The 124,831-nt window shown below is 33.7% G+C and overlaps 6 protein-coding genes and 3 pseudogenes across 11 annotated transcripts; 3 read left to right on the forward strand and 6 right to left on the reverse strand.

Annotated features, from left to right (window-relative positions):
• Positions 1-14,584: 14,584 nt before the first annotated feature.
• Positions 14,585-20,581, reverse strand: LOC128183323 (retinol dehydrogenase 14-like; annotated as a pseudogene).
• Positions 20,582-22,305: 1,724 nt separating this feature from the next.
• Positions 22,306-23,689, forward strand: LOC128183321 (uncharacterized; annotated as a pseudogene).
• An 18,054-nt stretch (positions 23,690-41,743) lies between these two features.
• On the reverse strand, positions 41,744-50,185 carry LOC128183322 (retinol dehydrogenase 12-like). 2 transcript variants are annotated; one of them, XM_052852283.1, is made up of 8 exons: positions 50,026-50,185; positions 48,616-48,701; positions 47,991-48,198; positions 47,819-47,853; positions 47,260-47,460; positions 46,915-47,065; positions 45,685-45,811; positions 41,744-45,401 (listed from the first exon to the last, which is right to left on the reverse strand). In XM_052852283.1, the coding sequence occupies exons 1-8, from the start codon at positions 50,099-50,101 to the stop codon at positions 45,305-45,307; spliced, it is 981 nt and encodes a 326-aa protein (XP_052708243.1). In that variant the 5' UTR covers positions 50,102-50,185; the 3' UTR covers positions 41,744-45,304. The 2 variants fall into 2 exon arrangements, with proteins under 2 accessions (XP_052708243.1, XP_052708244.1); XM_052852284.1 differs by lacking the exon at positions 50,026-50,185 and having other exon boundaries at positions 47,991-48,226.
• Positions 50,186-54,805: 4,620 nt separating this feature from the next.
• LOC128186268 (uncharacterized) lies at positions 54,806-57,280 on the reverse strand (annotated as a pseudogene).
• Positions 57,281-60,996: 3,716 nt separating this feature from the next.
• LOC128184364 (acetylcholine receptor subunit beta-type lev-1-like) lies at positions 60,997-63,551 on the reverse strand. Its single transcript, XM_052853806.1, has one exon. The coding sequence runs from the start codon at positions 63,475-63,477 to the stop codon at positions 61,873-61,875; it is 1,605 nt and encodes a 534-aa protein (XP_052709766.1). The 5' UTR covers positions 63,478-63,551; the 3' UTR covers positions 60,997-61,872.
• Positions 63,552-69,159: 5,608 nt separating this feature from the next.
• LOC128184892 (CTP synthase 1-like) lies at positions 69,160-80,961 on the forward strand. 3 transcript variants are annotated; one of them, XM_052854531.1, is made up of 16 exons: positions 69,160-69,266; positions 70,317-70,516; positions 70,675-70,845; positions 71,287-71,387; positions 71,959-72,078; positions 72,279-72,362; positions 72,702-72,782; positions 73,063-73,217; positions 73,380-73,512; positions 74,401-74,489; positions 76,927-77,021; positions 77,483-77,589; positions 77,887-77,983; positions 78,154-78,209; positions 78,389-78,485; positions 79,072-80,961. In XM_052854531.1, exons 2-16 carry the CDS (start codon positions 70,351-70,353, stop codon positions 79,338-79,340), a joined length of 1,821 nt encoding a protein of 606 aa, XP_052710491.1. In that variant the 5' UTR covers positions 69,160-69,266; positions 70,317-70,350; the 3' UTR covers positions 79,341-80,961. The 3 variants fall into 3 exon arrangements, with proteins under 3 accessions (XP_052710491.1, XP_052710489.1, XP_052710490.1); XM_052854529.1 differs by lacking the exon at positions 69,160-69,266 and adding an exon at positions 69,375-69,509; XM_052854530.1 differs by lacking the exon at positions 69,160-69,266 and adding an exon at positions 69,585-69,914.
• A 322-nt stretch (positions 80,962-81,283) lies between these two features.
• LOC128183517 (aldehyde dehydrogenase family 16 member A1-like) lies at positions 81,284-91,879 on the reverse strand. Its single transcript, XM_052852545.1, has 14 exons — positions 91,706-91,879; positions 90,742-90,844; positions 90,223-90,349; positions 89,863-90,041; positions 89,354-89,616; positions 87,626-87,778; positions 87,116-87,313; positions 86,664-86,759; positions 85,948-86,190; positions 85,413-85,570; positions 84,823-84,990; positions 84,169-84,373; positions 83,757-83,942; positions 81,284-83,406 (listed from the first exon to the last, which is right to left on the reverse strand). The coding sequence occupies exons 1-14, from the start codon at positions 91,811-91,813 to the stop codon at positions 83,107-83,109; spliced, it is 2,487 nt and encodes an 828-aa protein (XP_052708505.1). The 5' UTR covers positions 91,814-91,879; the 3' UTR covers positions 81,284-83,106.
• Positions 91,880-91,881: 2 nt separating this feature from the next.
• On the forward strand, positions 91,882-109,350 carry LOC128183518 (alpha-taxilin-like). 3 transcript variants are annotated; one of them, XM_052852549.1, is made up of 13 exons: positions 91,882-91,966; positions 99,362-100,091; positions 100,335-100,640; positions 100,895-101,034; positions 101,385-101,495; positions 102,036-102,101; positions 102,597-102,725; positions 104,985-105,104; positions 106,239-106,280; positions 106,573-106,665; positions 107,094-107,189; positions 108,191-108,311; positions 108,957-109,350. In XM_052852549.1, the coding sequence occupies exons 2-13, from the start codon at positions 100,079-100,081 to the stop codon at positions 109,229-109,231; spliced, it is 1,512 nt and encodes a 503-aa protein (XP_052708509.1). In that variant the 5' UTR covers positions 91,882-91,966; positions 99,362-100,078; the 3' UTR covers positions 109,232-109,350. The 3 variants fall into 3 exon arrangements, with proteins under 3 accessions (XP_052708509.1, XP_052708507.1, XP_052708508.1); XM_052852547.1 differs by lacking the exon at positions 91,882-91,966 and adding an exon at positions 94,935-95,094; XM_052852548.1 differs by lacking the exon at positions 91,882-91,966 and adding an exon at positions 98,047-98,241.
• A 4,033-nt stretch (positions 109,351-113,383) lies between these two features.
• Positions 113,384-115,951, reverse strand: LOC128184547 (headcase protein homolog). Its single transcript, XM_052854082.1, has one exon. The coding sequence runs from the start codon at positions 115,815-115,817 to the stop codon at positions 114,312-114,314; it is 1,506 nt and encodes a 501-aa protein (XP_052710042.1). The 5' UTR covers positions 115,818-115,951; the 3' UTR covers positions 113,384-114,311.
• Between the last annotated feature and the right edge of the window lie 8,880 nt (positions 115,952-124,831).

Below are 124,831 nucleotides of genomic sequence, written 5' to 3' on the forward strand. Positions count from 1 at the left end.
ACTTATGCTCTAGTAAATTAGTAAATATAACAAAACGTACTACTATACTCTGTCCCAAGATATTTTTGATTCACAAATGGCTTAATTGCTTGATATTTATAAATACCTCAGGATTCAAACGATGTTCATTCAAAAGTATGAAAAATTTCCAAGATTTCTCAGTCAAAACGCCCCTGTTAGCTTATCAGGTTTCAATACAATGCTAAAAATGTGATGTCTACAGAGATTTTGTATTGCAGTAAGCCCGGATGATAACGTTGAAATATTGCGCGATGTATTCCGAGTGTATTCCGAATGGAGAAAAGATGTAAACATTCCCCATTATAAATCTCCGTAAGGAATCTGTTTTCGTTCCTGTGAATTTTTCCAAGTGAAAGATGATAATGTGTCAATGAAATACTCTTTTAAAATATCCCTTTCAACTATTTCAATTGCACTTCTTTCACAGGTAAGTGTATTTTTATTAAAAATCGTCCAAATGTGCTGCATAAATATCTTGGGACAGACTATAGCAAATTACACAATTCAAGATGAATGGCCATATATGTATGCCTATGGTTAACTGCACAAAATATCTCATGCAAAAAATGGAACCTTAAATCCCGATATTATCATACAATAAAAACATGCTACGATGATACTTGTATCTTTAAATCTATATACACATTCTAGATATATCGTTGGTGCCAACATTCTAACATGTTACTAAATATACTACTTAACAGTTGAATATTTTTGTTTACCTATCTTTTATACATAGCAGGATCCAGAAAATTTTTCCAGGGGGGGGGGGGGGGGGTCCGAAGGATAATTGTGTTTGCCAGGGGGGGTCCGAGGCATATTTTCGCGATAATTTTACTATGTAAATTTAATAAATTTTCATTTTCCAGGGGGGGTCGGGACCCCCCCCCCCCCCGACCCCCCCTCTAGATCCGCGCATGCATAACCCTCTGCACAAAACAATACACAAGCAGATTTTATGTTAAACTTACCAACTTAAAAGTTTTCTCTCGTAGAAACAACATAGTAAACATGGTAAATCTAAATGGTATTCAGCACAGGGACTAGGGAAAATCTAAACTCCTCGTGCCCCGCAAAAAATCCTAATAACAAAACCGAATCCGGAAATCCGGAATATTCTAAAATTCAAGAATTCAAACTCAATCAGGAAAAATATTGCACCCCTGCGAATGTTATTGTCATTTAAATTTTAGACCACGTGGTTTTATTTGACCCTTTCAGTTTCGCAGTAAAAATCGTGCCTCGTGTTCATAGTCTATTTTAGAGAATCTAGGCAAATATAAATTCTAGAGGTTTATTGATCTTAAACTTTATCTTTATTAATTGGTGGATAAAATGTGTTCTAGAAATAGATGTGGCAATACAAAAAATAGTTTTTTTCTGCTGTTGCGACAATTAACATGCGTAGTAGAGATCCCACCCTAAGAATTAATTTTCGATCCGCGCCTGACCTAGTAATAACATCAATAGTGAAACAGACTGTACTATTTTATGCAGAATGTTCCTTGAAAATGGCTCGATACACTAAGTTTTTATGCAAAATATTCACCCATTATTTTAAAAAAAAAACGGTATTGCACACCACAAGCATCAAACATGGCTATGATCTTATTAAGCAACCCAATGTTTATATTATCAACCTCTCTACACGTGGTTGAACACGAACGATAACTCTGTTCTGAATATCATCGTTTAATTTAAGAAACCACTAGATGGTGAAATAAGACATACAATTACATCTTAAAAGGTGTTGATGTCTTAACATAAATCAAAGTAGAATATGATATGAAAATCGACCAGCACTTACGTATTTTGAGAATATTATCCGAACACTTATACTTCCGCTCGAAATTTCACAGGAACTGAACAAATCTCGGTGAAGTCCCGTGAACTTTCATTCGAGCACCTCTGGATTTATTACATACTTAGCAACGATAAAGAAAACATTCCGAACACATTTGCAGGGGTGTATAGTATAATGTTAAATTGGCTATAACACAATCATTTGATTAATCATCATATAGTTGTCAAAATTCGCAAAATTTTAAATATAGCATGTAAGACACTATGAACATGTTTCCTTTCAAAAGATATCTAGTATGTTATCAAAGACACTCTTTATCTTTTTAATTAACAATAATAATTTTCTCGGTTCGCTTTTGCGTTTTAGTGATTCAATTTTTTTCTTCTTTGTTTTGTAACTTTGCACATTTAATGTCAAGTGAACTGGTTTTGTGAATTCCCTAAGAGAAGGTTTGCCTAGTAGGTTAAACATTTAGTTGTACTTTTAGAAACAAGTGTATATACATAACAAGCAAATGTGCAAAAGTAATAAACAATCATTGTCACAGGCAAAAACAAGCTGCAAAATGACAGAATTTCAAATTCTTAATTTGTAAAACGTACGTACATGCATAGAGATTATTAGTGCAAGGTTAAGAGGTAAAGTTTACAGCAGAGCGCGAAAACGTATGAGAAAGGGAGCGTAATTTACATGAAAAACGTAAATAAATCTTATTATGTATTGGAAATATAGGTCCCTGATAATGAGACATCATCATAACCCATTTGCCACTTTTCATGAATGGCGTGCATACTTGACATAATGCTTATTGTGATGTGTGAAAACAATATTGATTAAAAAGAGATGAAAGTTTGGCAGATAGGAAAAAGCGAAACAAAAGACGCTGTAAGCAACAAGAACGTTTTAACGCATTTTCTAAAAGTCAACCTCAAATCAATCCAACATTTAACATTCAAACGACCTTCCGCTTATGCATTCATATACATGTATATGACATCAGAAAAATAATTTTATTTACAATAAATGATATTTAAAAAAACATGTAAGAAACAGGGCGAACATTTATACGCAAAATGTAAAAAGAACTGTGGTTAAAGACGCACTCTTCACGATTTCCTTTCGGTTCTCCTTCCTTTTATCTTCTGCAGAAAGTTATTTCAAAATAAAAAGTCTAGAGCAATTTATACTTTCAAGTGGAAATTGAAATCTGCATGCGTTTATGTAAATTATGAATAAACATTTTTCAAGGTTGAATTTTTTTTTGTTATAAATCTTATTTTTATATGAACCTAGCTTGGTTTGTTTTGGTCGTTCGTTGAATTATCTGCCATGAACAACTACCTTCATTTAAAATACAATGTTAAAAAGTCAAGCATTCAATGGTTCAGTTAGTTTTGTACAGTTAGAATAACTCAGTAAGATAGTTTTAAACGCAATAGAACGAGAAAAACAAACGAAATCAAAATCCAGTCCAAGGTAATAAAAATAAAAATAGTATCATTCATTTTACAATGTACAGTATACGTAATGATATTTTATATTTTATTCATTGGTGGTTAATTTTTTTTCTATATTATTGTACATTAAACCATTTAAAACCTAGAAAAAAAAATGAATTTCCGTTAAAATGAGGTAACTAAGGGAAAGTGAAATTTTAGAGAAATTCTTCGTTTTGAGACGTCCTTTTTAAAGGAAAAATAATGTTGATGATTGTGTTGTCTGATACAGGACATCTGTTTTTAAAGGTGAGCTATTGAAACCGATTTGTGTTTTATAAATTTTAACTATAAAAGAGTGTACTAATGGATTTCATAACGAAATTTTGGATATTCATATTTTGAAAAAATATATATAATTTATATAATAAGATTCTTAATAGAAATAAATGCCCTCCTGTATATTTCAAAGAGTCCGGCTCAGTCTTCATTAATCATGGATACATATGTTTTTGTTACCTTGTTAATCAAGACCTTTACACCAGGTAACTTGATAACATTATCAAAGAGGTCACGTACTGGAACACGATACCCAAGATATCTCGTACTTATAAAAATGTATGAAATATATCAATATGAAATATACAAAATCATTGCATTGGTATTGATAATAACATGGATCTTATTAATATAAAGTTGAGTTTTAAAAAACATCCTCATCCCTACTCGTTTAATTCTCGTCAATGATATTAAATGAAAAGAAGAACTATGTATACGAACAGCCTATACAAGAATTACAGTGACATCGTTGTTCTTTCTCTGTTAAAGGAGCTGTTTTACCTCGTATTTGCTTGAATCTTCTGTAAAACTCTCTTCTTTGCACTTTGTACCTTTTTAAGCTTGCTTTTGGTTAGCAATACCTTGGCATTGATAATTGCATAAACATGACCATGCTTTTATCCGCGATAAAAGCTACTTGTAACAAATTAATTCTACCATCATTAGAGCTTTGCAGGGGTTTGATTTTTTCCAGGTAGAAAGAAATTTTGTTTTAAAGATATTTAGTCAAACAACTACATGTAACTCTAAAACTAGAAAAAGGACCAGGATTTGCATATAGATCAAACTGTGCTTTCGGCTAGGAGTCTAAATATCTCCCTTTTATTCTGAATGTCATGAATTTCGAAATAGATTTCAAACAATGGATAATACACTGTACATTCATCAATAATGAATAATTCTCTATTAGGTCAAGTACTAGTATTAGCGTTTTTGCAGTATTGTGCATGTACAGCAATTTTTTACGGATATTTTTGTTTATACATATATTTGAGATATATTACATCTCAAATCAATTTTTCTATTTTATAAAATATATTCATTTTGTCCAGCCTGTGTTCGACACATTTCTAGTGAACCATACAGCCTTCAACATTGACAAAGTCTGAAAACCAAAGATGAAAGGAATAGCTCCTTCTACTTTGATTAATTTAATCCAAAGGTGATTTCCCTCTACAAATTACAAGAAACATGATTTATAATTTGGAAAATCCTAGAAACAGACCTTATTTTCGCAACTCCAATTATTGCTACTTGAACGTAAAATTGTTTATCATAATGTTATTTAAATGTTTACGTTATATGCAACAAATACGGTTCCGCTACACTATAAATAAACAGCACAAATACCATAATATGATGTTGTAAAGACCCCGTAAATAGCTGGACCTCAATAACACAGCTCCCGTGACCACAACAATAGCCAGTAATCATCATTTGTCAAAACATATTTTTATCTATATATTGTTTACGTAATATGCAACAAATCGCCTCCTATACACAGCATCTAACATGATTATTGATTAGAACAGTCTCTTAAATAAGCCATATCATCACAAGTCGAAACACTACAAAAGCTGGTAATGATTATAATCAAGCATGCTTTTTGTTGATTTGTTTACGTACAAAGCAGTAAATACGCCAACATACATTGTAACATCAATTTTGCACGATGTTTAGCGATAAGTTCGAAAAATATGATAGCCTAACCTTATTTTTTGCCAAAAAAAACCCCGTCATTCAATATTATCATAATAAGAAGGCAATCGTGTAAACATGTATAAGGCCTTAAATTACTCTGTGTTTTGGGTTTAAACGTTTACTTTGCACAATACAACCCAGGCACGTAGCATCAGGGGGGGAGGGGGGCAACTTTTTCTTGCATCAACCAATTTTTTAAAATTAACATATAAAATATTGAATTATCATGGAGTTGCCCCCCCCCCCCCCCCACACACACACACTTTTTTGGGAGTATGTAAAAAATTGATATGAAAATAAGGAAATTAGGAGTGAAATTGAAGTTATATACCACGCCAGTGGAATTTTTTCGTTCTGAGTAAACGCCATCCTTAAAGAAGAAAAGTTTTTCCTCACCTCTCTAAAGTATTACCCGTAGGAAGAAAGGAATTTGAAATCATGTCTAACCAGAAACACTGTGAACAAAAGTAAGCAAACATTTATATAAACATTATTTTATTATATATTGTATTCATACAGCTTTGCCAAAGAGGGTTACAAAGACATCATTTCAATTGTAGTCTATATACTGTTAATTCCTTATTTAACGCAAAGAATTAATTTCCGCGTAAAATCGCGAGAAGCAGTCCTCACTGATTTGAAAATTTGAACTATATGAAATTATAACAAAAAAGTGGTGCTCGTGATATTGTATTCTTGCGATTTTACGCGGATTTAAAGACCCGCGTAAAAAATTAATTAACAGCAATTTTGGTGAGAAGCTACATGTATTTGTACAGAATAATCAACTAAATTAAAAAGAGCATAAGTTCAAGAATGTATCTTAAAGAACTATATAATCATGTACTATATCGTATTGAACCATAAAGACATTAAAATAAGCATTTAAAGGAGTTTGATGCATATTATATAAAAGATAAAAATAAAAATTATGATAAAACTTCCATGTGGTACATTGGTAAGGTAAAAATAGGATCCACTTTCTTTTCATGACCGGTTTGAAAAATAAAAAACCACGCATATTTAATTCTGCTCGTCCTTTAATCATCTTTTTCTGTTGTTGCAAGGTTACAGAATTTGAGAATGAAGAATGAATTTTATTTATCTAGATGTAAAGGTTATTTTTATAATGGAAAGGAATAAGGAAGTTTATTAACGTTCGTCTTTGATCTTCTCATTATTATTCGTCCTGAGAGTTTTGTAAATCCATTAAGATCACTAGAATAAGCGGCCTCGGGAAATTGTTGGCGTCTTTTGGGAATAAACATTACTATCGCTCTCCTTAGAGCAAATATGTATCTTTATCTTAGTATTTTTTTTAAACCATAGAACGGCAAATGACCGGCAACATCTACTTCGTGTTCTCCGGTCTTTTTAGTTAAAACTGCAAACACTTGTTGAGTTTAGTCCACAATGAAAGGGTCATCTTCAGGACACTAATTGTAACGACAACGGGTAAAACATGGCTGATGATTTGAGAGGCCTATATGCTAAAATAGATAACTTCTTTATAAAGGCAGGATTGTCAAGACTAACCATAAGATTTCCCATATAGTTTCAGAGATGTAATAAATATTTGTTTAGTTAGTGAAATTCCATTTTGTTCTAATTTTAGAAATTTACTTTTTACTGTATTTTAATAAAAAGCTCTTCTTCTCAAATAACGACATGTAATATAGTATTCAAAACGACAAGACCAAGAAGCTGTCTTTATAGTCGGACATGATATCACCTATAAAAAGTTTTGTTTTTCCTCTTATGTCTCAGTGCCTGGAGTTGATTAAGGAGATTGGCACCTGAAATACTAGTAATGCCAATCATCCAAAAACATCTTGAATATAAAGACAAAAGACCCATGATGTTCATTTTTAGCCGGGCTCTGCTGAAAGCAGAGTCCTGGCTATAGGCAGGCAAATCGCCAATGTTACTATAAATAGCACAAATAAACAAAAAACCAAACAGCATCAAGTTAAAGCTTCCGCTATACCAAATAGTTACACAAAGAGCCACGTTTTGTCAAAAGTGTTGGCATTTTGTTTCTTTTTTTAAATTTCGAATGAATTGTCTATCTTTTTTAGTTTTCTTATTAATAACGTGTTTTTAAAACATTACTATGCATTTTGGACACATACAATGCGCATGAATTTCCATGAACTACTTTGCTGCACGATGAAGAAACGGGGATTGAATATATAATGCTTGTTGTAAAATTCAAGGCAGCAACTGCTAAACTTTTTAATTTCTACTAGACAGACTTATTTTTTGTTTATAGCCGCTTACAAAATTTGGTCGCTCTCTGATGCTTTGCCGACATTAAAAGCATGAGCGTGAGAGAGAGAGAGAGAGAGAGAGAGAGAGAGAGAGAGAGAGAGAGAGAGAGAGATTTTAAGTCTTTACTACACAATATGCATAAAGACACACCAAAAGAGCCCGGCTTTCAGTACTTCAGTACTTTGATTTGTATTTGTGACCTTATGTCACATGCCATTTTTTGGAATTATGGGGACCCAAATAGAAATGATAATTTTCCTGAAATTATTGCTTAAATTTGGCATGGAAATTGATTATTTGATCAATACAGTATGACGTTAAACACATGTAGTGACTATAAAAGTAATATCAAAGTCAAATTTTAAAAAACCTTGCTTTACTGATGGCTTCAAATACCTGTTCATAATGAATACAACAGCAAAAAAATAATGGTAATACAAACTTTAAAAACAAAATGCATATAAATCGACATATAAATAGATATATATTTGAATGTCTCATATAAAAGTAAAAAAAAAAGGTAGGGGTCAGATCTCAAAAAATTGAGATATGACATGAAATAAGCCAAGTTTAGGCAAAAATGGGAGTTCATTTTCTCTTGATTCCTATGAAAAATAAGCTGAATATGGCAAAATATATTGATAGAAATATCAACAATTTGTTCAAAAATGTTTTTCAGAACAACATGAATATATCGTTATACACAAACTATCTGGAAGTCTAATTTGCGCTGAAAATCAGGAGGCTAAAGTAACATGTATGAAAGTATAAAGAATGAAAAGTGTTCATTTTCTTTATGAAAACCTTCCGCCACAAAATATAGTCCCTTACTAAACTCTATGAATATATAGTTTTTTTTTAACAATTTTATTCAGTATTGTTTATTGGGCACTGTAAAATATAAATATACAAATAGAATCAATGTATGATACAAATTGTTAGATAATAGGCGACATAAAATAGTTACCCAAAAAGAGAGGAGCGAATCTCTTCAAGAAAGGAGTTTTTTTTTTTTGGTTTTCGACTTGCCAGAAGTAAATTTGATCAAATGTACATTAAATCAAGATAAAATGAATTAAAATATCATATATTTTTCTTTTTTTACTATCATACAACTTAGCATAGAAAATGTAATCAAGGTTAAGAATCTATCAAGGACTATATTTCTAGCGGAATGTTGGCGTAGGAAAATATCACGTTTTTGCAATTAAGAATTGCTTTAGATTCATTAGTCTATTTAGCATTATTGAAACAATAACATTAATATTGGATTTTTTCAACTAATGTGAGCAGTTCAACTAATTACAATATACTTGTGTTTCAGAATATGTTTTTAAAATATGATTTGCCTATCAAATTTACATTTTTTATATTTTTAAACGCTCATTTTATAAGAAGATATATGTGAAAAAATCACTTAAATAGGATTTTCTCTCTTATTAAATGATTAAATGGTCAATTTATACGCTTTTTCGTCAATTATATATTTATATAAAGTCTTTATGATATGTAAAATCAGAAATATTTTAATATTGGAAGCATAAAAAATAATATATTCATAATTTGAAAAACTTAGAGGAAATGCGGGCTATTTAACATGAATTTCAGCTTATATATTTATTCCAATTAAGTAGTTTAAGCTGATAGACATTCTAATACCTTATTATTCTATTGAAGAATAGAAACTTCATATCTTAAACAGGTGTCTTCATAACTGCACATAACTACATTTATTTTTTTATCATCCTTAAAGTTGAGGGAAATGGTAGTGACCTTGACCTCATTTTATTGCAAAATAAGAAGGACAAATTTAATTTAACTGATAGAATCATTAGGTAATATGACTGTGTCAAAATTTCATGAATTTCTTAAGATAAGAAGTATGTCTAATAACGAGAAGACTCCTATCTTAAGTTTAAAGATTTAAGTAGATTAATTTGGCACATTTCCTCTAATTCACTTGAAATTTGAATCAAAATACAAACATACATTCAAAAATTTTAAAAGATATAGACGTACTGTTTCGATGGCAAATAAAGATATCTTAAATTGTATATTATGTGTATATATTAACTCAGATGGACAAGTGATGGAAAATTAACAACCTCCACAGTATGAGCAATCCTGCAGTATATCACGTATATTATTAACAAGAAAAAAATCACGTTAACGCACCTTCTTCATCATCAAAATATTGTTTCATTAATAAACATACTATCGTAGAATTAATGACCTTGGCATGTCATTACTACAATTACACTAATACTAGTACTGGTCTGGTCTTTGCTAATTGTATTGCACTGCGGACATTCTTCAGAGTTGGTAATTACAGTATATAAGTGAGTGAATGTATATAGGGAAGTAGGTAACTAATTGGCTGATCTATGTATGCTGAGGATGACAAGAGTACATTGCTTCATCATTATGTGAACCACTGACCTATTATTGTTCGATTCTCTATAGTACGACAATTACTAAAATGTTTCTTGTAAACAATAATAGATTATCTCCCCCACCCTTCTGTTTAATTAAAAAAAAAAGGTTACGACTACTTACAATATTTCAAATCAATAATAATAGAAAAAACTCTTTTAACAATGTAGTTGCTTTAACTACTACTAGTTTTGGTTTTATAACTAGAATCATTTGTTTAACGAGCAAAAACGAAATTATTATGAAATGATTAATAAGTAACTGATATTATTACACTGTAATGTATTCATTTCGTCAAAATCCCTGACAAAAAAGACAATTGTAGATGCTATGCTAAAAGACCCTAATGTTTAAAGCTGTTAATTATTTTTTCAATCCAAAAGTGGATGCCTTATGGGAGATTTTTTTATTTTTTATTTTTTTACCAAAAATCTTTTGATTCTGATAGGATATATGTGTCAATATAACAAAGAAATACACGTTATTGTTATTGTTTACCGAAATTGATAATATAACTATTTTAACAAGACCTTGGACTTTCAGTAGGACGTAGCTATCTAATACTTGCGTCAGAACAAGTTAAAAATGACGCGGTTTCAAGCGATACATACATCGATTGCGTAGTCTTAGCTCGAAAGCCAGACAAATCTTGTTGATTTCAGAGAGCCTTGGCCAAGTGGCCGACACTGAAATATACAGACATAATTCACATTGCTGTTTGACACAACTACCCAAAGGCCAAGCACTTGTTAAAATGGTTCTAAAATGTGTTCTGATTTTAAAGTCAATATTAATGTTATAATTTTTTTAATTACGATGATAGATACACGAATGATGAGATATTTTGTCCATTTCTGTTTCTGTTTGAAGCCATGTTTTGTTGACCACGCGTTCATTATTTATTAACGTTACCTTAAACAAAAAGTACAAGTATTCGCCGATGCACTCTAAGACTCATTATGGTCTAAATGGAGGATACTCAAGTTCGTCTTTGATCCTAGATGATGTTTAATCTATTGACTTAGTTATCATTAAAATACACCAGAAATATATCTTGATATGAGTTTTACTCAAGTCATTGACCATCAAATGACGCTCACGCTGAAAAACAATGTCTGCTTCCATCCGTTCATTTTCCCATTATATTAAGATGATGGTCTAACAAATATTATATATTACATTTAAAGGGGCATGGTCACGATTTTGGTCAAAAATTATTTTTTCGATTTTAATGTTTACAATGCTTAAGTAAGGCATTAATAATAGGCAACCAAACTTTGGGTGTCATTTGTTGAGTTATAAGCGAGTTATAGAGTTTACAATTCTTCGCGATGTAAACAAAGCTTTTGTTTACATTTTAAATGTTGAAGTGAAAATTCCAGTTTAAGACCTCGAATGTGTTAATCGTTAGGAACTGTTTATATATGCTTAAAATGAACTAGATAGACAAATAAGTTTTAAAAAAAAATTACTGGTATATTGAACCAACAGGGCACGAGCCTTGTTTATAATACGAAGAATTGTGCGCACTGTATCTTGCTTAACATCCAAAGTCAGTTAAAGTGCCCCAAAACCAGTTTTCGTTGTCACAAGCGATTTTTGAAAACAAACTTCTCCATCTTTAATTGTTAAGGGGATTAAATTTAATATCTAGGTATGACTGACTTATGAATTAAGATATTACGATGTATTAATCCCATTAACTGTACTAAAATGAAGAGTTTATAAGCCAAATTTGATCAAAACCCGATGTCACAAACGAGAGTGGTCGTATTTAGGTACAAAAAATAATCTAAAAGCACCAATATAGGAAGAAAAGTAATGAATATTATAATCATCAGGGGATAGACTTTACATTTTATGTCTATAATTTTCTCCCTGTTGGCCGAAGAAAAAAAATACAATCCAAAATTTGAGTGTCCCATTTAATGCTGTGAATTACGTTACGATTTTCTTGCATCAATAATGAAATTGTAATAGGCGTTTACCGTGAGGTTAAATGGATAAAAATGATCACAAAGTTACACAGATATGAAAAAAATTATGACTCACTAACAAAAGATAACATTTTTGAAAAAAGAATCACAAATTTCGAAAAATTTCCATATTTACATTAAATTGTGAATTACGTTACGCCATTTTGCAAACAGTGCCTGAATGCTACAAACTTCAACTATCCAGACTGATGTACACACCGATGCCTATCATTGTTACTACATACACAATGCTTCTAACTGCCACAGTTTTATTTCGTATTCTAATTAAAAGTCAAGACTGTGAACTACGTTACAGTGAATTACGTTATGACCGATTTACTTTATATTGTAAAATAATCCTAACGGGGGGCAAAATCACCATGAATCTTTATTCATTGACACCGCTTAACATACACGCACTTGTAGAAAGAAAGTATACATGCGGTAACCATTTTGACTACTACAGTTGTGTACGCAATCGTCAGAAGTGTGATTATGCTTATTTGTGGTTGAAGAAAACTTTTTGGTTTTTAATGATGTAATTGGAATTTTATATTGAGAATGAAGAATAAAGGTTAAACTTTGATATCATAAATATGAAACATTGATTTGTTTGGTGTTTAAATGAGGAATAAGTCTATATTAGAGTGTAACGTAATTTACAACAGTGTAACGTAATTCACGAACAAACATAACTACTGTTTTAATTTTATATAATGACTAGAATGAAATATGCAAAGCTTTAAAAGAAATCGTGGGAACAAAAAAGACCAAAGGTTAGAGAAAACTATCGCAAAAAAAGAGGTTATTATGCTGTTATTTCACGGGGTGGGGGGGGGGTTGTGAGTTGTAATAGCCGTGCAGATCATGTTTCTGGGACGCAAGTTTCAAAAACGTCAATTTGGTACCATGTGGCTTGGAAAGAGTGGGTAACTTGTTGTATGAGCTCTGTTCCTTGGCAAGGCAGTGAGGGTGACACCCCTACCAACAGTTTTACAGAAAGCAAGCACTGGAACATATAATTATATTGTTGGTGATTAGGTGAACGCAAGTATCAAGTAGATGCGTGCATGTTGCCACCATGTACGAAGGTTTATAGTACACTGTATGTTGAAATAATTATCGAATAAGACCAGGGATATCATATCACATTTATGATAGGTGGGGAAAAGTCCTTTAAATGCGCGAACGGACAAAACTTGGATTCCTAGTACAGAGAAATAGTGATATTTTTTGCTCTTTGAACGATCCAGTATAGCAGGAAGAGACTAGAAATATGCTTAAATTTTCTGAAATATATGAAGAAAAGCTCAAAGTTTGTGTGATTAACTATTAAAATCCCTTCAATAAGTTAACTTTATTTACTTTTTATTTTTATTTCCATATTGACTCTTACAACTTCGTTTGTGAATTACGTTACGTTGCTTGTTTTATTCTACAGACTTATTTTGAAATATAATTCATTGCCCATTCCCATCAAATTTATATGGACACAAGAAAATATTGCTTTATTATCTGTAAGAAGTTATTATGTTCTTTAAGAACATGCAGCTTTTGAATTCCCCTGATATTTAACAAGATATGTGAAATGTGCCATAATCTGATTTGAAACAATCATAACACTTTGGAGATATATTTTATAATTTGCATAGGTATGGCAATATATTTTTTTTTATTTCCCATAGTTTCATTTGTGAAAATACTGCTGTTTAATCATAAAAAACATATTGATTTGCACTTTAAAGAATTAATGTGAATTACGTTACAAAGAACACCAAAAAAAAAATGTCTCAAAAAATATTTCTTCTGAGTTTCAACATAACAAAAACTTAAGAATCTCTTCGTAAAAGGTATACAAATGAAAGCAGATGCATAATTCTCTGTTGGATTTAGTATGTAAGTTTTAAAAAAGAATAAATAAAATAGGTTTCTTATAGGACAACATTTTTTTACTTTTTACCTTACAGATACTATGTGTAAAATGGACTATTTTAGAATAGATAGTCAATTTTCCATTGAACTATGGTTTTTAATTGGATAGTTACTCTATCTGCATCAAGTATTATTACTTAAAACACTATTTTGAATGTTACAATTGAAATTTATTTTTACATTTTGTATAGTACTCCATGAAGTTACGTAATTTACTTCTAAAATTACACAGGATTTGTTGAATATGTCTGAAAAATATAACATCTTATTTTCCAGAGCTCTTATATGTGTTTTCTGGTCATTCAGATATTGCTCTATCCAAATTTATACATTTCTTGCGATATCTGTACTGAGCCGTTTTTTGAAAATTTTTGGGGCACTTTAACTGACTTTGGATGTTAAAACTAATCGACTGGCACCCAAATTTCATTTGATCATTAGAAACGCATTCCTAAACCATTGTAAATAATCAAAACAGAAAAATAAAATTGTACCAAAATCGTGACCATGCCCCTATAAATAAATGTTTTCCTTGAATTTTTGGCTGTGTCAGGCGCAATTTTAATTGGACCATCGGTCATTTAGCTATAAAAACACAACAGGTTTAAAGCATTTCGTTTGAACCGCGCTGCCTGTAAGTTTGCAATACCCTTTCTGTTAAATAAAAATTACTATCAAAAGATGCAATGTAGTAAGTGTCCTTTTCTTTTTTTATCAAAATTAAGTCTTTTCACATAATCATCATCATATTACATGTATACAATAAGGAGATTTTTTTTACATTTTGAATCAAATCTTTACTTATCACATACATTGGTGATACATCTTACCTCCACTTGCTCACATGAATATTATCTTTTTTAAATACCATGTAACTTTTTGTAGTTGAGCTCTGATGTTCTTTTCTTATACATATTTTTTATTCAAGACAAACATGCATATACATTTTTCTGAATATTAAGCGTTAATAATGTGAAACATCTTTATTTTATATCAACTAGACTTTGACCCATGTGTGCACGGCTTGACATTGCATATGATATCGGACATTTATGAAATAGATACATCAACACACCGTATTGTTGACATTTACATATTAACCAAGCTTTAAGCCTACAATAATGCTATTAATTTCACTACAGTCTGCTTAGTTAGAATAATCTAACTGTGTCTCGGGACAGGCCATCGCCAAAGTTAAAATGCTTCCCATTGACCCAGAATCGCTCCCGATGCTGTCGGAAACGACAATGGAGGAACATTTATGAAGCTGCATTGAAAATAACTGTTAAATTATTCATAACAAATTTTGAGGCTGTAAATATCTTTCATCTTAAAATTAATTTAATTCATATTAATGAAAAATTTAACTTTTTTACTAACGTTTTTTTATTTGCTTCGAATTTACACACCATGTTGACATTCGAAACTCTCGGGAATTTTCATATTAAATGCACTGAGTTAGAGTTATCTCCCGTATTTCCTTTGATGAACAGAATATAAAACAAATCAATAAAAATTAACAATGTATTTATAATATCGTTTCTGAGTTAATCCATGCAAATGTGATATTGTAGCCTCCCGTGATTTAGTATGAATGTAAGGCGCATGCGGAAGATTGTAAAATTTAAAAAAATCCAGATGATTTCCGGATTTTTTAAAGGAATTTTCGTTGATTATTAATTAGCGAAGCATGATTGAGAAAAAATAAAAACAAATCGGTAACCTTCAAGTATCAATGATGTTTAAAATGTATAAAACAAAAGACAGTACTCTTCCGATTTCTCGGTATTAAAGCCAAAAAATTTGAGTCTATCATTTTAATATAGTAGTATAGATATCGATCTAGGGATCTAGAGTAATGAAAAAGTGGGGTTTTTACATTTCTTATTGGTTCTTCAACATTGCTATCAACAAAAAAGTACACTTATTAAGTAACTTTGTATTGATGTTGTAAAAGACATGTGGTGATAACAAACAGTGTAGAAAATCAAAAGAAAAAAGACAAAACAGAAGAAGAGCAAACACCGACCTCTAAAACAATTAAGAGGTAGGATGAAAATTATATTCATAAATTATCTCACTAGGTATTCCTCTCTATATAGTTCTATATCCTTGTGAAAATATCTAATTAATTAATTTTTTTTAAATCGTACAAAAAAATCAATGACAAATCCGTTAAACATAAATTTCACTAAGTCTCCTGTAAAGTAGAGATAGTCCATTTTGAATGAAATGATGAAGGGCGAAAATAACTCTGGGCGAAAATGACCCTGTATATATATATAAACCAAAATAATACACCAAATCAATATTCAAATTTTAAAAATAATTAGCTGGTAATTTGTCATTCATTGATATTCATTCCTTCTTTTGTGAGTTTCAACGTACTAACTTACGACTACCATCTGGTTAATCCGTGCTTTAATCCTGAAATCGTTTTTCATTCTTCTTTTTACATAATTAATGAAGTTTCTCAACTTCCATAATTTTTTTTATCAGTCAATACAAACAATACAAACATCACCGTTCAATCTGATTACTTACAGCATTGTTTACAAGAGAGACGTAAAGCAAAAATGACACAGAAAACGCTATGTAAAAATTGAACCAATATTGTAAAATCCTGATTGTGACGTAGTGCAGTATACTTGGACAACCTTAAAATACAACGGCTATAATTTCTCTATTTTATCAACATCTTCAGGCTTTAGGTATTTTTGTAGACAATCTAGAGAGTATTTCCAAAGTGCTTCTTGCTTCTCTTGATACCTAAGAAACAAATCTTGTGCTTATTCGTCGGGGGAAAATATGAATTACATTATACATTATACAAAAAAACGAAACATTGTTAGATGGCTAGTAGGTATAACAACAAAAGGACTAGATGTTAAAGAGTAACTTATATATACGGAATATCCACGTCATGTTTGTGCTTCATTCCTTCTTAGAACGGGTACAGTTACATTTATAATTTAATTTTTATGTGGAGGCCCTCATATAGAAACTTTATATTGCACACTTTAGTGTTTAATATTTGCGAAGACCACATAACAAACCTTGCTAGACTGTTAGCCTGCTGGATTCTCAGGTCAATATAGTAAGCATCTCTAGTATCTTTATAGTATGGATTTACAGCTATATTGATCAAAGGTTTAGCACCTTCAAACGGAGTTTTCGTCATTCCTTTAAAGAGAAAAAAATGCATGGAAATTGCAACCTAAATACTGTACGAATTATTTTGTAAGGATCAGTCTTTGTAATTAAACAACATAAAAACTAAATAAGAGCAACTTCTATTTATAATTTCAGGGACGTTCACGCTCAAATCAACATATATTCACCTTTTGTTGATTTATTCGTGAATACCATTGTTTAGTTGACCTAGAGGAAATTAAGAAAAATCTATTTTTATTGGTAACAAAAGTCAATGGAGGGGAGGGGTGAATAAAGGCGAAATTTTACACTTCATAAATTGCTTGGTAAACTATAAACTTGGTAAGGTTGCTATACTAAACGATTAAATGTGTGATTTTATGACTGAACTTTTAAAAGCAACGCTCTTGCGCGCATTGCGTGTGTGTTTGTGCGTTTGTGGGTCCTGTAAATCTCAATAATTACAAGGTGCTTAAAACCTTGACATCATGACTGAATTTGACGCGTTTCATAAAATATATCCAAGCATTTACCGATGAGTTTCGATATCTGGAAAAACACTTTCCACATTCCAAGGTCACTGAAGCTTCTGTTGATTTCAGTATCAACAATGCCCGGATGGATACTGTTGACGGTTACATTTGTCTTTTGGAGACGCCTGTTCAAGCAATACATCTGCATTATCTGGAAAAGATTGAGAAAAAAAACTATCACATCCGCAAACAGCAAGATTACCCGTTATACATTGCATGATCGAAGAAATGTTTTGTTTTAAATGTTTATATATGTCAAAGAAAGAGACATTTCATAAACGCAACATATAAGATTGATATGAATAAAAATATTTGTGGAACGGTTTCAAGAAATACCACCATCCTACTTGATATAATTTTGAATTCCCATAGTACTGAAGTCTATGAAAGGTTTCCTTTGTGTGGTGTTTTCCCTGGGCTTTCTCTAAATCGAAATTAGAGGTTAGATACGCCTCACTGGAAACCAAGACTATTCTACAGTCTTTGCCTGAGTCCAGCATAATTGGTAACAACTTGTTTACCAAGAGAAAGTGTCCGAGATAATTCACCTTAAAAAAGGAAATTTATCCATTGATTTTTATTAAGATGGTATTATACAATGCAAATGAAAATGTTATACAATATGAATGAAAATCATAACATAGAAATTAAAGAATTATAACGTAAGAATTTAAAAATAACTCAATACAGATAGAAGTTACATGTACACAAATTAACATTATGGAATGAAAATGAATAACTTTAAAATGCATATGAAAAACAATTAACTAGAAATTGAAAATTAACCAATACAAATAGAAAACAATGCAATGCTGTAACAAATAACAATTTATACATGTACAATACAAATGGATACAGTACTCGTTACATCAAATTTTGCTTCCTTGGACCTGCCATACACAACCTACCTGAAACATAATTTCAAAACCATCTTCTGTATATTCTGGAATTAAAACAAAATGAACATAACATTTTCAATGTGTCTAGGATACGAAAACTGTGTTTTTTGATATTTTAAACTTAAGTTTGTACATGTATGTCACAACAGCATGCAAATATGTTCAAAATCGACATACCTAGTGGATGCATTGCAATTCCTGCATTACAAAGTAACAATGGAGTTTAGTTTCTTTAGACTTGAATGTTTCTATGAAGTTTTCAACTGAGTTAAGGGATGCAAGGTCTAGAGCCATGAATTCCACGTCGAGTCTCTCTTTCGAACAAATTCCTGCTGTGCCTTTTGCTTTTTCCTCCTCAAATTCCTTCTGCATGTTTTCTATTGCCTTTGGATTGGGGTAAAACATTCATGTACTAAATAAAATCACTAATCGTCTATTTACTTTTTCAATTGTTCTTCTGGATTTTGAAATAAACACACTGAATTCGCATTTAGTGTAAGAATATGCCAGCATTCGGCGCACATCGAGCGTACGTCTTTATTTAACTATACATGTACATACGTTAGGTCCATGTCCACTGAAAATCGTTGTTTTATGCTTTCGCATTTTCAATTGGAGAAACTGCGTTCACAGAGTAATGAATTGCAATTACTTTAAAGCTAACATCTTAAATTATTGATCGAGGTTGCAGTTGATATGCAAACTTTGTAAGTTCTTTATTGTTAAATGACAGTGCTAAAAAGTTACAAATAGTTATAAATATACCTTTATTTATGGATATATTTCACGGACCTTTCTCAGTACTCACATTTTTAGCTCGCTCCTCAGATCTGCATGCGATTATTACTCTAGCCCCCATCATGGCTATCCATTTCGACGTTTCATATCCAATACCTACGAAAGTTTAGAAATGTTTTACACTGGACTTTTTTAAAAGGAGCTAGCCTCTTATTAAAGAAAGAAAGATGAATGTTTCCCTCCAATTAATGGATGTAAGCTAGTAAGGACACATTATCAATCATTATTAGTCATCCCTCCCAGCAGTTAATGGCTGTGTATTGTTTGGATCTATTTGAAAAAAGTACCTATAGATTAACACAAGTACCTATAAATTACACACAACTGACAATCAATTATCATAGTTTAAAATGAATGATAATAATGTTTGAACAAAGGTAGTGATATTTCAATTGAATATACAAATCAGAGAGAGAGAGAGAGAGAGAGAGAGAGAGAGAGAGAGATGTATTGGCCCGTACAGTCCTTACTCGGTTCTTAACATTTAAGAATGATCTGTTAGCATGACTCATACATGTACCCTTGTTTATCCAGTATTTTTGACCCTCCAAAATCTTAACTTGGGGTAAATCTATTTTAAAATCGGTTTGTTTACTAAACATCACATGTACGATCATTATAATTAACGCAAAAAACACGGTACGATAGACATGCACGCTTCTAAATACAAAACTGTACATGAACATCAATGCTTGTTCTGAAAAAGTACCGCAGGCAAAGTCATGCACATAGATGTAATCTTGGAAGTCAATGGTTTGCTTAGAACTGGGACTGCCACTTATACGAGATTAAATGCCGAAACCCTGATGTTAAGTTTATCTCAAGTTTGTAAGGTTTAGGCCGAAGTGATATTCCATACTTTAGGGTCGGGATTTCTTCTTCCGTTTATAAATGAACTCAACCTGAGTGTCAATATTTATGACAAGCTTCCATCGAGTGGTGATTTTAAATAAAAAAGTGTCAAAGAAAAATAAAACAGGGTATTTTTTCTTGTGATTAGATAACGAATGGGTATATAGCAATTCCATAGTATCACGCAGCATCAATCACTTATACAGGCAAGAAGCATCGGGGGGGGGGGGGGGGGAGGGGGGCAGGGGGGGGGGGGGCTGACTTACCCGTATTTCCCCCGGTAACAAGAACGACTCGGTCAGTAGTCAGGGGTACTGTGAAGAGTGATGGCGTCCCTCCCATGGTTGTGTTAGGACTGACTAAATGTCTCAGTCACTCGTGACAGTGACAGACATGTTGTTGGTATATATTGACTCTTTGCTACGGTAGTCCGTTCTCGTCTAAAATCAATATTATTAAAATGTGTTTCCTTTTCACAAGTGCGGATGCTTAATTACGGGGGTTAATATATAAATAGTGCCTGTTTAGGAGGGTAAGAGTTGAAATTGACACCCCGAGAAAACTATTGTCAACCGACGCGAAGCGGAGGTTGACAATGGTTTTCGAGGGGTGTCAATTTCAACTCTTACCCTCCTAAACAGGCACTATTTTTTTTATTATACTGAATGTCTTAATTTTACAGAAAACTTTTGTAATTTTATATACAAAGTGCGTTGCTAACGCTGAGGGTAATAGAAAATATTATTAACTGCGTCTTAACCAATCAGATTTCAGTATCTAACATGAAAGTATAACAATAAAAAATGTATATATAATTCCACATACATCAAATCATAAATATTTTGTTATATAATAAGTGTATTTTTTTTTTAAAATGCATTAAAGCTTTATAACATTGTTATTTGCACCGATGAATTATGAGCGAATGTGTGTACATAATTTTTTTACCAGCCATACGCATGTATGTATAACTGTAGAGATCGAAAGATCAAGTTTTACAAATGATATGGATGTAATAATAGATAATTATAAGAAGAAGTTTAAAAAATTGTTTTGGTGCTTATTCTAAAAAATTTAAAAGGAGTTATGCGATATAGAAGCGATCAGTCGGTCGGTACACACTAAGCGAAGCCGGGGCAGGATATAGTGACAATATATTGTTTACATTTAATGTACAGTCCAATTATGCATTTTAGGTCAGCACACATTCAAAATTTACACATTTTTCAATTTTAGAGATAAATCTGATAAAGTTCGTTGCATTTTTTTTTCAGAAATTAGACGATCTATTTCACGCACATTTGGGATTAGAATTAGCATCTGATTCACATCATGGAGAAGTAGCAGATTATGTAACAAGTGACTAGGACTGGAGGATACAGAAATTGAACACAATAGATCAGGCAGAATACGTGGTTTTTTAATTTCCGAAATAGAAAATAATTTGTCCGAAAATGAACGAGAAATTCTAAATGAAAATGACACTTCTTCAGAATTGGGTGACATTAAACAAAACTGTAAATGTGGACAGCGGTGTTTTTCAAAGTTTGAGGATTCAGTAATTCTTGATAATATATACAATGTAAGAGAATTGAAAAAAGATGTGAAAGATGCGTATATCATGGGTTCTATTAATACTGCCTCGTCCGCTTTCACCCGAAAAGGTTCAAGATCTCGAAATTGAATCAGACGTACCACAATAGTTTTAAACATGTAGATCAGCTTTCCAAAGTTTGTTTGAATGATGTTGGGAAGAAGTCTCTTTCCAATATTTTGAAACATTATTCTGAAAAGGGTGCAGTTCCTAGACACGTGGAAATCTAGAAGGTCCAACCCAAACACGCGGTCAATTTTGATGATGTACAGCGAGTTGTAAATTTTATCATTGGCTACGCCGAGGAACATGGTCTCCCCCAGCCTGCGGCCCTCAGAGGTAGGGATGACGAGCCTCCAATTTTTCTCCCTTGTGACTCCTCAAAGAAAGGAATTCACAGTTTATACAAGTCAGCATGCGAAACAGATGATGTTAGGAAAGTGGAGTACCTCACATTCACTAACATTTGGACCTCCTGCTCTTCCCACATTAAGATATGTGGTCCACGCTTTGACGTTTGTCACAGGTGTGAACTGCTGAGGAAGCAGGTGCTTGACGCATGCATGGAAGAAGACAAATTGGCGGCTCTAAATAAATTTTAAACTCATATTGATGTAGCGCATAAGGAAAGAGATATCTACAAGAAAATTGTACCAGACTCGCTAAAAGAATTACAAAATGCAGATAGACAGGGGCACCACATACCGCCCTTATTCTCTGATTTTACCAAAGTTCACTACACATTTGATTTCAGCCAAAATGTTGCTTTACCTCATCATGTTTGGCAAATGGGACCGCTTAATCTTCTCAGTTTAAAGAAAGTACATATATTCGGTTTTCGTGTTGACGATATACCTACACAATAAAATTACTTGATAGGGGAAAATGAGACGCTTGGATTAGATGGTACGGGATCTCATGGGACAAACACATCTCCTTGGTGCATCATGGCCTTAACACATATGGCTATGGAGAAAAAGAGTGCTTGCTTCATGCTGATAATTGTGCAGGTATTTTCTATCATTCTCTCTCTCTCTCTCTCTCTCTCTCTCTCTCTCTTCATTTGAAATTTTTAGAGAGATTTTATCTTTTCTCGCCTTTTGTCTGATGTTAAATAACGATGTAACAATTTCTTTTCAGGTCAAAACAAGAACAAATTTGTAATCGCTTATTTGGCATGGCGAGTGATCACTGGATTGCACCATCAAATTACGTATTTGATGCAGGTAGTTGGCCAAACACGGTGTTTGATTGATACAGGTTTTGCACGTGCAAAAAAAGCTGTTCCGTCGATCGGATTGTGACAGTATGAGAGAACTTCAGCAAGTCTTTGAGCGTTCGTCTTCAAAAAATAAAGGAATACTATACGAAATTGGAGGAGACACTTCTAACTGGAAAGAGTTTTTGGAACAATTTTTCACCTTTTTGCCTGGTATATTTAAATACCATTCGTTTCGATTTTGTGCTGACCACGCAGGATTTGTTTTCGTTAAGGAAATTAGTGATGCAATGGAAAAAATAATTAAGATAATTAAACCTTATGTACTTCAGCAGATTCCTGGAAAATTTCCCACAGAGCTAACACCTCCTGGATTGTCCAGGGAAAGAACTCAGTATCTTTTCAAAAAAGTTTGACCGTTTGTACGACCAAGATGTCAAGATCAATTGTGTCCACCCACCCACACTGAGGAATAAATTACCCTGTCATCTTTTTTAAACAACTATTAAACTCCATCAATAATCAATTGAATAATTACGTTTTATCTATGTTTGTGTACCTTATCGAATATTTTAAAAGTTTTTATAAGTAATTTATGAATCACTCTAATAATATGTTCATTTGTACGATGTGATTAGCCAAAGTCAAAGACATTTTTTATTCAGCAATGCCGATTTTCTCAACAATTTTAACAATTTTGACGTCAAAATAACCCGGCATTACGCAATGTCGACGTCATGATGAAATAAAAAGCCATCATTCAACCTAAAATTGAAGTTTTAATTTTCAAGATAAAAATATGATTTTAACATATTCTGTTTTCCCATGTTTTCTTACAATATAAGCAATCAAAATATAATTTTGTGATTTTTATGTCATAAGACCCCTTTTCTCATACACTTTGAAATGCATGTAACTCGAACGTGAAGCAGGTGTGACTGTGTAATATTTTATAAAAGAAATACTTGTCTATTCATATTGATTCAGGATACTTACTGATTGTAAAATAAAAGGGAGGCATTGTTTGGTAGATTGTTACGACGGAATACAACCAAAGCGTCCTGTTCTTGTTAAAGGGACTTGGACATGATTTGACATAAAATTTTCAAATTTTATTTTTCCATTTTCAATGTTTATACTGATAGATATAGACGTTTTAATGCTATGTCAAAATTTGAAAGTCAAATATCAAGTTATATCAAGTTATAAGCACGATACAGAGTTCACATTTCTTTGTTTTGTAAACAAAGCTTAAATATTGTCATTTTTACATATATGTTATATTTGTGTAAGTTTCAATCAAATGTATCTTTCTTTTGTTGACACTAAGTATTTATGAAGATATCAAGTTAGTTTAAATTGTTTTTTACATGTCATTTTGTCTAAGAAATGGTAAATCTCTACATTACATATTTTGTAAACAACTATAAGACTCGAGCTTTGTTTACATAACAACCAATTCTTACCTCTGTATCTCGCTTGTACCTTGACTTTAACATTCAATATTTTGGTCAATCATTTAAAAAGCACTATTAAACCATTTTATACAAAAAATTTAAAATTAGAATTTGGGATCTAAAATCGTGTCCAAGTCCCTTTAACTTGTTGATAGCTAAGGTGATTTGCGGTTTAATCAACTACATGCCTGTGTGTTTCCTTCATTTTTTTTAAATGTGAACCTTCATCAAAATCCCTTTTATATTATTTTTGAAGTGGTTAGCGTATACGCGTAACGCTTCATGTAATGTAACCAAAACTATTACGCAATCCGGATGCTTTGTCAAAGCGCTACTTATATTATGTTAAATCAAAGTATTGAGAGTACTGCAAGTCAACCTTCAGTAAGGATAGAATAACACACCTAGAAAGAGTAATCAAATTATTAGTTAATTATTGAATTATAAAAGATATCTTGGTAAATAAACTTACCCATGTCAGTTAAGCGAAAAATTTGCAGTTTTAAGACAAAAAATGAATATCTAAAACAAATTCAGTTCTGGTAGTTATAACAAAAGCCCCTGATGGATTTGAACCCGGGATGTATGGAACACACTTTATCCACTCGGCGTTGGAGAGAGTTATAAGTTGCCGTCGATAAAATCCTTTTAATAAAACAAAATGTCGTTTCGATCAGAGGTCAGTCATTTTGTGATGATGTGTTATTCCACCTTAATGTAAATGTATAATTTTACTTAGTTTTCACGTCTTTTGCTGAATAACTTTAAATTAACTTAAGGTAGAGACGGATAGCAATCACGTGATCGACAGATTTCGCTATTTAGCACGAGCTATTTTTCCGGATTTCTGAACGCCGTCTTATAATTATCTCCGTTTACACATTATTGTCTATCGAAACAAAGTGGCCGACGGTGCAGACGATTCGGAGTCGAAACAAATACCACGAATAAAAGGCAAATTTGCAAGTCGTATAAAATCATGGCGGTCATCTAGATTAAAGTATATGAACAAGAAAGGGGATGTGGGTGAATTAGAGAACGACTATGACTATAAATATATCAATAACACGGAACGGATATATTATTACCAAGAATTAACATGTGGTTTGGATTAGTTTTTAGTATTTCCTTTTCTCGTTGTATGGCTAATACAAGCATGTGGGCAAAATACTTGAGAAAAATTGTTTGTTTAAGCAATTTTGAGGTAGATGTTATTGAATAATTTAATGTCCATTTTTCAAATATATTTGATTACATTAAAATTATTTTTATAGAATTTAATCCTCGGAATGAATTTCAAAATTAAATATTAAAAAGATAAGATTCAACAATATCAAAGTATATTTATTGTAAGTACATGACTATGAATAAAATAAATAATGAATAACGAATAAATATGATCAATATACATTGAACATTAAATAAACTTTATTTCTTAACAATATTAAAAACTTGTCGTAATAACTGGTTATTATTATTTTACCCCTTTTGTATATTTGGTCTGTCGTTCATATGCGGATAAATTGCACTTGATATTTTTCATATACACTGTATAGATCCGATTTTAACATTTTACCCGACATACTACATGTAACTGTTTGATTATTTCCGTAAGAAATACAGAAGAAAGCATTCATTGGTTGCAAATGTTTTTCTTTTCAGAAGCTGTCTGTGGTGGATGAATCACTAACTGAAAGATGTTTACTTTGAAAAAAGGCAAGCTGTTTGACTTTTAGTTGTTTGACGTCACCTGACGTCGTGGGAATATAAAATGGTGCTCCGTAAATCTAATTCATGCAAAGTAAAAATAGCTGTATCTTTTGAAAGAAAAAATTAATTCATGTCATTTTTTGTAAAAAAAAAATTAATTGGTAGTTATTTAATAAAACATACGCAATCCTAAAAGGAAACGGTAATTTTGCTGTAATTAAATCACTTCGTCCTCGAATTTTTCTAACAAGCCTCGTATACAGGAAAAGAGTCCAGGCGTATGAATATACAATATCGTATATCGCTCGTGTGTCATTGAGTAGAAATGAGGATGTCGTGAAATGGCTATATGTAAATTGCACGGAATAAACATTCTAAACTAATAGTAAATGATACGAAGAATGCAACATACATTTGATTGAATTTGTGGTCTAAGTGTTATTTGCCTGTGATACTACAGGGGCTGGTAAAATATGTTTATTTTACGTGTTTAAATAGAAGCCTAAAATAATCAGATTGGGTCTCTGAATTTAAACCAATATTTTTATAGAGTTCTTGCTCTTTGATTTCTACATGTGGTTATAGATTGGTAAAATACTTCAGATCATCAGGTTTCAGAAATTCCCCCAGACAGTCTATGGAGTATTTCCGAAGTGCTTCTCGCTTTTCTTCATTTCTGTAAAATTTAAGATCTTATACACCATAAGATTTAATAAAAAGTTGTACGTGATAATACCAATGAACACATCGATGATTTTTCTTTGTCATATTTACTGCGTCTTTATCTTTGTTTATTTTTTATTTATTCATCAGAAATGATATTACACTTCATTTCAACATTTTCATTTACAAAAAAGTTGGCATTAAGTCATCTTTAAAATGAATCTACAAAATTTAACCTTCGAAATATGGTTTTGGTAATCAAACTGGTCTAATTCATGGACCGTTTAAGTTTCACACATGACTAAACACGCTCGCTTGAAGTGAATCATTTGCCATTAATTTCTTTTGATATCATATTACCTTATCTTGGCCGTTTAAGAAGAATGTCCAGACTAGAAAACTCCTAAAGTTATAACAAGATGTTATTGGTACAATAAGTGACTAATGCTGCATGACAGTAATTCCCGTGTGTTAGGTAGATTTCAACTTCGCAATTAACAATGCAGGAATTTTTGTACCTTGCTAGACTGTTAGTCTGTTTGATTCTCTTATCAATATAAAACGCATCCCCGGTATCTTTGAAATGTTTCAGCACCTTCAAATGGAGATCTGGTCAAACCTAGTATGCAAAAATCGATTCTTTTCAGCTATTCAACAAATTATAGAAAATATTTACCATCATGATTTTCACAATATTTTGAGCATTAAACTTTTTGTTCAAATTACGGAGGAGTTTGGATTATTGGAATATGATTATCCACGTCTGCTGATCAGAGTATTTTCTGGTGATGTACGCTATCCACTGTCACCTCTGTATTTTTCATTCAGTCTTCTGTTTAATTAGTACATCTGCATTATAATATCTCTTACACATGGGGAAAAAAGTTATCATTTTATTTGTCTTTTCTATTCTTCTATAATTTTTTTTGGCCTGTCTAGATTTTTGGGTGAGTCTGCACCCCCCCCCCCCCCTCCCCACTTTCAAAAACGATGCTACGTGCCTGTTGTAATAAAAACACAGTTATTATAAAAATAAGGGCATCATATATTGAAAAAGTCTAATATGTCAATTTTAAAACGCTCTTTCCATACTGTCTAGTCCAATTGCATGGAACGGCTTGAACTCTAAATTCTAAGGGAATTTTGCATCGTGAAATGAATAATAATGGTAATTGAAAAATTGTGAAAGGCTCCAAATGAATGGAAAATATATCATTTCCCGTTTTTCTCTCTGCAGACAGAAATCTGTTTTCATTCCAAGCATCAATTAAGAAATATGGATACTTTTTTTTTTATCCGCTACACTTGTTCTTCACCGAAGTCTTGTGTATACATATATATTTACATTTCACATATATTTTGCATGTAAAGCTACTGCAGATGTAGCACCGTAACACAGACAGGGTACTAAAAGGTTAAATCACGAGTTTTAATTGTGACGTCACAAACGTTGAACGCTGATAAATACAACGTCACAAGCGAAAATCAAATATCACGCTTCTGGCTGTTACTGTGGCTCTTCCATTAATTTGAACTTACCCATAGGATAATACAGTAATTTGAGGTATATTTCGCATTTGCGTCCAAGGCAAGAAGGTAAAAAAATGTAAATATAAGTATTAAATCCTTATTTTTTGAAAGATATAGTCTCATAACTGCAACGGTGTGTGCAAACAAAATTTCATAACGCGCTAACGCACGTTATTCAATTTGTATGCACACACCGTTGCAGTTATGAGACTATATCTTTTAAAAAATAAGGATTCAATACTTAAATGAACATGATTTATGTGTTATTGTCTAAAATCGACTCGATCTCACATTTTTTTTTGCTCGCTCCTCTGATCTGCATGCAATAATAATCAATTCAAGAGCCATTCTAGAAATTCCAAATACAGATGTCTGTATGTTTGTGACAGACCACAATTAATATGTGTATATATAGTAAAATATATCAACTTCACATACCTGCATTTCCTCCAGTGATTAAAGCCACACGATTAGGGGTTAATAAAACTTGAGGGAGAGACGGTGCTCCGCCCATTTGTACGCTGAACCGGAATAGAGATGATTTCTACTTCTATCAAAAATATTGTTAAAACTTTTATGAAGTTTAAGTATGTTGCTCCATCTTCATCATTACGCGTATAATCGCACTTTCATATGTGTATCAATATACCTGGTATTTCCTATTTAACATTAATAGGATTCCGTTTGTATCCGTACCAAATTATGCATGTAGATATAGAACCTGAGCAAATACTAATAGTTGTCGATAATTTTCAATGAGTTTACATGTACATTATCTTTTTTTTTTAAATAAAAATGAATATATATTATTTTTATAAATATTAATAAATCTTACGCACTTCACCAGTATAGATCGAAGAGGGGAGACATGACATTGGTACCCTAATTCAATTGGTATTTAAATTCTATAGGGATTTACATGTATCTAAATTATTAAAATATGAAGTAGTGTTTTAAGATTTAATTTGAATTTTAAGGTAGTTCATGTGCTATTATGTAAAGGGGGTCTATGAGTACCAAAAAAACCGCAACGATGCAGGCGCCAAATATGCATATGGCTGCAAACGTAATAATAATGTATCAGTGAATACATGAATTGGAATTATATTATTTTTTTTTCTTTTATAATATACAGTAACATTTGTTTAACGTGAAAATGAAACTGAAAATGTTTTGTTTTAAATATCAACTAATGTTGATGCATGTGAAGTTATCATTTTTTTTAGGGGGGGGGGGGGGGGAGGGGGTCAAATGTTGGCTTCCTTCTGGGTCGTATTAACCACCAAAGAAAGAATGTCATAGTTTAAAAATTGTACAATTTAAAAATTTGTAATTCATGATTACATGTGTATTCTGAATAGACCAATCCACACTTTACAAAAGTTATGTCCCTTGGCCGCCATCTTTGGGGGGAAACTCCTATATTTCTCACAGTAGCCTTTGTAGTTTAGAGGGTTGTAACTTCGTCATTTGACATTAGAAATCCGTTTCCGCTGTGAATTTTGTTGCCCCAAGTTGGGGCAACCCACACATCGAAGGAATGAATTAAATTCCAAGAGATTTCTTCACAGGACGCCCAAATATTTGGTTGCATAAAGAAGGGATGTGTTGTTTTTTTCCCTTTTGACCTTTGGGTTGACCCCGCAAAGGGGAACAACTTTTGCAAAGTGTGGATTGGACTATATAACTTTTATCCCAGTTGGAATCTAAAAGTGTGCAATAACGTCTTTTTAAAACGTTCAGGGCTTTAGTTTTGAATTTATTTAATCTTTGATGCTTCATTTGGGTATGAAGGTAGCTAGCATATTGTTGGGGAAGAAACCATGATTATTTATGGAATAAAGAATCGATCACTCTGAGAGTATTATGAGGTGATCAAATATGGTCGGGAGTGATCACTTCCAACATATTTTAATCACCTCATTATAATCAAAGATTTAAGGATACCTTATAACTTATATCTGCATAATTTTCAGCAATTATTCGAAACGTATAGGATTGTACATTACAAAATCGATTTATAGTTTTATCTCATACAAAAACACGTGAAAATGTAAACATTTGTCTAAAAGATGGCATGTTTCTGTTTAAATTAATGTTATTTTTTTTATTCCTTTTTCTTTAATCCACCCTTATTTTACCTTCTTTTTTTTTTTAAAGAAAATTAAGAGATCGTTTCAGTATAATTTGTCTTAATACACCTGTACCTACAGAAACGAAATAAACATTCATGGTTTAAAATAGATTGTTTACGTATATATATAAGGGTTGTTATGATATCGTTTGAGTGGTTTTAAAAAGATACTGATTCATGAACCAATTAATTAACCCCATGGGATCGTACGGAAACAAATGAGAAACAAAGGCGGTCCGATGAATACAAAGGAAGGCATGGTAGGTAGATAATCTCATCCATTTAAAAGGTAATTTCAAGTCGTTTCGAAATGTTGAGACTTTGATCTTAATCGGAAGCATCACTCTTATCACATGAATTGGTCACGAAACACATTCAAGATTGACCTCGTCACATGCACCCAACACTGGCCTAAAATCCATTAGTTCCACCTTGATGTTGTCTTACAAATAAGCTTTAGATGATGATTATCTCCTTAGTACTCGAGTATTCACGTGTACTTAAAATGTGATTTTAAAAGTTTTATCCGCTTTTTTTTAATTCGTCGATTCGAAGATGCGTTGTAGAAGGGATCCGGAGCGAAGGGGCATGTACTGAAGAACGGAAAAGCGTAACATCGATTAAGCAAGATTGAAACTTAAATTATTTGTCTGCTGTTCACTTTTTCTCATTAGCAAATTTATTTAAAAAATAAAAAAAATATATCAATGATTGTCAAAAATGCAAAGTATCCCTCTTACTTTTTTTCTTATGCAGAATGCCAAATCTTCATCAACATGCACAGTTCACATTCTACGGTACTTTTTATCATGTAATTTATTTTCATTAATGAAATAGATGGAAAAAAAAGAAAACTTACTATTTCTTATTTTTTGTTCACATTTTTTAAATTTTGGACAGCAAAAATATGCTTCTTTATAATAATAATTATCTTTGTATATATAAAATATGTAAATACTGTGGAATCATTTAAATTCAAGGGGGCCAATTTTCGTGGATTGTGGGGTTTTTGCTTATTCGTGGGGACGTAATTTCGTGGACGAGTCGGTTTTCAGTTTCAGTAGGAAAGATAATTCTTTCTAAATTTGTTTTCGTCGAGGATGTAAATTCGTGGGAGGGGGGGGGGGGGGGCTACCAACAAATACACTCTAAGCATAACGATGTACCGCAATGACACTTTTTTGGCGCACTTTTCGTGATTAACTGTTACGGCTCCGAAAAGTTTCTTTCATTTATCGAAATATGTCAAAGGCATCAGAATGAAAGTTAATTAGATAAATATACTTAAATTATGTCATTAAATTCCGAAATATTTTGCTAATATGTATATTTTTCAACTCTGGCAATGTCTAAATCGCACAATTTTTTCGCTAACTTCGTGCGACAAAAGTTTTATTGAACTTTGCTACTTATTGAATAATTATGCAATAATTGTAAACGATGATATTATTCAAGAAAACAGTATGTATCAGAATTTATTTTTCCAATACATAAAGATCAATAAAAGCGAAAAGATTTCCAAAAACTTACAACTGACACAATACACGTATTTAACATTAACAAACCGAGAAAAAAAATCCAAAAAGAACAAAAAAAAAAAAAATATTCTTTAGCACCGACCGTAACTAAAATTTTAAACTCATTTTGGTGTTACAAATATGAATAATATACATTATTAAAAAATGATTGACGTAGAAAATAAGGTCTTTTTGTGCTTTTCCGATTTAGACACATATATATTTAAATATATACATGTATTATGATGATTTATATACTTGGCAATCCGCTTCATTGTGCGGTTCCTATAGCACACACTCGAAAATGAACATTTTAATGATTTTGATGTTTTCAGAAATTGTAATTGAATTCATTGTATTATAAAACGACATAAGCATCATAAACAAAATAATAATATTTTGGAAAATTATTCATCGGGCAAATAAAACAAAGAATTGATGGAAAAAAATCACCGTGTTTATAGAATTACAAAAATACAAATATATATTTAAGTAAATGTATATTTTTAAAAGGCACTTTCCCTATTTTGTTCACATTTTTTTTCGATACAGATTTCTCAACAGAGACATCGAACTATTTAAAGTATCAAAATCGTGAGTTCTTCTTACATTACGCACAAAAATTCGACTTTGCGCTAAATAATACGAACGTTTAATATTTATAAAATGTCCTTCTTAAATAAGCCATATCATCACAAGTCGAAACACTACAATAGCTGATAATGATTATAATATCAAGCATGCTTTTTGTTGATTTGTTTGTATTTGTTTATGTACAAAGCAGTAAATACGCAAACATCCATTGTAACATCAATTTTGCACGATGTTTAGCGATAAGTTCGAAAAATATAATAGCCTAACCTTATTTTTGGCCAAAAAACCCCGGTCATTCAATATTATCATAATAAGAATGCAATCATGTAAACATGTATAATGCCTTAAATTACTCTGTGTCATGGGTTTAAACGTTTACTTTGCATAATACAACCAAAAGAAAAGAAAGTGGGTAAAAATACAAGGTATAAACAACCGTTTATATCTGTAGTTTTTCTCTTACAATTATTAAAAGAGTTTAGAAATCTTGTTGAAAAGGAAGCATTCTTTTAATATTTCTAAATACTATAGGAAAACTACTTAATTTAAGGACGTTGTTTACTCAGGGTTTGAGTTCTCAAATCTGGATTGTTAAAAAGTTAAATGTCATGAGTAAAATTTGTTCTAAACAGGAAAATTATTTATGACATGAATTATTATTGGTGAAAAAATATTCGATATTTTTACTAAGTTATGGATTTAGGCTAAAAAAAAAAAGGGTTGACAATTAGCAAAACAGAGGAAATTTTTTTCAGATTTTGTTCTCCACTATATTGTTTTTGCTTGTACTTTAATATTTAAAGTTAAGATTTAATTTTTTACTCAACATAATTTTGCATATTTTCTGTTGACTTTATCTCACTTCTTCGCTTAGATAGTAGTATGGCTCATACTACAACAAGAGGCCCGTGGGCCACATCGCTCACCTGAGGAACAATAGGTATGATAAAGTCAGCTTAATGGAGTCATAATACAAACAATCTGGACAATGTACAATAATACATGTAGATCCTGTATAAATAAAATCCATTTTTCCCCCCTGGATATTCTTATGTTTTAACAGGATGATTTTGTAACGTGAAAGGGGGTCACTGCCTGTGATCCACGTGGGCCCGTACCGGAGATAGACTTGGATAGCCCTGATTGCTGCCAATATTTATAAGAGCAGACTTTAATCACCGCTCCTGCACATATATAGGGACTCAACGTTACGCAGGCAGGGATGACCGCACACCTACGTAACTCAACAGGACCAACGTTAACGCAAGCAGGGATTGCCGCACACTGCGCTAGAAAGGCCAGAACACCAGCAGGGATGACCACACACTAGTGCTCCGCCGCAACCACCACCATTACAAGCAGGAATGATCGCACTCTTGTATTAATGCGATACAGGGCAGGGATGACCGCATACTCTGTATCGTAGGTTAGAAAATACGATATTAGATAGAGCAGGGATGTTCACACACCCAATCTATCCCAACCTGTTCAAGTTTAACCCCAAACAGTCACTCAATGTAACTCAGTAGACACTGTCCCTATATATGTGCCGGCCTAAAATAATTCATAGTATCTAAAAATTGGAAATCAAAAATAAACAAACTAATCCGTCCTAACCCAAAAATACTTATGCAGAACAACTTATATACATTGAATATTAATTATTGTATAAAAATAATTATCACAATAATTGGATAACAGTGTATGCATTAATTAAAATAATCAAGAATCAATAAATCAAGGGCAATAACTCAATACAGTAATACAAAAAGATTCTAATGAAAAAATAGCTGCCTGCTTCAATTTTATAGTCATATCACATGTTGAGTATTGCAGTTCTCAAAAAAATCCTTTACAATTGTTTATATATGGGATATTTAGCTACATCAAACTTTGAACCTTCTTGTGAGACCAAAGAATTGTCCTGGAGCCAAAGTCTTAACAATTACAAAGAATCATCTTGCTGATTAGTTTTGAGAAGAAGATTCTTAAAGATATACTCTATATATTCATATGTAAAACTTTAACACAACCACCCCCCCCCCCATGTGGCCTCACCCTACCCCCTGGGGTCATGATTATTACAACTTTGAATCTACACTACCTGAGGATACTTCCAAACAAGTTTCAGCTTTCCTGGCTGATTACTTTCTGAGGAGAAGAACTCTTAAATATTTACTCTATATATTCCTATGTAAAACTTCGACCCCCCCCCCCCCCTTGTGCCCCACCCTACCCCATGGATCAAGATTTTCACAACTTTGAATCTACACTGCCTGATGATGCTTCCACACAAGTTTCAGCTTTCCTGGCTAATTAGTTTCTGAGAAGAAGATTTTTAAAGATTTACTCTATATATTCCTATGTAAAACTTCGACCCCCCATTGGGGCCCCACCCTACCCCCAGGGATCAGGATTTTCACAACTTTGAATCTACACTACCTGAGGATGCTTCCACACAAGTTTCAGCTTTCCTGGCTGATTAGTTTTTGAGAAGAAGATTTTTAAAGATTTACTCTATATATTCCTATGTAAAACTTCGACCCCCCATTGTGGCCCCACCCTACCCCCAGGGATCATGAATTTCACAACTTTGAATCTACACTACCTGATGATGCTTCCACACAAGTTTCAGCTTTCCTGGCTGATTAGTTTCTGAGAAGAAGATTTTTAAAGATTTACTTTATATATTCCTATGTAAAACTTCGACCCCCCCATTGAGGCCCCACCCTACCCCCAGGGATCAGGATTTTCACAACTTTGAATCTACACTACCTGAGGATACTTCCAAACAAGTTTCAGCTTTCCTGGCTGATTACTTTCTGAGGAAAAGAACTCTTAAATATTTACTCTATATATTCCTATGTAAAACTTGGACCCCCCCCCCATTGTGCCCCACCCTACCCCATGGATCATGAATTTCACAACTTTGAATCTACACTACCTGATGATGCTTCCACACAAGTTTCAGCTTTCCTGGCTAATTAGTTTCTGAGAAGAAGATTTTTAAAGATTTACTCTATATATTCCTATGTAAAACTTCGACCCCCCATTGTGGCCCCACCCTACCCCCTGGGGTCATGATTTTCACAACTTTGAATCTACACTACCTGAGAATGCTTTCACACAAGTTTCAGCTTTCCTAGCTGATTAGTTTCTGAGAAGAAGATTTTTAAAGATTTACTTTATATATTCCTATGTAAAACTTCGACCCCCCATTGAGGCCCAACCCTACCCCCAGGGATCAGGATTTTCACAACTTTGAATCTACACTACCTGATGATGCTTCCACAAAAGTTTCAGCTTTCCTGGCTGATTAGTTCTTGAGAAGAAGATTTTTAAAGATTTACTCTATATATTCCTATGTAAAACTTCGACCCCCCATTGTGGCCCCACCCTACCCCCGGGGATCATGATTTTCACAATTTTGAATTTACACTATGATGCTTTCATACAAGTGTCAGCTTTCCTGGCCGATAAGTTACTGAGAAGAAGATTTTTAAAGATATACTCTATATATTCATATGTTAAAATTCGACCCCCCATTGTGGCGCCACCCTACCCCCGGGGGTCATGATTTTCACAATTTAGTATCTACACTACCTGAAGATGCTTCCACACAAGTTTCAGCTTTCCTGGTCTTATGGTTCATGAGAAGAAGATTTTTGAAAATTTCTCGAAAATTTTCATAAATTGCTAATTATCTCCCTTTGCAAAACGGCGTGGTCCTTAATTTTCACAACTGTGAATCCCCTTAGGCTAAGGATGTTTTGTACAAAGTTTGGTTGAAATTGGCCCAGTGGTTCTTGAGAAGATGTTGAAAATGTGAAAAGTTTACAGACAGACGGACAGACGGACGGACAGACAGACAGACAGACGGACGACAGACAAAATGTGATCAGAATAGCTCACTTGAGCTTTCAGCTCAGGTGAGCTAAAAATATTATGAATATAAATGATAAAAGACACCATAACTCAACATTTTGATTACTGACCTCATATAAATTTTATTGTTTTTTTTTTGTAATACCGGATAAAAAATGGGTAAGGATTTGAAAACTGATAGAGGAAATTTGCACTTGAATATCTGTAAAAATTGTGAATGAAAACTTAATAATTTATATCTATTTAATGTCACTACCATTCATAAACTGTATTTCATTTGTTAAAGAGTTAAGCAATTTGTGTTTTTCACAATTAAGAAAATCTCAATCATAGTGTAAAATTTTTAAGGATTTTGCTTAAGTTTTCCAAAAATATTCAATTGCCATTAACTCAAAAAGAAGGTCATTGTAAATCATGTCTAACCAGAAACACTGTGAACAAAAGTAGGCAAACATTTATATAAACATTATTCTATTATATATTGTATTCATACAGCTTTGCCAAAGAGGGTTACAAAAACATAATTTCAATTCTAGTCTACATACTGTTAATTCCTTATTAAACGCAAAGAATTAATTTCCGCGTAAAATCGCGAGAAGCAGTCCTCGCTGATTTAAAAATTTGAACTATATGAAATTATAACAAAAAAGTGGTGCTCGCGATTTTGTATTCTTGCGATATTACGCGGATTTAAAGACCCGCGTAAAAAATGAATTAACAGCAATTTTGGTGAGAAGCTACATGTATTTGTACAGAATTATCAACTTAAAAAGAGCAAAAATTCAAGAATATATCTTAAAGAGCTATATAATCATGTACTTTATCGTATTGAACCATAAAGACATTAAAATAAGCATTTAAAGGAATTTGATGCATATTATATAAAAGATAAAAATAAAAATTATGATAAAATTTCCATGTGGTACATTGGTAAGGTAAAAATAGGATCCACTTTCTTTTCATAACCGGTTTGAAAAATAAAAAACCACGCATTTTTAATTCTGCTCGTCCTTTAATCATCTTTTTCTGTGGTTGCAAGGTTACTGAATTTGAGAATGAAGAATGAATTTTATTTATCTAGATGTTTAGGTTATTTTTCTAATGTAAAGGAATAAGGAAGTTTATTAACGTTCGTCTTTGATCTTCTCATCATTATTCGTCCTGAGAGTTTGGTAAATCCATTAAGATCACTAAAATAAGCGGCCTCGGGATATTGTTGGCGTCTTTTGGGAATTTACATTACTATCGCTCTCTTTACAGCAAATATGTATCTTTATCTTAGCATTTTTTTAAACCAAAAAGAGGCAAATGACCGGCAATATCTATTTCGTGTTCTCGGGTCTTTTTAGTTAAAACTGCAAATAATTGTTGATGAGTTTAGTCCACGATATAAGGATCATCTTCAGTACACTAATTGTAACGACAACGGGGAAACATGGCTGATGACTTGAGAAGCCTATTTGCTAAAATAGACTTCTTTATAGAGACAGGATTGTCAACATTATTCATCAGATCTCCCATTAAGATTCAAATATGTAATAAACAATTGTTTAGCAAGTGAAATTCCATTATTTTTAGTTTTAGAAATTAATTGTTCACTTTATTTTAATACTAAACTCTTCTTCTAACATTATTGCATGTAATATAGTGCTAAAATGGCCCAGACCATGCAGCTGCCTTAAAACATGAAATCATCAATAAAAAGTTTTGATTTTCCTCTTATGTATCAGTGTTTGAAGTTTATGAAGTTTAAAGGTTCGTGTAGATTCATGTAGCACATTTTTTTTTAAATTAACTTGAAATTTTAATTAAAAAAAAACAAGCAGATTTTTGTTTTAAAATACTGAAGATATAGACGTATTGATTCGATGGTGAATAAAATAATCTTGTTACGTGTATCAACTCAGTTAGACGGGTGATGGAAAATTTAAAACAACCTTCTCAATATGAACAATATCGTGCAGTAAATCACGTATATTATTTACAAGAAATAATTCACGTTAAGGAAGAAGTCTTTTCTGGTTTTCTACTTGTCAAACGTAAATTGGATTAATTGTCCATTATACCAAGAAGAAAGGAGATTAAAATAGTATATTTTTGGGAGTTGATTCTAATCAACTCTCCAATGCAGTTACTCTGTCAAAATGAAAGTGAAACCGTGTTTGGGCCAAAGCACAAATCATCGCCACTGACAAAAATTAGTTCTTGAGAATAATGTATGCTAAAGCATTGTTTTTCAAGGAAACATGTTTATAAATACCTTGAAAATAGTCAGATTTTAAATGGTACGAACAATTTAGATATTTTTTGTAGTTGTACGTATTCTTACGCCAGAGTTCAATATAGTCTCGTTCAACTCGACGCTCGGCTGTCTCCGTAAATCTCCGACAAGCAGAGATTCTCTCTTACTTGTCGGAGATTAACGGCGATAGCCGAGCGTTTGGTTGAACAAGACGAGAGTTCAATATTGCTTGGATCCATACATTTCCAAGAAATACTTCTATCACTGATACATAGTTTGACTGAATTTATTACATCTTTAAATATTACTTAACATGATTGATATGGGGTTTTATCAACATTCTTGTGTCGAAAAAGTCCGAAATTCATATTATAAAATTGTGCGTAATTCAAATACAGATTAGAAACTACCTGTACTTGTCATGCAAAATAACATATCATTCATTTTAAAATAAATAACCATCGATAAAATCAACTCCCGTCAGTTCTTCGGTACTTTGATCTTATTTACTATCATACAACTTGGCATAGAAATAGATATCAATGTTTAGAATCTAACAAGGACTATATTTTTGCGGAATATTGGCGTATGAAAATATAACATGTTTCGCAATTCAGAATTGCTGTAGATTATTGAGTCTGTTTTAGCATTCGTTTTAAAACAGTAACATTAATGTTGGATTTCTTAACTAATGTAAACTAATGATATAATACTTGGGTCTCAGAATTTGTTTTTTAATAAGATTTGCCTTAAAATTTACTTTTTATCAGCAGTTTAAAGTGCACATTCTTAACATTGAGTTGTGTGAAAAAAATCACTTCAATCTGTTTTCACCTCTTATTAGATGATCAATATATAAGCTTTTCTGTCAATTTATATCTTTATATAAAGACATTATAGTATGTAAAAATCAGAAATATTTTGGTATCAGAAGCTTAAAAAAATAATTAAAATATCTTCAAAATTTAAGAAAATTAGAAGAAATGCAAGGAAATGCGAGCAAAGCATTAATAAAGTTTAGTTTCAATATTTATTCCAATTTAGTAGTATAGGCTGATATACATTCTGACAATCTTTCATTTTATTGAAGACTAGAATCTTCAAATTTTAAACAGATGTCTACTTAACTGCAAAGAACTACATTTATTTTTTTCATCCTTTAACTGATAACGAAAAGACACCTTAACACACCTTCTTCATCATTTAATATTTGTTTCATTAATAAACATTCTATCGTAGAATTAATTACCTTGGCATGTCATTACTACAATTACACTAATACTGGTCTGGTATCTGTTAATTGTATTGCACTGCAGACATTCTTTAGAGTTCGTATTTATAGTATATATTTAAGGGACATGGTCACGATTTGGTCAAAAATTATTTTCTCGACTTTAATTTTTACAATGCTTCAGTAAGGCATTCTTAATGTGCAACCAAAATCTATGCGTCATTTATTGCGTTATAAGAAAGTAACAGAGCTTGCAACTATTTGCTATGTAAACAAAGCTTTTGTTTACATTTTGAACGTTGAAGTAAATTTTTAGTCTTAGACTAAAAATGAATGTGGTAAACCTTCAGATCTGTTTTTTTTATGCTTAAAATGAATAAGAAGATGGAAAAATCAGCTTGAAAAAGAACTTTTACCGGTACATTGAACTATTGTAAACAAAAACAGGGCACGAGCCTTGTTTACATGAAAAAGATCTAAAGTTGTGAGCCCTGTTTCTTGTTCTAACTTCAATACTGACTCTCCAATTTCATTTAGTCATTGGAAATGCATTTCTAAAGCATTGTAAATAATTAAAACAGAAAAGTTGAATTTGACCAAAATCGTGACAATGCTCCTTTAAGTAGGTGAATGTATATAGAGAAGTAGGTAACTAATTGGCTGCTCTATGTATGTTGAGGGTGAGAAGAGTACATTGCTACAGCGTTATATCACCTTGTGTACCACTAGCCTTTTATTGTTCGGTTCTTTCTAGTGCGATACAAACCATTGTTGTAGCTCACTTTTTGTAAACAATAATAGATTATCTCTCAACCTCTCTGTAATTAAAAAAAAGGTAGCGACTTCTTACAATATTTTAAATCAATAATAAATAAAAACTCTTTTAACAATGTACTTGCTTTAATTGCTTTTTGTTTTTATGACCAAAATCATTTGGTTCACGAGTAAAAAAAGAAATAATCATAAACTGATTATTATGAAATTTTATTAAACTGTAATGTATTCATTTTGTCAAAATTCCTGACAAAGAAGTATATTCTAGAAGCTTGGTTTATAGAGCATTGTGTTTGAAGATGTGAACTATTATTTCCATCCAAAAGTGGATGCCTTTTTAGGAGATTTTTAAAAAAAAAATTTTACCAAAAGTCTATTGATTCTGATAGGATATATGTATCAATATATAAAAGAAATACACGTTACTGTTATAGTGTACCCACATTGATAATAAAATGTGTTCTGATTTTAAAATCAATATTAAATGAATGTTTACTTTTTTCATTACGATGATAGATACATGAATGATAAGATATTTTGTCCATTTCTGTTTCCTTTTGAAGTCATGTTTTGTTGACCCCGCGTTCAATATTTATTAACGTTATCTTAAACAAAAAGTACAAGTATTCGCCGATGCACTGTAAGACTCCAAATGGTCTAAATGGAGGATACTCAAATTCGTCTTTGATACTAGATGATGTTTAATCTATTGACTTAGTTATCATTAAAATACACCATAAATATATCTTGATATGAGTTTTACTCAAGTCATTGCCCATCAAATGACGCTCATGCTGAAAAACAATGTTTGCTTCCATCTGTTTATATTTCACATTAAATTAAAATGAATGGTTTACCGAATATAATATTACATATAAATAACTGTTTCCATGAATTTTGAGTTTTGTTAGCCGAAAATTAAATGAATTATCAGTTATTTAACATTAAAAACACAACAGAGTTAAAGCATTTCAACCGCACTATCTGTAAGATCTTAATACCCTTTTTTGTTAAATAAAAATTACTATCAAAGCATGCAGTGTAGTAGGTTTCTTTTTCTTTTAATTTTGTTTTTTATAAAAAAAATCAAGTCCATTCACATCATCATCATCATCATGGTATATGTATACAATTAAGAAAATTTCTAAATTTTGAATCAAATTCAAATCTTTAATTAACACATGCATTAGTGATACATCTTAATTCTACTTCCTCATATGAACATTATTGTTCAAAATACCATGTAACTTTTTGTAGTTGAATTTTCTGACACATATTCTTTATTCAAGACACACACATATATATATATATATATATATATATATATATATATATATATATATAGTTTTAATATCTTATGAAATTTTATATCAATATCGATCTAGAGTAATAAAAATTATGAGATTTCACATTTCTAATGATTCTTCATCATTGCCTTCAACTAATCAAAGTACTGAAAGTACTGAAAAGCGCTAAGTCGGGAAGAAAGTGTTAAAAATATATCGATCGATATGAAAATACATGTAAAGAATCATATTGCTCGTTATTGAGAAAAATGCACTTACTCAGAATTCAGAAATGATGTAGAATTTGGATCTGTCTCAGTTATAGAATGCATAATTCTTTTTAATGATTAATGCATGTTGTCGTGTTACATGAAAACAAAATACTGATGACAGACTTTTTAAAAAATCATAATAAAAGCATTTCGCAATAAATGTAAGCATAAATGGTTATCCATTTGACTGTAAAGTCAAAATTTACAATTTACAGTATAACAATCTGCCTTAAGCCATGTTGAAAAAATGCTTGATTTTAAAATTTTAGCAATTTCTGGAAATCGATATCATTTGTAGTAATTTTATAATGATATTGCTTGTTAGTTTTAAACAGATTTCGCAACTGTTTAGCAGAGCTGCAGAGTGCGTGCTTCTTGTGAAGAAAATAAAGACAGATCTGCCTTGCAGGGAATGCTACTTATTCTTCAAAATATAAGATTTGGTATTTGAACAATATTTCCAGCCTTTTTTTACAATACACCATGCAAAGACCCCTAATGTATTCACATTACCTGAGATGTTAGAATATCAAAATGGAGTCGCTTCTTTTCATTTAAGCATCAACTAAACGGTCTCTTCTGAGGTATATTTTAGGGTATATCATTGAATTTGATGAAGTCTAGCTCACATCTCATCAGACGTAAAAAGTATCGTGTTTTTAACAAGTTTTATTAAAAGGATGTTGTCATGGACGCCTATGCAGATGTCACAACAGTATTTCACCGTACTAGGTTCACGTCTAAACCTAGCTGAGGCAAAACCATTCCCGAATTCTCCTTCGAATTTGGGCCGTTTCCGCCTGCAACAGGGGCTACCTTTTTATGGATGAAAAAAAAATAATGTGGAAGATGTCTGACTATTCACGTTTTGAAACAATGCGAGCTAGGTCATTTTTTGTGATGTGTGTTGTTTTTTATGGGAAGAGGGGTGATAAGTTCTTGGCTTGTGGTCTTGTGCTTTTCAAGCACACGTGTAACTTCGACGTAAAAAAAACTCTCGTGCCTTGCTTGTGTTTTTGATACTAAATTGGAGAAGAAGTGTTGTTTTAAAAAATATCAAAAAGATTTTCGCAGAAGTTTGTTTTGAATTTTTAACTTGTATCTAAAGATGCGCATTTATGGTAGGGATATATAGTAAACTTTAATACTGTAGTGACACCTGCAATACATACAAGGTCTGCCGGAAAGGCCCGAGAAGTTGCCATTGGATAGAGGAACTGTTTTCACCAGCGTAACAGAGGTCGTACTAAAGAAAACCCGTAGCCATGTAATAGGGTACGGGTTCTTTTAGAAAAATTGAACTCAGATAGAAAACTTTTAGTATATTTTCGACGTTATCAAGCAATATTAAATTGGCAAGAAGTTTTATTTCATATATACCAATATAATGGGTATCACATAATAAGCGAATTCATTTAAATATCTAAAAGTTATATTTAATTCATAGCAATGTTGAATCTTACACATTTTTACTGTTACTAAGTGTTTTTATTAATGCGTAATTTGTCCATACTGCACATAAATTAAATCATTAATAAAATCATATTTGCAAATTAAACGAGGTAAGCTGGTATCATTTTATAAAGATTATTACATATATTTACTGTAGTATTTCAAGTAACTCGACAGTTTTATTTTTTTCATAAATAATAATCAAATCATTGGTTTTGGATAATTATAAAATTACATATCAATGCAAATTGAAAGAAAAATATTTCTGAAATATTGCATACAGGAAACAAAGCCTAAAATAATGTTTATAAAAAGCAGCACAAATTATCGTGAAAAGGGCCCGGTGTTAATTGAAAAATTTTATATATATAAATTCTACATTTTTATATAAAACATGGTGTTCATAACTGTAACACATTACATTTAAAAACACTCAAAACCTTGATATTGTACAATTATTCCAATTATTACTAAACACATAAAACACAATTTAATGCATATAACATCCATTTTTTCTCGAAATAAATCATTGTGACATGGCTTTTGGAGCACCCGTATCCGATATAATTATAATAATGACATTTAAATGAAACTTATTGTTAATTTAATACTGGAGGAACAAATGCATCTGCATGCAGGATAACTTGAAGATAATTAAGTTCCCCCTACTTCATAGTTATGATTTTTACAGAGTACGACTTCTCCATGATACGACTTCTCCAGCATCCGCCAGTAGGTGGTGGTATATAGGAAACGCGAAAACGAAAGTGGAAGTAGGTTTAGAAATCTGGCGACAAAAAAGCGCTGCAGCTATGCTTAGCGCTTTAAAAAGTACACTTATTAAGTAACTTTGTATTGATGTTGTAAATGACTTATGATAATAACGAACAGAGAACAAAAGTCCAAAAGAAAAATACAAAATACAAAACAGGAGCAGAGCAAACACTGACCTCTTAAGAGGTAGGGTGAAATTTATATTCATAAATTATCTCACTAGGTATTCCTCTCTTTATAGTTTTATATCCTTGTAAAAATATCTATTAGTAATTAAGTTCTTATACGTAATATATCGAACATAAAAATCAACCAAAAATCCGTTATACATGAATTTCCCAGAGTATCCTGTAAAGTAGAGATAATATATTAGTACATTTTGAATGAAATGAAGAAGGACGAAAAAAACCCAGGGCGAAAAAATCCTGTATACAGTAATTGAAATAATACATCAAATCAATATTCAAATGTTAGAAATAATTTGCTGGTAATTTGTCATTCATTGATACTCATTCCCTGATTCACGAGTTTCAACGTAATAGCTAACAACTAGAAAATGGTTAATCCGTGCATTTTTATCCTGAAAATGTCGTTTTTCATTCTTCTTTTACATAATGGAGTTTCTTAACATAAATCATTTCTTATTCTCAATTGATACAGACAATCCAAACATCACCGTGCTATACAGTTACTTCCAGCATTGTTTACAAGAGAGACGTAAAGCAAGATTAATATAGAAAACGCTATGTAAAAATTGAACAAATATTGTAAAATCCGGATTGTTACGTAGTGCGGTACTTGGACAACCTTAAAATAGAACGGCTATAATTTCTCTATTTTATCAATATCTTCAGGCTTTAGGTATTTTTGTAGACAATCTAGAGAGTATTTCCAAAGTGCTTCTTGCTTCTCTTGATTTCTAAGAAACAAATGTTGTGCTTATTAATCGGCAGAAAAATGTGAATTACATTACACATTATTCAAAAAACGAAACATTGTTAGAGGGCTACTACTTATAACAACAAAAGGACTAGATGTTGAAGAATAACATTATTCATGTCATGTTTGTGCTTCATTTCTACTTAGAATGGGTATAGTTACATTTATAATTTACTTTTTTATGTGGAGGCCCTCATATAGAAACTTTATATTACACACTTGAGTGTCACAGGGTTAATATTTGCGAAGATCACATAACAAACCTTGCTAAACTGTTAGCCTGCTGGATTCTCATGTCACAATAGTAAGCATCTCTAGTATCTTTTAAGTCTGGATTTACAGCTGCATTGATCAAAGTTTTAGCACCTTCAAACGGATTTTTCGTCTTTCCTTTAAAGAGAAAAAAATGCATGGAAATTGCAACCTAAATATTTTACGAATTCTTTTGTAAGGATCAATCTTTGTAATTAAACAACATAAAAACTAAAGTAGAGCAACTTCTGTTCATAATTACAGGGACATTCACGCTCAAATCAACATATATTCACCTTTTGTTGATTTATTCGTGAATGCCATTGTTTAGTTGACCTAGAGAAAATTAAGAAAAATCTATTTTTATTGGTAACAAGAGTCAATGGAGAGGAAGGGGTGAACTGAGGTGAAATTTTACACTTCATAAATTCCTTTATAGAAGTTGCTATACTAAACAATTAAAGCTGCTTGGCCCAATTTTATATCAAATTTTATGCACGCTTTTAAACGATGGTTATGGTAAGTATATGTATAATAATAGACATTGCAGTAGTTTTCCCAGTCAATTAAACCAAATTCCAATGAAGAAAAATACGTACAAAATTTGCTAACAAAACAAACGACATAAAAGAGTACCGCGTTATTTCGTCTCATGTTAAATTCACCCCAGACGACGAGACGGGTATGGTTGTATTACGACTTTGACATCGCTTTAAATAAACGTCGAAATGATCAAACGAATTACAAATAAACATGTGTACATATTGTTCGCTAATATTTCTGAAGCTTGCTTTCTTTACAATCGATTCATAGCATGCAGGTTGAATAACCTCAATTATTCGGGGGACGAAACCAAACGGTTTCCTTTTCTAAACACCCCCGAGATGCATTTTGGTTTGTTTTTTCGTTTGCCCAAAAAGAAATTCTTTTTATTTACTTTGAATATTTCGAACTTTGAAAGGAGACTGATTCTGCTGGTGTAGGTAGGAGAAAGTCCATAACTTTCTAAGATAAATGGTCTGTATAGAAAAAAATTTGATACTGTAATAACAAAAAAATCGGACCAAGCAGCTTTAAATGTATGATTTTATGACTGAACTTTTAAAAGCAACGCTCTTCCGCGCATGCGTTTGTGTTTGTGCGTGTGTGGATCCTGTAAATCTCAATAATTAAACAGTGCTTAAAACCTTGACATCATGACTGAATTCGAAGCGTTTCATAAAATATATCCAAACATTTACCGATGATTTTCGATAGCTGGAAAAACACTTTCCACATTCCGAGGTCACTGAAGCTTCTGGTGATTTCAGTATCAACAATGCCCGGATGTATACTGTTGACGGTTACATTTGTCTTTCGGAGACGCCTGTTCAAGCAATACATCTGCATTATCTGGTAAAAAATGAAAAAAAAACTATCACATCCGCAAACAGCAAGATTACCCGTTATACATTGCATGATCGAAGAAATGTTTTGTTTTAAATGTTTATATTGTCATAGAAAAAGACATTTCATAAATGCAACATATCAGATTAATATGAATGAAAATATGTGTGGAACGGTTTAAAGAAATACCAACATCCTACCTGATATAATTTTGAATTCCCATAATACTGAAGTCTTTTAAAGTTTTCCTTTGTGTGGTGTTTTCCCTGAGCTTTCTCCAAATCAAAACTAGAGGTTAGATACGCCTCACTGGAAACCAAGACTATTCTACAGTCTTCGCCCGAGTTCAGCATAACTGGTAATAACTTGGTTACTAAGAGAAAGTGTCCGAGATAATTCACCTTAAAAAGAAAATTTATCCATTGATTTTCGCAAGATGGTATTATACAATGCAAATGAAAATTTTATACTATATGAATGAAAATCATAACATAGAAATTAAAGAATTATAACGTAAGAATTTAAAAATAACTCAATACAGATAGAAGTTACATGTACACAAATTAAAATTATGGAATGAAAATGAATAACTTTAAAATGCATATGAAAAACAATTAACTAGAAATTGAAAGTTAACCAATACAAATAGAAAACAATGCAATGCTGTAACAAATAACAATTTCTACATGTACAATACAAATGGATACAGTACTTGTAACATCAAATTTTCCTTCCTTGGACTTGCCATACACAACTTACCTGAAACATAATTTCAAAACCATCTTCTGTATATTCTGGAATTAAAACAAAATGAACATAACATTTTCAATGTCTCTAGGATACGAAAACTAGCTACTCTGTGTTTTTTGATACTTTAATATTCAAGTTTGTATGTCACAACAACATGCAAATATGTACAAAATTGACATACCTAGTGGATGCATTGCAATTCCTGCATTACAAAGTAACAAATGGAGTTTAGTTTCTTTAGATTTGAATGTTTCTATGAAGTTTTCAACTGAGTTAAGGGATGCAAGGTCTAGAGCCATGAATTCCACGTCGAGTCTCTCTTTCGAACATATTCCTGCTGTACCTTTTGCTTTTTCCTCCTCAAATTCCTTCTGCATTTTTTCTATTGCCTTTGGATTGGGGTAAAACATTCATGTACTAAATAAAATCACAAGTCGTCTATTTACTTTTTCAATTGTTCTTCTGGATTTTGAAATAAACACACTGAATTCGCATTTAGTGTAAGAATATGCTGGCATTCGGTGCACATCGAGATTACGTCATCATTTAACTATACATGTACATACGTTAGGTCCATGTCCACTGAAAATCGTTGTTTTATCTTTCGCATTTTCAATTGGAGAAACTGCGATCACAGAGTAATGAATTGCAATTACTTAACTAACATCTTAAATTATTGAGCGAGGTTGCAGTTGATATGCAAACTTTGTAAGTTCTTTATTGTTAAATGACAGTGCTCAAAAGTAAATAGTTATAAATTTACCTTTATTTATGGATATCTTTCACGGAACTTTCTCAGTACTCACATTTTTAGCTCGCTCCTCTGATCTGCATGCGATTATTACTCTAGCCCCCATCATGGCTATCCATTTCGACGTTTCATATCCAATACCTACGAAAGTTTAGAAATGTTTTACACTGGACTTTTTTTAAATGGAGTTAGCCTCTTATTAAAGAAAGGAAGATGAATGTTTCCCTCCAATTAATAGATGTAAGCTAGTAAGGACACCTTATCAATCATTATTAGCCATCCCAGCAGTTAATGGCTGTGTATTCTTTGGATCTATTTGAAAAAGTACCTATAGATTAACACAAGTACGTATAGATTGCACACAATTATCATAATATATAAAAATCAATCCGTTGGTATCGATAAAACTTTCTTGTCCATGTTTTTAAAATGAATGATAATAATGTTAATGTTTGAACAAAGGTAGTGATATTTCAATTGAATATAAAAATTGTATTGGTTGTACTGGCATACAAAATCCCATAGAGAGCTTAAGAGAGAGAGAGAGAGAGAGAGAGAGAGAGAGAGAGAGAGAGAGAGAGAGAGAGAGAGAGAGAGAGAGAGAGAGAGGGTGAGTTTACTATGACGGTCAACTCTTTACGTCGATTCCTATTGTGACGTAAGCAAACCCGCGAGCTACGTTAAAAGAATGATCTGTTAGCATGACTCATGCATTTACCCTTGTTTATTCAGTGTTTTTGACACTCCAAAGTCTTAACTTGGGGTTAATCTATTTTAAAATCAGTTTGTTTACTAAACATCACATGTACAATCATTATAATTAACGCAAAAAAACGGTACGATAGACATGCACGCTGTACTAAATACAAAACTGTACATGAACATCAATGCTTGTTCTGAAAAAGTGCCGCAGGCAAAGTCATGCACATAGATGTAATCTTGGAAGTCAATGGTTTGCTTACAACTTGGACTGCCACTTATACGAGATTAAATGCCGAAACCCTGATGTTAAGTTTAGCTCAGGTTTGTAAGTTTTAGGCCGTAGTGATATTCCATATTTTAGAGTCAGGATTCTTCTTCCGTTTATAAATGAACTCAACCTGAGTGTCAATATTTATGACAAGCTTCAATCGAGTGGTGATTTTAAATGAAAAAGTGTCAAAGTAAATAAAACAGGGTATTTTTTCTTGTGATTAGATAATGAATGGGTATATAGCAAATCTATAGTATCACGTAGCATCAATCACTTACATGCGCGGATCCAGAAAATTTTTCCAGGGGGGGGGGGGGTCCGAAGGATAATTGTGTTTGCCAGGGGGGGGTCCGAGGCATATTTTCGCGATAATTTTACTATGTAAATTTAATAAATTTTTATTTTCCAGGGGGGGTCGGGACCCCCCCGACCCCCCCTCTAGATCCGCGCATGACTTATAAACATGAAATACTGAGAAATACATTGACTTACCCGTATTTCCCCCGGTGACAAGAACGACTCGGTCAGTAGTCAGGGGTACTTGGGGGAGTGATGGCGTCCCTCCCATGTTTGTGTTAGGACTGACTAAATGTCTCAGTCACTCGTGACAGTGACAGTCATGTTGGTAAATATGGACTCTTTGCTACGGTAGTCCGTTCTCGTCTAAAATCAATATTTTTAAAATGTGTTTCCTTTTCACAAGTGCGGATGTTTAGTTACAGGGGTTAATATATAAATAGGCCTAGTGCCTGTTTAGGAGGGTAAGAGTTGAAATTGACACCCCGAGAAAACTATTGTCAACCGATGCGAAGCGTCTATCGAAACAAATGTGAACCTTCATCAAAATCCCTTTTATATTATTTTTGAAGTGGTTAGCGTATGTACGCGTAACGCTTCATGTAATGCAACCAAAATTATTACGCAATCCGGATGCTTCGTCAAAGCGCTACCTATGTTAAATCAAAGTATTGAGAGTACTGCAAGTCAACCTTCAATTAGGACAGAATAACACACCTAGAAAAAGTAATCAAATTATTAGTTAATTATTGGATTATAAAAGATATCTTGATAAATAAACTTACCTATGTCGGAAAAGCGAAAAATTTGCAGTTTTAAGACAAAAAATTAATATCTAAAAAAATTCAGGTCTGTTAGGTATAACAAAAGCCCCTGCGGGATTTGAACCCGGGATGTATGGAACACAATCCCGACACTTTATCCACTCGGCTTTGGAGTAAGTTATAAGTTGCCGTCGATTAAATCCTTTTAATAAAACAAAATGTCGTTTCGATCAGAAGTCAGCCATTTTGTGATAATGTGTTATTGCACCTTAATGTAAATGTATACTTTTACTTAGTTTGCACGTCTTTTGCTGAATAACTTTAAATAAACTTAAGGTAGAGACAGAGAGCAATCACTTGATCGATAGATTTCGCTATTTAGCACGAGCTATTTTTCCGGATTTCTGAACGCCGTCAGATAATTATCTCCGTTTACACATTATTGTCTATCGAAACAAAATGGCCGACGGGGCAGACGATTCAGAGTCGAAAAAAATACCACGAATAAAAGGCAAATTTGCAAGTCGTATAAAATCATGGCGGTCATCTAGATTAAAGCATATGAACAAGAAAAGGGATGTGGGTAAAATAGAGAACGATTATGACTATAAATATATCAATAACACGGAACGGATATATTATTGCCAAGAACATGTGGTTTCGATTAGTTTTTAGTATTTCCTTTTCTCGTTGTATGGCTAATACTAGCATGTGGGCAAAATATTTGAGATAAATTGTTTGTTAAAGCAATTTTGAGGTAGATGTTATTGAAAAATTTAATGTCCATTTTCAAATAAATTTGATTACATTGAAATTATTTTTTTAAAATTTAATCCTCGGAATGAATTTCAAAATTAAAAATTAAAAAGATAAGATTCAACAATATCAAAGTATATTTATTGTAAGTACATGAATATAAATAAAACTAGACACAATCTCGTTGCGAGCAACGAGGAGGTCTTCCGTCCGATTTTTAGATGAGGAAATGACCTTGCCTTTTATCTTACTCAACGAAACATATCAGAAAATGCAGATGTGATCTAAAAGAGGGATGGATGAAGGATTATACACCCCGTTGGATCCCTAATTTAAAGGACCAGCCCCATATTTTATTTCATATTAAATAAGAGGTCTTTTGACCTAATAACAGGTCTAATGACCTGGGATAAAAAGATATCGAAGAAAAAAAATAGGGTCTGCCTTTGTGAACGGAAGACCCTAATAACAATAAGAATAGAAGGGTCTTCCGCTGAAGACGAAAGACCCTTATGATAAAAAACTGTTTTCTAAATCTTAATTGAAGAGTGTTTTTCAACTTGTACCACAGTCCAACAACCCTTTTATGTTGAATATTTTAGTTAGAAAATTAAATAAAAAGGAGAGAAAGAAATGGAGAGAAAGAACAAATCTTGGCTCCGGCGTGATTAGAACACATGTCTCAATTTAAACATAGCTGACGCGAAATAATTCCCGAATTTGTCTTTGAATTTGGGGTGTTTCCGCCCGGGAGAGGAGCTGAGTTTTTGTATGAGATGAATAACAACGTGTAAGATGTCTGACTATTCAGGTTTGGTAACAGTGCGAGGTCATTTGAAATAGTGATGCTTGTTTGTGTCTGGAGGGGAGTGAAAAGACCCGAGCTTGATTTTCGTCGTAAATAAATCGGAAATAGAATTTTGGGGTGTGAATCTCGGATTCGGTTAACAACAATTAGGGCAAATCCTAAAACAATGACTGATGCATTTTACCCATGTATTTCAGTATTGAGAATTTTTTTGTGTCGTTTACTATTATGTTTGACTGTTTTATTTCAACAGGATTGATAAAATCTTTATAAATGTAGAAATAACGAAATCAGTAACACGTAAATTTATTCGGTAAAAATTTGATGACAGTAATTTCCACAGTTCTAACATTCATAGGTAGTTCACACGCTATCGTAGATACAGACAAAATGGAAAACAAGAAATATACATGCAACAGAAATATTACGCGGCTGCTTACATCCCATGTACTATGTAAATTTTAAGTCCCCGTACAGGCTATACTCGCCGTTTGGTCTCAGGAATTTCTTCTTTATTGTTCAATCCGCTGCATATTTGGCAGACAATAGGAATGGGGTCCGAGATACATTTACACAAAATTTCATTAGGATTGAGTAAGGGGCTCGGGAGTTAGAATTTTTTTCTACAGTACATGTCAAGCACGCCAATCGAAACTCAAATGCCAAAAAATCATAACTCTCTTAAAAATGAACGAATATGTTTGGTCATTAGAACAGTAATCTAGAATTGAACTAGGTTGAAAATAAAGGTTCAAGATGAAAGATCCTGTAAAATCAGGCCAGTAAAACTAAATGATTTTGTGAATAGGAAGGAGGGGGGGGGGGGGTCGGTGCGTGTACTGTGTAAATTTAATTTCCACGTATAGGCAATAAGCGTCGTTTAATCTCAGGAATTTCGTCTTAATTCTTCAATCCGCTGCATATTTAAGAGACGATAAGAATGTGGTCCGAGGTTTGAAAGATGTAACTATTGATTTTTTTTTTTTTTACATCTGTTTATTCTTAGGCTCAAACACTCATAAACGGGTGGTCAATTTTCCAACCTTGTCGCAGTCACCCGTTCGTTTGTATAGTTACGTGTATAAACTTCGGAGGTTTTTCTTAATCCCAGACAGGCAACAGATTTGTATCAGTATATAGACACGCACAAAAAAGAAAAGAAAAAAGTACACCATCTGTAATAAAAATGACTTTTTAGCGTTGACTTCCAATCAGTAAGAAGACAATCATTAAACAATGAATTTCAAATTATTTAAATCCATAGACATTATCCCGTAACTTAAAATAAATACATGTATAATTTTTGTACGCAATGTACATTTAGCCTCTATACAATTTACTGCATGTTACTTGTATTAGTTCTTATTCAAATGCTAAAACAGTTGTACTTTAGAGAGAGAGAGAGAGAGAGAGAGAGAGAGAGAGAGAGAGAGAGAGAGAGAGAGAGAGAGAGAGAGAGAGAGAGAGAGAGAGAGAGAGAGAGAGAGAGATATATATTTCATAGTGTTTTATAGTGTTCAGGAAATCAATATATAAGCAACCTATGTCAATAAACGCATGTATTCATGCATGCGTTTATCTATATAATTATGTAAATAAATACAAATCAGTCCTCATTTTAAAGCCATGTAGAATAACGTTTGTGCATTGCTAAGTAAATGTTGTGTGCATACAGTCAAGGAGATGGCGGCATTTCTTTGATGCCGGCAAAGCGACCAAGTGAACTCTAATGCAGTCGTACTGCAAGGGAGCTTCGGCGGCATGTCTTTGATGCTGGTGATGCGACGAGCGTCTGAATTAAGCCAACTGCTGACAGAAACAAGCTCTATATTTATACTAAAAAAGCTGTTATTATCTTTATTTATTAGAAAAATAAAACGGAAAACAATAAAAACCATCATTTTAAAGATAAAATCATGAAACAAAACAAAATTAGGGAAGAAATATAATCGGCACTTGGGGACGGAACCCGGGTCGCCTGGGCACAAGTCCACCACTCTAACGACTGAGCTACGCGGACCCTCGCTTCAGAACTTTTGAGCTCAAAATCTCGGGAATGCATGGATTGATTTAAAAACGAATTTCATATTCTGAAGTGTTTTAAGTGTCTCTTTCGAATGAAAAAAAAAAAAATTCAAGTTTAAAAAATTGAAAAATTAAGGTTTTTCATTTCCTTCCAGTGACGACCGGAAGTGACGGCGGACGTTCGGATATGCGAAGGGCACTGCGGCCGTTCACTCTCTACCAACTCTGAAAATTTGAAGGTTCTATCTTAAATACTTTTTGAGAAAAATCGTGAACAAGCAAAAACGTAAAATCTTTAATATCTCGGTACCGGAAGTAATGACCAAAAAAAGCTCGTGTAATTTTCTTACAAATTTTGTCATGAATAAGATCTGAAAATTTCATGAAAATCGGCTGAAGCATTTTTGAGAAAACGTGGGAGAAAAAAAAAAGAATAATAATAATAATAGAGGAAAAGAATCAAAGCAATAACAATAAGGTCTTCCGTTGGAAACGGAAGACCTTAATAAATAATAAATAACGAATAAATATGATCAATATATATTGATCATTAAATAAACTTTATTTCTAAACAATATTAAAAACCCGTCGTAATAACTGGTTATTATTATTTTACCCCTTTTGTATATTTGGTCTGTCGTTCATATGCAGATAAATTGCACTTGATATTTTCCATATACACTGTATAGATCCGATTTTAACATGTTACCCGACATACTACATGTAACTGTTTGATTATTTCCGTAAGAAATAAAGAAGAAAGCATTCATTGGTTGCAAATGTTTTTCTTTTCAGAAACTGTCTGTGGTGGATGAATCACTAACTGAAAGATGTTTATTTTGAAAAAGGGCAAGCTGTTTGACTTTAAGTTGTTTGACGTCACCTGACGTCGTGGAAATATAAAATGGTGCTCCGTAAATCTAATTCATGCAAAGTAAAAATCGCTGTATCTTTGTAAAAAAAAAATTAATTCATGTGAATTTTTGTAAAAAATATTTTTAATTGTTAGTCATTTAATAAAACATACGCCATCCTATAAAGTACACGGTAATTTCGCTGTAAATCACTTTGTCCTCGGATTTTTCTAACAAGCCTCGTATATAGGAAAAGAGTCCGGCCGTATGAATATATACAATATCGTATCTCGCTCGCGTGTCATTGAGAAGAAGTGAGAATGTCGTGAAATGGCTATATGTAAATTGGTATAAAAATTCTAAATTAATAGTAAATGATACGAAGAATGCAACATATATTTGTTTGAATCTATGTTCTAAGTATTATTTGCATGTGATACTACAGGGGCTGGTAAAATATGTTTATTTTACGTGTTTAAATAGTAGCCTAAAATAAATAGATTGGATCTCTGAACCAATATTTTAGAGTTCTTGCTCTTTGATTTCTACATGTGGTTAATTCGATTGGTAAAATACTTCAGATCATCAGACTTCAGAAATTCCCCCAGACAGTCTATGGAGTATTTCCAAAGTGCTTCTTGCTTTTCTTCATTTCTGTAAAAGATATTATACACCATAAGATTTAATAAAGAGTTGTACTTGATAATACCAATTAACACATCGATGATTTTTCTTTGTTGTATATACTGCGTCTTTATCTTTTTTTATTTTTTATTTCTTCATCAGAAATGATATTACACTTCATTTCAACATTTTCATTTACATAAAAGTTGGCATTAAGTCATCTTTAGAATGAATCTACAAAATTTACCCTTCAAAATATGGTTTTGGTAACCAAACTAGTCTAATTCATGAACCGTTAAAGTTTCACACATGCATAGACACGCTCGCTTGAAGTGAATCATTTGCCATTAATTTCTTTTGATATCATACTTGTAATACCTTAGAATGCCCAGACAAGAACACTTATAAAGTTATTTAACAGGATGTTATTGGTACAATGGGTGACTAATTCTGCATGACAGTAATTCCCGTGTGTTAGATAGATTTCAACTTCGCAATTAACAATGCAGGAGTTTTTGTACCTTGCTAGACTGTTCGCCTGTTTGATTCTCATATGATCAACAAAATACACATCCCTGGTATTGGGCTGGTACCTTTGAATCGGGGTTAACAGTTGCATTGATCAAAGTTTTAGCACCTTCAAATGGAGATTTGGTCAAACCTAGAATGCAAAAATCGACTCTTTTCAGCTATTCAACAAATTATAGAAAATAGTTACCATCATGATTTCCCCAATATTTTTGAGCATTAACACCTTATTGTTCAAATTACGGAGGAGTTTGGATAATTGGAATATAGTTATCCACATCTGCTGATCATAGTATTTTCTGGTGATTTCAGTCTCCACAATGCCCGGATGTACGCTATTCACGGTCACCTCTGTATTTTTCAGTCTTCTGTTTAAATAGTACCTCTGCATTATCTATTACAGATGGGAAAAAAAGATATCTAATATTTCGTTCATATAGCAGAGAGGTGTTTTAATTGAGAGAGAGGGGGAGGGAGAGAATATACATCTTAGAAATTTACAAAATATGTGTAATATAAATGTTGAACTTCTACAGAAATTTTGGTTTCTTACCTGATATAACTTATATAACTTAGAATTTCCATTATGCAATAGCCTTTAAAGGTTTTTTGGACTGTATATTATTTTCCTTGTGCTTTCTCCAGATCAAAGGATGCCTGTACACGTGTGCTGAACTGGAAACCATTATTATCCTACAATCATCGCCAGAGTCCAGCATTATTGGTAATAACATGGCTACCAAGAGAAAGTGTCCAAGATAATTCACTCTCCAAAAGACAATTAAACAATAGCAATAGTTTTTCAATATTCAGACATAATGACCGGGGTACATTATTTTTCTTTTTTCATGGAGGGTGTTTCATAATTTACCTGAAACATTTGTTCATATCCGTCTTCTGTGTATTCTAAAAAACATACGTAACATATATAGTACAATGTATGTATACCTTTCTACTAACCTTTTCCCAGAATATTTTTTTAGATTTCAAATACATGTACTTGTATATACGCTATTTGTAAAATTAAAATCTTCATAAACTGTACCTTGATTTTTTCTCGTCGAATTCCTTCGGCATTTTTTCTATTTCCTTTTGAATTAGAAAAATAATATTTATAAATATTAAAAAAAGATCAGAATCTTTTTTTTTCTATTCTTCTCCTATAATTTTTTTTTTTTTTTTTGCCTGTCAAGATTTTCGAATGAGTCTGCCCCCCCCCCCCCCCACTTTCAAAAACGATGCTACGTGCCTGTTGTAACAAAAACACAATTATTTTGAGAATATAGGCATCATAAATAGAAAAAGTCTATTATTTCTGTTTTGAAACGCTCTTTCCATACTGTCTAGTCCGATTGCATGGAACAGCTTGAGCTCTAGACTCTAAGGGAATTTTGCATCGTGAAATGAATAATAGTGGTAATTGAAAAACTGTGAAAGGCTCCAAATGAATAAAAAATATATTTCCCATTTTTCTCTCTGCAGACAGAAATCTGTTTTCATTCCAAGCATCAATTAAGAAATATTGAGACTTTTTTTATTCGCTACAGTTGTTCTTCACCGAAGTCTTGTGTATACATATATGAACATAATTTTTTTTTTAAAATCAACAAGTGCTATTGTCTAAAATCGACTCTGAGTCTCACATTTTTTTTGCTCGCTCCTCTGTCTGCACGCAATAATAATCAACTCAAGAGCCATTTTAAAAATTCCAAATACACATGTTTGTATGTTTGTGACAGACCACAATTAATATGTGTATAGTAAAATATATCAACTTTACATACCTGCATTTCCTCCAGTGATTAAAGCCACACGATTAGGGGTTTATAAAACTTGAGGGAGAGACGATGCTCCGCCCATTTGTACGCTAAACCGGAATAGAGATTTCTACATCTATCATATTATTGTTTAAACTTTTAAGAAGTTTAAGTATGTTGCTGCATCGTCATCATTACGCGTATAATCGCACTTTGATATGTGTATCAATATATACCTGGTATTTCGTATTTAACAATAACAGGATTCCGTTTGTATCCGTACCAATATACGTGTAGATATGAGCAAATACTAATAATCGTCGATAATTACCAATAAGTATACATGTATAATCTTTAATATATATGTATATTAGAATATGAAGTAGTGTTTTAAGATTTAATTTGAATTTTAAGGTAGTTCATGTGCTGTTATGTAAAGGGGGTCTATGAGTACTAAAAAAACCGCAACGACGCAGGCGCCAAATATGCATATGGTTGCAAACGTAATAATAATGTATCAGTGAATACATGGATTGGAAATTATACTAATTTTTTTTCATTTATAATATAGAGTAACATCTTGGAAAATGAAACTACTTTTTTAAAGATATGTTTTGTTTAAATATCAACCAATGTTGATGCATGTGAAGTTATTATTATTTTTTTTTTTTTGGGGGGGGGGGGGGGTCAAATGTAGGCTTCCTTCTGGGTCGTATTAACCACCAAAGAAAGAATTTCATTGTTTAACTATTGTACAATTTAAAAATTTGTAATTCAGGATTGCATGACGTGTATTCTGAATATGATTTACTTTTATCCCAGTTGGAATCTTAAATTGTGCAATAACGTCTTTTTAAAACTCTACTTTGAGTGTTCAGGGTTTTAGTTTTGAATTTATTTAATCTTTGATGCTTCATTTGGGTATGAAGGTAGCTAGCATATTGTTGGGGAAGAAACCATTATTTTTTATGGAATAAAGAATCGATCACTCCGGAGGAGGGGTGCGAGAGGCCCCGCGGACCTGCGGCCGGTCCGCCAAGACCGGAGCAGACGTCCGCAGGGGCCGCCGAGGCCGGGCGGCCCTCGAGGTCTTCCGTTCCAAAAACTCCTCCATATGGTAAGATCGGGCACATGAATCCGTACCATACAGAGCGGCAGAACTGCGATTCCTCGAGACCGCCTGCGGAAACGGCTAGATACTGCGCGCATCGGCTGTCTCGACACGGCGCGGCATATGCATTTCCTCGGGACGGCCTGCGTTAACTGCGCTGACCTGCCTGCTCTGGCTCTCCGTGTCGGAAACCGGCCGAGCCTGCAGACGAGGGGAAGCCGCCCCTTACCTCTGCTCGACCGACCGGCCTCGACAGCGAGTGCCGATCTCGTAGCGGGGAAAGTGCCGTTTCTCCGCTGAGAGGACGGGGGCCCCTTCCCCGCGCTCTTCCCGACCTGAGCGCGGGGTCCCGTGCCGATCACTAGAGTATTATGAGGTGATCAAATATGGTCGGGAGTGATCACTTCCAACATATTTTAATCACCTCATAATAATCAAAGATTTAATGATACCTTATAGCTTATATCTGCATAATTTTCAGCAATTGTTCGAAATGTATAGGATTGTACATTACAAAATCGATTTGTAGTTTTACCTCAGACAAAAACCCTTGAAAATGTAAACATTTGTCTATAAGATGGCATGTTTTTGTTTAAATTAATGTTATTTTTTTTTTTATTCCTTTTTCTTTTATCCACCCTTATTTTACCCTTTTTTTAAATTAAGAGATCGTTTCAGTATAATTTGTCTTAATACACCTGTACCTACAGAAAATAAATTTGAATTTATGGTTAAAAATAGATTGTTTACGTATATAAAATATCTTGCAGGGTTGTTATGATATTGTTTGAATGGTTAAAAAAAACCAGATTCATGAACTAATTAATTAACCCCATGGGATCGTACGGAGACAAATGATAAAACAAAGGCGGTCCGATGAATACAAAGGAAGGCATGGTAGGTAGATAATCTCATCCATTTAAAAGGTAATTTCAAGTCGTTTCGAAATGTTGAGACTTTGATCTTAATCGGAAGCATCACTCTTATCACATGAATTGGTCACGAAACACTATCAAGATTGACCTCGTCACATGCACCCAACACTGGCCTAAAATCCATTAGTTCCACCTTGATGTTGTCTTACAAATAAGCGTTAGATGATTATTATCTCCTTAGTACTCGAGTATTCACGTGTACTTAAAATGTTATTTAAAAAGTTTTATCCGCTTTTTTTTATTCGTCGTTTCGAAGATGCGTTGTAGAAGGGATCCGGAGCGAAGGGGCGTGTACTAAAGAACGGAAAAGCGTAACATCGATTAAGCAAGGTTGAAACTTCAATTATTTGTCTGCAGTACACTTTTTCTCTTTAGCAAATTTATTTAAAAAATAAAAAATATATATAAAATGATTGTCAAAATTGCAAAGTATCCCTCTTACTTTTTTTTATGCAGAATGCCAAATCTTCATCAACATGCACAGTTCACATTCTACGGTACTTTTTATCATGTAACTTATTTTCATTAATGAAATAGATAGAAAAAAAGAAAACTTACTGTTTCTTATTTTTCGTTCACATTTTTTAAATTTTGGACAGCAAAAATATGTTTCTTAATAATAATAATTACATTTGTATGCATAAAATATGTAAATATATTCTCCAACCACTTTCCCCGCAGTCACGCACTCTAAGCATAACGATGTACCGCAATGACACTTTTTGGCGCACTTTTCGTTATTAACTGTTACGGCTCCGAAAAGTTTCTTTCATTTATCGAAATATGTTAAAGGCATCACAATGAAAGATAATTAGATAAATATACTTAAATTATGTCATTAGATTCCGAAATATTTTGCTAATATGTATATTTTTCAACTCTGTCAATGTCTAAATCGCACAATTTGTTCGCTAACTTTGTGCGACAAAAGTTTTATTGAACTTTGCTGCTTATTGAATAATTATGCAATAATTGTAAACGATGATATTATTCAAGAAAACAGTATGTATCAGAATTTATTTTTCAAATACATAAAGATCAATAAATATAAAAGCGAAAAGAGTTCTAAAAACGTACAATTGACACAGTACACGTATTTAACATTAACAAACCGAAAGAAAAAATAACAAAAACAAAAAAATATTCTATAGCACAGGCCGTAAATAAAATTTTAAACTCTTTTTGGTATTACAAATAGAAATAATATACATCATTTAAAAATATAATTGATGTAGAAGATAAGGTCTTTTGTGCTTTTCCGATTTAGACTCATATACATTCAAACTTCGTTATCTCGAACTAGATGGGGCTGTTAAAAAACTTCGAGATATCCGAATATTCGAGATATCGAGGGTAAAATACTTTAAAAATAGGTGGTTGGGACTTAAAAATTACTTCGACATATCCTTTGTATCCGAGATATCGGTGTTCGAGATATCGAAGTTTAACTGTATATCTAAATATCTATTATGATAACTTATATCTTGTCAATCCGCTTTATTGTGCGGTTCCTATAGCGCACACTCGAAAATGAACATTTTAATGATTTTGATGTTTTCAGAAATTGAATTTGAATTCATTGTATTATAAAATGACATAAGCATCATATACAAAATAATAACATTTTGGAAAATTATTAATTGGGAAAATAAAAGAAAGAATTAATGAAAAAAAAATTCACCGTGTTTATAGAACAAAATTATATATATTTAAGTACATGTATATTTTCAAAAAGCATTTTCCAGATTGTGCACACATTTTTTTCGATATAGTTTTTTCAACAGAGACATTGAACTACTAAAGTCGTGACTACTATCTAAGTCAGGAGTTTTTCTTATACATTACGCGCAAAAATTCGACTTTGCGTTAATATTATCCGTTTACCACTGGGCCAAAAGAGGAACAAGAAACACAACAGCTATAGCAATACTTCCCCCAAGAATACCCACGAAAGAGAACCCATCCAATGTGCTGGCCACCAGTTTCCAGTCGACCTCGTATTTGTTATCGGGTACATAACTCGTCCAGCTTGTGTTATCCTCGATGGGTGACGGGCGTTTCCTGGCCGACCCTTTCCTCATGGTATCCATTTCTATTCCATCAGAGCCCAGCAATGGCATCTCATCGTCTTCGTCATCATCTTCATCGTCTGGCGTGCAAACCAAGCAGTTAAGGCAGGCGACTAAGAGGGTGACGGGCGTTGGGATGGGGTCGTCTTCATCTTTTAGGTAAACCCGTAAGGTGAAAATGGTAATTATTGTGGCTACGCAGCTCATGACGACCATGGATACTAGGTAGTAACTCATAATGGCCATCGGCTCAGACGTTCGCGGCATCCCGTCGGCAATTAAAGTCAAATACACGGCAAACGTCAGGAATGACGTCACAGAATACCCCACTCTCTCCCCGCTTTCCAAAGGCAAGATAAATACCAGGGCGTTTAGAATACCCATTATAACAATCGGTAGGAAGAAGTTGATCAAATAGTACAAAGGCTTTCTTTCTAAAGAAATCTCGAACTTAACAAACGAGCCGTTGTCCAGCGTTTCTTCAATCAGTCTCGTTTTGGTTACGGTCCATTCGTCCGACGGTGAGAAGTCTTGCAGATCTATGGTATCAGCAGAGGGTTCAAATTTCACCTGGTCCTTTGTGAAACCCCAATTTGTGAAAGTGATATTACAGGACTGTTTATCAAAAGGAAAATAAGCTACATCAACCACACATCCCGTTTTTGTTACCACGCCAGGGGTCCATACCATTCTTGCATACCCGTAGTAAGGGTCAGAATGCTTTGTGGTCCTAAACAGACGAACATAGTTAGCCTTGTCTCCAACTGGCACAATAGCTAATGCTGAATTAAATAAAGAGACTGGAGGTTTCCATACAAACTGATTAGGAATGGTGGTTTCGGTAAAATGTCCGTGCTTGTCCGAGTCATAATCATCGTCTGCTAGTTGATCATACCAGGAAATGGTCAAGATCCCTATGACTTCCAGCGTTCCAGCAAGTTCATCAAAGTCTGTGATGGCTGTCAACTTGAAACCAATGTCTACGAGAATGGTTTCATTAAACATATTTCTCGGAAAAATCAAACTGTTATAAGTGGCCGTCGCGTCAGTAAAAGTGTTTTCCAGGAACGAGATGATTTCGGGGGCCGAGGAGTAAACACGGGTGGGGGCGGAAGTGGTGGTGGCCATTGTTGTTTCTGTTGTGGCCACTGTTGTTTCTGTTGTGGTCATTGTTGTTTCTGTGGTGGTTTCCTCCGAAGTGGTTGCTTCCGGCGAAGCCCCTCCACCACCGGCCCCAGGAACCGCTGTTGACGATGGAGGGGCTGGTGTTGGACCAGGTGATTGGGTTGTTACAGGGGCTTCTGTTGAATCTCGGCAGTGGGCTGCATTGCTATTTGTATTACAATTAGGAGCCGCAAAAGTTGGCGTAAAGAGAAAACAACACACAATGAAAATGTCCAATAAACGCCTAATCATTTTTGGGGTTTTTTTCTTTCTTCAAACCCTCCAGTCTTGCGGCAAAAGCGTAATGATTCTTGTAGGAATGAAAAATAGCATTTTAAATGCATCCGACTTTAAGTTTTTTAAACTTTTCGGTCCATCGACCAGTACACTTGTTGCGTGCGTTGAATATAATTGCGCCTTAATTCAATCTCTTTGTTTTGTTTTATATTACTTTATCTAAGTAATTTTCACGCGATGAATCTAAAGGAAAGATTTGTTTGGCTTTAGAATTTTGATTTAAATAAACACGGGGTGCAGCAGTTAAAGAGTGCAAATACTTCAGTTAAATGTTATACAGCAGTTTTAACAAGACCATTAATTAACTTTGGGTAGTTTGCGTCCCACAGCACGATTAAGGTCTGTCTATTTGTTTTCGATAGTTCTTAAAATTGAAATCAATCGTAAACTGCCCCAACCCATGTTATACTCGTTTAACTTGGTTACTAGGCTTTGAGTTTATTTCTTAAATAGCCATTTTCATAAAACGTTTAATCAAATAATTTGAAATTAACATAATAATCTAAGTATATTCATACTTATTTATAAATCATATAAAATCACAAAATACACCGTATTATGTCAATGGTCGTATGCCAAAAAAATTGAACCTAAAACCAAATATCATGTATCCCAAAATTGGCTTTGGTAAATTGTTTTGCTGAGCACAAATCGTTTACAAAACACAAATAAGTTTACGACTATTGAAATTGACTAGATGGAATGACGTTGCAAACTTTTACGGAGCAGCGAGAATTGATGACGTGGTGAGGATCGTTAAAACGCCGAATTTTTAAAAGTAATTTGAAAAAATACACGAGGACGCACCAAAAATGTCAAAAAAGTATATCGCACCAAATTTGTGACTTTTTTTTAGGGGGGCACAGTTCTTCTGGGTGGTAAAAACTATATAACAGTCCGTGAAAAATTACATGTAACATTTGGTCGACCAAATAAATAACGTTATTGGAGTAGTATGAAGAATTTGATTTTTTGCGATAAGCGAAATAATTAAGGTGGTATGGAACGCTTCCATGTTGTGACGTATTATTTATCGAAATGGACAATAAAATTATACTAGTATGTGATTTTATAGTTTCTTTCACAAAATTGTTATAAAACAGCGTGGCGCAGTGGGTGAGAGGGATCACTACTACTCTGTTAGTCATGAGTTCGAATCTTGCTGGAGATTTAAAAAAAAAAATTCCTAATTTTTTTAAAACTTATTAATTGGTTAATTAAATGTTGTAAAATTAGAAAATTCTAAATTGGTGAAAGCATTTTAATTATAATATACTTTGATTCACATTAATATCGACAGATGACCCATACCACCTTTAAAAACTGTTACTGTGTGAGGTGCACTTTAGATGAATTTGACACATCTTTGCTAGCCAAGGGGTTCCGACCCCCCCCCCCCCCCCCCCCCCCCCGCGTTTGGCAGGCGAAGATAAAGTAGACGGCAGAAACAAAGTCATTTTAAATACATATATAAAAAAACCCCACAAAATGTTGAAAGTTAACAATTATTAAAATAAGAAAAAACCCCCCCCCCAAAAAAAACCAAACATTTTTTTCCCTAAAACATATATTAATTTTTGTTCATATTGAAATAGAAATATGGAATCAATTAAATGCAGTAACAAAAACATTTCTTTCTTGCTCTTTTTATTATGAAAACAGTATTGATTTATTTGATTGGGCTTTATTTGCTCGTGTCATATTGTTACGGGTTTTTTTAAACCAAGATGGATGTGCATGTAGTTCCGTCAGCATATGTGTACATATCTTTGATTATGTAAAATCCAAATTTTAAATTTTAAATCAAAATGATTCAACATTCAGTATAATAAACAAAATCACTTTATATTTTAATCAGGGACAATATAAAGGCTATATTATGTTATCGAAAAACACATCTAGCATCTAGTATAGTGAATTATTTTATATGAGTGAAAGAAGTGGGTCTCATCAATACTATATCTGCCCATCAGAGGTGTCAAATAAACTCGGGCATTTTAAAATAGAATATTTTTATGTTGGTCTATAGTGCGAAGGTACCTGAGGTTTTAAATTCCTCATGTGATCAGGGTCACCACCATTAAGATTGATCTCTACGTTAACATTCTGGGAAGGGAACAAAGTTGTGGTGGCCATTGTTGTTTACATGGTGGTTGCCTCCTCCGTAGTAGTAACTACTTCTGGCGGTAACCCCCCCCCCCCACCACCACCACCAACACCACCGCGGCTTTAAGAGCCTGGTTGTGATGTAATTTGTATTATACAAATACTGACTGGGGTTGCGGGCAACATTGATTATATTAGCTCTTGAGGGACGAAATATTATCCGACGCGCGAAGCGGAGGGCAATATATTCGTCCCAAGGGGGCTAATATAATCAATGTTGCCCGAAAGCTCAAACAACATTTGCTTTATTTTATGAAGAAACAATGTACGACCGTTTGATGCCGAGGATATTTTGGAAAAAACTTTGCGCAAAATTGAATTTGTGAATTCTACGTTGAATCCTTTCGTATATTTTGGTTTGTTTCTTCATATCACAAAACAGATATTGACTGTGTTTTCGGGCAACAATGATTGCATTAGCCCCCTTGGGACGAACTTATATTGCCCGACGCGGGGGCTAATATAATCAATGTCAAGTTGCCCTCAACCCCAGTCAATATATGTGTAATACTGTCTGTTACTTATTAATACATTTCATAATGTTATATCTTTATGTTTTGTTTCTTTATTGCATGGCGTATACTTTGCTTAGATATTAATTACCATATTTATTATCTGTAAGCTCATCGCGAGAATTGCGTGTTAAATTGTAGAAGATAATACATGCACTTGTATATAGCAGCATGTTTAGTCCAATTTAAGAAAGAAACAATTGTATATCCTGATTGAGTGAATGAACAAATGAATGAATGAATGAAGGAATGAAAGACTATACCCTTTATGAATGTACAAATATTTTATAAATTGAAGCTATGATATAACCTGTGTCTGAGTATATACAGTAAACTATGCACTTTGTAGTTGAGTGGGTTTTTTTCACAGCTAACGTATTAAGGCCAAAAAAAATGATTAATATAGTTTTAAAAAATTTAAATGACGTATATGACTTGCAAAGATTTTTTTTTATTTTTAAATATTTTGTTGACAACGAATACATGAAAAATAAACCTTTAGTAGTTGGTTGGATTTTTTTTTCACCGCTAGCGTATTTAACCAATTTTTTAAATGCATATATACCCAGTAGTCTCAATTAAATTGATGATGTGTTTCACAATTTTTTTGACAGTTTCTTGCGTTGATTTTTTTTTATTCATAAATGTTCAAAAACATATTTTTTGAATGGACAACAATAAAGAAGCATAGACTTTTAAATATAGCTTTTAAATATTCGGGAGGGGAGGGGGAGAAAATTACATCTGTAAACATATTTTAGTCAAAAATAAAAATTAGAAATATGTTAATAAATAAAATCAGGAAAGAAAATTGTTAAGGTTTATATTTTCCCAGCAAGATAAGTGTTGCTGTTCGATTATAAAAGCAGTTTATTAATTGGTCGTTTATCTGTTCGTGCTAGATTGTTCCGGTTTAATTGATGTAGATCCCGAGAGCATAGGTGTACGCAATCATTAACAAACACTTAATATTTCGATCAGATTAAAAAAGCCACAAGAACAATAAAAAGGCGATCTATGTTATCGAAAAACCCATCTGTCATCAGTGAGGTCTTTTGAATGAGGGCAAGAAGTGGGTCCAATCTTCAATACTGAGGTCACCAAAAAATTGGGCATTCCAATGATACATTTTTACATTGACCTACGTGGTGCAAAGGTACTCGACATTAATTTAAATTTTTTACAGTCCAAACAATGGCAATATATTAACACACGCGCGGTCAAGGTTTATTGATAAAAATTATTAGATCAAACGTTTCGAGAAACTGTTAATCAGAACATTCAGGGGGTCCGGTCCCGTTTGTTTAAGGAAATTAGTTGCATTGAGAAATATAAATCTTTGAAGACAAAAAAGAAAAGAAAAGAATTTAGTTAGTTATTTAAAAAACAATACTACAATTAATTTATTTTTTTATTCGGGGAAAACATTATAGGCTAAATTGAATTTTTTAAAAACTGTTGTTAAATCCATCAAAAGTTTTTTTTAAAGAATAAATGCTGAAAAATATCTTACTGAACTTGCTGGTCTAAAAATTGTTCTCCCCATATAGTAAAATATTGATGTTCATGTTCAAATTGATTATGAAACGTTCTTGCATTTGTATTGTTCGAGGGGGGGGGGGGGGCATTTCAGACGAGGGTGTTCAACTGCTTAAAAAGGAAATGAATATATACAGTATATAGTATTTAGGATGCTGTATTGATTTGAGCATTCTACGATTGGTGGTATGAAGAATCTGATTTTTTATTTGCGATAAACGAAATAAAGAATTGTTGATGCGTCACGACACATCCTCGCTAGCCAGAAGGTTTCGATTCGTGTTCCGATATAACTAGCGAAGTCAGGATGGTTTGACAATTAAAAGAAGATAGAAGAATTGTTCCTAAATACGCACTGGTTGCTAACTGCGTTACATTTGACGCTCGTTGTGAAGATACAATGAAGCGCATTGAAGTGGTAAAAATGTTCGTTTCGAACGTCAATTGTTACACAAGACACACCCATTTCTTTTAAAACGAGGAAATTAGTACATATACTAGTATTCGTCACAATGCTTTCGGAACTGCCCCTCTTCTAAACAACACAAGCAGGAATTTCACACACGCACATTATACACATGTACACAAAAACAAAAACACAAACTTTCTTTCTTTCTTTTCTTTCTTTCTTTCTTTGCGACAATGTTCCTTTTTTTTATTAGGGATTAAGTAAGCAAGTAAAAAATTGAAATGAAAATTATAGTTATAGGTATACTAACCCTCCCACGGATTAGGGTTATCATGATCTTGGGAATTTTTTTGTAATTTTTTTTTGGGATGAGGCTGCCCCTCTCACTTTGAAAAACGATATTACGTCACACTTTTTAAAACGTTGTTAAAAGGTGGCTCGACACATCAATCCATTTTTTATTACATGCTTCGACAACAAATCCAAGATATTTCGATTTATTATTATTATTATATTATTATTTATTATATACACCTGTATGTAAAGTTCAGAAACATGCCTGCTGCAAAAAAAAGAAGGGAAACAGCCCCCCCCCCCCCCCCCCCCCCCACCACATATCCCCGATGCTACGCGCCTGTGATGTGTACACACGGTGTGCTATGGAGTATTTTCTGTGATCCCAAACAAGTTCGCACACATCTATAAATTTTGATTTTATTTGCATAAATAAATTCTCCAAAACTGCAGGGCATTTTGTTTTTGTTTTATTTTCATTTTATTGGGGGGGGGGGGGGGGTGTTGTTATTGCATGAAGACGGTATCACACCAGTAATCGACCAATCAATCCATATACACTTCAGAATTATTTTTTTCCTTGACTGCATTTTTACATTTCCCTTTATTCATGCAGTACCACTGTCCACTGAGAAAAATATATGGACTACCTATCTCTGGACACATGCAGCAGCTTCCTGGGGAGTGTGCAGTCTGTTTATACATACAAACGGAAACCACGTGGTTTTGAGGGTAGACTTGTTTGGGGCTTAATAATTATATATTTTGAGAAAATGCCGTATGCACATTGCTTGTCCATTTTACGGTGTCAGCTGATGAGATAGGTATAACAAATAACATTTTTTTCGAATATTTTGTAATGAGAAAAACTGTTTTTTAAGATTTTTCCCTCTTTAGTGCTCCTAGTGAAAACAATAACCGGTGTTATACCTGCACATGCCTGAAGGCCCGAAAACAGGTTGGGATCGGAAAGCGAGATTCAGATTTTACTCGGAATCTTTCGGCATTCATCCGTACAGGTTGTGTGGAGAAAACAAGATTTGGCGGCTGTTCAGTAAATTTTGAAGGTTAAGATTAATTCCTGAGGTTTCAGTTCAAAAGATTTGAAATATGTTTCATATGTATTTTTGAATTTGAAAAAAAATATTTCAATCTTTGAATTTATTCATTTTGATTAGTTACAGAAAAAAATAGTTCATTGTTGTGCATTCCTCACCACGTGTTTTTTGTTCCATCCCTTTCAGCTGATTTGTATCCGTTAACAAAGTGTTTAATAATTTTCAACTTTGTAAACATTGTTCGATTTAACTATAAATAGATTCAGTCAGGAATTGACATCCCACCGTTGCGGAGGCGATGAGCCTGCTTATCCGGGGTCATTTTATTTTCATCTGTTCATTACATGATACAGGCTACAGTATGCGCCAAGCTTTATGTGTCAAAGGGAGCTTATTTTTCATTGAAAATTAAAAGTATGTTATGAAATTCTTAATTAATAAATTTAAATCAATTTGTTACTACAGAGACATGTATAACAGTTATTTATGTCTCTGGTTACTAGCATCAATTCATTGACATAAACATGTAAACAATCTGTTCATTTCTTCACTGAGTGATCAGTTGAAAATTGTTGCACTCTTCTTGGCCTGTTTTAATAATTTATCACTCTCTGAACTGAAATATATTAAGGCATTTATGAAAGAATTCTGACACAGTGAAACAAGTAGACACATTTAAATGTTGGTTTAATTGTATTTCCAATACATAAAGAAACGCTTATAATTAATGCCTTAAAGTAAATTACACTCTTCTACATGCTTTGCAGAAAATCTTTGTTGATTTAGAGTCATAATTTATATTTAATATCCTTTTAGAACCCTGGCTGCTCTAGTGAAAGGTGCGACGGCCATGAAGTATGTGTTGGTATCAGGAGGGGTGATCAGTGGGATCGGTAAGGGGGTCATTGCCAGCAGTTTAGGGATGATCCTCAAATCCTGTGGGATCAGGGTCACCTCCATCAAGATCGATCCCTACATTAACATTGATGCGGGCACATTCTCCCCCTATGAGCATGGTTTGTATGATTTTGTTCTTTCTATTTAATTTGTATGAAATATTTTAATATTGAAGATCCAGAAATATCTTGTCAAAGATTAAAGAAAGTCATAAATAGAGTTGGAATTTAAGAATAAAAGTACATGCCTTTTATACGTGTATTTGTAAATACTGTAGGTGAAGTCTTTGTGCTGGACGATGGGGGTGAAGTTGACCTTGACCTTGGTAACTACGAGAGATTCCTCGACATCACCCTCCACCGCGACAACAACATCACGACCGGCAAAATATACCAGCACGTCATCAACAGGGAGAGGAGGGGGGACTACCTCGGCAAAACTGTGCAAGGTAATTCGAAAAGAGATAAACTCTTGAAGCAGGTCTTGGTAATAACACACTTGTAACAAGGCTCTCAGTAAGGGGAGGTAGGGGGTTAACTTTTAACACTTCAGAGATCAGAATTAACTTCAAATGTATTTATTTTTGAATTGATTTGCAAATAAGTTTTTGAAATGATTCTACCGACTTGTCTTTTTTGTTTGAACTGACCCCAAGGTCATTAGTCTGAGACAATTTAAACTTATGTTTGATATCAGTCTTACTTTTTCTCTACATAGATTCCTTGTGTTAAAGTGAGACTGAGATTTAAAGAAAAGCTTTTGTAAGCTATATGGAGTCAGGGCCGTACAAAAGATGATTCCTATTGTAGTTTTGTATGTGGAATCTTCAACGGTTTAGGGGGTTTGCCAGTTGGTATTTGCAATGAAAATATTTGTTCTTCCTCCTCAGTTGTTCCTCACATCACTGATGCTGTACAAGAATGGGTGGAGCGCGTTGCTAAGATACCAGTAGATGGGGACAATAAAATTCCTGAAGTCTGCATTGTAGAGGTAAGTACTGAATGGCCCTTTAGCTGTTCTTGTTTTAGCTTCTTGCAAACTTGTAAATGAAAATTACCTCTTTTAAAAGAAACTTGTAGCAATTTCTAGTTTTACTTATAAAATGTGTAATATTCAATAAAAGATTTCAATTGGAGATAGGAGATATAGAACCATTTTAACAAGACCTTGGACTTTCGGTAGGGCGTAGCTATTTATTCCTTGCGTCAAAACACATTAAAACTGACGCGGTTTCAAGCGAAATGTGCATGGATTGCGTAGTCTTTGTTCTAAAGCCAGACAAATCTTGTTGATTTCAAAGAGCCATGGCTGAGTGGCTAGCAATGAAATAGACAGGCCTACGTCATATTGCTGTTTGCAACAACTACCCAAAGTCCAAGCTATTGTTAAAATGGTTCTACTTGATTTCTCTTGGTCTGATCAGTAGCTGTGTTTTTTCAGTCTGAGTTAAACCATCCTCCTTTTCCTTATACTCTTCAGTTGACAAGTGTAAGGACAAGAGCGGATGGTTTTAATCAGATCGATGTGTTATATACTGTGAACTCGCTTTTTTTTTGGACAGCTTGGAGGTACTATTGGTGACATAGAGGGCATGCCGTTCATTGAAGCGTTCCGTCAGTTCTTCCATTTCCGAGTGAAGCGTGAAGATTACTGCTGCGTACACGTCAGTCTTGTTCCCCAGGTATGTTATCAATGTGATGTATGCTGCTAATCATACATGTATGTATTGTAAATATTTGAATGTCTATTGCACTAGTCCTTTGTATTTTCCTTCTTACCACACAGGTTAAGTTCATACATGTAACTCCATAAACTGTCATCAAGGCATTGAGCAGTTGTACAGAATGCCATAAACTTAAGTATTTTGCTTTCTTATTTTAGCCTGGATCCACAGGAGAACAGAAAACAAAACCTACCCAGCAGAGTGTGAGGGAGCTGAGGGGGCTGGGTCTGTCCCCAGATATAGTAAGTGATGGGTCAGTTTAGGGAGTGAGGGAGGGGAGGGGAAAGTGGTCCCAGACATTTGGTGATGTGTCATTTGTAAAATTAACTGCTCTAGACTAATGGAGGTTCTAGGCCACGATTCATTTATAAAATTGTAGAACAATAGGATAAGTTATTAGGTTTAGACAGCAGGGTTTTTCTAATATACATATGTAATATGTAAATGAGGAAATTGAAGAACAGAATTGGACTTGTTTGCTGTTTAAGTCAAGTCCAAAGATAAGAAACTAGCTAAAGTAGTGCATCCAGAGTTGATCTTGTTATGACCTTGATGGTATATGTTTATATCCATTCTTTCAGATTGTGTGTCGTTGCCAAACCCCAGTTGCAGAAAGTGTCAAATCCAAAATTTCTCTGTTTTGTCATGTAGAACCCCAGCAGGTATATTATTTAATTAAAACCATCCAGAGGTATGCATATTCTGTAATTCATGCCTAGAAAATTTTGGCTACTTTATTTTCTGATCAAAGATTTTGTTTTACACATTGTGAAATTTAATATTTCATGCTGTACATTTAAATTTTGTCATGTGAACAAAGTTATTAATGATAAATACCAATTCAAATCATATTTCATGTTTTCATTGTGAACTCATGACCTGGCTGTTTTTGAGTGTCAAATTTGTTTTCTCCTTCTGATACAGTGGTATTTTACATTGTAGGTGTTTTCCATTCATGACGTTTCCTCTATATACAGAGTCCCCCTACTGCTGACAGAGCAAGGCGTGTCAGAGTACCTGATGAAGAGGCTCAACCTGAACCACCCCTCCCCCCACAACAACCGGTGGATGCTGCGCTGGAAAGATCTCGCCAGCAGGTAAACCTGAGATTGTAAAACTTCAGAGAATCTAAATGTAATGTAATTTGTGCTCTAAATATCACACATGCTCAAAAGTAATAACCTTGAATATAAGTGAAATTCTGAGAGTGTTTCTGCACAGTATAAAATTAATGGAGGAGAATTTTCATTGCATTGTAGACATGATCAGTTACTGAGAGAGGTGACCATTGCCTTGGTGGGTAAATACACCCAACTGGAGGATGCCTACGCCTCAGTCATCAAGGCCTTACAACACAGCGCCCTGTGTGTCAGTCACAGACTCAATCTGAGGGTAGGTATGGGGGTTATAATGTAATCCCTGCCCTGTGTGTCAGTCATAAACTCAATCTGAGGGTAGGTATGGGGGTTATAATGTAATCCCTGCCCTGTGTGTCAGTCATAAACTCAATCTGAGGGTAGGTGTGGGGGGTTATAATGTAATCCCTGCCCTGTGTGTCAGTCATAAACTCAATCTGAGGGTAGGTGTGGGGGGTTATAATGTAATCCCTGCCCCGTGTGTCAGTCATAGGCTCAATCTGAGGGTGGGATATGGCAGTTGCAGTGCTATCTAGCTGTTTCTTTAACAAATACAAAAAATAAATCCCATTCTTAGGCTACTTAAATATCTAAATACATGTATGTTGTTTTTAATAAATAAAAATTTACAGGAAATGCTATGGAAGGTTGTACATGTATACTGATCCCAATTTACATGGACAAGATTTCCTGTTATTGTTTATCAAATTTCATCATCAGAAACCCATAGCTAGTCCAACATGTGCTTACTGGCTGCGTGTGGGTCATTTCAATTTCATGAATTTTTATGATTCTCAAGCCAACAATTTGTGTTGAAATTCTTTAGTTTTTTGAGGTTTGAAAACATGTTATTAAAACATTCAGCTGTAAACAGAAGCAATCAGGCATTAACACAAAAGGCAGGATTTTTTTCACAAAAAAAGGAGAAGGACAAAATCACTATTTAACAGCACATAAATTTATAGAAATCAAACATATATTATTTAATAATCATTATTAAGTACAAAAACCCTATGTACAGATCTTCATTGCAGATAGATTGTCTTTAAAACACTCACTGCTAGTATACCCATTCAAACAATACAAACATATACATTTATCATGGATGCATTTTGAGTAACATTGTTCTATTGTATGTTATCAGTACATAGAGGCGGCTGATCTAGAGCTGGAGAAACTGAAGGAGAATCCGTCCAAATATCACGAAGCCTGGCACCAACTGGTCTCCGCTAAGTAGGTCAATTAAACTATGATTTTTAATTTGCAAAATGTTTTAGCATCACATTTTTCCCTGATCGTTCAATGTTTATAGATCCCTCCAAGAAATACTGTATTCAGGGAAATATTCGCCCCCGTTTTATTTTCATCCCTTTCACCTTCGTTGTCATCGGGCGAATTTAAAACTGGGTGAATTCCAATGCCTTCAATTATTTTTCTTTAAACACAACTGTGTCTGGGCGAATTCAATATGGAGTGAAACTGTTTGGAAGTGTAGAAGGGCGAAAATTACACAGGGCGAAAATAACCCTGTATACAGTATTCATTTTCTAGAATGAAATAATCCCGAGAGTTCTTCTTTGAAATGTCCCCCTTATTGTTGATTTTTACTTGAATTGCCAAACGAATAAAAGATTTCTGATTTATCCATTATGAATATCAGTAAAAAAAAACTTGATTTAATCTTTGTCAATATCTCGAGATAAAAAGGAAAGATATGACAATGAAGAAATCGTGGACATTATTCTTATATCAGTTTTTAGCTCACCTGAGCTGAAAGCTCAAGTGAGCTATTCTGATCACATTTTGTCTGTCGTCCGTCTGTCCGTCCGTAAACTTTTCACATTTTCAACATCTTCTCAAGAACTACTGGGCCAATTTCAACCAAACTTGGCACAAATCATCCTTAGGCAAAGGGGATTCAAAGTTGTGAAAATTAAGGGTCACACGCGTTTTCAAGGGGAGATAATTAGAAATTGATGAAAAATTTCAAGAATTTTTCAAAAATCTTCTTCTCAAGAACCATAATTCCAGGAAAGCTGAAACTTGTGTGGAAGCATCCTCAGGTAGTGTAGATTCAAAGTTGTGAAATTTATGACCCCGGGGGTAGGGTGGGGCCACAATGGGGGGTCGAAGTTTTACATAGGAATATATAGAGTAAATCTTTAAAAATCTTCTTCTCAGAAACTAATCAGCCAGGAAAGCTGACACTTGTGTGGAAGCATGCTCCAAGATATCCAAGATTCCAAGTTGTGAAAATCATGACCCCCGGGGGTAGGGTGGGGCCGCAATGGGGGGGTCGAAGTTTTACATAGGAATATAAAAGAGTAAATCTTTAAAAATCTTCTCAGAAACTAATCAGCCAGGAAAGCTGAAACTTGTGGGGAAGCATCCTCAGGTAGTGTAGATTTCAAGTTGTGAAAATCATGACCCCCGGGGGTAGGTTGGGGCCACAATAGGGGGTCCAAGTTTTACATAGGAATATACAGAGTAAATCTCTAAAAATCTTCTTCTCATGAACCATAAGACCAGGAAAGCTGAAACTTGTGTGGAAGCATCCTCAGGTAGTGTAGATTCCAAGTTGTGAAAATCATGACCCCCGCGGGTAGAATGGGGCCACAATGGGGGTCGAAGTTATACATAGGAATATATTGAGTAAATCTTTAAAAATCTTTTCTCAGAAACTAATCAGCCAGCAAAGCTGACACTTGTGTGAAAGCATCCTCAGGTAGTGTAGATTCAAAGTTGTGAAAATCATGACCCCCGGGGGTAGGGTGGGGCCACAATGGGGGGGGGGGGGGTCGAAGTTTTACATAGGAATATATAGGGTAAATCTTTAAAAATCTTCTTCTCAGAAACTAATCAGCCAGCAAAGCTGACACTTGTGTGGAAGCATGCTCAGGTAGTGTAGATTCCAAGTTGTGAAAATCATGACCCCTCGGGGGTAGGGTGGGGCCACAATTGGGGGTTGAAGTTTAACATATGAATATCTAGAGTAAATCTTTAAAAATCTTCTTCTCAGAAACTAATCAGCCAGGAAAGCTGAAACTTGTGTGGAAGCATCCTCAGGTAGTGTAGATTCAAAGTTGTGAAAATCATGACCCCTGGGGGGTAGGTTTGGGCCACTATGGGGGGTCAAAGTTTAACAAAGGAATAAATAGGGTAAATCTTTAAAAATCTTCTTCTCAGAAACTAATCAGCCAGATGATTCTTTATAATTGGTAAGACTTTCGCCCCAGGACAATTCTTTGGCCTCACAAGAAGGTTCAAAGTTTGCTGTAGGTTTATATCCCATATATAAACTATTGTTAAGGATCTTTTTGAGAACTGCAATACTCAACATATGATATGACTATTAAATCATCCTGTTAGAAAAGGGACTTATGAATATAAACATAAGAATATCCAGGGGGAAAATGGATTTTATTTATACAGGATCTACATGTATTATTGTACATTGTCCAGATAGTTTGTATTATGACTCCATTAAGCTGATTTTATCATACCTATTGTTCCTCAGGTGAGTGATGTGGCCCATGGGCCTCTTGTAATTGTTTTGTATTCAACACATGGGACAGAGTCTAAGTGGTATTTACAAGTAGATGACATTGATAAATTGCATGAAAATGGCTTGTGATCATTCATTTCTTTTCTTCTGTTACAAATGTAATAGTGGAATACTCGTTCCTGGTGGTTTTGGGATTCGAGGAACAGAAGGGAAAATCCTGGCTGCTAATTGGGCTAGAACGAAAAATGTTCCATATTTAGGTAGAGTCAATTCTGTTTAACTTACATATACTGTAATTTGCATATAAAACTAGCTGGTACACAAGTATTGATAAAATTATTTCAGTAATAAATTTAAAGTTTTCAAGATGGCTTGTACATGTAAGTACCTGTAAACATCTTGGAGGTACACGTATAGATGCATGATGATCCTCCTTCCTCGGTTGTTTAGGCATATTGTTAAAGACAAGGTTAATAGATGATTTTGCAGTGTGTTTTCGTAGTGAAAATACTGATCATGTCTTGAATGTTTCTTGGATCAAAAGATTAAAAGGAAGAGGGTTCGACTAATACTGCTGGTTGATAATGTTTGTCAAAGTAGCTTTACTAAATACTGAAAATTTTTCAAGGAAAAACAAACCTACTTGAGTAGGTAGTTTGTCTGTACCAATGAACGTTTTATGCCTGTAGCAGTACAGGTTAGTGCCTTTGTGTGATTTCAGGAGTCTGCCTAGGCCTGCAGTGTGCTGTGATAGAGTTTGCCAGGAATGCTCTTAGCATGGAAGGTGCCAACTCCACGGAACTCGACTCGGCCACCAAATACCCAGTGGTAATGATACTCTCAATATCAGAATTATTTTGTAGTTTTATTATTATTAGGGAATTTTAGCATCTCTCATTTTGGTAAATGATATATAGTTTCTGCTGACTGAGAGACCATTCATACTTGTCACAATACTTGTATGAATTTCATTCAATTATATCTTACATGTATCTCATTTGGTTTTAGACTGTGTTAAGTTTCTGCTGTAAAAAAATCATTTGTACTGAGAGAACATTTATAGCCCATTGTGATATCCACTATTTTCATGTGTCTGATCGATATGTTATATACACTGATCTTCAGGTGATTGACATGCCAGAACACAACACAGGACAAATGGGCGGGACCATGAGACTAGGAAAACGCAAGACCGTGTTCAACGCCAAGACCTGTATAACTAGTAAGTCTTCCCAAACATTCACATGCTGTAGGTATTGTCTGAAGCTTTAAGCAAGATAGTCTGATTGAATTTAGAAATGATTCATTTGGATATGATGCATTTGGATAGCTCTTGTATTTTTGAATTACAGAAAAAATAAAATATTATAATTTTTTTAATTTCAATTTCAGAGAAATTGTATGGAAATAAGGACTATGTTGAAGAGAGACATAGGCATAGATATGAGGTAAATAAATATTTTTCATTTGAAACAGAGGTTCTTTAGTATGTATTCAGGTGACAACATTACAAATAGTTTACTTTACCTTTCTATGGATTATAGTGTAGTTTTTTACTTTTCGTACTGTATATTTATCTATGAGTAGTGTATGCATGTATATTGAATTGTAATGGTGTCATTAATAGGTGAATCCTAAGTTTATACAGAAATTTGAGGATGCAGGAATGAAGTTTGTGGGGCGAAGTACTGATGGAGAAAGAATGGAAATCATGGAATTAGAGGGTAAATAGAGACTTATTCAAGTCAAGTTTTTTTCTGAAAGGATGAAAAACTTAAAATACACACACTAAATATGAGGTTTTTCTAGATCTTTAATTGATATGATGAATTATTTGAAAATAATATAAAAGGGTCAATGCATTATGCAAGACAATATAGATGTACATACCCTATGTATGGTACTTTTGTGATGATCTAATTTTCGCTTGTTTTGCAAATATGTTTACATCACAAAATATTAAATAGGAAGAAATAATATCTGGTATCTTTTGCTATAAAAAACTTTTCAGTTCGCAAAAAATGACTGATGCAAAAAAAACCAGTTCCCCCATTTTGAAATTCTCAACTTTGTGACATGCAAAAATACCCTGGATACATGGCAATAGACTTGTCATAACATTGTGCATTTATCACAGATTTCATCGTTCCATATCTGTCCTTCAAACCATTTTCTATATAAAACCAGGTTCCTTTACTTATGTCTTTACAATTTTTGTATCATTGAATTAGTTTCATTGGCAGATTCATCAGAGTGAACTTACTGATACATGTAGGAACTTTGAGTTATTTGTATTTCTTCTATTTCCAGGTCATCAGTACTTTGTAGGGGTGCAGTACCACCCAGAGTACATATCACGTCCAATGAAGCCCTCTCCCCCGTATCTTGGTCTACTTCTGGCTGCCACAGGGAAAATGCAAGCCTATAGATCCCGGGGATACAGGATGTCTCCCCACTTGTCGTACAGCGAGGGAAACGAGGAAGACGATGAAGAATTGGCTGAAATAGTGCGGAACATCAGCACGGAGGATGTGCAGGAAGCATCATCCAAAGACTCGAGTCCAAATGAAGAGTCGTAATGTTCCCTCCCCTTCTGATTTTTGATGAACATTCCCTTCGATATTCTAGAGATTGTGACCTTGAACCACTTAGATTTTTTTTACCTTGTGTGATATGAGTCAAATATTTTAGGTTTGTTTTTGTTGTTAGCTAAATGTATTTATCATTTTATTAACGAACAATTTCATCCGAGAACGAGTCTTTTGTTTACTTTTGATAATACATGTGAACCTGAAATAGTTGAACAATTCATAAGTTTGAAATTTTAATAGCTCGTTGAAATTGTAATCATTTACACTTTTCATTAGGAAAGGACCAATAATCATTGAAAAAGGAAAAAGAATCGTCCATATCATATTCATTCACTTCATTTAAATAATTAATGTAATAGGGCACAAGTGAGGTAAATTACTTGGATGAGTCACATGTCCATTTTTTTGATGGAGAAGAATATGATGTCCCGGCTATAATAATGTCACAATTCTAAAACTTGTTAATAAACATACAGTGTAATAGCCCTTGGTTTCAATGAACTTCTGTGATTTTTAAAGCTTAATTGAAAATGCATCAATAGTATTCAGTATTTTTGAAAGTGCCATAACCGTGAGTATCTTGTATTGAAACAAAAAATCCTTAACAATAGGTCAATTTTCGAACTACAAATTCATTGATAAATTTTTAAGTTTTAAAGATGGTTAAAATACTACTAAAATTGTGAGAATTGAGCTTGCTTTCAGTGATTTCCTTGTGCTTCATGCAGTGTGTAAACTGCATATTACAGGGGAGATTTCATCATACATGTATATTATAGTAACCATATATCAGAACTCAATATGAAGAGTTTTCAAAACTTGTCTCGGCTGAATTTTGAAGGAAACTCTGTAATCTGTACATTGCAAAAGAAATCCTTGAAAAGAAAAGGATTACCTTCAAGGGGATTTACAAGTCACAGCAATCTCAGACTTGTAAATATAATCAAGGGTAATAATCATTTCTGTTTTGTGCAATTTTTTCCATTCATGTCATGTAAATGTAGTTTTGTTCATTATTGATTCATGTCAACAGCATATCAAGTTATAAACTGATCATACTCATTCACAAAACATCAACCAACTTTATTTACATCTCTTCATAATATACCAAATTTAATAGAAACGTTCCCCCCCCCCCCTAAATGCATTATGTACAACACAATGGGCATTTACTGGTGTACTCAAGTCTGTTCAAAATGTACATCTTACAGTATATTACAGTATATTATTAGCTTACTAGGTAGATACAGTATGTCTGGTTTTACATTGTGATCCGTGTTCCAATTCCAAGTTGTTTATATTACCTTATATAATAATTCATTATATTAGTTAGATTTTTTAATGCAAACTGTTTGCATGAAAGTGAAATCACATCTTCAGATCTATATACAATGTATGTGTATTAGAAGTACTCTGGATTAACCTTCTTTACAGTCAGTGTGATGTGTTTTTTAGAAAAACTATGTTGGTATATTTGTGATGTCAAGTTTGTAATTGTAGATTTATGCTTTAATGGAGGAAAATCTCTTATTATAAGTGCTGTGTTATTACATGTACATGTATGTTAACAAAAGTTGAATTGTTGAAATAAAATTATTAAACAACTGTCCCGAGTAGCTCCTGTGATTATTGTAACTGGCATTTTTATACCATTAAGTAGGTTTAGGAGTTCAAATGTTCTTTTATGTACGATCATTAACGATCCGTTGAGATGCAAGTTAGACTTAAAGTCAATGATATAGATATACCCTAAAATATACCACAGAAGCGACCTACAAGGCTGTCCAGCTGAAACTTGTTTTAATGGGAAGCTACTCCATGCATTTTGTACAAAATTCTAACATCCGGTTTTGTTAATACATACGAGGTGTTTTTCCGAGCTTGGAAAGGCCTGAGAAGTTACGATTGCTGGTATGAATAAAAACAAAAGATTAGAATTTCTATTAATTACCAACTTTATTTATTCATCATACATTAGAGAACTAGCATTTTGTAATTAAATATGCAACATCCTAATTTAAATGTGTTTAGCCTAGCTATTTGGTGAATAATCTATTGAAAAAATGGATTTTCTGTTTACATTGGTAAAATTATTTTTCAGTGAATACTGCATAAATTCGGTGCATAATGCTGATATTGGCATTCATGAATATACCACTGGCGGTACATATTTCTGAATTACATGTTCCAGTACGTTTTTTTATTTTAATAGAACAGTTAGGACTAGAAATGTAATAACTAACAGTGCAAAAACTTAACAAAAAGCCCCCTGAGGATTTTGAGAAAGTGAACAGATTAACAAAATCACAATAAACAATCAATGGATGAATATAAAACACTTTCCCAGAAAAATCAAGAGAAGATTATACATGATTAATATAAAAAAGAATATACTACTGGTATATATATGAGATACATAGAACAATACTGGTATTTCATGATACATATTACATGAATGATGAATTCAGATACTGGTAAATATATATACATGTGGTACATGTATAGTGTACAAAAACTTTCAGCAACATCTCCGATGACCACAGAAGTTATACAGATCTTCTACTCTAATGATTATGCAACACATTACCAAGTAAATAAAAGCACTTACTTGCATGATCATTCAATAACATGTACGGTACATGTAACAAATTTACCTTATATAAATTGTTTTCATTTGACTATCATGAGATGTGATATTCATCAGTGCTCATACATGTATGTTTTAAAATTATGTTTACCAATAAACAGAATTTCTCAAATAGGATAGAAAAGTTTCATAAACTGTACATAACTTGCATGAACATGTACCAGTATTTCAAAGCTCACAAAATTCCACTTGACAGCTAGAACACAATGTCTCAAGAGAGAAAAAATACGAGTTAAAAACCTCATATTTCAAAACAGCTTTAACATGTAATTGAAAAGAGATATCACAAATATGATGTTCAAATATTCTGGGATGCTGGTGATAGATTTTTAAACTCTAACAAATACATATTGGCAAAGTCAAACTACATGTATCATAATGATCTGTACTGCTAGCTGCCAGGTGGTACCTAATAAACATCTACATTTTATCTATTTTGTAAAACTTATAGCTAAAAACACAAAGATTTGTCGTATAGGGTTATAAATATATACCAGTGCAGGTTTAAGTACCTCATAATTTACATGTACAGAGTTCAACAAGTAAAACTGTTAAATACAATGTTTATAAAGAGTACAAGTTATTGATTCTCCAAGCTCCAAGTTAATCAAGTGCTAAGTTGACTTGTTGTATGCTAAACATCCTAAAAGTTTGGGTATTTGGATGTAAAACTGATTGTCCATTATGGTGCAGTGAACAACAAACATGTGGGAACTCCAAAGGATATCAGTCTGGGAATAATTAACGTTTACCAATAAGTCAAATAAAAGTTGAAAAAGCTTCTTTTGTGCATGGTTTCATTTCAAAATCCTCCCTTATTCTTAATTATCAATTTGAAACACCTTTTAGTATCAGTATTTCATGCATTCTAACTGCTACAGTCACTGACGTAAAAATCAAATCATATCTCAAATCAATAATGCTTCATGAAAATTACAAAACAAGCGTAACATTTTATAATATTAATACTGCCATTAATCACAACGTACATGTACACTGGGATAAAAATAGGAAAGATTACAGTTTGAACTTTCTATAAAAGGCACAAGTTAACTACTTGAACGTCTATTTTGACAATGTATGACTTAAAAAACTTCTGGTCATGCCTTAATTAGCAAAGATATCCCCCATTGGGATCCAGATATTTTTGACCTGCACGGACTGGTACAGAAACTCCTCCCCCTGACCCTGCTCTGGGTCGGTCCAGTCTCTCTCCAACCCATAATTGACCCAGGTCCTCTTGACATTTTCTGCGGAAGTGAACTCCACAAACTTTGACCCCTCGGCTGACCCAAAGTACCACATTGATTGGACATCTTGATGCTCAGTCAGGTATTTGGTCAAGTGATCTCTGTCACCTGTCAGAATGTTGACCACGCCTCCAGGTAAATCCGAAGTATCAAACACCTGGACAGAAATCAATTAGAGTTGTTTGTATTATGCATATAAAATTAATCAAACCACAGCAAAGTACCAGGGATGAGCAACTTTGATACGTTATAATTTTTTACAGTGTATATCCAATGAGTTTGTAATATGTTTTAAGATTCAGAAATGAAGCAGACATCACATGAATTGTTATAATTCTGTTCACTGTAACCATGTTTTACAGTATGCATCAAATTTTCCAATACAATAAAAATATTCCCTAATGAATGATTAATCAGTCACCTTTTGATACAGTAACTTTGATGTTGGAACTAATCAGAGTGCAGAGTAAACACTTCAGTGTAAGAGTACATTGTATTTATCTTTACCTGGTACAAATCTAATGCTGAGAGTGGGTAATTTTGACTAGGTATGATGATCATTGTGTTGCCCCTGACTACAGCTGGAGCAAACAGGGAGACGAATCCGAGGAGAGGGTATGAATCAGGACAGGCCATTCCAATCACCCCCACCGGTTCATGGATCTTCACAGTGGCTCCGTACAGTGTGGTCTCCTGTCAAAGAAAATCAAAGTTTGAAATAAAAAATGTTATCTTGATAAATGATGTGGAAAATTGTGTTCTACAAGTATATCTGTAGAATGTAAATCCAGATCACTCTAGCTATCAACAAGATACATTTACATGGAATTCTAATTTCATCAGCAGTTCACTATATAATCAAACATGATGTAATTCACACAACACCAGTACATATCAAAACACTTAACACAGTACAGACCTGCACACCTCCACCGTACTTGTCACAATAAGCGCCCCAGTGGAACAGTCGCTGGATGGACAGATCCACCTCTGTCACACACTCCTCCAGCTTACGCCCCGTCATCAGCTGGATCCGCCCCGCTAATTCATCCCGCCTAATCTCCAGGTTCTCTGCCATATAGTACACAATCTGGGCTCTGTTGTGGGCGGCCCTCTTACCCCATCTGAAACAGTAACCGTATACAGGTTGGGTGTATTTGTTTGGTGGATTGGAGGGCTGCAAGAGTAATCCTAATTTGCTCATTTGCAGTATGGAGATCTAAGGTAGATCTCCACTGTCTACTTTCCAAATAGCAGGTAGACAATGGAGATCTGCTGGAGATATTCAGGTCCAAATCTGGAGGTAGCAAACGAATACACCCAAAGTTTTTATTTGTACAAAGTTCATATCACTATCATTCATCAAAATGGACAACTTGTTATTGAACATTAGTTGGAGATTATTTTATATAAAATATTTACTTAATTTGAATCAAAGATTATATGAAAATCAGTGCAAAAGCTGAATCTTCATACTGCATGTGCATGTATTGGTAAATGTTTTTAAAACATAAATAGACATTTATAAAAATCTTCAAATATTTTCATTATTTTGAATGTTTCTCCAACATACCCAGGAGCGGCAGCATGGGCTGTCTCCACAGCATTCCTGACGTCCTTACGATTCCCCTCCCCTACGTGACCTATGACCTTTCCGTCGGGGTTGATGACCGGCCTTACATATGGAGCATCGGGTCTCTTCTGTCCTCCACCGTAGTACATCTTAAACGTTCTGTCAATACTATACAAAACATACAAGTCAAAAGTTTAGCTATCTTCATTGAAAATTCACACTTTACTGTTAGAACTGAAAGTATTGTTACACATGTATCAGAAAATATTAAACAAATACAAACAACTGATGTTTTGTTACTGATTTAGGAAATATAGTAACTAGCTAGTCCATGTACAACAGTACAAGTATAAATAGCACATTAATATAATAATGAATAAATTTTTCTTTGCAAGCACTGATGGTCTATTAATGCCAGATGTTTTGATAAATATAACTGCCATTGTACATATACCACTATAAAGTCAACCAGAAGGTACTGCAGCATAAATCTATCTAAAGGTTATATTTTACTTAAAATTTATCATTTTAATTAAAATATACAAGTATTCAAGGCTTTTTAATGAGTACTCATTTTCTTAATTTCTAACCTGGGCATGGTTACTCCATTTATAGTAATCTGCTTGTTGTCCACATTCTCAAATGTCGGCCTTTGTGGAAGTGTTGCCCCAAACGTCTTCAGATCCATCTGCACTTTACCGGGTCTGGGCCTCTCCTCCCAAGCTGGGCGGACATACTCAAACAAACCCTTAACTCATGAAAACAATCAACTCATGTATTAACTTTACTTGCATTAAATAATTAATTTCAAGCCAAGTTTGCTAGTTATACATCAACAATTTACAGTAAAACAGGCTAATAACAAAGTGCCAGGGATGGGCGATTTTACTTCATAATAAGAGTAATTCATTATATCTGTCAAGTTTACAACATGTAAGAAAGTCTGGGGGAATGAAAATCACTTCGCTGTAAGCATCAATTCATTATAAATTCATTATAACCGTGTTTAACTGTATTGCAATGTATGGATACTTATCCTACTTTCAAGAAAGTTATGAATACAGGTACTGTCTGGTACTTCAAATCAATCAGTGGATTTCAAAAATCAAAACATTTTCCACACACCTCTTTTCCACCATCCCGTCCATATCCACTCTGCTTGTATCCACCGAACCCTGCGGCAGCGTCAAACAGATTGTGGCAGTTAATCCACACAGTGCCCGCCTTGATGCCCAGGGCTACTTCCAGGGCCAAGGGCACATTCTCTGTCCATACACTGCCCCCGAGGCCATAAATTGTGTTGTTGGAAATAGCGAGGGCTTCCTTGGCAGTCCTGAAGGGAAGCACAACTAGGACTGGTCCAAATATCTGTAAATACATGTATTCAAATGATGATGTCTTTGACAAAAAATATTAAAGTAGATTCAGAGAGCAAAGTACATGTATGTAAATGCACATGCTAATGGAGAAAAACTTTTATTTCAATTAGGTTCATTTCAAGAATTTTTTTTTAGATGCTTAAAACATTGTTTGGTGTTTGTGTTAGAAATAGAGCCATTTTAACAAGACCTTCGATTTTAAGCAGGACGAAGTTATCTATTTCTTGCGTCAAAACAAGTTAAAAATGATGCAGTTTCAAGCGAAATATGCACCGATTGCATAATTCTAGCAAAAAAACCAGACTAATCTTATTGATTTCAAAGAGCCATGGCTGAGTGGCCGGCTGTGAAATGGACAGGCCTAACATTGCTGTATGACACAACTACCCAAAGTCCAAGTTCTTGTTAAAGTGGTTCTATTTCTAGAATGCGCTCTGTATAGTTTATAATATGATAGTTTACCTCCTCAGCTACAACTCTGGACACCGTCTGAACATTAGTGATGATAGTTGGAGGGTAGTAACAGCCACTGGGAACACTGTCCTTGATTTGGAACACCTAAGACAGAACAAAGGTTACAAATTACTGTAATACATAGGATGTGTTTAACAGAACAGCATATATCCAAATATGAAGGAGAAAAATTCATTATTTTTTTAAATCCTGGAATGCATCAAAATTACTGGTAAATGATCAAAACCCATTCAGTTTTCTTCTTTTTCTTTTTTTTCTTTTAAAAGTTTTGGCACAATATATTTATTTAATCTATAGAAAAACATTACTTTATGATCTTGAACTGGAGCTGAGTCTTTTTTTTTTGCCATGTACATTCCTTCAATTCTGGACAGCTTTTATCATCAGCAAACTTAAAGCTTGTCCATTTTCATTTTCTACCTCTACACTATACACTGTACCTCAGCTCCCTCTTTTCTGGCCTCCTCTACATATTCCTCAATAGACTTTCTCTGACTCTCATCCACAATGGCCCCCATATCCATTGTCTTGTCCAAACTGTTCCCGACACGGAAATGAGTCAGCCTCTCTTTCAGTTTATTCACCATCTTTTCGTAAATTGGTTCTTGGACCAGGAGCTTGGAGCCAGCACTGCAAACCTGTAAGACAGTACATTTTAAGAAGGCTCACTGCATTAAATATTGCAGCCTAAGGTATACAAATTACCAATACCGGTAACTAATATACATGTAGTATGGCAATGTAAAATTGTTTGACACATGTGACCCACTCTATAATTGTTGGGAATTAGAGGGTAAGCATTAATTTAGTAATGGGAGGGTATAAAGTGGGGAAAATTTATATATTATATGTACTTATGATATGCTGAATACAAAAAACAGACTATTTGTGAACCTAATTCTATGAAATAATATATCTAGCAACCCTGTTCCTGTATACTGGCCCCTCACCTGTCCCTGATTGAACCAAATGGCATCCACCACCCCCTCTACAGCACTGTCCAAGTCTGCCGACTCAAACACCACCACAGGGGATTTCCCTCCTAGCTCCAGGGACAGCTTCTTACCACTTCCTGCCGTCAGACGTCGGAGCGTCTGTCCAACCTGTCCATAGAATAAAATAATAACATTAGGGTATGAAATAAATGATGGCCCAATGGTATTTAAACTGTGAATTTTTCATTTGGGTTAGTGTTTGGTTAAGTTAGCTTTAGAAATCCCTTCCATATACCGTATTTTCCCGACGACTCGTCGATGCGGACGACTCGTCGAATTGCCCATTTTTAGCCAAAATTTTAACAAAATCCTATGATACGTCGATCTCAGACCATACGTCGATCTTATCACTTCAAAATGGCCTGTAAAACTGCAGTAACATTATCAGTGTATGATGCCACGATGTCACCGATATTGCTACCAATTATTATTAATGATTAACATTTAAACAATTACGCTTTATACTTATGCATCAAATTTTCAAATACCGGCAACTTCTACAAAGTCGCTTGCATTTTAAACAATTCCCGATATCGCGTGTTATGCAAAACTAAACTTACTTTGTCAGAAATATTTTATTCCCAAGCATTAAAATAAGTATCCACTCTGACTATCGCCAGTGTATTCGCCATTACGTAACCAGCCACCTGTTGACTCGGCGCGTGGTCAATGTTTGTTTAACAATTTCCGGTGTCATAGGCATGCACCTGTCTCGTGTCGGACTTCAAAGGGGGATCTCAAGTGCAGAAATTTAGCAATTACTATGATTTGATGAAACTTGTTTACTTTGTATCCAGTAATGCAGTTACACGCTATTGTTTTACATAGACACTGTTAGAAATAGATCGATAATTTGTACGACTTGATAATGACGATATACGACATACAAAACGTTTCCTAAAAAAATTATCTAACAATAATCAAAGAATTGGACAATAATTAATCAATGAACTATAATCACTCTTATAACGGTACTCTTTATATACACTGGGAGTGAAATTGCCGTAAAGATCTCAGCCTTAGGGCAAGATTATTAGCACAACTGGTGTCAGCCTATTGTATAAACAGTAGTATTGATAATTGCCGATTACGTATTTTAAGATTGAATTTGACCATTAAATATTTCTGATTTATACTTTCCACTAACAACTCTTTACAAATAAAATAATTAAATTAAAAAAAAACATTCCCCGGACCTACTGCAATATTTTCTTCCATTCAAACTTGGTTTCAATTTTACTGCGCATTGTTATCTTCCTACTAATGATACATAGAACCATGTGACGATGTGTTTATAAAAACGGAACGGTAAAACTTTTAATTGATTAAAGACAATGTAACATTTTTTAATAACTGTTGTTATTATTAATATGTATTTAAGTGTTGACAGATGAGTGAAAATGATAATTATTAAAGATGAACAGTGAATTCAACAACGTAATTTTCAATCACACAGCCAACTCAAGATGATTTAAACCAAGATTTTAATGCTATTTTTAAAAAATTTCTGACTACAAGCCTACGACAAGTCGAACAAGACGATAAGTCGGGTGCTCTGCTTCAGAGGAAAAAAATACCGACTAATCGTCGGAAAAATACGGTATATATTTTACAGTAACTTGATACATTGTGAACCAAAAATATCTTTCAGCACTTTTTCATCTACCCATCCCAACCACTTACCCCTGTTGACCCTGTAAAAGCCACTTTGTCCACTGAGGGGTGTTCAGCCAACATACTCCCCATGGCACCGCTACCAGTCACCACATTGAAAACTCCGGGTGGCAACCCTGCCTCCGCACACACCTCGGCCAATAGGAGGGCTGATAGTCGAGTGTATGTGGCCGGTTTCAGGACTATAGTGTTTCCCATAGCCAATGCTGGAGCTATTTTCCAGGTCAACAACATCAGAGGGAAATTCCAAGGCACTATCGCTCCAATGACACCTGTAAAACAACAACGATGTTGAATAGATGAATGTAGAATTATGTCAACTTTTCCTGAAAATAAAATTATTATTTCTGCTCATGCAGTGCCAATTTCAACAAATGTCTGCACTAACTGGGTACATGGTATTACTTGGATGTTATTTTATGTCTTTGACATCCTTATCAGATAATCAAAGATATGGATACTGTTTGTAACCTAGGTGAGTAAAGGATAAGAAATTCAATATTTATCTGATTTTTTACCGACAGATTTCCATCCCCTCATCTCTGTTTCCATCAGCTGGGCCCAGCCTGCGTGGTGATAGAAATGTCGGACCACAGTAGGAATGTCTGCATCCCTCGTCTCTCGGATTGTTTTACCGTTATCAAGGGATTCCACAACGTTAAAAAGACGCATGTGTTTTTGAATATGTCTTGCAATGCTGAAAACAGTCAAAGTTACAATGTGTATAATAAATATACCATAAAAAAAGAAAGGCAAAAATTTGATAAAAACTTCTGAATAAAAACTGGTCCTACACCTTGATAAGCAGCTAAAATTCTTGATCATTATCAAATTAAATCAATTGTGACAATCAATTTAAATTATGGTTTTTCTCTGACCTATACAAATGTCTTGCCCTGACATGGGGAGAGGTCTTGCTCCAACTCTGATAGGCTTTCTCTGCTGCTTTCACAGCTAAATCTACATCTGCCTTCTCTGCTTGAGTGGTCCATGCTAAATCCTCACCTGCAAATATCCACATCATTTCCTGTTGAATTTCATTATGTTACAAGTAATTTGCATTGTACCTGCAGTGAACTTTAGAAATTATTTTCGTTAATTATTTTTCAATTTTTTTTTTACTGCAGCATCATTAATACTCACTTTGGCTCTATTGTGGAACCCATTTTTGGCGAACATCGATTACTTGTTTTAAAGTAATCGATTACAATCGATTACAGGACAAAAATGAGTGTAATCGATTAATAATCTATAACACAAATTTTCACTATGTAATCGATTATTAATCGATTACATTTTCAAGTAATCGTGCCCATGCCTGATGTTTGCCCCTTGAAAAACCAATTTCAAACCTCAACAAATTATGGAAATTGATCTGTGAAATTAAATAAATATACCTGTGGCTGGGTTCTTTGTCAAATACTTCTTCCTGCCCTCTGGTTTTACCCATTTGCCATCAATGAAAACTCCAAAGTCTTTACCATGATCATCTAGCCATGCCTACAGATATAAATCACGAAAGTATGAAAAGGTATTGCATGCATACACAAGAATAAAAAATATATACATGTACATAATTATAAACAACTGAGCAAAATTTTAATTATTTGTTCATATCATATATTGACTTAGAAATTCTGTAATAATTCATCAGATGCTGCTGGACCTATAAAGTTTAAACAAGAACAAAATTAAAACATGAATTGCTTTAAACATGAAATTAAATTTAACATGAAATGCCTTATTAAACATTAACAAAATTAAAACATGAATTTCTTTAGTAGGTGTACGGGGAAAAAAATGACCTTGTAAATTTTGTATATAGGACTGTTATTAAAAAGTTTTCATTCTCGATCATTATAATGATGTAGCTAGAGTGCCAAAGTTTCTATTCTCTTAAAACTCATATAACTTAATATAAGGTTTTATATTAAAAAAAATATATGATTTTAATGTGTAAATGTAAAATGCAGCTTCCAATATCCGTGATCAGTTAAATCTGTATAAACCTTGGGCATCCAATGCTTAGTAAAGGTGTTCATTATCACAGACTCAAACACCATTTTGGCTGGTTTCCTATTTTTGCATGGTCAACGATAAAAAATAAAGTTCAGCACAGCATGTTAAAAACATGATACCATAATTTGTTAGGCATGTCCACATATATATTTACCAATGCAAACTTTAAAATACCGCTTAAGTATGATTACATATTTCAAATTTAGGATTGCCTTTCACTGATAACATTGCCAAGCATTTTCTTATCTTGCAGGTTAATTCACTGCAAGATTTTATACTGAAAGTGCGTTCTTCGATATTTCATGTGCAAATGTCATTCTTAGATTTTTGTTATTAACGAACCTTTGCAACATTGTCTGCCTCTGGAGCCGGCCCATAGCTCATCGTTTTGAATATTTCTTTAACAGAATTTGAGTTGCTCTTGCTTGTCTTTGCTACTGTTTCAGCCATGATTGCATGACTTACTTCTCTTTTGGGAAAAACCTAGAGAAGTACGAATGAAGGTCGAAATATTTCGGTACCTATTCAGACTTTTCCTTATTTGCAAAACGTGACGTCATAACATGGCAGCCACCACAGCCTTATAATTTCGTAAAAGTAGCGGTAAGTATTTTGCGTTTTACGCAAAAATGACGGAACCTTTTTGCGTCGTGTCGAAGATTTATATTCTCCCCTGTTTTATTAACATAATTACAAACATTGAAGCGCAAATGCAGCGTGGATTGCATGTTCTAGGTACAGCAAATCTTGACATGATCTCTCACTCGGTAGACATGCCATCGGCATTCTTTTCAGTTCAATGAGTAAATGAGTAAATCATAAAAATACACTTATTTACTGTTTTACCAATACAAACGACTGTAGAAAAGAAAATTATGTCAAATTTGCTTTATTTTACAAAGATTTACATGAATATGTTGTTTTGGATATAGTCATGCACAGACATGTCTACTTTGCCTTTGCCTTTGGACAGAGGATGGATAATGTTTGAACGCCCGATTTTTTTGTTTTGCACTGAGTTAGTAAATTGTTTCATTTTATACTTCAATAAATCTGATTGTTTTTAAGGTACTTCCGAATAGATGTTAGCTTTTCTGATTTTGGTTTTCCAACTTTCAGTTTCACTTTAAAAACTTTTTTTCTTTTCCAGTAAATGTTGAAAAGAAAATTATTATATATCTTGTCTGAGGGATTTATTTAATAAATTGCTTTTGTTTATTGTGAAAATTTTGAGTCAAAGCTGGATAAGAACATTGTTAGAAACATGTGGACAGCCCAGCATATGATTTCAGATGGTGGGTCTAAACCATGTTAACTCACATGTTTTTGTATTCACATAAATAATGATTTATTCTCAATGTACCTTTGAGAAAGTCAATTTAGTCTTTAGTGTTTTGGAGATATATGAATAGAAAGGTCTTGTTTTGAAAACACAGTTATTCATAGATTTTTTCATGGTCATATAAACATTTCATTTTGGTGTATGCGATATTCATTATTGAGATTGTAAAGGACCCAGAATGAACTACTCAAGATGAAAAATACAGCAAGTTGTGTTACACATGTTTGTTTTAAAAATATTTGATTCAAAATTAACTAAAATTCTTATAACTTACTAGTTACTCCCCTTAAAATGTTATACTCTCAATATTAAGCTAATATATGCAAGACTGGCCAAGGTTTTCCAACATTAAAAAATTCATGCATTTGTCATTGAACTGTGTATGTGCATGTATATACATGTAGTTCTTTTGCGATCCATTCTATCTAGTATCTACAATGTACTTCAAATTATTTACAAAATTTACAGTTATTTTAGCTGGATGAAATGAAATTTAGCAGCTGAATCATGAATAGAAATATATATTTTCTAATGCTGGCAGAGTAACAAAAATCAACAAATGTCAAGTTTATTTTTTATCTTTCATAAAACAAAAAAAAATGTCTAATATAAATACAGTAACAAACAAAATAGCTGCCGAAGTCTCTTAATGCTGGGTGTTACTAGTAAAGATTTAGATGTCAGAATATTAATTACTTTCATCCTCATCTCCAGCTGATTCAAGCCCATTTATCACTGTCCACCTTAGGCTAGCACATGTTTTCCTTTCACACATAAGTAATAGGAATGAGGGGGTGTGGCCAGAATAGATATACAGTTACAAAATATGGTTTGATTTTCTCTAGCTCAAACAGCCCATGGTATTATTGGACAGGCTGTCATTGATATATGTGTTATAATTACATGAACCAGAATATGTTGTTACTATAGAACATATGTTTTAATTTGTAATTACCGGTATATACTTGAAGAAAGGTGGGTGTTTTATGGTCTCAACATGTAGCTTTAGGGTTTTTTTGTCAGTCCAATTGGATTGGCTTATATGAGCCATTTTACAAAATGTGTTTTTGTTGAGGCAAGCGTATCATTTCTCAATGGATAGAAAATGCGAGGAAATTTAATGGTTATTTAGACAGGTAATTTAGAATTGATACTGATTATAGAAATGTTTACTTCTGTATATAATTATATATACAGTAAAAAGATTAACTCTCCTGAAAAAATCAGGACATTACCTATATTATTATGATACTTACAATGAAAATAAAGGTAAGAGTATTTAACTGATGCACAAGTATCAATTTGTGGGGAATACGTTTCAATTCTCAGTGGTATGCAGAATTTCTGTGGTAGAAAGTGAAATATAAGAAATGTTAAGGACTGTGAGTGACATTCATGTAATCCTACATTATTTTCCTTGCAATATAAACAGTTTCAAATGAAAATCAGGAAAAATTGGTATGAAAAAGGAAGGGGAAGTAGAAAATGTGTAAAAACTAATTCATGGCACACGATATACTGGCCTTGGTTAATTATTGTATTGAAATCCTAAAGACTACTGATAACAAAACTGTACTTTTTCAGTTGTTATACCAGCTACTTAAAATATTATCAAGATATTTTTTTATACATGATATTAGCTGTTTAGCAAACTTCTCAGCAATGTGGCTGTAGAATTTAGATTCAAATTTTCTTTTATCATTTTGCATTTGATGTAGATTCATTGATTGTATATTATTTACTCTCATTGTCGTTAATATGGAAGAAAATAGATAGCATATGATAACTAAGGCAATGTCTTGTAGATAATTAAGTTAGGAAGGTGATTATTTTTACTCTAAACATGGAGTGGGCCATGCTTCATCTTCCATCACATATGTTCTGATGACTAAGAACATCCGCACCCATCAGTGTCTGAAATCTATTGTGAAAGGGGAAGAAATTCATGCAGCATCTTCATTGCATGTTTCCTGTCTTCGATTGAAGAAAAGTTCCATCTGCTAATTGTTAGCAAATGTAACAAGACTGAAGTTCATTCAAATAGAGTGCAGAGTTTGGGAACACATCAATTGTTTTCTGTGAATTGTGGCATTTAATAATTTGACATTTTTGTTCCCAAAGTGATTTGAAGCAGTTATTGTAAAGAATAAGGGAAATTATTGTTTCCATGCTCAGAAGTTATAGAGGATAATAGTTGATATTCGTTGTGTGTGACAGTCATTAGTGTTTACTTAGTGTGGAGGAACCTGTTTGTGATAGGATGACTGTAGTGATGAGCTTTATAGCATTCTGATAAACTGTTTCCATGGAGATGAACTGGTTCCCATGCCAACTTACTCAGTTCTGTCCAGTGTCAACCAAACTTTGGGCATCTTGTGAAAAAGAGAAAGTATGGCCACATTTCTATTTACGCAATTTTTAATGCCTTTCATTTTATAAAAATTGGATGAAGATTATACAACTTCTTTAAGGGAAGAATTTTAGATGTTGATTAGCAGTTATTGCTTTAAGAAAAATTCTGAATTTATGAATGACAATTGCATGGTTCGGTTACTAAATAATTATATAGATGACTTACAGTGAATGTTTAAACCTTAATCATGCTGTCAAATTAGCATTTAGCTGTTTGAATTCATCAGATTTAAATTTGTTCAAAGTGTAATGTATGCTGAGTTTTATATGGCATATATAAAAATTGTCAGTTCAATCTGTATAAAATGCACCTATTTGATTTGAGTGTGTGATGATGAATTATCTTTACAAAGAGATAAATCTCTTGCTGCATGCACTCCATCTCTCTGTAGCTGGTTTTGATTATTTTTTTGAGGGATTAACACATCGTTGGTGAACACAGCTTTTAGATGTTCCAGTGTCTCTGATGCAGTGATAGAAACACTTGTATTGAAATGCTGCTGCAGATCATGACTGCACATACACAGGAATCTGTTGTTACCTTGTACAGAGTACACCTGAGTCAAGTGTGCTTTATTACTCACAAACTCCCTCTGTCTGTCTCCCTGCTTATAGGATACGTCTGCGAGGGCTCTCCTTCCCATATCTCCAGGTGGAGTGTGTTACCTACTGTTTATAAGACAGCAGTGGGGGTTGGGGGGGGGGGTGCTCCATTGTAAAACAATTAGCTAGGTCTGCCCTGCATGCTGTTACAGTTGTGTTTATTGAATTACATACTTGAAATGCTCAGTTATAGAAAAGTGCATATGGTTACCAAAGCCAAATTTTTTCCAGTTGTCACTGACTTTGCTTCATCTTGGGGGGGGGGGGGGGTGTTGAAAAGTCAAAAGACTGTACAATTTGTAACTATAATAGAAGGGAAATTTTAGTAATAGTGTGGGGTTTTTTGTATTTCTGATTAGAAACCATTTTATTGAATTACATAAGTACATGTAACTTAAAGATATGGATATTTGTCAACTTTTTGTTGGTATTTTGATGTAGGTGGCTGAGTCCGAATTTAACTTTGAGTTGTGTATCAATATGTGGTGGTCGAACAGTGCTAGAAAAGCTATAAACACAGACCTTAAGATTTTCACAAAAAGTAGGGGAAAAAATTAAGTGGAAGAATTTTGTAAAACTTCATTTTGTTACCAATATGAAGGAAATAATTGTATAAACAAATAAGTAAAAATGATGAAAACAAAACCATTTTCTAACAGTTGTACCTGTTTAATCTACATACATGCACCTGAATGGCTTTGTCAACAATGTTAGCTATAACTAAACTATATATGTATTGAGAGGGCCATATTAAGGTTATAAATGGCATGCTGTATATAAATATGTCCATACATTTATTGCGAATCATTTTCAAACAATGGATTACTGTTTCTATATACCAGATATGTGTACTTTCTTTAGAACATTCCAACAAAATGCCATTCTTTCAGCTGAAGTATTCGTTATAACATATAGAAGATATGATTTTGTATAATCTTTCAAAATTATTAGCATTACATTTTTCAAATCTTAATTTTCAGGTTAATTTCATGATGTAAAGATTTTCAGATTACACTAATTAAAGTAGATCCAGTGTTCTGTGACGTCACACTTTTTTGTAAAACTTTGAATTCTTTAAAAATTGTGCAAGATAGTTTTATTTATTTTATGTGAATATAATCACATGGATGTAATTAGAGTTATTGGTAGGTTCAAGATATTTTCGCACTTAATTTTATACTAAATTTCCAAATTTTTATATATTTTATCTATGCAAAGGGGAAATAACTCTTTTTCTGACTTTTCTTTCAGTTGTATGTCTAAATGCTATAGTTTTTCTTATTCCAACGATTAATTTTAAAATATTTTTGTAATTTTAGTTTTCTGATAAAGTTGACATTAAAATTAAACAAGAAAAACAAATTTCTGCCTACAAGATTTTACTTTTAACAGAAAAAAATACAATTTTCTAATGCTAAAATATGCTTTAGTTTATGTTTATCTGGCATCTCAAAAAGTGTGATGACATGTATATTTTTTCTAACAATTGATGACATTTAAGTCTATTAAGTCGAAATCAGTTCGGTTTTTCAACTTTCCTCAGAGAATTTTACGAGTATGGAGCTACCTTAAATATTTAATAATACTTGTCCTGTACAAACTTTTGCTAAATTAAATCAGTCTTTAACACTCAGCCAAAGGACATCATGTAATCAAATGGTATTATTAAAAAAAATGATTCTTGTAATTATAGAGTAGAGGGAGGAAACAGCAGTAAATGGTTTGAGATCAGTCTCTTATTTTCTTGGAGTCTAGACGTATGCTTGTTATTTTGCAATTTTATTAGATCATTAATTCCCATATCCCACTCAGCTTCATAATCACACTCAATAGGATTATGGTGAATTGTTCACCCTGATCTCCAATGGCTTTCTACATACAGATGTGCAAACAGATGGGGGAAATAGTGATGCAAAGGTGTACAATTACAGTTACCCCTGCAATGCTGGACAGATGCAGTGCAGTACAGTTATACTTGGTTCTATAAGTCTCAGAGAGAGAGAGAGAGGGAGGGAATATAGTGAGATGCATGCTGAGATAAATACCTACACTGGTTCTGATCAGGGGCTATGGAATGGCAAGAGAGTTATGCAGCGTGACATTGGTGGCATCGGCAGCCTACATACATAGTTGACGCGACTGTCAGCTCCTCGGGCATCACTGCATTCTACAATAGAAAGTGGCGATGAAGGCGATAACTTGGCTGCAATATAGTACAGCATAGGTACTTGTACTTCCAGGGTAGAAGTCTTGTACAAATGTAAGCAGTTGATTTATATGTGTTAAGACTTTGGCTATAGATTTGTGGAAAAACAGAGAAACAGATTATTGTATTGTATGTACAGTGTTAAGTGGTTCTTGGAGTTTTCGTATCCCACTTCATTCTTCTTCCTCTGTGTGGCGGTCGTGGTTCGTTGACCATGGTGGTGGTTACCCCCTTCGTCTGATGGCTTCTCACGGTGGCTTCAAGTCCCTTTTTTGTTGCTTCTGTGGATCCAAGAGGCGGTTTCAGAAACTACAGGTGTGGGAATGTTATATTTTTTTTTACGTATGTGCGTGGCTGATCTGTTCACAACTGCCAAGACCTAAGGTTTTTTCCTCAATGATGGGTCAAACTAACCAAATAGCATGCCAGTTTGGAAAATGATAATTTTGCATATTACAATTTGTTGTGATTATGTGACGAAGCAAAATGGAGGAAATCTTTGTGTCAAAAAAATTTCAAGACTTCTGTACAGGATTATCATAAATCAGAGATATCAGTAGATTTTCAGTTAGAAATTGATTTTTCTGAATGATAAAAAGATGCAAATATTTTTCGGAACAATGTTTCCTGTATGTGAGTGATACTGTGTCTAAATAGAAGTAAATGACATTGTGTGTCTATCAAAAAAATATACTGCTATTTTTACCTTATAATTTTTTCTCCCCATTTTTTCATCCACCTTACCATTTGAAGTTCTTAATTTCCCCCTTTTTTATGACAGTAGTAGTCTAGACATGAATGATTTAATGATAAATGATATGTCATAGAATCATGAACTTAGTAGATATTGAGAAGTACCGGTATATTTCTCATAATGTGTATAGAATATGATACACCTGCAGTAGAAGACTTTGGTAACACGTGGTAGACACATTGTATCACGACCCTCTGTGTTTGAGATGTAAGATGGGTAGATAATGAGTTGTCAGTACCGTTATACTGCTTACTGCTTCAGCAGCAGAATAGGGGAAATACCACAACCCTCCTGTATGCATAACTTAAGCACTAAGACAATTATAAATGTACCATGTGCACATCTCTAGCTGACTTATGGGTTGAGTGTGGGCAAATAATGGCCGTGCTCATTTCTATCAAAGGAACTTGTTTACACAGGTTTGCAATCAAAAATATAATTTTGTTTATGTTGGGTTTTTTTTGGAGGAAGAAGTTGTTCCAATTAAAACTTCATCCATTGTGATCAATTTCAATAATTAGCAGGCTCTGTAATATTGATAATTAGGATTTATAAATAAGTTGCTTGGAAAAAAATAAACCTTCAGCTGGGTCTGCAATATCATTTATGATGATTTATTAGATGCTTTGAAAAATTGATTAAAATAAGTGTCTTTATTGTCTATTTGATCTATTTTTGCAGACCTTTGAAGCTGTTGAAGAAGTAGAGTCATCGAAAACTGTTCACACCGAACAGCCTAGGAGTACGCATACCGAAGCTGTCCCAGCCCCCGCTCAGGAAGAAAGCCCGACCCCTCCAGTCTCAGGAAAGGAGGACACAGTCCCACAAACAGAAGACAATTCGTCGTCCTCAGTAGAAAAGGAAGATTTTTCTGCTCCGATAGCAGCAGAGGAAGAGAGCCTCCTTTTGGATTTTGAAGGAGAGAGTGTTTCTGGGAATCCCAGTGTCACAAATACCCCTGTGTTACCTAGAGAACCTATCAAGGCAGAGAGTGCACCCATTTCAGAAAGTCAGCTATTCGCCAAGGACAGTTTGTTTGTTGACAAAAGAGAGGTAGATAATACAGTAATAACTTCAGAACCGAAGCCTGTTGTTCTTCCAGTGTTAAATACTGAAGGTCCAAGGGAACAGGAAGATAGCATTGTGAGAGAAAAGGCTCAGTTGGCTGAGAAATCTGTTCTTGAAGGCAAAGAGGAAGAAAAGTTACCTGTTGAGAAACCTCCTGCTGAAGAAAAACAGGAAGAAAAGGTAGCAGTTGAGATACAGAAACCAGAAGTAAAGGAGACTATTGTTGTCAAAGAGGAAGTTCCTGTTGCTTGTGAAGGACAACAACACTGCGCATCATCCCAAGACAAAGACCAGCTTCTAGAGGCTATTAACTTGACTCTGACAAATATTATGGAAAAAGCTGGTAAGAATACTGAATACCATACTGGTAGGTAAGGATTGAGCTGCATTTAAATGATTCTTTGATGACAATAATTTAAGACGAAATCTGAAATAAAAAATGAAATGCAGGTAATTTTAGCATGGGTTAGTTACAGGGCAAAAAAAAAGACAATTTTGATGAAGTGCCATGTAAAAAAAATCTTTCTCTAGTTTGAAAGGTTCCATTTTTTTCATGTGTTTAAACGATGAATTATTTTTATTACAGAAACACTGATTGTGGAACAAGTATCAGTAGATATGGCCACGAAGTCGGAGCATTCAGCTCCAAACAAAGAGATGATCTCATCACTGGTAGAGAAGATCCAGACTCCAGCTGAGAAGGACTCCACTCCAGACTCAGATGGTTCCATGCAGGGGAGTTCTGGATCAGAGGCATTGGAGGAAGCACTGAAGGATGCTGGGATTGTTAATGGAAACAACCACGAAGAGAAGGGCAGTGACAAACCAGAGAAAGGGGAGAAAAAAGAGGAGAAGACTGGGAAAAGTAAAAAGAAAGAAGATAAAACTATTGGTGGGTATTCGTTGATGTATTAAATTACATGTATTTAAAATAGGTCACAACATATGAGAGAGAGAGAGAGAAAGAGAGAGAGAGAGAGAGAGAGAGAGAGAGAGAGAGAGAGAGAGAGAGAGAGAGAGAGAGAAATGCAGTGCCTGTTTGAATGATTGAGGTAAATTTTATATTCGGACCATGTACTCATATTAGCATGTATAAGTGCATTCTATAATAATATCTGTTTCAAATGAATTATCTCTTTTTTGTAGATCACATATTAAGGGCCTTAAGCAGTTTACAAACAACAGAGGAAAAGCTGGCTGCCCTGTGTAAAAAGTATGCAGACTTACACGAAGAACACAGAGTTTTACAGAGTACACACAAGCAACATCAGAGAAAACTAACCATGGTAAGATCTCTCTCTCTCTCTCTCTCTCTCTCTCTCTCTCTCTCTCTCTCTCTCTCTCTCTCTCTCTCTCTCAGAACACCTAACACAACAAAAAAATTGCCTATTTGCAATTAAACTCTTTATTTTGAATCAATAGATACAACTTCTGATCATAGATTCCATTATATCAAGTACCTCACCAAGGTAGACTCAATGATCTCTTGGAATCAGAAAACACATCCTTATCATCATCACTGTTATACATATTTCAAAGCCTCTTATTTTCACAGCATGCCATGATAAAATTTTATCTTGACACCCGCCTTCACATACTAAATTTTTTTTTTCTCCTATCACTGTGAAATCGTTAGGTAACAAGGGAGAAAGACCAGTTACAGACTGAGCACACGAAGGCGGTGATGGCAAAGAGCAAACTGGAGGGGCTGTGTCGGGAGCTACAGAAACACAACCAGGTCATCAGGGTACGTAACTCTACATCACTTTTAAATGAGCTGTGACAAATGTGTAAGGGCAGGCAGGTAAATTGTTGATATTCTGAAGAAATTATTATTAAGGGTCTATAAATGAATACAGTAAAACATGGTTATATCGAACATGTTTATAATAAATTGACACTGACGGCAAAGTGATTTTCATTCCCCAAGACTTTATTGTATGTTTTAAACTTGAAAATCGCCCATCCCTGGCATTTCATTATAAGCCTGTTTATGATTAGATTTGATTAAAAAAATTAAGAGGGTCTGAGTTTCACAACTTCAAGACTTATGATTTAAATGACTGGAGTTTGGTTTATGAACCATTGATATTTTGAATATTTACTTATAATGGAATAATTTAGTTTGCAACGCAATCATTTGCTTCACTTACATGTGTGAAGTATGACTTTTTTGTTGGACATATATTATTAAAAGCAATACCAGTCTGAGGGGTTTTTCCAACTTATACATGTATTTGAATATGAATTTTGGTGATAACACCCATTATTTTTATTTTTTAAACAGCAAGAAAGTTTACAAAGAGCCAGAGAGGAAGATGAAAAAAGAAAAGAAATTTCGAACAAATTTCAGGTTTGTATTAAATGAAAAAAAATTGGATATCTGGTTAATATTTATAATATTCAAAGTTTATTTTGAATCAATCTATAACTGATATAAAACAAATTTCAAACAAAATAAAACTGAAATAAAAAGAAAATAAAAATGAAAAAAAAAGAAAACTGAAATAGACAGGCCTACGTCACAATGCTGTTTATCACAAATACCCAAAGTCCAAGCACTCTACATCAAACAAGTTTATGCTACATGTTAAGATAGGAAGGAATAAATGACTCCACTGTAATCCGAATTTTTTATATGTGTTTAAGTTGTAGCTGTGTAAAATGTGTAACTAATATATTCTTGTTGATCAATCTTTAATTTCAAAAGTAATTCATAGATGAAGGTCATTCCTCAAGGTATTTAATCGTATTAAATGGTAGGAATTTAATGCAGCCACACTTTGGGTCTTGGAGTTTAACAAACTGGGAAGCACACCTTGATTTCCTAATTCTTCTCTCTGTATAGTCCACCATCACAGAGATTCAGCAGCAGATGACAGATCACCATGACAGGAATCTCAAGCTTCGCGAAGAAAACCAGGAGTTGGCGGGAAAACTCAAAAAGTTCATTGAACAGTATGAAGTCCGCGAAAAGGTGTGTATTTATATATATATATATATGTAGTGACTTTGAAAATGTCTATAGGACAGTACAAAGTCAGCTAGGAGATGTGTTTACATTGAAAGTAGAAATGAATGTAAAAAAAAAAAAGCATTATGAAGTTCATTAGAGGGCACATTTACATTTACATTGAAAAAGTTCTTATAACAGTGCAAAATCTGTGAGAATATTTACAAGTATATACATTACCAGGTAAAAATTTCTTTAAAAAAGTGCATGGTGCATGAGAAGTAGTGTATGCATTGTCATAATGAAAAAAGTTCAAGTTAATTAAAAGGTTTTACTTGTACATATTTATACTGAAAATTGAAAGAATTTTCAAAATTTAAACCAAGTCTGTGATATATTGTGTCAAATGGTTGTTTGAACCATATGGAACATATGCTTATTCTAGGTTTACTCTGAAATATTCATTATAAAATATGAATAATTTGCAAAATGTATAATTCAAGCTTAAAAGAAAAATAACAGACAATGTTCACTGTACGATTTATTATAGACAGCCTTCAATAATCTTTGCTAAAAATAGCCTATTGTTAATATCAGATGTGTTTAATGAACAAAGACTGCCAGCTAAGAGAGATAACTTTCATACTGATCAATGACAGTTTTTGGATATTTAGTATTATAGATGATAAGCGATTTATGACAAGTCCCTCCATATACCCCCCCCCCCCCAAAAAAAAAAAAAAACAAAAACAAAAACCAACAACAACAAAAACAAAATAATTAAATGATTTTTTTTTCCTATTTCTATTAATACATTAATAATGATATCTTTAAGAAAAATATCTAATAGGCAGAATTTGAACAAGTGAACAGAGAGATAAAGTACCTGAAATCATGTTGCATATTCTCTATTATTATGGCAAAAAGATTGATTGCCATAGCCTGTTTCCACAACAACATGTATATCCTCAAGAAAAAAACCTTTTTTTTCGATTTTGAAACCTTCAGTCTGCTTTCTGTACCAAAATTGCTGGAATTTGATATGTTATTAGAAGTGCATTTCATTGAAACTCCAGAGGCCCAAGCACCATGTGTAATCAAGTACAGTGCACCAGAGAGGTTTACTGTTTTGTTTTGACATTTTGCTGATTAACTAACATAGCTGAAATGCTTGGATGAATATATTGATCGCCTAAAGAATGATGAAGGATTTCTCAAGACTTTTTTAAAGAGAACTTGGTATGTAAAAGCTGCACTTGAGTGATGTCTTGAAATAAACTGACTGAACTACTTAAACCTATTTATAGATTTATGAGATACAATAAAGATAACCGTATTTATCCTAAAATAGTGCCCAATTTCAGAGTGAATCATAAATAGCTCAAAAAGGAAAAGTATTACCAGTTTCAGTATTTTTAGATTATTTTGCAGTTTTCTTAATCAAAAAATTGTAGATAAATTTCAAACAGAATTTTCTGCTAATTTTTTTAAAAAGTTAATCAGAAGATTTTTATTATATTTTTTAGTGATTGTTCTTGATACATGCACTAATAAATCAAGACAAAACCTTTTGTAATTCACTGAGCAATGGGTGTTTATTACGATAGGTATGGTATACCTTAGGTGATACTTATCTCAATTAAAAAAAGTATACAACAAAATAATTGAGAACAGCTGTTGTCTGTTATCTAATGAGGGAGAAAGGAGGAAGCAGGTATAAATAACCCACAATAAAGGAGGGAAAGTTAGCGAGGCATTTCAAAGCAAATAAATAAACCACCAAAAGCACCGCTTAAGCCAAGAAAGAAATTCAGTGGGGTACTTCTGAATGTCCAGTTTGTAATTTTATTTTGGTGATGTTTCCTTGATAGATGGAAAGTTTAATGGATCTCTATTTATTATGTCATTAAAACGAAGTGTAAGTATTAAAATAATTTGATTTTTGTGCATGATAATTTCTCAAATCTTACATGTATCTATTGAGATTGTAATTCAATTTTCAAATGTGGAAATGTATAAAGGTTTCTTGGTGTTAGATACGTGATATGGCAATTCAATATCTTTCAATTATTTAACAATATGCTTCTACAATGAATTATTAGTTGCCCTAGCAAAAAAGTTTAACTTTTGTTATTTGATCACTTATTTCTGCAACATAATATGGAATTCCTATTTGAATTCCTTTCTAAAAACGTCTTTCTTTGAGTTGTTCCTTGACAATGAATATTTTTTTTTACTTCAAGCACTTCTATTGTTATTTGAATTCGTGGAATTTACTTGCAGCAAGTAGAGAAGGTGATGCAGCACAGAGAGTTGGAGCAGAAGTTAGCGGACGCCAAGCTGGAGCAGGCCAATGCCTACCTTGCCGAGGAGCAGGAGAGAAGCAGGAAGGAGCATGCTGTGGTAAGAAGCATTACCAGCATAATTGTAACTTTACAGTACTGTAATTGTGAGAGAGAAGCATAGTCAGAAAGGAAGAATAATCAGCAGAGTTGTTATGATACAGAGAAAGTAAGGGGGCGCAATAATTGATAAAAAAATATGATAATATCATATATGTAGTTGCTACATGTTCTATAAATGAAAGGAGCAAGACTCATTTTGAAAAATGATAAGAAGCATAATCAGTATAAAGGAGTATTAACTGATAAGAACTCTATTCTGAATCAGCATAAATGTTTCTATATAGAACCATTATAACAGGAGCTTGGACTTTGGGTAGTTGTGTCAAACAGCAATGTGACGTAGGCCTGTCTATTTCATTGCTGCCCACTCAGTGAAAGCTCATTGAAATCAACACGATTTGTCTGGCTTCTGAGCTAAGACTATGCAATCGGTGCATATTTCACTTGAATCCAGCGTCAATTTTAACATGTTTTGATGCAAGAAGTGATAGCTACGTCCTACGGAAAGTCCAAGGCCTTGTAATAATGGTTCTATATGTAGTAATAGGGAAAAAGCATTTATTTAATTGATAGAAAGCACAGCAGCATAGCTGTTGTAAAGACAATGATATTGAGATAGAAGGTAAAGTGATGAGGTGTTTTTACTGTAAAATCAGAGTTACGTAATGATGTGTTATAGTGAGAAAGACACAGGGCTAGTCCTTGTAATAAAAAGCATTGCTATTGGGATTATGCAAACTGGTTGTTAAAAAGGAACATGTTATAAGGCATGTAAGAAGAAGTCCCAGTCTGTTTTCAATGACTAAACAAACACAGAAAGTAGTCTGCAGTGTATAGTAGCATTATAGTCCTCTTGTGAGTGGAAAATGCTTTTATTCCCCCTGCAACTCAATTAAGGTTACCATTAAGGTCATGTGAAATTGGCCTTCCATGTAAGTTTTAAACACAGGCCAATTTTTACAATACACTAGTCAGTTGTTTGAATATGCAGATGATGGATGATGCATTTGAGAAATACATGTAAATTCATATCCAGATGAAATTCCAGTAATTTAATTATGTTGTAGAAGGTTTGTATTTGTACTTGTTTTGTGTCGCTGAATTTTATGGAGAAATTCTATTATTTTTATAGGCTGCAGAAAGTTCCAAACGTGCGGCTTTGTTAGAGACACAGGTAGGTGTCTTATACAACAGTTACATTTATTTCAAACGGACCAATAGTTAATAGACTAGTTGATGATCATTCAATGTTGATTAAAATTGATTATTAAACTGGTAATTCTGTGACCCAATAAACATAAAATAAAAAGCTACATAAGTACATGTGCTTTTAAAGCATATTTTGATATACATGAAATATTAATTAATAAACTTTTGTTAACATCTGAATGGTCACAGGAACATGTATATGTTATTTTGAGACATTGCGAGATTCCCATTTGACGGATTTAACTTTTTATTTACAGTTAGCCATGTATAAGGATAGATATGAGGAATTTCAGTCTACTATTAATAGAAGTAATGACATGTTCCAGAAGTTCAAAACCGAAATGGAAAAGGTATGTCTCATTCTGTGTATAGAATAAAGAAAGGAACAGGGTACAGTAAAACACGGTTATAGCGAACACGCTTATAATGAATTGACGCTTACAGCGAAGTGAATTTCATTCCCCAAGACTCCATTTCAAGTTGTAAACTTGACGGATATAACGAATTACGCTTATAACGAAGTTAAATTGCCCGTCCCTGGGACTTCGTTATAAGCGTGTTTTACTGTAATTTGAAGAATGTGAGGAATATGTACTCAGTATTTTTAGCGTTATTTGAAATTACCAGTTGATATCATTGTCACTGCAAAAAAAAAAAAAATTGCAGAAAAACAATTTACTCTGCTGTACTCTAAAACTGTTGCAAAATTCTTCTGATATATATGATAATGTATTAATAAAAATGGTATATAGAATTTTATAATGATGTGGAATTTCAGATGACAAAGAGAATCAAGAAGCTTGAGAAAGATGGTGCAGCTTGGAAGAGCAAGTGGGAAAATGCTAACAAAGCACTGCTAGAGATGGCAGAGGAGGTTTGTAATTAATTGCATCATACCAGACATTTAATTCATCATATCAGTTATGTGCATCTAATCATATACAATAGTATATCAATAATAGTCCTTATCAAATCTTTCAAGTATTATGAGAAACATGATTTATGGTAAACATGTTTGAATGTAATAGTGTTTATATATGAAAGATACAATGAAAGATACAATCTGTATTTCATCAGTAATGTATGTTATCAAACACTAATGATATCTTTACAAACACATCTCCTTACATCCTTATATGCACCTGATAGACACACTGAAAGGGGCATGGTCACGATTTTGGTTGAAAATTATTTTTCCAATTTTTATATTTAAAATGTTCCAGTAAGGCATTTTTAATAGGCGACCAAAATTTGAGTGTATTCGTTGCGTAATAAGCAAGTTACAGAGCTTGAAATTCTTTGATATGTAAACAAAGGGTTAGTTTACATTTTGAATGTTGAAGTGAAAATTCCAGTTTTAGACCTACAATGAATGAAACTGTTTATCTATGCTTCAAATTAGTAAAAAGATAGACAAATCAGCTTAAAAAAGATTTTTTACTGGTATATTGAACCTATGTAAACAAAAACAGGGCATGAGCCTTGTTTACATGACAAAGATTTGTGAGCTTTGTATCTTGCTTATAACTCCATGAATTACTCTCAAATTTCATTTGATCATTAGAAATGCATTTCTAAAGCATTGTAAATAATAAAAACAGAAAAATAGAATTTGACCAAAATCGTGACCATGCCCCTTTATTAAAGCATTGCTTTACCAATATCGTTGTTTGATTATGTGTATTCAGTAATTAATGATTAAGTACATGTACAGAGAACCACTCTGGCAAAAGTTTTGCATTTCCTTACCTTGAAACCAAAATTGCGTCCTCTTCTACATACATGTGTCTCATTTATATTTGCTTGAAAATTGAGACCTGGGTAGTAAATTTTGAGGATGCTGAGATGATTTGATTTCCTTTTGTGTGTTTGTAGAAAACCCATTACGACAGGGAGAAGCCGCAGCTGTTGAGTAAGATCCAGAAGCTGGAGTCCCTGTGTCGGGCCATGCAGGCCGAGAGACTGGGCAGGAAGGCGGCGGAGGCCAGCAAAATAGGTCAGTGAGATTGGGGGTCAGGGAGGTCAGCAAAATAGGTCAGTGAAATTGGGGGTCAGGGAGGCCAGCAAAATCGGTCGGTGAAATTGGGGGTCAGGGAGGCCAGCAAAATAGGTCAGTGAAATTGGGGGTCAGGGAGGCCAGCAAAATCAGTCAGTGAAATCGGGGGTTAGGGAGGCCAGCAAAATCGGTCAGTGAAATTGGGGGTCAAGGAGGCCAGTAAAATAGGTCAGTAAAGAGCAGGGTCACGGCTTCATATCTTATCCTGCAACTTGTCTGATTGGAAGAGTTTAAGATCTATAGACATGTACTTGAAGTATGTTTTGTATTTGACAAAATAAGGCATGATAACCACAAATTTCAATTACGGTACCAGTACTGTGGAATCATTAGAATTCTCGGGGGTTCAATTATAATATATTATGAAGCATATTCTTTATCATACATACACGTAAATCCACAAAATTATTCCAACAAACCATTAATTTAAAAAAAGTGACAAAACATGGAAAATTGCCCTCAAAATTAATTCTACAGCACTGTTGGTTAAAAATTGTAGGGGAAAAAACTGCAAAGCAATATGAATCTTGATTTATACATGTGAAAAATATGTCAAGTGTGAATGGTTATTGTTTGTTATCGTAGATATATCAAAGATAGACGAGGACTTGCCCCAGGTCCTGGACACTCCCAACACTACTTCAAAATCTTCCCCCATCAAGTCAAAACCGGAGGCAGACGACTCCTCTCCCCCAGGATCAGGGTCTGATGGGAAATCGCAGCCATCGGAGCCTAACAGCGACACACAGACAGATAGCAGCAGTGCGGCGGCGGCAGGTTCAACAGAACAGAAATCAGAGGAAACTCCGGCAGAGTCGAAACCAGAGCCACACCCTGAAGCCCTGACCGCAGAAACGTAGCATAAAAACCCAAGACTTTTGTTGTTCATCGCATTTGTTTTCTTTCTTTCGTAAACCAAGATGTAAATTTTTTTACGTCAAGGGCTGCTTTAATTAAAAAGGTTTAGTATGTACTATGATCAATTTTTTTTTATTTGAGTTTATTTTATTTTTGTCAGAGCAATATTTAAACCTGTATTATTACAAGTTTGATCAAAATAAATGGGAAAAGTTTGCTGTATTAAATCTTGTGTGATTATTTTATGAGGGTGTTGAAGTCTAGAAGGAAAGAGAACTCTGGAGGAAAGGAATTATTTTTACAGGATAATTGTTAGAGTTACCTCTCTTTGAACAATACTCCATCAAGACAAGCATATCTACGCAAAATTTCTAAAAAAAAAAAAAAAGAAAAAAAAAAAGATTTCACATTCTTAATTGGGTAGGTGTGTATCTTAATGATGAAATAGTTTGAGTCCCATAAAACATTAGGGGTAATGTAGACTGGCAATGCCTGTCTGATATGCGCGATCACGTCCCTGACTTAATTGACAAAAACTTTAATTTCATTACTGTACAGAATGTTTACATGGTATTTGCTAAAAGGTCCCTTTATTCTTCAGAATCGGTTGGAAACGTAATTTGTTCGAAGTCCGACAATACATTTACTAACAATAGGCCTGAAGAATTGCTATAACTTAATTAAGCAAATCTACCGTATATTCAATTAACCGCATACTTTGTAAATGCTTGTGATCTAAATACCTTACATTTTTAGAAGTTGTCTCAAAACAGGTAGGATAGACACAGTTTTATATTGGAAGTCAACAAAATGCTAGTCATACAATAAGTGTTACATGCAATTTAAGTTACATAATAGGCACTTCAGTACATATATGGGCGGACAGCTTTCAGGCTGTCCAAATAGTGTCATTATTTTTTCAATTAAATCAGCGCGATTTTTATCGTTATCGTTGGTACAAAAAAAAAGGGAGCGAAATCGCTGAAAGATGATACATATTGCTCCCTGGCTTAATGTTTATAATATTTACAGACCAAGGTGAAATTGGTAATATCCATAAAAAGAAGTTGTCTTATGATCAACATAACAGCCCGTTTCAAAATTTAAATAGTAACAAAAAAGTGTGTGTAGAACAAAATGGCGAAGATAACAGGGGTATACAGATATAAATGTAAATTGCGATGCGTAATTCTGTCTGTAAGCTTACAGGTAATTATTAATGAAAATAAGGTTTATAATTAATGTATGAATTCATATGTATATAGTGTAACTAGCGTCAATTTGTACAGTGTTAGTTTAACATGTTTTAATATAATGCGTAAATGCACTTTGAAGTGTGTAAATTGACCTGCAAAATTAAATTGATATATGTAATGGTATTTTTACATACAAATGAATGGGAAAATGTATTTACAATAGTAAATATAGACTAACTTTGTCTTAAAATTACAGCTTTTATATATTTCTCGCTTCAAGCAAATTATTGGTGAACGTCTTGGGCGCAAATGGAGAAGTTAATATAATAATATTTATGTACATTGAATGTAATCGTCTTTATGTACATTTAAATTCATCAACAAACTAGCATTATTTTACCCCCGTCCTTGAGTGTTATTTTTAAACTGTTCCAACATAATATCAAGAAGCGTTTTCCTGAGCATGTAACAAGAGTTTCCGTATGTATTTGTATGTACGCTTTCCGCGACGGACCTTCTATACCAAATATAGTTATATATATGTATAAGTACCTCCTAGTCATTTAGACTGCATAATTGTCCCGTCGTTAGAAAACCCACGCAATATTTATAGAGACTGGTCGTCACCGTACTTTCATGTACATACGTTTGTTTAACTATCATATGCAGTCTGTTGCATTGGCCACCATTAATGTAATACAGATCGTAATTGGTCCATGATACATGAAAGTACTTTTGAAGCAGAATATATTTGACTTATCCAGGAGCAGAGTAGTCAAGCTTTTTAAATGATAAAATGCTACATTGTATATTCGAAAAATATAATTGAAGTCCCGTGCGCATTATATTAGGTACCCTTTTACCATTTTCTGTTCAGTTTTACAATCATCGGGACTGTAGGGGAGTTTCTATTAGTCAATATAATTATTTCAGAATTAGATATGTAACAGGATTTTACGCTGCATAAGTACAATAAGGTCAGGGGCCTCTCGACAGGCAGTATACCCAGGTATATGTAGGGCGACAAATTCAATAAAATTAATTATCGTTTAGGAAATTGTAGGTCAGTTCCATTTGGCGGGCAAATAATGGTCTTTTTATTGCTAATTTGTCAATATATTATCAATTTCCAAGACTCTTTTCCCGATGTATAATTTTATATATTCTCTTTTGAGAAGTGGACAGGCATAGCCTACATCCACTTCTCTTCGCAAGCCCTCATGTTTTGATTCTGGAAAACGTGTAAATGTCGGAACCAAAGACGGTTTACACTTCGAGCCATGTTTCGACTCCAGTTTCCCTGAATTTTCGTAACAGACCTATTATTTCTATATTTTAAACATAAATGCATCCATATATCACAAACAAATTACCACTAACCCGCTTTCAAATCATTTTCTCAACCTCTACATTCCGGGTTTAAATTATGAGATCACTCGCTATAGGTGGTTTAAAAAGTAGAAATTTTAGAGTCGGAAAAAACGGAAAATAGTGTTCCGATTGTAGACTTTAGATTAAAGGTATTTTTCTTAAAATTTACAGAGCTATATAGAACGGTTTTACAATTTAAGACAAGTTAACAAAATGCATACGATAAAATAAGTAACTTTGTCACATAAAACAATGAAAACTCTTTATTTTAATCTTTCTTATATGCTATATTAATCAATGTTCGTTTTATTGTTGAAAATTGATGTAGAACAAAATTTGTCACCATAAAAGATGGTTAAAAAGGGAAGAAATACCACTTTGTAATTATTTGACTCAGTATTTGTTTGTATGTTGTAAGATTAAGTTGATTCAGTTACGTTTTTGACATTATTGTCTTAAATAGGTTTCCAATTTTATCCGAAACATAAACATTTAATCTGCGCTGACCTAGATAAACAATGTGATACACAAAATTTAAACCCGGGATGTAGAAGTTGCGAAAATGATTTGACAGCGGGTTAGTGTTGATTGTTTTGTGATATATGGATGCATTTATGTTTAAAATGTAGAAATAATAGGTCTGTTACGAAAATTCAGTGAAACTGGAGTCGAAACATGGTTCGAAGTGTAAACCGTCTTTGGTTCCGACATTTACACGTTTTCCAGAATCAAAACATGAGGGCTTGCGAAGAGAAGTGGATGTAGGCTATGCCTGTCCACTTCTCAAAAGAGAATAAATTTTATAATGCAGAATTTTTAAATATATTTATATAAAAGGCTTATCCCTGCAGGGTGTCGTGAAAAACGAGACGCGATTAAATTCTTGGACCTGTGCCAACTTCAGGAAATTACTGTGTCAGAAAAATATCAATGAATCGCTTTTCTGTCATTCTAGCGACACAATCCCACTTGTATTATATAACGAACTGTGTCGCATAATGAATACCGATCTGATGATGATAATGTATAATTCATCAAAGTCCGTTTCCAGGCACAGAAATCAAATGGGGTTGAAATACATGTTTGCATACTTGTGGTCATTAAAACATGAAGTAAGGCATTACCGTAAACGTCCCAATAAAATGCGCTGTAAGCAATTTCCTCGTTATTTATGAAATGTTGAAACAATGCCAAGAAATCTACGCCTTACAGTTGGTATTTTAAGCTTTTAAATGTAAGAGATTGTGCTGTAAAACTATTAAGTTACACATACACACAATGAATTTGATGTTCACCTCCATGTAAACAATCAAATGTCGGTCACTTGTCACGTGACCGGCTTGTTCAAGGCTGTTTTTATTTGGCAAATATTTTTAGCCCATAACACAACCACCATGTTGTTCTTGCCGGCCGGCACTTCCAAAGGGAGTCCCTTCCCCATCTGCACCCATTTACATGTACTGTAAAAATCAAGAAGCTTCGGGGAGGGATGGTTTTTTCATACACAGATTCAGATGGGGTATCTAAAATTGAGCACGTCTAAAGAGTAAAGATTAAAAATAAACAACAACAAATAAAATCACTCAATCTTATATTCTTAACATTTAATTATCAAAATAACATAGAAAACATAGTGAAATGCCATTTATACAGTTCGTCTTTTCCATACATCCAAGCTATTCTGCGATAGTCACTTTGAAAAAAAATCGACCGACTCTTTAACAAACATGGACGTCAAATTACGCACGTATCCAAAAATATTTCACCATAACAAATTGAGAATACATAAGTAATTGGTTAATATATAAACAAAAATTGCTGCCTAGCGAAGTCTTCAATATGCTTACTTTAACCTCTACCAGGCATTACGCTTTCCAAACTTGTCATGTCCTTTAAGCTTTCACTTTTATTCCAACGAAGTTGCATTTTTGCCAGCATTTTTTTTTTCAAAGTTTTTGAAATTTCAATGATACAGTTACAAGCCGTGTGCTGAGTATGGGTTTATGGCGTCGCATAAAAATAGCAGGGAGGAATCTGTATATACAGGCACTTGTATATGTAAACACATGCTTCCATGTCCTGCCAGTAGTCAAAGAATATGTCAAAAGTAAATATGGCAATTCCCATTTGCGTGTATATGTATAGAAACTACATATCTTACACATTAACATTACACTATGACAAAATCCAAAATAACGATATGGAATATGCACCAAATTATTTGTTAAACACACCATCAAATGCCTTCCTCCATTTACGGTTCTAGAACCAAACAAAATGCTATAACACGTGAAAATCTACAAACTTGACCGCTATTATACAAGATAATGCCTCTCCGTAGAACATTCCGAACAGTTCCTCAATCCAACTTCAAATCTTAAAAAAAAAAATAATAATGAGTAGTTTTCATACATCAGTAACGCATACATGTAAAAGTCATGAAAAAAAATCAAGTTTAAGGTGATATTGCAAAAGACAGTTTGTTGGAGTATAAAATCTACGGAGACGCTAAGGTTCAGTTCCATATAGGCTGCTTGACGACGAACGTGTCCGACATGGGTCGTATGAAGTGATAGTCGTACGCCTTGCAGTAGGGACACGTTATCATGCGGCTATACTCGCTGTAGAACGACAGGCCGGTATTGACGTCGACGACGGCGCGTCTACAGTGCTTGCACGTCAATCGCTTCTGACAGCAGGGCATGGCGGCGAAGATGTCATACGAATACATGGTGCCTAGCAACAGCGTGCTTCCGTCCCATTTCTTCTTGCAGGCGGCGCAGCGTATATCGGAACCTCCCTCTAGACATCCTACGCAGACGGCGTTGATGAACTGCAGGCGTCCGTCCGAAATCACCTGAACGACGTTTTCGCCGTAAGCCTGCGGAGACAAAAAGAAGGTTCCGTCGATCATTGGATAGCGGTCGAAAACTGGAAGGACAGTCTTGCACAACACACAGTTGAGGGCGCTAACTTTGTACGAGCTCAAATGGGTTAGCACAAACGACCTTGTTTCGTCGTTGCCTTGACTATCCTCCTCCATTTTTATATGGTACGGATTCTGCTTGTGTTTTGGTAGAATACTGAACGCTGACATGTCCACGCGGCGCCGGAAATAGGCTCCGGCCTGGAGAGTGGCGTCAGGTGGGCAGTCGAACTTGGGTTTCTGTTGTTTGGCGAACAAAAAGTTGCCATTGATGACAGGGGACTGTGGTATAGGCGAGGCGGATCCAGTGGACCCTGCAGAATTCGGGGGCGAGCTGCCGGTGCTAACGGCGCTTTCACAGCTGTTGGTACGTAAACGCATGTGCGCGAATCCGTTTACGAGGGGGGTGTTGATGGGGCTGCTCCTCGCTGGAAGACTAGAGCTACATGTAAAGTTGCTGCCATTGGTTGGACTGGTTGCGGTTACATTATGGTTGTTTAGGTTGTTAAAGTGGTTTATATTGACCGGCGCGGACTGACCATGGTTCGAATTCACGCTGGGTGAGTGGCCTGGTTTTCCGTTGCTTACTACAGCTACTGGTTTGTCGTTCTTCTTCTTGCTCTTCTTTTTGGGCTTCGGTACATTGTCAACAGGCTTGGGCGGTGGCACGTAATTCAGATCCTTCCTCAGGTGTCCACGGCTACACTTACAATCGCAGGCCTTGAATGCAAGGTCGTACCCCTTTTTGGTCCACAGATTCTGTAGACGCTGCTTTTCGCTCCAGCTTCGAGCACGCCCGCACGATTTTAGATACGCCAAGACGGTATCCTCCCATTCAATGAAACAATCTCCGTGCATCCAGTTACCCAGTGTGCATTGGTCATTGTTGCAGTAAACTCTTACCGCATCCCCAGGGTCCCTTGTGTCTATGGTCTCGTCCGGAAACAGACATGCAGTCGGTGAACAACAGGCAAACTGGTGGCCATTTTGAGCATCACGCACGTTGGCGTTTCTATCTGGGGCATTCTGTTGCACGTTATTATTCGTATCTTCTTTATTTCCTTTATGATTTTTGTTATGTCTGTGATGAGGCATCTTCTATACTGTTAAAAGTTTAATTTTGCATCAAAATATGCAACTGTCACAGCCTGGATTCACACTTTTCCTTCGAAACATTCACATACACAAACCGGCCGCTTCTTTCTGCCGGCAAATTTTTCTTGTTTTTGTTGACGATCTTGTGGGCTACTCGTAATGGCTTACAAGTCGTAGACGATTGGCTCTGATCTCGGTCATTGCATTTGATTGGTGCTCTGTGACCTGTGAACTCCGATGATTGATATGCAGCGAGCAATGTAACGGGAAAAAAATTGTGTTTACGTTTGCTATGGAAATTGGGTCGAGGTCGGTTGACTCACTGCGTATTGACAATGTTAGTGAGGGTCTGTTGTTTACAAGCAGGAATACTAGCTGGTTAGGCATTATTAAGTGTGGTATCTGCAACTTCTGTTATCGCATGAATAAAATATTTAAACTAGGTCGGCTTACAATCCGTATTCTATTTTTGGAGTGGGTATTACACAGATATGCAGCCATACGAGGTTTTTTTACTGCGCAGATAAAAAAAAAATAAAATAAAAAAATAAAAAGAGCAATTTTCTTGAAAAAATGGTTTTTACGTGTGCCCTACAGTGACTATCTAGATAGCAGTCTTTAAATCGACTACTTTAAATGCAACTTACACATTCGTGAAATTAATCAGGCCGTGAAGTTCTAGAGTTTTTGATCTACAGTCTATTCAGACATGGGATATTTTTATCTTCAATTCATTCAAAAGATTTATTTTTAATTCAAAATTTAAAGCAACCTTACTTTTTTAAAGCACGCGAACAAAGGCCTGAGATTACACGGCTATGGATCAGTATTTACATAAATATATATATAAATACGTCTTGAATCAGATTGTTTACATTAAATTTATTGATCGAGTGTTCTGCAAACAGTATTTTAGTATGATAGGACAATGTCGGAACACAGTTATGTTTTATCAATACATCACATTGAAGGAAACATGTTTCTGTTATTGTTGATGTAAAGTCTATACTTTTAAAATATGAAATACCCAAATTAAGCGCATTTTTTTTTTTTTTTTTTTTTTTTACAAAAAATTATAGCTGCAAAAAGATTTTTCAAAATACTGTAGAAATGTATTTAAGTGTTACATAGTAAAGTGTTTAGTTCAAAACTAGATTGTTGTAGATAGAATCACATGCAAAACAAGAACTTAAATTGATGTCAATACAAGTTGCAGACCAAACTGAAATTAAATGAGTATCGGAGGCAACATTATAGTTATATATGATCATTGCAAAAATGTTTTTAAAAAAAGGGGTGGGGGTGGGGGCAACACAGTAACCAACAAATGCAAGATATTGAATTTAATATTCTCTTCAAGCAGTCTAAAAATAGCGGTTTTTTTTTAACTATTTCGAGTCCATTATGCTCGGGTCAAGCGGTCTGGGAATAGCTGAATTAGTTTTCCTTCCTCCTATCTTGTCTGCAGGGTCAGATGGTGCGTGTTTCCTCAACACCAGATGTCGACCCCTTGTGTTTGTTTTGCTATAAATACTGCGGGTACGGCTCTCAAAATAACGTGTCTGATGGTTGTTGCAGATTAAGTACGTAGTCGTAGAACTTCCATGCACGCTGAAAGTCTCCATAGTGCAAAATAAACCAAGAGATATTGGGAGAATCCCGCGCTTTTTCTACGACAGAGAAAGAAAGAAAGAGAGACTCGGAGATATGTTAATTAGAAACCCCATTCATTGATTTTTCCGTGGGGTAAAATGTTCAAGGCTGGGGTTACTATGAACTTACGCACTTCGCGCGCTACACAAAGAATTCCATTTCTGATTGGTTTCTACTCTGTCCTTGCAATCTTCTGTATCAAAAATGCCTGGTGTTTCGAGTTCGCACTCGGGTCATCTTTGTTAAACTTCAAATAGACCCCACAGCTGCTGTTTGCGAGATGTAATGTTATGTACAGCGAAGGGTCACTTTCAGTTTGGCTTCATTAATGTGATTGGTAGCTCCAGAGTATACATATGGTCACGTGTATACATATTTAGGGTCATCTATATTCGTATGCACTGTTTGTTGACAGCTCTTTTGAAGGTATTGCAGTGGTGACAAGACTGCGTCAGTGTGAAAACTCAAATTGTAACACACTCGTTGGAGATACAAACATACAAGAGTCTTCCCAGGATAGTTTATAACCAAATGGATTTTATTTCATTGGAGTTAAATAAAACAATGCCAATTTGAGCCAAAACACGTTTTTCATGGAAAAAAAGACATCCTCTCGATTGACATTACATATATGCACCTTGATAAAGATCCCTTTAGGCAAACATATTAGTTACACGTTACAGAAGTTCTAAATTTCAAAGATTCAAAAAAGCTTATTTTCAACGGGACCCTTTTATCATGCACAATTCAATTACTGACAAAGTGAAAAAATTGCCACCAAAGTTAATATATATTGGCCCTGAATGGTGCTGTTAAATAATATTTGCATAATGTTTTGGAAAAAGGATAACATTTTTAGGTTATTGATTTATTACTATATATAAATTTGTACATGGACTTTCTCTTGCAAACAGCTAGATTTAATATTTTTGATTAGTATTCCCTCTTTGATTGCTAATGGCATTACTGAAGGAACATGTAAACTCTGTCTGTATGGACATTCTTATTCTGATTTTCAAAAAACTTCCAGACAATGAAATCCAAGTACTTTATGTTGAATAGACACGTATACTATTGTTACATTAAAGATTTAAAATTCAGAGAATTTAAAACTATCTATAGATACTTTTAAATTCTCTGAATTTTAAAACTTTAATGTAACACTATCATCAAGTAAATAGTGCTTTACGTACAAACAAAAGTTTATATCGTGTAATTTTGGGGTGTAGTGATTTTCTGAAACTTTCAGTAAATAAAGTAATACATGTATACATGTATTGCATGTTGAATATATAGTCTACCATCCAGTTAAATACATTTTGTATTTGCTTTGCATGCAAACAAAAGTCCGTATCTAGTAATCTGAAATACATGTCGACTCTGTATAGGAAACATGAATGAGCATGGAGCTCTGACGCAGACCAAACGCGCATGGAGTTCACGGCCGGGTTAAGCGGTTCTCGTATTTTTACTACGGTCACTGCCAACGGAACTCAGTTAATGTATGCAAAACATGTTGGCAAAAAAGCAACATTGTATAGAACATGCAACATAAGAGGCTTAAGACCAGTCCCTCTGGCTGTTGATAGTAAATATACATGGCGGACCTTACTTGCATGTCTGTAATGCTGACCTCCGTAAACTGGTTGTGGTTTGAAAGACAATTGTAAAAATTAGCTAAAGACTTAAAACATACAAATCTGTGCTAAAGGGTGCTGGTTATCCACGTTGTGACTGGTAATGTTTTTCCCGACATTTTCCTTATCGAATTGTTTGCCAAAAAAAAAAAATATATGAACAATATATATAACTGTTAGTCTTTCTTAACACAATACCAAAAGCCTTGTAAGTCTTGAAAATAACTATTTTGTCTTTTGTTTTGAATGGACAATTTTTTTTGTTATCAAAAACAAACATAGGCAACATAAGAAACAATTAATGAACAACGCCAGCAACACAATTAATATAGAGCAACTTTGTCCAAATCAGCCGCATACACACCCAAACTATTAGGAATTTTAAAAAAAATTGATTTTAAATAACTTATTTATACAATGGCAGAAGGAAATTGGAGAAGTCATAGGCAAACTTGTACATTTGATAAAAACATCAGGTAAAGTTACATGATTTATTGATATTTTGGTAAAGCTGAGCCCAAATATACATGGATGTTTTTTTTTATGGTTTGCCAACCCAATAACTATAGCTATAGAAGTACAAATATAGATCGATCAATGAATAATTGGCATAAAAATAGGTCAAACCAAAGTAAAGCCAGGCCAGGTAAAAAAAAAAAGCAATTTACAGTGAATTGAAGCACAAAGCAGAATAAATAATTGATTTCAGACCTGGGAGTGTTGTGTATTGAATTTTAAAGTACAACCTTCCAGGACTTATTGTGGAAGAAACACGTGAAGTCAAAATGAATGCTGGCGTGAAATACATGCAACATAATGGGTTTACTGATTTTCAGCAGAATTTCGTCTCTCGTAATCTCTGAGTGAAGTAAACAAAAGCTATGTTACATACATTCGAAACAGAAACTGACTTTGGCTTAATTCGGCTTACATAGGTTGACATAGCACATTCCAAGAGGGTTAGAATATTCAGCAAAACATATGGCACTGTATATCGCTGCAATTTTTAGTTGGTGTGCGAAACGATTAAAGCTAAATGAGCTCTGTTTGAGGAGTTTCAGTAGGCAAATTCTATCTACTGAGATCTACAAGTTCACGTTCTACTATAGTTAGTGATTCAGAACATTCCATTTCGCGTTCATATGTAAATGCTTTTTGGCATATAAACCGAGATAATGAATTTATCAATATCTGGAAGTCATATACCAAAAGAATAAAAAAGAAAACTTTGCTGGAAATTTAAAGAAGTCCTAAAGAAGGCAATATGATAGGGTTTGCAAAAAAAACAACAACAAATAAATAAAGTGTTTAGAAAAACCTGTTGTCTTGGTTATATAATCAAGTTTACTTGGAACAATTACCCAAACTCGCCAATACACATACAAACTATCGTTAATATGTATCATTTCAAAACTGAATGTATTCTTTTTAAGTTTGTATGTGTAATTTTAATGTTTCAGGTGAAAAAGTTTGAAAACCGCTTCAGCAAATTATGATGATGTTCAAATAAAAAAAACCATCGACTTTAATCAATATATATAATACATTTCATTATAATTCCTACTCATTTCCAGTCATTATGTTGACTTTGTAAAATATATACGAGTTCCAGTTAAGACTGTATATATTATATCTACATGTATATAAAATTGATGCACTTGGTTTGTTAATTTATTGGTTCGAATAAAATCATATACATGTAGCAGGAAATTTCCGCGTTTATTCAATTTCCGTTCTCCTTTATACGTACCTTGAAATCGCGGAAAATGTCTGCAGATGAAAAGCTTTATATAGTGTTTTATGTTTAAAATAATACATGTATACATAGCAAAAAATCGAATATGTGTGTATACATGAACACACTTTTTAGCCATGGTCACATAGCCATGGTCAAAACGCAAAATCAGCCCTATATACATGTACATGTACGCTATACATGTATTATGTATTATTCAGTATCCACATGACCACTGTTGAAAGAGAATGGAAGTCGAAACTGAAAAAAGAAAGAAAATCCTACAAAATTGTATTCTTTTTTTTTTTTTTTTTACTAATTTGCTTCAAGAAAACATATACAAAAATTAATCACGTGACCAAAGAACTATGAACACAGATCAATATGATTCTAACCGACATTTTGCGAACCAGACAATATCAAATTAGGTTAAACAAATATGATAGGGCACCTGAACTTGTAAAATGTAGGATTTAGGATAGTAATAAACAAACTAGATTTTAAACCAAAGTTGAAAAAGTAAATGTATATATATCTATTGCTTTTCAACTTTTGAAAAAATTAAGCGGCTGGTAATCGATTACCTAATGATATTGTTTATCAATCAATTAAGTTTTGCGATCAATGAAATCAAATTCGATTGATTTCCTTGTATATCAAGAATGTACGTGCTTAATTTCAATGATTAAAATCAAAACCAGTTGTTAATTTACCACAATGAACAGGAAACAAAATCACATTATCTATATATTTAATTTATTACAACTTTTTTTTTAAAATTAACAAAAGTCTAATTAGAACAAATCATAGATAACAACCTACGGATTATACTCGTGAAACTTTAACATTTTTTGATATGATGCAAGATAATCATGTCACAATAAAACACAGACATGTACATTATGCCTTAAAGTCTTTAAATGCAATTAGAATCGTGATAATTAAGAATTAAGAAAAATTGAAAGATTAATTAAATATAAAAAGAAAAAAAATCACCTATATTTGACTTGTAGCTACCCACTGTCGACATAGAACTAATTTGTAATTAATTAAAAGAAAAAAAAATATGGTGCAAAATGTATTCCCTAAAAATATGAAGGCTGGTTAAAAATACACATTATACCGCATTGCATCCTTAACAGGTGTGTGTAACAAATATCAAGTTTAACATATAGTTAAACTAACAATGCATCATGCAAAAAGTGTCGAAAAATTACACAGTTTCTCATTGTTATAGTAATAAAATAAAATTTAGTGCATTGAGTTCGTTGTGGGCGATGGCTGTGCACACCTAAGAGAAAAGAAACTACTGAAAATCAGTGCTAATAGCTAAGCTTTAAGAAAAATACTTACATCGTACAATGCATACATATACTTGCAAATTATCTGATACGGTACCAATGAAACGTGTGTTATTTGAATATATATATATATATATATATATAAGGTATGTTTGCCATGCATCATTACATGATTTGATCTTGAAAATGAGCAGAAAAACACAATATAATGGGATCATTAAGGAAAGTCGTTTCCAGAACGAGAAAATGGCATTGACATAATGTTTAAAATATCACAAATGATCAATATGGCACGCAAAGAACCATCGTCTTGATTTCCGATTTTGGCACAGCAATTATTAATAATGTATTCCACCGTGAGAGAAAAGAAAACATCTATATTCTATAAACAGAACAGCCGATTCCGAAATGATGAAAATGATAATGAAATATGGAACATCAGTTTCGCTCACATTATAATAATAAACCCCTTTACGTTTTGTGCATTATACAGATTTTTACTTGATAACTTGGCATCTTCCTTGAAGCTAGACAAAATATGAATTCATTTTGACAAGTTGTGATTGTGAAGATAGCTTTTTTATGGACACTGATGCAAACACTAGAGATTTGCCTTTGATCTAAAATATTTCAGTAATGTTTTACTAACCTGAAACATTCAAGATTAAGATTAGCAAACTGATATCAATATCTATCTTCAAACAGCAATTTACACTCTATCATCTCTTTCTCTCTGATTAAAGTTTAAGATATATTTTCATATTTTCAAATCTGGAGGAATTTATAAATCAACAATAATTTCATTTTTAATACATGCATATTGGTGAATAAAAACAATATAATTTTTTGAAAAATGGTCATTCTAAAAGTGTATCTATAGTAATGAATTCTGAGAGTATGTGCAAATATGTATTCATTCTTTTTTCAATATTGTTTTACTAGATTATACCGGTTTTTCACATGAAAAAAAAAAACCAACCAACATTTTCTTTTAAAATAAGTTAAACGAAAACTCGTCACTGTCATGTTACATAATTGCATTTATAACAAAAGAAGAGAAAATAACCCACTATCTTTGTAATTTATCTTTACACACTGTAACCAGCTGATTCCTGTTGTGTAAAGGACATAAAAAAATAACAGGGATCTAGAAATGAATAATACACAGGAAAAAAAAATACACGGATCTAGAAAGGAATAATACAGAGTAGAGAAGGCGTTTATAATACGTACAACAATTTTTTTGTCAATTGGTTAAAGAATGACTTATTCCCAATATTATTGGGATAAATCACTAAAGCTATGCAAATCTTCGAAACAGTGCATCTTCCCAAGTCAAAGGTTTCTTATCCAATTTACCTCTCACATACACGGAGCTGTTTAGAGACTCTTGACATGGGAAGATGGGGATAGCATAACGCAACTCGTTAGCTGTCAATATATATTCCAATCATTTAAATCATTGAAAAGTTTAGTTTGCTTTAATTGCAAATTAGATTGGAAGAAATTAACAAATACGTTAACGACATGTCATTATTCATCAACTTTTAATCAATCATTCCTATACTTACGTGGGATGCTATTGGGCTTTATGATTAGTATAATACATCATTTATTAAGTAATCTTCTTTTACTTTGGGATCAGTCTTCACGGCATAAATGGATAGAAAGGAGTCACAAAACCATTTCAAAATGTCTGTGCGAAAGCTATTATTTTTGAAACAATAATTCCTTAATACGGTACAGCTCTGTCTGTCTGTCTGTACATGTCTGTCTGTCTGACTCTCTCTCTCTCTCTCTCTCTCTCTCTCTCTCTCTCTCTCTCTCTGTTTCTTTCTTTATTTTCCCTAAAATAGTGGTGATGCAATTCAGCATTACGTTTCTATGCATAATTTGTTAAGTACGAATTAATTGCTTGAAAAAGTACAGCACAAAAAAACCCTTAGTATATCTTGAACTTCGTATTACGAATTGAACGATATCCCATTTTTTACTACTGCTGTTGATAGTATGCATGAATTAAGATCATACGTTTTAGTAAAACAATCAAAAAACACTCGTGTTCCTACAAAAACACTCACGTCCTGGCTAAACCCATTGTAAAAGTGACCTTGAACATTTCACTCCGTTGTAAAAAAAAAAATCAATGAACGAATGTTATTCTCTGTTTTCCATTTAATTTGATTTTTTTATGCAGCAAACACTAACCTCTAATGATACAATATCCACTAATTATATCAAGCTCCATTTGCGGTCAGAATCCTAACAATTAAAACCATTAAAAATAGTGTTTATCTAGCCGTCCAATTTCAACAAAGTTCACATCCTCTTATGATATAATGAATAAAATAAAAACGCAAAATAAGTACATCGTTGACCTTTAACGATAAAATATTTAATTTATTAGCGGATGAATTTCAACCATCAATGATACAATTACATGTATGTATGAACCAGTACAATTTTAAACACATGCATTTTTACATGTCCCTTTGTCTATTTCTCTGTTTGCTAAAAAGGATTATTAGATAAATTATTTGATCAGTTTCCAATCTGCTTTTCCCTTTCTTTTGGTTTAATAAAATTTAATCTCCTATGCACATTTTTATAAGACCCATGATTTCTTACACGTCTGCAAACACATACCTTTTAGCATTACGTAACAGAGGATGCAGAACTGCATGCCGG

The sequence above is a fragment of the Crassostrea angulata genome, chromosome 5 (genome assembly GCF_025612915.1).
Source record: "Crassostrea angulata isolate pt1a10 chromosome 5, ASM2561291v2, whole genome shotgun sequence".
Classification (NCBI taxonomy): Eukaryota; Metazoa; Mollusca; class Bivalvia; order Ostreida; family Ostreidae; genus Magallana; species Magallana angulata.

Coding starts and splice junctions, on each gene's coding strand:
- LOC128183322 (XM_052852283.1), bottom strand. CDS start 50,101: ATGGGAGGGACGCCATCACTCCCCCAAGTACCCCTGACTACTGACCGA. Junction 48,702..50,025: donor TGTCACCGGGGGAAATACGG/GTAAGTCAATGT, acceptor AAACTTTCGTAG/GTATTGGATATGAAACGTCG. Junction 47,066..47,259: donor GGAATTCAAAATTATATCAG/GTAGGATGTTGG, acceptor ATTTTTTACCAG/ATAATGCAGATGTATTGCTT.
- LOC128184364 (XM_052853806.1), bottom strand. CDS start 63,477: ATGATTAGGCGTTTATTGGACATTTTCATTGTGTGTTGTTTTCTCTTT.
- LOC128184892 (XM_052854531.1), top strand. CDS start 70,351: ATGAAGTATGTGTTGGTATCAGGAGGGGTGATCAGTGGGATCGGTAAG. Junction 70,846..71,286: donor CCTCGGCAAAACTGTGCAAG/GTAATTCGAAAA, acceptor CTTCCTCCTCAG/TTGTTCCTCACATCACTGAT. Junction 77,984..78,153: donor CGCCAAGACCTGTATAACTA/GTAAGTCTTCCC, acceptor TTTCAATTTCAG/AGAAATTGTATGGAAATAAG.
- LOC128183517 (XM_052852545.1), bottom strand. CDS start 91,813: ATGGCTGAAACAGTAGCAAAGACAAGCAAGAGCAACTCAAATTCTGTT. Junction 89,617..89,862: donor GAGGGGATGGAAATCTGTCG/GTAAAAAATCAG, acceptor GTTGTTTTACAG/GTGTCATTGGAGCGATAGTG. Junction 83,943..84,168: donor AGTACGGTGGAGGTGTGCAG/GTCTGTACTGTG, acceptor TTTCTTTGACAG/GAGACCACACTGTACGGAGC.
- LOC128183518 (XM_052852547.1), top strand. CDS start 95,011: ATGGAGATGAACTGGTTCCCATGCCAACTTACTCAGTTCTGTCCAGTG. Junction 95,095..99,361: donor CATCTTGTGAAAAAGAGAAA/GTATGGCCACAT, acceptor CTATTTTTGCAG/ACCTTTGAAGCTGTTGAAGA. Junction 105,105..106,238: donor GCAGGAAGGAGCATGCTGTG/GTAAGAAGCATT, acceptor TTATTTTTATAG/GCTGCAGAAAGTTCCAAACG.
- LOC128184547 (XM_052854082.1), bottom strand. CDS start 115,817: ATGCCTCATCACAGACATAACAAAAATCATAAAGGAAATAAAGAAGAT.